General features: G+C 49.1%; 1 protein-coding gene across 2 annotated transcripts; it reads right to left on the reverse strand.

Moving 5' to 3' along the window:
• Positions 1-12,439: 12,439 nt before the first annotated feature.
• On the reverse strand, positions 12,440-99,717 carry LOC140392078 (S-geranylgeranyl-glutathione receptor P2RY8-like). 2 transcript variants are annotated; one of them, XR_011935239.1, is made up of 3 exons: positions 99,203-99,717; positions 42,671-42,752; positions 12,440-12,725 (listed from the first exon to the last, which is right to left on the reverse strand). XR_011935239.1 is itself a non-coding variant. In XM_072477313.1 (3 exons), exon 3 carries the CDS (start codon positions 36,747-36,749, stop codon positions 35,760-35,762), a length of 990 nt encoding a protein of 329 aa, XP_072333414.1. In that variant the 5' UTR covers positions 36,750-36,800; positions 42,671-42,752; positions 99,203-99,717; the 3' UTR covers positions 33,101-35,759. The 2 variants fall into 2 exon arrangements, 1 of the variants encoding a protein (XP_072333414.1); XM_072477313.1 differs by lacking the exon at positions 12,440-12,725 and adding an exon at positions 33,101-36,800.
• Between the last annotated feature and the right edge of the window lie 44,462 nt (positions 99,718-144,179).

Raw genomic sequence — 144,179 nt, forward strand, 5'->3', positions numbered from 1 at the left:
TTGGATTATGTGTCAAATTTTAGGGAACGATTAAATAGAGCAGGTGAATTGGTTAGACAACATTTGAAAGTTGCGCAAAATGAGATGAAACGGTTAGCGGACAAGAAATCCAAAGTTTGTAGTTTTGCCAGTGGGGATAAAGTTTTAGTGTTGTTACCAGTGGTAGGGGAGCCTTTAAAAGCTAGGATTTGTGGACCGTATCAGATTGAAAATAAATTAAGTGAGGTGAATTATGTGGTGAAAACACCAGATAGAAGGAAGACTCACCGAGTGTGTCATGTGAATATGCTTAAAAGGTACTTTGAAAGGGAAGGTGAGAAAAAGGAGGTTTTAATGATTCTAACTCAAAGTGACGAACCAAATCCAGATGACTGTGAATTTGACATACCTCAAATTAAATTGGAAAATGAGGATGTTCTTAAAAATTGGGATGAATTGTTAAGTTACCTTCCAGAGGAAAAACGAACTGACCTGAAAGAGTTATTGATATCACATGGGCAAGTTTGTAGAGATAAATTGGGAAGTAATAAAATGGCTATACATGATGTTGATGTGGGAAATGCTGTTCCTATCAAAGAACATCCATATAGACTTAATCCTTTAAAATTGGCACAGGTTAGCAGAGAGATTGAGAGTATGCTGAAGAATAGCATAATTGAAGTGGGTTGCAGCCAATGGAGCTCACCCATAGTGATGGTACCTGGACCAGACGGTACCCAACGGTTGTGTGTGGACTATAGAAAGGTGAATGCAGTTACAAGAACGGACTCTTATCCTGTCCCACCGTTGAAGGATTGCATTGAGAAAGTGGGACAATCTGCTTTTATTTCCAACTTCCAGACATGGAGAGAACATTTAAAACATCGTATGGAGTTCTTCGATCGACTTCAGGAGGTGGGTTTGGTGATGAACCTCGCCGAAAGTGAATTTGGAGAAGCCCAAATCACTTTCCTTGTGGAGTTTCCGTTATCCTCAAGACGAAGGGAAATAATGCGATCTCCGAGCATGAATGAATTTGATCGAACAGTTGTGCAAAAGTTTTGTGGCGTGATTACTCCACTGATGGACTTGCTAAAGAAACCTAAAAAATGTCAATGGACAGCGAACTTTCAACAGGCATTTGACTGCCTGAAAGCTGAGATTGCCAATGCTCCTTTTTGGAGAATTGCAAGGGACTCTGTGGTCAGATTGAACTAAAGTATCTGATTCTAAAGAGAAATGCCGAGGCGTAGAGGAATGGATGGATCGTGCAAAGACTTTCTTGTTCAAAGAGACTGTCAATCGAGAAGGATTTCAGTTGGAGGAAGAAGAGCAAAGAAAAATGGATTATATTATTATGCCTGTTTGCGGTGTTGTTGTTTATTTGTGAAACGAAAAAGTATTTTTACTGTGTACATTTCTTAGTGGATGGTGCAAAAGTGAAAAATGAAACCGTCTTGAAGTTGATGGTTTATTTATTTTTCTTGGGGGGAGGTGTCATGCAAGAGTGCCTTTAAGAAATGGATGTGTAAGCAATGTACCTTTAAGAAAACAGTGATGTCAGAGAGTTGGTGGAGCTCAGCTCAGTTGAGCCATTTGGGTTTTGTACTTTGAAAAAGTGCCTGGCTGGTTTTGCTGAGAGCAGTTTAAAAGTGCCTGGCTGTTTTGCTGTGAGCTGATTAAAAGTAGAAAGCCAGGCTGAGACAGCAACTTGAGAAGTTCTGTTTTGCTGTGATCTGCTTAGAAGGAAGAAAGCCAGGTTTGGGAAAGCAGCGTGGGTGTGTCTGTGGGTTTCCAGAGAGCTGCATGAAAAAAGCAACGTGCTGGAGCTGAAGTCACCCAAGCTAATATATCTCTGCCATTCTACAGAAATTTTATATATCCTTTAATTTGATGTGATCCTGTGAAAGGTGTTAAGTCTCTTGGAAGTTTGAAGGATCATTTTAAGGAGTTATTTACTGTTGCAATATTTTCTGAGTTATCTTTGAAGAAAGGGGTGTTAAGAGATCAGGGGCGAGATTCTCCGACCCCCTAGCGGGTCGGAGAATGGCCATTGGCCGCTGTGAATCCCGCCCCCGCCGGTTGCCGAAGCCTCCGAAGGGAGAAAAGTCGGCGGGGCGTCAATGGCACCGCAGGCCTCGGAGAATGGCACGGATGGGCGCAAGGCAATCGATTTTGGGCCTGCCGATATTCTCCCGTCCGGATGGGCCGAAGTCCCGTCGACGTGATGACGGGTCACGTCGGCGTAAATCAAACCTCCTTTTAATCGGCGTCAACCTGTGCTCAAGGTTTACGCCGACCAGCGTGGAGGTGGGTGACGGCCTGGGGGGTTGGCCGCTGGACAGGCGATGGCGTGGCTGCAGTCTGAATGTGTGGGGGAGAGGTGTGTCTAGGGTTTTGTGTGTGTGTGTGCGGCGGGGGGGGGGGTTAGACTGGGCTGGGCTCCGGGGGAGTGCCGGGAGGGGGGGTGAGTGCCGGGGATGGGAGGATGAGTGCCCGGGAGGGGGGATGGGGGGGTCCGTGCTGGGGAGGAGGATGGGGGGTTCCGTGCTTGGGAGGAGGATGGGGTCCGTGGCGGGGAGGAGGATGGGGGTGTCCGTGCCGGGGAGGAGGATGGGGGGGTCCGTGCCGGGGGGGGGGCCGTGCCGGGGAGGAGGATGAGGGGGTCCGTGCCGGGGAGGAGGCTGGGGTCCGTGCCGGGGAGGAGGATGGGGGGGTCCGTGCCGGGGAGGAGGGTGGGGGGGTCCGTGCCGGGGAGGGGGGATGGGGGGGCCGTGCTGGGGAGGATGATGAGGTCCGTGCCGGGGTGGAGGATGGGGTCCGTTCCGGGGAGGAGGATGGGGTCCGTGCCGGGGAGGAGGATGGGGGGGTCCGTGCCGGGGAGGAGGATGGGGGGGGGTCCGTGCCGGGGAGGAGGATGGGGGGGGGTCCATGCCGGGGAGGGGGGGTGCGAGGGCAAGTGAGTTGGTCCACATGGCCAGGTGCCAGCCTCCAACAGTTGGACCCATGCGGTCCATGCCACCTGGCTGTGGGGAGGGGGGGGTATGGGCATTGATGACATGTCGTCGTTCCACGCCCCCCCCCCCCCCCAACCAGGCCGTCATGTTTTCCGATCAGCCAGCAATGTTGGCCGCCGTGGCGGCAGCCGCTAATGTCTATGTTGCCCTGGATGAGGAGGAGGAGGAGGAGCATGCCAGAGAGGCGGCGCAGGCTGCCGCAGAGGGGCAGGCGGCAGCTGCCCAGGCTGGAGGGACACCTGACCGACAGGACGAGGAGGGGGAGGAGGACGTCGCGGCCCCACGGCAATGGAGGCACCCAAGGGCGCCCCGTGTGTACCGGCCCCGGCAGTCATACCAGGACCTCACGGACCGGGAATGCTGGAGGAGACTCCGGATGAGGCGGGAAACCGTGGCACACAACTGCCACCTGCTGGCACACATCTGCCACCTGCTGGCACACCTGTCACCGCGTGGCACTGGCGGGGGACACCCTCTCCCCGTGTCCGTCAAGGTTACGGTGGCCCTGAACTTTTATGCAACGGGGTCATTCCAGGCACCGAGTGGGGACCTGTCCGGCATATCGCAGACATCGGTGCACCGGTGCATCCGGGCAGTGACAGATGCCCTATATGCCATGGCGCACCGCTACATCCGCTTCCCTGAGGACCAGGCCAGCCAAGATGCCCGGGCCGTGGGCTTCTCTGCCGTGGCCGGGTTCCCCATGGTCCAGGGCGCGATTGATGGGATGCACGTCGCCGTGTGGCCACCTGCAGATAACAGGGCCATGTTCACCAATAGGAAGGGGTCCTATTCGATGAACCTACAGGTGGTCTGCGACCACCGCATGATGATCCTGCACGTCTGCGCCCGTTACCCGGGCAGTGTACACGACTCATACGTGTTGTCGCGGTCATCCATCACCGGCATGTACGAGGGACGCCATCCCCGGCTGAGGGGCTGGTTGCTGGGCGACAGGGGCTACCCATTGCGATCGTGGCTGATGACGCCTGTACGGAGACCACGCAATGAGGCGGAGAACCGCTACAATGATGCCCATGTAGCGACAAGGGGAGTGATAGAGAGGTGCTTTGGCGTGTTGAAGATGCGTTTCAGGTGCCTGGACCGCTCTGGGGGCGCCCTCCAGTATCGGTCAGATAGGGTCGGCCGCATCATTGTGGTGTGCTGCGTCCTGCACAACATAGCCCAGCAGAGGGGCAATGTGCCGCAGGCAGAGGAGGGCGGAGTGGAGGAGCAGCAGGAAGAAGCACAGTCCTCCCCAGATGAGGGGGATGGGGGCAATGGTCAGGGCAGACGAGCTAGACGTGGGCGGGTGGCTGTCCACCGTTACCGGCTGGCCTAGCGGGCACGGGACAGGCTGATAGACGCCCGCTTCACTGACTAGATGGGCGTGGGAATCGGGTAGTATGGCCACAGACCGCACACCATGGCAACAGCCGACCACCCACACCCCCCACCCATCCACCCACCCAGCACCCTCACACCCCTCCCCAACCCCACCCGCATGCACACCACCCCCCCTTGCCGATCCACCTGCGGCACAACGGCCGGGCTCACACAGTTGCCGGTGGACGCGTGTCTATCGCAAGCCATGGAGGATGATGACAACCCGCCCTGCGATGAGCTCCTGGCTCCATATCGTTGGACTATGTCTAACCCATGGCCACAGTACCATCATCCACCCGGACCATCCCTGCATGCGGCTGTGACACTGCAGCGCACGGTCCCGTCCTCTGCCCGGGGGGATGTTGATGGCAGCCCAGGGGGAAGGGGGCAGACTCACCTGGGGCTGAGATAAGGGGCATCCTGCGGGCGTCGCATGCCGGAAGGTCCGGGTCTTTCCGCCTCCCGTGGCCTCCGAGGGCATCATGCGGGCGTCGCATGCCGGAGGGTCCGGGTCTCTCCGTCTCCCGTGGTCTCCGAGGGGCATCATGCGGGCGGTCTGCATCTGCGCGGATGGGTGCCTCGACGTTTGCTCCTGCGATACACAATGAAGCATGCATGGTTAGACACGCAGGCAGTGATCAGGTGATATGGGGGAGGGGGATATAGGGGAGGGGGGATATGGGGACAGGCTGTCAGTGGCTCACTTGCTAGTACGCCCTCGACCTCTGCATCAGCAACCTCCCGGACCTCAGGCCCAGCAGCCAGTTCCAGGGCCCTTTCCTCGTGTTCGGTCAGTGGCCTCTCATCAGCGGGGCCTCCTCCAGTCCTCATATGCTCCCTGGTGTTGTGTGCGCGTTTCTCCTGTGGGGGGGGGGTGGCAGGGGTAAAAGGCAACAGTGTTAGACAGGTATATGAATGCACGCCATCGGTTGCGCGTGTATTGCAAAGGTTAAGGTTAGGGCTGGATTCACTTGGGGAAATGGGGGATGGCGGATATGGGGGAGGGGGGATATGGGGGATATGGGGGAGGGGGGATATGGGGGGTATGGGGGAGGGGGGATATGGGGGATATGGGGAGGGTGGATATGGGGAGGGGGGATATGGGGGATATGGGGAGGGGGGGATATGGGGGATATGGGGAGGGGGATATGGGGGAGGGGGGATATGGGGGATATGGGGGATATGGGGGAGGGGGATATGGGGGAGGGGGGATATGGGGGATATGGATATCGGGCAGGGGGGACGCTTAACCTGGCTGCTCTGACGAGGTCGTTCACCTTCTTGTGGCACTGGGTGCCTGTCCGTGGTGTCAGGGCCACAGCGGTGACGGCCTCCGTCACCTCCCTCCACAGACGCCGGCTGTGGCGTGGGGCAACTCTGCGGCCGTGTACGGGATACAGGGCCTCCCTCCTCTGCTCCACTGCGTCCAGGAGCGCCTCCACATCCCGTGACTGGAACCTCGGGGCTGATCGCGGGCAGCCATCCGGTCGGGTGTTCCGGTCGGGTGGGGGGGAGCAGCGCGTCCTGATGAGTCATCACGCTGCCATACACACTGCATGGCGTGAAGCACGTGAGCAAGCGCGGATCCCGTCACGTCGCTGCTAGCCCATTCCGGCCCGGAGACTTTGCGACGTTTGGGGCGGCGTGATGAAAGTCGGATTTGCGCGGTTTTTGGCACCCATTGGCGGATTTTGCGCCGATAACGGAGAATTTCGCCCCCAATGTTTATTTAAGATGTTAAGTTGAGTTCATGGAATAAACAGTGTTTTATGTTTAAAAACCCACGTTTCCATAATTGTAATACCACACCTAGGGAAAAAGCCATGTGCTAGGAAAAGCAACAAATACATTAAAGGGAGAGGTTGGTTGAACTCCATGATACATTTTGGGGTTCTGAAAACGCCTCGCCCATAACACCAGCATCAGCATCGCCGCCACCACTACGTCGCTCCCAGCGCCACATCAAGGCCCCGGATCGGTTAAACCTCTAACTGGTCCACTGGACTGCAAAAGACATTTTTTTTCCTCGCTATCAAAAATTGTAAATGTAAATGTAAAAAGAAAACCATTTGTTGTATATAGTTCTCCACCACCCCCGCCGGACTCAATTTTAACATGGGGTGAATGTGGTAAACCACTGTTGCACCACTACTAGGTGGTGTATGGTAGGACCTGTACTACAGGCACGTTGGTAGTCCCTGCCTGCTGGCTCCGCCCAGTAGGCGGAGGATAAACATGTGTTTCCTCCATGTGGCAGCCATTTCGCCAGCTGCTGTGGGAGGCCACACATCTTAGAGCAATAAAGCCTCAGTTGTATCCAACTCTAGTCTTTGTTCAATTGATCGTGCATCATCCCTCTGTGTACCTGAACAGACGCTGGAGTGTGGCGACTGGGGGATTTTCATAGTAACTTCTTTGCAGTGTTAATGTAAGCCTACTTGTGATAATAATAAAGATTCTTATTCTTCGGTGATAGATCACCCAGTTATTAACTATCAGTGTGTCTTCAATTCCTTCATTTGAACTGAATGTGCAACCTCCTCCCTGTAATTTACCCAGTTTACAAATGCATTGTGATGTCTGATTTCACTGTTATATTCATTGTGAGGGTGCGACTTGTGATGTGGTGTGATGGTTTGACCCCTCATTTACAGGGGCTGGCCACACCTTAATGAAAATATGTTTGGTAAACCTTTGGGCTTCAATTATGGGACAATGACTTCCTGCACTAGAATACAATAACAAGTTTCCATGTATTCACATTGCAGGGAATAAGGGCGATGGATCGTGATGGGATTATTTGCCTCCTAATTATTATTTTTTGCTAATTTGTTCATGGGATGTGGGTACCAATGGCAAGGCCAACATTTATTGCCCATTCCTAATTGCCCTTAGGTAAGTGGTGGTGAGCTGCCTTCTTGAATCGCTACAGTCCATGTGGTGTAGGTAGACTCAAGGTGCTATTCCAGGATTTTGACACAGCGACAGTGAAGGAATGGCGATATATTTTCAAGTCAGGATGGTGTGTGGCTTGGAGGGGAACCTGAAGGTGGTGGTCTTCATTTAGATCAAGGCTGGTTTGTACCTCAAATATATTACCCCATCTTTGATCCTTATCCATAGTCAGATTTAGGAACATGGAAAAGGAGCATCCAGCTGCTTGAACCTGTTCCGCTCTCCATTTAGACCATGGGGTGGCACAGTGGTTAGCACTGTTTCCTCACAGCGCCACGGACCCGGATTCAATTCCGGCCTTGGGTGACTGCCTGTGTGGAGTTTGCACGTTCGCTCCATCTCTGCATGGGTTTCCTCCGGGTGCTCCGGTTTCCTCCCACAGTCAAAGATGTGGAGGTTAAATGGGGTTTTGGGGGTAGGGCGGGGGCCTAGGTACGGTGCTCTTTCAGAGGGTCGATGCAGACTCGATGAATCGGATAGCCTTCTTCTCCACTGTAGGATTTCTATGGTTCTATGGCTGACCAGTAAGTTAGCTCAATCTAATCTCCCTTCTTTCATATTCCACAATTAATCTAGCCAACAAAAAGCTATCGCTCCAACTTTGAAAGTTATCAATTGACCAGAATTTGGGGGGAGAGGATTCCCGTTTTCCATCACCCTTTGTCTGATGAAGTGCTTCCTGCATCACATCCAAATTATTTGACTCTAATTTAAGGGCAGCACGGTAGCATTGTGGATAGCACAATTGCTTCACAGCTCCAGGGTCCCAGGTTCGATTCCGGCTTGGGTCACTGTCTGTGCGGAGTCTGCACATCCTCCCCGTGTGTGCGTGGGTTTCCTCCGGGTGCTCTGGTTTCCTCCCACAGTCCAAAGATGTGCGGGTTAGGTGGATTGGCCATGATAAATTGCCCTTAGTGTCCAAAATTGCCCTTAGTGATGGGTGGGGTTACTGGGTTATGGGGATAGGGGGGAGGTGTTCCCCTTGGGTAGGGTGCTCTTTCCAAGAGCCGGTGCAGACTCGATGGGCCGAGTGGCCTCCTTCTGCACTGTCAATTCTATGATAATTTGAAGGATATGCCTATTGTTCTGATTGGATGCGATAATATTTTAGTGTTAAATCAGATACTCGGTGATAGTGGATCAGATCGTATTGTTCTTGTTCAATAACATTTGAATAACACTGAACACCAACATAGATTTTATTTCGCCAATGCAAACACTGACCAATCAGCTTGCATGGAGATATTTTAATGCAATATTGCAGCGGCAAAGTTGAGCATGCAATTGCTGTGTTAACACGCCACACGGTCTTTGGTAGGAAGGAACACAGCAAGATGATTCACGAGGGCCTTCAGAATGGGAAACCTTCACCAGCCTGCGAACAAGGTACAGGGACATGGGAATCACTATTCACACATCAAGGGGGAGGAACGACTGAATAAAATCAACCTGTTCTGGCCAACCTCAGGAAACAGTTTCCCAAATCCTCGGATTAAACAGCTTTTCTTCAAATCTTTTCCTCAAAGTTGCCCCAATTTCTTCCTGCAATGCCAGTCTTTGTTCAGCTGGTGGTGCCATTGCTCACTTTCTATTGGTCAGTTCAGTTGGACAGCAGCGCCATCTTCTGACTGAAACTGGCTTTACATTTTTCTCTCTCACAAGATGTGGGGCGTCCCTAATTGCCCTTGAAAGAATTTAGGAGTGAACCACATTGCTGTGGGCCTGGAATCACTGATGGGCCAGACTGGGTAAGGATGGCAGATTTAGGAGTGAACCACATTGCTGTGGGCCTGGAATCACAGGTGGGCCAGACTGGGTAAGGATGGCAGACATTCTTTCCTAAAGGACATCCGTGAACCAGGTGGGTTTTTACAACATTCGATGGAAGTTTGATGGCGGCCATTGCCAAGATTAGCATTCGATTCTAGATTTATTAATAAATTGAACATTTCTAATTAACTCATTGAATTTAAATTCTATTAGATGCTACAGTAGTAGCAGGATTTGAACCTATCATCTATCATTAGCTTGGGCTTCCATAATTACTAGCTCACCCACTGTCATAAATTCATAGAATTTACAGTTGTTGCCAATTTAATGGAATACTACCCCACCAGCGTCACCAATAATGTTGCTCCTTAGAGTCGCCAATATGATACTGAGGCTCTTTTTATGATATGATGTTATGTTCCAAAAGCGTCGCCAATACTGTGGGTGTTTCTGTTTCTCTGACTGAACCACAAGGCTTTCCCGTATATCGGTCAAATGACCACACAACCAGTTAGTCAGTTCAAGTTCAAAGATGGTTTATTTACACACAAGGGTTACTTCGACATGCAAGCACAATATACTACAAGTTAAACGACACCTATCAAGTACAATAACCTATACTTAACTTAAGGCGACCGGCACTGTGCAAGTGGATAAGGCCTTTATCTTGATCTCTCATGGCTGGTTTGAAGAAGTGGCTCTGCCTCTGCTGGGCTTATCTGTCAGGTAGTGATCGTTGGTCTTGAACTTGGCTGTCTGGTCATTATGCTGTAGTTGGACTGGCACAGGCCGGATTCAAAGGAAGCTCGCACAGGCCGGGTCCAAAAGAGGCAGAACACATCGCTATGTCCCCTTTTATCCCTCTGGGATTTTGTGCTCTTTGGGGCGGTCCTTAATCTTGGACCCAATAATTCGACAGGCTTCAATCACTGCCTTCGATTTTGGCCAATAAAGGGCGGGTGCCTTGGTAGCTGGGCGGGTCCTTAGCGGTCACTGACCTTGGCAATTAGGCTCTCTGAGTAAAGGGTGTGGCGTCGATCAGTCTGTGGCTGTACCGGTTTCTTGATTGGAGTTCTATTGTTCTGGGGAACAGGCCACTAAAATGCAAACGAGCAGGAGTTTCGATCAGGTCTAGCTACCTGCGTTTCAAATACACAGAAGCTCTGTATCTGTCTGAGTCCTGGGTTGGCCATAATTCCCATGGTCCTTTGCAGGTGGCCATCTCAGATGGCTACACAGTGCAGAAGGAGGCCGTTCAGCCCATCAAGTCTGCACTGGCCCTTGGAAGTTCATACCTCCACCCTATTCCCGTAACCCCACATAACCCTTTTGGACACGAAAGGCAATTTATCATGGCCAGTCTATCTAACCTGCACATCTTTGAACCGTGGGAGGAAACCTGAGCACCCGGAGGAAACCCATGCAGACACGGGGAGAAAGTGCAAACTCCACACAGTTGCCCGAGGTCGGAATTGAACCTGGGTCCCTGGAGCTGTGAGACAGCAGTGCTAACCACTGTGCCACCTCACTAGCTAGTTGACAACCTTCAATACAGGAACCAGTCCCTGGACCCATCTGGTTAAGCTGCATTAATGCAGGAACTGGACTGGGTTTATTAACACCCCCCTCTGGAAACTTTAACTGAACTAATTGAATTGATGATGTAACTGCTCAATTTTCAGCTGCATAGTATGACTACAGTTCTGCCCATTATGCTATGAGAATATACACAAGGCACGATACAACTTGGCCACTGTTAAATTTGTCAGCTTGATCGTTGTGGGAAAACAAGGGTTAAGGGAATGAAAGACGGCAATGGCAATAATAATGACCCATTCAGGGGCAGCACGGTGGCGCAGTGGTTAGCACTGCTGCCTCACGGCGCCGAGGTCCCAGGTTCGATCCCTGCTCTGGGTCACTGTCCGTGTGGAGTTTGCACATTCTCCCCGTGTTTGCGTGGGTTTCGCCCCCACAACCCAAAGATGTGCAGGCTAGGTGGATTGGCCACGCTAAATTGCCCCTTAATTGGAAAAAAATAAATTGGGTATTTAAAATGAATTTTAAATAAATAAATAGTGACCCATTCAACCTTGCGAGCAAGCATGAGTGAAGAATGCCCTGTGCCCTGAGCGCATTGCATTCCTAAGACTGGATATTAAAATGACCAAAAGCCAACAATTCTTGTTCCAAATGGTCCAATGGTATAAATACCTGTGATTATCGAAACAGTGGCAGGATAAATCTTATTGAGGGAATCTTGTAATTTCTTCTGGTTTGCGAGGTCCATATCATGGTTGGGGAGTGAGGCACCTTGAAACGGTGAGAAGGATGCACCTGGGTCATGCTTCTTAAACGTGTGGAATGTTGGGCCTCTGCAGTTGTTTCGTTACAGCCAGAAAGGGCATTATGAAACAGGGACTGGATCAGTCCATGAGGGGTGATATTCCCCTTGACCACTCGTAGAGCTGAGCATGCAGGGAGTAACCAATCCACGATCTCCACAGGTTCTGAAAACATGTGCAGAGGAGGGAGAAGAAAGACACCAACTTCCTGTGTTCCTCATTATACAGTCGGATGTTGGCCATCACGACAGAAGTCACATCTTTTCGCCTTTGCGTCGCAACAGCATTCCGGAGACGAGAAGGGACCGGCTAGGCCGGGGACTGTGTGGAAGGTTCAGCTTTGTGGGCATCATGCCAGCTGTGTAAACCTTTGATTTCCTAGTTTAAAGCAAGACAGAGAGTTGGGTGAAAGAGGCCAGTGTCCTGTAGTTTTGGAGGATTCAGATATGGTGGGGAACTTGTTAAATGTTATGGACAGGAGGGGATTAATTTAAACAGCCCTGATTTCTCCTCCCATGCCTTCTGCCTGTCCATGAACAGAAAAGTATTTGTGATTTATTTCTGATTCCCCCCTTTAAAAGTGCTGGTGTACGTTTTTATAGAATCATAGAATTTACTGTCCAGAAAGAATCATAGAATTTACAGTGCAATTCAGCCCATCAAGTCTGCACCGGCTCTTGGAAAGAGCACCCACTTAAGACCACCCTCCACCCCATCCCCATAACCCAGTAACCTCACCTAAACTAAGGGCAATTTAGCATGGCCAATCCACCTAACCTGCACATCTTTGGATTGTGGGAGGAAACCGGAGCACCCGGAGGAAACCCACGGGGAGAACGTGCAGACTCCACCCAGACAGTGATCCAAGCCGGGAATCGAACCTGGGACCCTGGAGCTGTGAAGCAACTGCGCTCACCACTGTGCTACCGTGCAGCCCGTCAGTTTGACATGATCCAATCCTCTGTTAATAATCCCACAGCAAACTCAAGATAAGGTAAAATAAGAGGTTAGTTTATTTTGCACACACCAAACACGGGAAAGATATTTTGCAACGTCCCTTCCCTTTTGCACTCATACAATACATGAGGGATAAGGGGAAGAAAGGGCTTAGGGCAAGATAAATAAGAGTTCTCGTTTTATGTGAGTCTAAAGTCCGAAATCAGAAGTCCAATGGTGTGGTCCTTCAGAGTGTAGCAGGCTTAATGTTTCAGGGTGATCCGCCTTTCCACAAGTGACGAGTTCCATGATTGGAGAAACCGCTTACAGATGAACTAGCCTTGAAGACACAAATACAGAAGTTCAAACATTTCAGTCGTTCACAGCGTAGATAAGGGCCAGACAATTTAAAACCTGGATGTGGGTTCTTTCTACTTTACCCGTGCAATGGTAAGTGGTGGACAGAGACAAACTGCTTGCCGGGTGCCCGTCCTCTTCTGAGGTTAAGCAGTAACTGAGGATATCATTCAAAAGCTGTATAATTAAAGGATTTTGGGTAGCTCAAGTTTCATTCACGTGACAGGGTAGTTTCGGGTTGAGCTATCCTTCTAACTTGAAGCCCATTGTGTTTTGGAGCAGGTAACGGGATGGCCATTCGCACTACGTTGGAGGCTAGAAGTCACAAACAGCTGCTTTTATCCATAGCTGACTGGGGAAAACATCTCATCTGTCAATCCATTGTGTGGTCGGGGCTGTAATATTTATATCTACGATGCAAGGGGTGTTACATTTGAGGGGATGTGAGGTGTTAGCCTTTGTTCTCTTTCTAACTTCTGAGAAACCACCTGAAGCCAGCATGAGGACAGCTGAAGATATTTTATCAGCCCAACAACTGTTCATTTTGAAAACAACAAGAAAATGTGCAAACTTCCCAGTTTGATGAATATACATATAATTATATTTCTTCCTGACTTCTGTCTGGGACGGAGGACACAACAGATTTGCAAGCAATCAGATTGTAAGTTTAGTTTTTCATTGATGGGCCAGCAGTGTGCTATTCATATCCATATCCAAGTTTGCAGATGATACTGAGATTGGTGGAGTTGCAGATAGCGAGGAGGACTTTCAGAGAATACAGCAAAATATAGATAGATTGGAGAGTTGGGCAGAGAAATGGCAGATGAAGTTCAATCCAGGCAAATGCGAGGTGATGCATTTTGGAAGATCTAATTCAAGAGCGGACTATACGGTCAATGGAAGAGTCCTGGGGAAAATTGATGCACAGAGAGATCTGGGAGTTCAGGTCTATTGTACCCTGAAGGTGGCAACGCAGGTCGATAGAGTGGTCAAGAAGGCATACGGCATGCTTGCCTTCATTGGACGGGGTATTGAGTACAAGAGTCGGCAGGTCATGTTACAGTTGTATAGGACTTTGGTTAGGCCACATTTGGAATACTGCGTGCAGTTCTGGTCGCCACATTCCCAGAAGGATGTGGATGCTTTAGAGAGGGTGCAGAGGAGGTTCACCAGGATGTTACTTGGTATGGTTGCTAGCTATGAAGAAAGTCTGAGTAGATTAGGATTGTTTTCGTTGGAAAGATGGAGGTTGAGGGGGGACCTGATTGAGGTCTACAGACTTATGAGAGGTATGGACATAGTGGATAGCAACAAGCTTTTTCCAAAAGTAGGGGTGTCAATTACAAGGGGTCACGATTTCAAGGTGAGAGGGGGAAAGTTTAAGGGAGATGTGCGTGGAAAGTTTTTTACGCAGAGGCTGGTGGGTGCCTGGAACGCTTTGCCAGCGGAGGTGGTAGAGGCGGGCACGATAGCATCATTGAAGATACATCTAGACAGATATATGAACGGGTGGGGAACAGAGGGAAGTAGATCCTTGGAAAATAGAAGACAGGTTTAGATAAAGGATCTGGATCGGTGCAGGTTGGGAGGGCTGAAGGGCCTGTTCCTGTGCTGTAATTTTCTTTGTTCTTTGTGTGTTCTGATTTTGGAGGATCGTTCAATAAAATTAGTTTGAGAATTTAGTAGTCCTATACCTTTGCCAGTGCTAAATTGTTAATTCTATTCAGGTCTGAAGCTTCGTAACAGTTCACATGTTACACCTCACTTTGCTATTTAATTGCCCTGTTCTGTCACCCAGGAGGCAGTGATGGGGAGCTGAGGAGAAATTCTTTATGCTGCAAGATGTTGTGATCTGGAACGTGTTGACTGAAAGGGCAGTAGAAGCAGATTTAGTCGGACCTTTCGAAAAGGGAATTGGATAAGTAGTTGAAGGGGAAATGGTTAGAGTACAATGGGGAAAGAGCAGGGAGGGGAGTGGGATAATTGGATAGCCAGCACAAACAACCAGCAGAGGCCCTATGGGCCAAATGGCCTCTTCCTGTGCTGTATCATTTTACGACTGCAACAGTTCAAGAAGGCAGCTCGCCGCCACCGTCTCAAGCGCAATTAGGGATGGACAGCAAATGCTGGCCTAGCCAGTGAAGCCCATATCCTGTAAAGGTGAATAAAGAAAAAACAAATAATGATAATGTCATGAGAATGTCGCTTTAAGAAACGTTTGGCTGCTCATGTCAGTGAGCAGTGATGTCAGAGTGTGGGTGCAGCTGAGTTCTGGTTCTGCTTTTTAGTTTCACTTTGAGAAAAGCTTGGATGTGTCTGTCTTTTTGGTTTCGTTTTTCAGTGTGTTGCAGCTGAAGTCAGCCAAAGCAGCTGTATTGTTGAGCTCTCTTCCATGAAGGACTATCTCTTAAGCATTTGGTGAATTCAGAATTATAAATGTTTTCAGTATTGAATGTAAACCCTGATGTGCTTCTGTTTAAAGGTTTGTTAAGTCTTCTGGGTGTTAAGAGGACAGCATACAGATTACTTAGTGTTGTATTCTTTGGGTGGTGTATTTGATTTAATGGTTGCTAAGATGTTCACTGTTTGTTTTAGAAAGGTTAACTTGAGTTCATAGAATAAACATTGTTTTGTTTTTTAAAATAATTTTCCATTTTTGCTGTACCACGTCTGTAGAGTGGGCCTTGTGCTCCCCATAAAACAATTTATTAAAAGTTGTGAGGCAGGTGAACGCCATGATACACTTTGGGGTTCTCTAAACCCTGGCCCATAACAATAATCACATCTTAACAGACATGAAGATGGCTAATGGCTAATGTAAGATAAGATGTGTTTTTTAAAATGTATCTTTATCTGAACTAAGGTTTATGGGTCTCACTTGTTTCCAATCACAAGCCACATCAGATTCTAAAGTCTTAACCATATTAACACAGACAGAGAGGAGGTTCTGATTAGTCTGGGAGGCTTTAAAGTAGACAAATCTCCAGGGCCAGAAGAAATGTATCCCAGGCTGCTGAGTGAGGCAAAGGAGGAAATAGCAGGGTACTGGCAATAATTTTCAATTCCTCTCTGGCCACAGGAGAGCTGCTGGAGGATTGGAGGATAGCCAATGCGGTACCAATGTTCAAGAAGGGATAAACCAGGAAGTTACAGGCCAGCCAGTCTAACATCAGTGATGGGAAACTATTGGAGGCAATTCTGACAGACAGAATTAATCTGTATTTGGAGAGGCAGGGATTAATCGAGAACAATCAGCATTGTTTTGTTAAGGGGAGATCATGTCTGACCGACTTGGTTAAATGTTTTGAAGAGGGGACCAGGTGTGTAGATGAGGAAAATGCATTTGATGTGGTCTACTTGGACTTCAGCAAGACTTTTGTTAAGGTCCCACTTGGGAGACTGATAGCGAAGGTAGAAGCTCATGGGATCCAAGGAAATTTGGAAAATTGGATCCAGAATTGGCTGAGTTATCGGAAGCAGAGGGTGATGGTCGAGGGGTGTTTTTCTAGCCTGTGTTCAGCGGGGTCCTGCAGTGTTGGGACCCTTGCTGTTTGTGGTTAATATAAATGATTTAGATATGATTAGAGGAGGGTTGATCAGTAAATTTGCGGATGATACGAAAATTAACGGGGTGATGAACAGTGAGGAGGATAGCCTTAGATTACAGGTGACTGGCTGGTCAGATGGGCTGATCAGTGACAAATGGAATTCAATCTGGATAAGTGTGAGGTTGATGCACTTGGGCAGGGCAAACAAGGCATGTGGAATACATGATGGACGGTAGGACCCTGGAAAACACCAAGGATCAGAGGGCTCCTGGTGTGCATGTACACCGGTCCCTTAAGGTAGCAGAGAAGGTGGATACAGTGGTTAAGAAGGCATATGGTATACTTGGTGGAGGGATCAATGACCAGGGGGCATAGATTTAAGGTAGGGGGCAGGACGTTTAGAGGGGATGTGAGGAAAAACATTTTTACCCAGAGGGTGGTGGGAGTTTGAAACTCGCTGCCTGAAAGGGTGGTGGAGGCAGAGACCCTCATAACATTTATGAAATATTTAGATGTGCACTTGTGATGCCAAGGCATACATGGGAAAATTGGAGTAAAATAGTTAGGTTGTATTTTTTTACTGCCGCAGATGTCATGGGCTGATGGTCCTTTACTGAACTGTAGACCTCTATGACAAGAAAGAACACTTTAAATGATGATATCAGAAAGTTTATTAACCATTAAAAAGGTAACAAGTCAGAAAGATAAAAAGCAAAGTGTCAATTATCAGTAATTAGCAGTAATTAACAGCAGGAGGCGAAAGCTTAACTTTAACAATTCAACAGACTTCTAAGCACCTTTCTCAGACCAGATCGTGAAGTGTTGACTCTGTGGAAACATCGATAGCACCTCTCAGCACCTCTCGTAAACATTCCTCTCTTCACACCTCCCTTCTTCTCTGCCTCTATGTCTCGTAAACATCTCTCTCTCTCTTCCTCTCACTACCCACATCTTTCTCTTGACATCGCTCTGCACATCTCTCTCTGCCTTTCTCTTTCCTTCTCTGCCTGTCCTGACAGAAAATGTCTTCTCGGAAGCCTTCTTTAATACCGTAAAATGTTGAAAGCCCACCTTAGTCAATTGGAAAAATAGCCAATTGGTCTAAAATTTGTCAATAATGAAATAAGAATTAGCCCATTGATTTTTAGATAATTACACAGGTTGCCTCAGTTTTAAGACAATGCTTCTTCTCAAACTATCTGGAGGTAGGCTTGAGTATCGAGCAATATTTGGCTAACATAGCTGTCTGTCATTTGGAGTTGAGGCCCATTAGACAAGGGCCTATTCAGTCCTCGTCAAGGTTAAATTTCATGTTATCTCTTTATCTGTGGCCTGAGCAACTCACATTACTCTTTTCTCTCAAAGCCCTTTAAAAGCTTGTACTAATAATCAAGTGTTAATAATATGCTTATAATAATAATATTAATAATCTTTATTGTCAGAAGTAGGCTTACATTAACACTGCAATGAAGTTACTGTGAAATTCCCAAGTCGCCATATTCCGGCGCCTCTTCAGGTACACAGAGGGAGAATTCAGAATGTCCAATTCACCTAACAAACACATCTTTTGGGACTTGTTACATGAATACATACATGAATAAATACATGAATAGGATGGGAATAGAGGGTAAAGGATCCCGGAAGTGTAGAACATTTTAGTTTAGACGGGCAGCATGGTAGGCGCAGGCTTGGAGGGCCGAAGGGCCTGTTCCTGTGCTGTACTTTTCTTTGTTCTTTGCTCTTGTGGGAGGAAACCGTGGAGCACCCGGAGGAAACCTACACAGACACAGGGAGAACGTGCAGACTCCGCACAGAAAGTGACCCAAGCCGGGAATCGAACCTCGGACTCTGGCGCTGTGAAGAAACAGTGCTACCCATTATGCTACCGTGACAGCCGGCAATTGCAAAAGTCATAAACAGTGGTATTCCAAATTACATTTCCAACCTTCCTAACATATCCATTAAGGAAGGAATTATTCTTTAATTGTCTCACATTTAACTTCATCCACTTAACTAATTTGGCTGGTTTTCAAAAATGCAGGTTTATTTTTTATTAAAATGGCTTCCATCAACTTTAGCAGAAAATGCTTAAGAATCTATTCAAACTCGAAATGATAATCACACTAAAACTAGTGATTTTCAAACTACCAACACTATATGGTTAGACCATGACTTGTCTCAAAAATGTTTTTGGGTTACATAATATGCATCAATTATCAGAGCAACAGACGAGCTTATTGTAGGCACAGAGTGGATGGCCGTTTTGTAGATTGTGCTGACATGACATCGGGAGGGCATAAAGGATTAGACAATCTCTATGAGGACGCGCCCCTCGTCTGCAATGATTAAAAACAAGTAACACAACGGTGTGGTGAGTGCTAAGCAATAATTCGCTCCATGACTCCGGTTTATCAGGTGTGAATGGTTCTAAACCTCAAGAGGTGTTGTCACTTTGCAAGGCTCAATCTACCGTGGGATCTGCATCGTTTCAATGAATGATTTCTGTGGGTTTATTAGGGTGCGTAAATAACTGCATTGTTTTTTCATTGTCCTTGTGCTTTTGGTGAGGCTCTTCATCAAAGAATTTACAGTGCAGAAGGAGGCCATTCGGCCCAGCGAGTCTGCACCGACTCTTGGAAAGAGCACCCAACCCAAGGCCAACACCTCCACCCTATCCCCATAACCCAGTAACCCCACCCAATACTAAGGGCAATTTTGGACACTAAGGGCAATTTATCATGGTCAATCCACCTAACCTGCACATCTTTGGACTGTGGGAGGAAACCGGAGCACCCGGAGGAAACCCACGCACACACGGGGAGGATATGCAGACTCCGCACAGACAGAGACCCAAGCCGGAATCGAACCTGGGACCCTGGAGCTGTGAAGCAATTGTGCTATCCACAATGCTACCGTGCTTCGCCGGACGGTTTGTGCTGCCGTTGGCGTTGCGCGTTCACCTCCGCTTCGGCCGTTCGTCCCGTCTTTCACCCGTATTTTCCTTGCTCTCTGTTACTGCATTTGGCAAGTTTGTTGTCGTTTCCCGTGCCCTCCTTCCGGTTATCATTCCCGTGCCTGCCCCCCCTCTCTGGTTCCCCTCTATTGTCCCCTGTCTCCTCCCTCTTCCCTTTTCTTCCCCTCCTTCTGCCCCCCGCCCGCCCCTCCCCCCTCCCCTTCTCCTGTGGTTCACCTTTCTTTTCTCTTAGGTTTAGCTTCCCCCCCCCACCCTCCATCTCATGCCTTGGCTAATTTCCCCTGATTCTTGGCTACCTGACTATTCTTCTGCTTGTTCGTTGGCCACAAACAGGTCCCGGAACAATTGGGTGAATGGCTCCCACGTTCTGTGGAAGCCGCCGTCTGACCCTCGGATGGCGAATTTGATTTTCTCCATTTGGAGAGATTCCGAGAAGTCGGACAGCCAGTCTGCAGCTTTGGGTGGTGCTGCTGAGCGCCAGCCGAGCAGGATTCTACGGCGGGCGATCAGGGAGGCAAAGGCAAGAGCGTCTGCCATCCTCCCCAGGAATAGATCTGGCTGGTCTGATACCCGAAGACCGTCACTTTCGGGAATAAGAACTAGGAGCAGGAGTAGGCCACCTGGCCCCTCGAGCCTGCTCCACCATTCAATGAGATCATGGCTGGTCTTTTGTGGACTCAGCTCCACTTTCCGGCCCGAACACCAAAACCCTTAATCCCTTTATTCGTCAAAAAACTATCTATCATTATCTTAAAAACATTTAATGAAGGAGCCTCTACTGCTTCACTGGGCAAGGAATTCCATAGATTCACAACCCTTTGGGTGAAGAAGTTCCTCCTAAACTCAGTCCTAAATCTACTTCCCCTTATTTTGAGGCTATGCCCCCTAATTCTGCTTTCACCCGCCAGTGGAAACAACCTGCCCGCATCTATCCTATCTATTCCCTTCATAATTTTATATTTTCTATAAGATCCCCCCTCATCCTTCTAAATTCCAACAAGTACAGTCCCAGTCTACTCAACCTCTCCTCGTAATCCAACCCCTTCAGCTCTCGGATCAACCTAGTGAATCTCCTCTGCACACCCTCCAGCGCCAGTACGTCCTTTCACAAGTAAGGAGACCAAAACTGAACACAATACTCCAGGCGTGGCTTCACTAACACCTCATACAATTGCAGCATAACCTCCCTAGTCTTAAACTCCATCCCTCTAGCAATGAAGGACAAAATTCCATTTGCCTTCTTAATCACCTGTTGCACCTGAAAACCAACTTTTTGCAGCTCATGCACTAGCACACCCAGGTCTCTCTGCACAGCAACATGTTTTAATATTTTATCATTTAAATAATAATCCCTTTTGCTGTTATTCCTACCAAAATGGATAACCTCACATTTGTCAACATTGTATTCCATCTGCCAGACCCTAGCCCATTCACTTAACATATCCAAATCCCTCTGCAGACTTCCAGTATCCTCTGCACTTTTTGCTTTACCACTCATCTTAGTGTCGTCTGCAGACTTGGACACATTGCCCTTGGTCCCCAACACCAAATCATCTAGATTGGTGGAGTTGTGGATAGTGAGGAGGGCTGTTGTCGGCTGCAAAGAGACATAGATAGGATACAGAGCTGGGCTGAGAAGTGGCAGATGGGGTTTAACCCTGAAAAATGTGAGGTTGTCCATTTTGGAAGGACAAATATGAATGCGGAATACAGGGTTAACGGTAGAGTTCTTGGCAATGTGGAGGAGCAGAGAGATCTTGGGGTCTATGTTCATACATCTTTGAAAGGTGCCACTCAAGTGTATAGAGCTGTGAAGAAGGCCTATGGTGTGCTAGCGTTCATTAACAGAGGGATTGAATTTAAGAGCCGTGAGGTGATGATGCAGCTGTACAAAACTTTGGTAAGGCCACATTTGGAGTACTGTGTACAGTTCTGGTCGCCTCAGTTTAGGAAGGATGTGGAAGCTTTGGAAAAGGTGCAAAGGAGATTGACCAGGATGTTGCCTGGATTGGAGAGGTGGTCTTACGAGGAAAGGTTGAGGGTGTTAGGCCTTTTCTCATTAGAATGGAGAAGGATGAGGGGCAACTTGATAAAGGTTTATAAGACGATCAGGGGAATAGATAGAGTAGACAGTAAGAGTCTTTTTCCCCGGGTGAAACAAACCATTACAAGGGGACATAAATTTAAGGTGAATGGTGGAAGATATAGGGGGGATGTCAGAGGTAGGTTCTTTACCCAGAGAGTAGTGGGGGCATGGAATGCACTGCCTGTGGAAGTAGTTGAGTCGGAAACATTAGGGACCTTCAAGCAGCTATTGGATAGGTACATGGATTACGGTAAAATGATCTGGGGCGAGATTATCCGACCCCCCGCCGGGTCGGAGAATTGCCGGGGGCTGGCGTGAATCCCGCCCCCGCCGGTTGCCGAAGTCTCCGGCACCGGAGATTCGGCGGGGGCGGGAATCGCGCCGCGCCGGTTAGCGGGCCCCCTTGCGCGATTCTCCGGCCCGGATGGGCCGAAGTCCCGCCGCTAAAATGCCTGTCCCGCCGGCGTAGATTAAACACCTACCTTACCAGCGGGACAAGTCGGCGCGGGCGGACTCCGGGGTGCTGGGGGGGGGGGGGCGCGGGGCGATCTGGCCCCGGGGGTGCCCCCACGGTGGCCTGGCCCGCGATCGGGGCCCACCGATGTCTTCCTCTCATTTTTTTCTTGCTGTGTCCAGAATGGTGTCGGCCCTTTCTACCAGTCACTCATATATTTCGCTACAGTTCCCTTTATCTAGGATGCTTGTGTCCAGTAACTCTTCCAGTAATGTCTGTCGTGGCGGTTGTGGGTACGTCCTTGTCTCCTTTCGCAGGAAGTTTTTGAGTTGCAGGTACCTTAGTTCGTTCCCCCTGGCTAGCTAGAATTTCTCCGTCAGTTCGTCCAGTGTTGCGATCCTGCCATCCGTATATAGGTCCATAACTGTCAGTGTCCTTTCGTCCTGTCCCCACTTTTTGAAGGTGGCATCAGTCAGCGCTGGTGTGAACCTGTGGTTGTTGCAGATGGGAGCTTTGCCCAACATTTTGGTCAGGCCAAATTGCTGCCGTAGTTGGTTCCAGGACTGGAAGGTGGCTATCACCACCAGGCTGCTGAAGTGTTTTTTGGGTGGGGATGGGAGTGCTGCCGTGGCAAGGGCCCAGAGGGAGGTCCCCTTGCAGGAGGCCTCCTCCGCGCGCACCCACTCGGCTTCTGGCTTCATGATCCATCCCCATATTCGCTCAGCTGTCGCCGCCTAGTGGTAGAATTGGAGGTGTGGGAGGGCTAGGCCTCCCCTGGATTTTGTTTTTTGTTGGACCTTCTTTGGGATCCTAGCATTCTCCCCCCCACCCCCCCCCCCCACCCCAATACGAACGCCATGATTAGTTTGTCTCGTGCTTTGAAAAGGGCCTTGGCGATGTAGATCAGGATAGACCTAAGTAGGGAGAGGTACCTGGGCAGTACGTTCATTTTGATCGTCTGGACTCTCCCTGCGAGGGAGAGTCGGAGTCTGTTCCATCTTTGCAGATGCTTTTTTACTTCCTCTGTCAGACTCTGTCATGGGCTATTTGGATCCCCAGTTGGCGGAATTTGTGTCGGGCTTGTTTTCCGGCAGTCCCATTCGTGCTGCCCCCCCCCTCTTCCCGCCCCCCCCCCCCCCCCCCCCCCCCCCCCCCGCCTTCCCCTCCCGCCACCCCTACTTGTGGGTGTACCGGGAAGATCTCGCTTTTGCTCATGTTGAGTTTGCAGCCCAAGAAGGCGCCAAACTCTTTCAGGAGCGCGATGATTCCGTCCATGCTGCTTTGTGGGTCCGAAATGTAGAGGAGCAGGTCATCTGCATAGAGTGACACTCTGTCACCTCTGCCTCCCCTTCGGATCCCCCTCCAGCTTTTTGCTGCTCTGAGAGCAATTGCTAATGGCTCAATCGCTGGAGCGAACAGCAGTGGGGACAGTGGGCATCCTTGTCTGGTGCCCCTGTGCAGCTGGAAGTATCGGGAGTTGGTGTTGTTGATCCGTACGCTCGCCATGGGAGCGTTGTATAGGAGCTTTACCCAGGAGGTGAATCCTGTTCCAAGCCCGAACCGCTCTAGTACCTCTGTGAGGTATTTCCATTCGACCCTGTCGAAGGCCTTTTCTGAGCCTTCTTCAATGATAAGGGTGCAGCCAGCTGTGTCCCAGCCCGTCCCCTGCTTGTGCCCGAATGGCTGAGTTTGGAGTTTCCTGATGAGGGGTCAGAATCCGAGAGGGAGGCTTTTAAACCCCCAAACCTCAACCTTGATTTGCATAACGCTTGTTTTCTTTCCTACTCCTTTCAACCATTGGAGATTTCTGAGCTAGAGGCAAGTGTACCTAGGTTTCTCAATTAATAAACAGTGATCAAAATACATGTCCTTTGGGACAAAAAGGTTTGATAAATATGGTACAGAGGAGTTGGGCCTATTGCTGGGCCCCTGTTGCCGTGGGAGACGTCACAGTGAAATTAGTAGTGCACTAATACATGTGCAGGTGATCATAGAATAGAATCACTACAGTGCAGAAGGAGGTGTTCGGCCTTTCGAGTGTGCACCGATCCTCTGAAAGAGCAACCTACCTCGGCCCGCTCCCCCGTCTTATCCCTGTAACAGAACCTAACCTTTGGACACAAAGGGGCAACTTAGCATGGCCGATCCACCTAACCCGCACATCTTTGGACTGTGGGAGGGAACGGGAGCACCATGAGAAAATCCACACCGTAACCCAAGGTCGAAACCGAACCGGGTTCCCCGGTGCTGTGAGGCAGGGGGGCTAACCATTCTGCCACTGGGCCACCCCCCCCCTTGGTCTGCGATGGATGATCTTAAAATAAACAAGAGCTCTGTTAAAATATCAGATATGGGAGGGGGTGGGGGGACCACGTGATGCGGGCGTGGGAATAGCAGCCTTTCCGCTGGTTCTGGCGCTACTTGCATCATTTATCCTGATTGCAACACAGATTTGCCTAATCCGTGATCTATCCTTATGTACGGTAGCTGTGCTGCGTTCTAGTCATGCATCATCTTTTCATATTCAGTGTATTAATCCTGGAAGATTCAAGTGGCCCCATTGCTGATGGGTGGGTGGTGGATACAGGTTTTCAGAGGTGGGCTTGAAATGCACAAGGGACATTTGACTCCTTTTGCGTTTGTAGCACAATCAATCACTCATGAGACGAGATGAGAAGGAGTCAAACGATAGCTTTATTACGCAGACTTGTTCCTCAGCAGCACAGTTACAGAATGCGGCTGCTGGGAGAACCCGGGCTCTTATACTCCGCGTTACTGGGTGGAGCCAGTAGGCGGCTGATCCAATCGGGACCCAGCGTCTATCCACCAATAGCCTCTCGGCATCACAGGGTACCGTAATACCCCTAATACATACCAGGGGGTTGGATAGGGTGGACAGTGAGAGCCTTCTCCCGCGGATGGAAATGGCTGGCACGAGGGGACATAACTTTAAACTGAGGGGTAATAGATATAGGACAGAGGTCAGAGGTAGGTTCTTTACGCAAAGAGTAGTGAGGCCGTGGAATGCCCTACCTGCTACAGTAGTGAACTCGCCAACATTGAGGGCATTTAAAAGTTTATTGGATAAACATATGGATGATAATGGCATAGTGTAGGTTAGATGGCTTTTGTTTCGGTGCAACATCGTGGGCCGAAGGGCCTGTACTGCGCTGTATTGTTCTATGTTCTATGTTCTATACCACCACATTCACCCCTTGTTAAGAACCAGGCGGGGGTAGTGGGCTGTATGGTGGTAGGGGTTTACAGAGTCGGTACTTAGGATGCCGCTAACATGGCGGCTATGCTCTGATATCAACTACCAGTACTATTTACAATGCCACTTTTACTGGGCAACTGAATTATTTACAGATGCATTTCTTGCTTTGTTAAACGGATTCGATGAGTCGAATGGGTGCCCTGGTCGTCCTCGCCGATCATCTCAGCCCCGGTCGTGATGCAGGTGCTGGTTCGGGCACCTGCATCACCACCGTCTCTGGGAGCGTAGCGATGCCTCTTCCTGCTTCACTACCCCTAGGCGAGGCCGGGGGAAGGACCGATCCATCTTGGGAAGGGGGCGGCTGTGGGGTGCGCCAGTGGGAGGGAGGGGGTGATTGGTGTTGGGGGTGTGTGTGTAGCTCCGGCGGGTGCCAGGTCCCGCAGGGAGACCGTATCCTGTCGGCCGTCGGGGCATGCCACATAGGCGTATTGCGGGTTCGCGTGGAGGAGATGAACCCTCTCGACCAACGGGTCCGATTTGTGCGTCCGCACATGCTTTAGGAGCAGGATGGGTCCTGGGGATGCCAGCCAGGTCGGAAGTGACATTCCGGAGGAGGACTTCCTAGGGAAACAAGGGGGCGTTCGTGAGGTGTTTGATTCGTTGTTGTACACAGCAGGGACCGGATGGAGTGGAGGGCGTCCGGGAGGACTTCATGCCAGCGGGAAACTGGGAGACTTCTGGACCATAGGGCCAGCAGGACGGTCTTCCAGACCGTTCCGTTCTCCCTCTATAGCTGACCGTTCCCCCGGGGTTTGTAACTGGTCGTCCTGCTCGAGGTAATGCCTTTGCTGAGCAGGAATTGACACAGTTCGTCGCTCATGAAGGAGGACCCCCTATCGCTATGTATGTAGGCGGGGAAACCGAACAGTGTAAAGATGGTGCCGAGGGCTCTAATGACCATGGCCGCGGTCATGTCGGGGCAGGGGATGGCGAAAGGGAACTGGGAGAATTCGTCAATCATGTTCAGGAAGTACGTGTTGCGGTCGGTGGAGGGGAGGGGGCCTTTGAAGTCCAGACTGAGGCGCTCAAAGGGACGGGAAGCCTTTATCAGGTGCGTTTTATCTGGCCTGTAGAAATGCGGCTTACACTCTGCGCAGATTTGGCAGTTCCTGGTGGCTGTCCTGACCTCCTCGATGGAGTAGGGCAGGTTGCGGATCTTTATGAAGTGATAGAACCGAGTGACCCCCTGGTGGCAGAGGTCCTCGTGGAGGGTACAGAGATGGTCCACTTCTGCGTTGGCACATGTGCCGTGGGATAGGGCATCGGAAGGATCGTTCAGCTTTCCGGGACGATACAAGATCTCATAGTTATAGGTGGAGAGTTCGATCCTCCACCGCAAGATCTTGTCGTTCTTGATCTTGCCCCGCTGTGCATTATCGAACATGAAGGCAACCGACCGTTGGTCAGTGAGGAGGGTGAATCTCCTGCTGGCCAGGTAATGCCTCCAATGCCGCACAGCTTCCACTATGGCTTGGGCCTCCTTTTCCACTGAGGAGTGGCGGATTTCTGAAGCGTGGAGGATGTGTGATAAAGAGGCCACAGGTCTGCCCGCTTGGTTGAGGGTGGCCGCCAGAGCTACGTCGGACGCGTCGCTCTCGACTTGGAAGGCAGCGTTTCAGGGCCTTGGAGCAGTGAGGGAGGGGGAACTCCATGAGGGGGCGCATGCGTTCAGAGTCTGGGCCTATAACTCCATTTCGCACTACGTAGCCGAGGATGGCTAGACGGTCGGTGCTAAACACGCATTTCTCCCTGTTGTATGTGAGATTCAGGGTGTTTGCGGTCTGGAGGAATTTTCGGAGGTTGGCGTCGTGGTCCTGCTAGTCGTGGCCGCAGATGGTGACGTTATCGAGGTACAGAAACGTGGCCCGCAAACCATACCGGTCAACCATTCGGTCCATCTCCCGTTGGAAGACCGAGACCCCGTTAGTGACGCCGAATGGAACCCTTAAAAAGTGATAGAGCCGCCCATCTGCTTCAAAAGCAGTGTATTTGTGGTCGCTCGGGCGGATGGGGAGCTGGTGATAGGCGGACTTAAGGTCCACCGTGGAAAAGACCTTGTACTGTGCAATCCGATTGACCATGTCGGATATGCGGGGGAGAGGGAACGCATCCAGCTGCGTGTACCTATTGATGGTTTGACTATTGTCTATGACCATCCTCTGCTTCTCCCCGGTCTTTACTACTACCACCTGAGCTCTCCAGGGACTATTGCTGGCCTGGATTATGCCTTCCCTCAGCAGCCGCTGGACTTCTGACCGGATAAAGGTTCGGTCTTGGGTACTGTACCGTCTGCTCCTAGTGGTGACTGGTTTGCAATCCGGGGTGAGGTTCGCAAACAGCGAAGGCGGGTCGACCTTGAGGGTCGGGAGGCTGCAGATAGTGAGTGGGGGTATAGGGCCGCCGAATTTAAACGTTAAACTCTGGAGGTTGCTCTAAAGATCCAACCCCAGGAGTGTGGCAGCGCAGAGGTGGGGGAGGACGTAAAGCCGGTAGTTCTTGAACTCCCTCCCCTGCACCGTGAGGTTCGCGATGCAGAACTCTTTGATCTCTACAGAATGGGACCCTGCCGGCAGAAACATTTTTTGATTACTCGGGTGGATCGGAAGGGAACAGCGTCTTACCGTATCGGGATGTATAAAACTCTCCGTGCTCCCAGAGTCGATCAGGCTGGGCGTTTCGTACCCGTTTATGAATACCGTCGTTGTTGCCGTTTGGAGCGTTCGGGGCAGCGACTGGTCCAGGGTCACCGAAGCCAGTCGCTGTTGCTGCTTCGGGGCGTTTTCTTCAGGCCCCATGGGGCCGTCCATCCCGGGGTCCTTAGCAGTCAGCCAAGATGGCGGCTTCCACAGGTCGCACACAGTCGGGGGTGGACAAGATGGTGCCGCCCATTGATCACACGTAGCCGGAGGAGCACAAAATGGAGGAGGAGCCCATCCCTCCCACATGGAGTCCGAGACCCAAGATGGCGGCGCCCGATGGCCGCACATGGATCGTTGGGGGGGTTGAGGTTGGGGTCCTGATTCTCCCCCGGAGATTGCGGCGACCGCCCGGGCCTGGCAACCTGCTACAAAGTGCCCCTTTTTGCCGCACCCTTTACAGAAGGCTGAGCGGGCCGGGCAGCACAGTCGGGGTTGTTCCGCTTGCCCACAAAAGTAGCAGCGGGGCCCACCCGGGTGATCTGGCGCTCTGGCAGCACAGACCTGCTGGGGAGCGGGGGGTGCAGGGGGTTCAGTCGCGGCGTGGGTCCACGGTGCCCAAGGGGCTGCTGCGCGGTCGGGGCGTAGGCACGGGCATTCTGCGATGCCACATCGAACGAGGCCGCGAGGGCCCGTGCCTCCTTGAGGCCTAGTGAGTCTCTTTCCAGCAATCGCTGGCGAATTTGGGACGAAAGCCTACCTGCCACGAAAGCATCACGAACCAGTAGCTCCGTGTGTTTGTTAGCCGAAACTGATGGGCAGTTGCAGTTTCTCCCCAGTATTAACAGCGCACTATAGAATTCATCCAGCGATTCCCCGGGGATTTGCCGTCTCGTCGTGAGCTGGTGGCGTGCGTAGACCTGGTTGACGGGCCGAACGTAGATTCCTATCAGCATGGCGAGCGCCGCCTGGAAATCGTCCGCGTCCTCTATGAGAGTGTAGATTTCCGGGCTCACTCTGGAATGCAAGACCTGCATTTTCTGGTCTTCTGTAGGTATGCCGGGGCCGTTCGGAGGTATCCCTGAAAACACGCGAACCAATGTTTAAAAGTGTCCGCTGAGTTTGCCGCATGGGGGCTGATTCGCAGACACTCAGGAATGATTCGGAGCTCCATGTCCTTTAAAGTCTGCGTAATAAATTGTAGCACAATCAATCACTCACGAGGCGAGATGAGAAGGAGTCAAACGATGGCTTTATTACGCAGACTTATTCCCCAGCAACACAGTTACAGAATGCGGCTGCTGGGAGAACCCGGGCTCTTATACTCCGCCTTACTGGCTGGAGCCAGTAGGTAACTGATCTAATCAGGACCCAACGTCTATCCACCAATAGCCTCTCGGCATCACTGGGTACCTTAATACCCCTAACACACCACAGCGTTCCCTTGGCGGCTCCCTTCCTCTCCTCCTCTTTGAGGAGGATGTTTCTGATTGGTAATGGCAGTATGACTGTAGGGTTGGTCCTTTGGTTGAGGAATATCTTTTCAGAGCTCTTGGGGTCGCGATTTCTTTACATTCTTCTTATATTGGGGTTCTGCTTCCTTTTTACTTTTCTTGATTGCGATATTTGTAAAAAAAATTGAAAAATCGAACAAAAATATATATTTTAAAATATATCAGATATGAGCCAGTTAAGTGTTCATACAATAATATTTACTAACGTTAGGTCAATGTGAGTATAAAAACAGGAAACCTTCTGCTCATGATGTTTAATGTGTTGGCCCAAGCCAGGCCCGTTTCTTTTGGAGCTTGAAATGTTCTGGTCCTATGATCACCGACCCCCCCAAAACCCCCCCACTCCTTCACCCCCGATGTCACTTCTCTCCTCTGATTCTGGTCCCGTTATGCTTCACGTTCTTCTTGGATTTATTTGAAATGTTCGCTTTCATGCTTGATCTTTGCCAGCAGAAACTTGACCAGGTTACAGCCCAGGTGGGGCGGGGGGGAGAGAAGTGTGAAACTGTGGTGAAGGCAAAAGTCCCCTCAAACGCAGTGACATTCTGTGTCCTGTCCTGCATCATAAGAGCACCAGTCAAACACACTTCAGCCCACGTTCCATTTTCCAAAACCGCCTGACATTACTCAGCCAGCTTATGGCCTTGCGGCTAAATGGAGCTCTCTGAGCCCTCCGCTGAATTTTTTGAGGGGGCGGTCTTCAATTATGAGTCATTAATTGGCTGGGCATCAACACAGCTGCAGCCTGGGTTCTCTGCAAGGCTCCACTTTTTGCTGATTTGCTGCACAAAGGCCCTGGCCGGAACAGAAATGGTTGAGAAGTTCCCAATGTTGGCGTGGCAGGTTGAAGTTGTGGGATCTGTGATGAGGATGTGTGGTTTTTAGTGGTAGTGTGTTGGCCAGGATTTTCTGGCCTCTCCCGCTGGCAGGGTCTTCCTGTCCCGCTGGAGTCTCTGTCTAAGTGGCTCACTGTATCCGACATCCGACAGGCCTTGCTCCGGCGCGAATTAGTAATGGACTCCACAAACAGATACCAGGCGTGATGGTCATGCTGGGGGGCTCGGAGGCCATTGGAACCCCCAGGCGGTCACGAACAGGGCAGGCAGTGCCAACCTGTCATCTGGGAGGTATCAACATGGCACCTTGGCAGTGCCAACTTGGTACTTTAGGGTTGTCAGGTTGGCACTGTCATGGTACCGGGGCAGTGCCTGGGTGTCAGGTTGGCAGAGCCAAGGGGCGGTGCCATGCCCATGAAGAGGGGTATTAAGGGAGGGGTTATGAAGGATGGAAGTTGAATGGGGTGCCTGAAGGGGGGCTTAAAGGTAGGGGCCCTCTGCAATCTCATAGTGGGGTATGTTCACTTGGGGGGAGGGGGCAATGCCCCAATGCTCAAGGATGGATGGGTGTAGGGCTGGGTCAGCCTCATGTCTGGGTGGTGCGGACTTTTAGTGATGGGAGGGATATTGCCCCTCCAGGGTTGAAGAGTTCAGGTGTTACCCATGACTGTGGGTGCCACGATGTCTGTGGGTGGAGGGTGGGGGGGACTCTCAAGCTTACTTTGAGATATGGGCACCTTTTCACAATGACACCCGGTTCTCTGAGGAGCTGGTCTTGCCGGCGACGTTAGTTTTCCCCTGTAGAAAAAAATTCGAAGTGTGGTATTTTCCAGAGAGAAACTCCCCCAGCTCCAAAGAAATTGGCACGATCTTCGCAAAAGGATACTAAGTCCCCGAACGAGCGCGTTTAGCCACATGTTTCCCGGCACTCGCAGTGCCGAGGAACACAAGCCTATTCAATGTCACTCGTGTTGAATCAGGGGCCTGAGCAGGGAACGCGTGGCTGAGGCCGCACAGAGCCCCGTGGATGACAATGGGGAGCTCCGCTCATCGGAACTCCCGGTTGTAGTGGGAGATGGGGGACCCCATTTAAAAATGGCGTCCCAATCTCCGAGGCCCACAAAAAAAACCTCGACCTTCCTCCCCCCAGCCCGAACACAACACAGGAGGGTCCCCTGTCTCACCCCCCAACACCAGGCAACCCCAACCCAATCGCGCGTATGCAAAAAATGCCAGCTTGGCACCTTGGCAGTGCCAGGGCACCACCCTGCCCAAAAGGCATGCAGCTGGGGTCCTCCCCACGAATGCCTTTCTGTCTGGTACCGTTTGTGGGGACCAGTACAAACGGCGCTCGCCCAAGGTCCCCGAGGGTTCCCAAAGCCTCAGGTACCTTGGTAATCTGCACATTAGAGTAAGGCTTACTGGCCTGCTCCAATATGCAGATTTGCCAAAAGCTGATCCCACTCATTGTGGGCGGGATACGCCTTGCAAAGTATTGCGAGTTTGCGTTGAATCTCGCGAGGCGTTGCGAGCTGGGTAGATCCCGGGGTTCGGATCTCCCAGCTTTCAACGGCTGCTCTCCACCCCAGTGAGCTTCTCTTCCATGGCAGCGTGGCCGGAAGATCACGCCCAATGTCTAGCGTGGGTGAATTCCGGTCTGGATTGCACCTAAATACCTGGCAGGAATCACCCTGCCAAACCCACCCAAAATGACACTGAATCATTTTTGGGGAAAATTGTGCCCTTTATATTGTTAAAGGTAAGATTCCTGATAAGCGGGGTGGAGGTGGGGGGTCTGAAAGGTTATCAGGGGCAGGCAGGAGTGTGTGGTTGAGGTTGCAATCAGATCAGCCATGATCTTACTGAATAGCGGAGCAGGCTCAAGGGGCCGAGTGGCCTACTCCTGCTCTGAATTTGTATGTTGATTAGGACTGGGGATCTCTTTCCCCAGCCCTGCAATAACAGCTCGTGCCAACTTCAGGGCAAGGCTCACGGCTGAACTAATGTGGCACCACCCATGGTGGCCTGAATGCCATGAGGTGTGGTGATTCCACCACTGTTGGGTACAGCCTTGATCAGTTTAATACAGGACTCTTACTGCCAAAAGACAGCAAGAAAATTCCATTAAATCAACATGGATTTCTTTGTTACCTGAGAATACAGTATTGATTCTGGCAAATCCACATCTGGGGCGACATTCTCCGATCCCCCGCCGGGTCGGAGAATCGCCGGCGGCTGGCGTGAATCCCGCCCCCGCCGGTTGCCGAAGTCTCCCGCACCAGAGATTCGGCGGGGGCGGGAATCGGGCCGCGCCGGTTGGCGGGCCCCCCCCCGCTCGATTCTCCGGCCCGGATGGGCTGAAGTCCCGCCGATAAATTGCCTGTCCCGCCGGCGTAAATTAAATCACCTACCTTACCGGCGGGACAAGGTGGCGTGGGCGGGCTCCGGGGTCCTGGGGGGGGCGCGGGGCGATCTGACCCCGGGGGGTGCCCCAACGGTGGCCTGGCCCGCGATCGGGGCCCACCGATCCGCGGGCGGGCCTGTGCCGTGGGGGCACTCTTTCCCTTCCGCCTCCGCCACGGTCTCCACCATGGCGGTGGCAGAAGAGACTCCCTCCACTGCGCATGCGTGGGAAACTGTCAGCGGCCGCTGACGCTCCCGCGCATGCGCCGCCCCGAGATGTCATTTCCGCGCCAGCTGGCGGGGCACCAAAGGCCGTTTCCGCCAGCTGGCGGGGCGGAAATTCCTCCGGCGTCGGCCTAGCCCCTCAATGTTGGGGCTCGGCCCCCAAAGATGCGGAGCATTCCGCACCTTTGGGGCGGCGCGATGCCCGTCTGATTGGCACCGTTTTGGGCGCCAGTCGGCGGACATCGCGCCGTTTCGGGAGAATTTCGCCCCTGATCCCAGTCACTACCACTATTGATGTATTACTAACTGGTAAATTGATTAATATGTCATGTCGTTGTCTCCAGGTGGGCCCAGGCTATGGTTTATGATCATCCATGGTTTCCCATGTAGACTAGGACACAGTGATAGGCTCCAAAGCAGTTTATTCACATAATTTACACACGGACATAATTAGCACATTAGCAGATTATTTATTATTTACATTGCACAATTCAGTGCGTTCCTCTCGAAGTAATTCTTTCATTGACAACATGCTACAAGTAGACAGCTGATTTATCGATAAACAACCTCAAGCCTGAATTTCACCGTCTAACAGATGCAGAGTCCAATCTTCCTCAGGCTCCCTGTTGTTATTGTTTCCTAAATGATTTATTTACAGAGTGATGCACTATCAATTACCACAAAGGCGAGAGTAGTGGAATAATCGAGGCTTTATTGAGCAAAGATGTGGTGCCTCCTGTAGCTGGAACCAGAATGGCTGCAGCACCGGTGAGCACACACATTTATACCCCGCCTACTGGGCGGAGCCAGCAGGCAGGGATTTACCCATGTACCTCTATTATACGTGTCTTACCGTAATACTTATAATACTGCTAGTGGTGACTACGACACAGAGCTACAGCTGCACATTCTCCAGATGTCCGAGAAATCTCCACCATCAATGAATTTCTTCTGAAATGAATCGCTGCCGTTTGGTCGGCATTATATGTACCAATTGTCACACAGCAGGGTCCCACAGGCTGCTTCTAACATCAATGTGCAATTATTCTGTTTTAGTTGCATTGGATGAGAAATAGATTTTGATCAGGAATCCGAAGCAAGTCTCCCATTCTTCCTCGACTACTGCCATGGGATTGTTCATCTGTACCTTAACAATTGGATGTGAAACCTTGTGGAAATGACCGATCCAAGAAAAAAGCACCTCTAACAATGAAGAACTTTCTATGCACCAAAGTCTAGATGACGGAATAAACTTTCCTCCATGATCTCGCCTGTATTTATGACAGACAACAGTGTAAAACAGGGCAAAACTGTGGGACGAGTCCTCATGCAACCTCTTGACTCCCAAGCTCCCCTTTTGATTCCTCACACTTTGACCCAATCTCTCGAATGCAAGAACCCTTCCAGGAACCCAAGGTAAATGGAGCATTAACTACAAAGCGGGAAAATGGGTTGGGATTATTGCAGAGTGGGAAACTTCAAAGAAGGAAATCCTGCTCTTTGTATCAAGGTCTGACTTGGGCACCGAGGAATCATCATCCTCCAACTCAGTGATGTTACCCTGCCTCAAATATCACCAAAAACCGATGATCCGGTTATTTATTTCATGGCAATCTGTGGGATCTTGCTATTAGGAAATTGGTGCTTCCCTATCTTACAGGAGTGGCCACGCTTCAAGAGTGCTTCAGTGGCTGTGAAGCATTTGGGACATCCTGAGGTCATGAAAGTTGCGATATAAATGCAAGCTCTTTTGCTTTGTACTGCATCCTCAGAGCACACAAAATGCTATGTGTGTTGTTGGATAGCAGGCAAGTCCTGTGACCACCATCTCACTGCCCCGCCGAACAGCTCATTGAACAACCCTCGACAGGGAGAAGCTGCACGTCAGGCGATGATTTACACTGCGCTCCACATTAATATGATGCCAATCTTACTTCTCTCTACATCCCTGCTGTTAAATAAATTATACGCTTGCCAATTGAAGTACAGCCCCTCAAATGGGGCAGTACATTTGGTGTGGACGGCAGGTTCCATTCTTTCATTACTTCTTGGGCGATTCCCACTTCTGAATGGTTCTCTGTTGATTGAAGATGCCATCATTACTTGCTGCCACTTTCCGAGGATGGCGTAGGATATCTACCACAGGAAGCAGCCCATTGGCTCTACCAGTGCATGTCAGTGGTTATGTTCTATTCAAGTCTCCTCCCAGCCTGCCTCATCTAAATCTATCAACGTAATCCTCTATCTCCTTCTCCCTTCTCATACGCTGGCTTGTTTTCACCGTGCAAGCAGACTAGCTGGTCCATCAAGAATGTTGGATTTCAAGCCAGTGGTAAATAATTCAACCTTCCAGGAGAAACAATGGACGGGATTTTCCCAATGTCTGCATGTTGGCTTCATCTTTCAATGGAAAGAAAGGCTGTTGCGCGTGAAAACTTTACAAGGGTTGATGGGTTGTCCGGGAAGTTTTGTGATGTTACGTTCGTGTCCCCACCTCTCGACCAGAAGCTCCAGGCTCAAGCCTCGCTTCAGAAGCTGGTGGCCAGTGAAGTCTTTTTCATGACACGGCCAAACAGATTGATTGTCAGACCATAAATCCTTCCAATCTGACTGATTTTAGGTGGTGAGGGCGGGGAGGGTTTCCTGGTCACCTGCACTGCAGAAGGCAGCGGCAAACACTGCAGTACTTTGCCAAGCCCGTGATCATTAACCAATCCATTGGAAGCCCATGGCTGCCAACACCCTCGCAGGGAAGGAGCAGGAACGAGTTGTCACTCTTCAACAGGTCCAGACAGGTAGATGTGCCGGGGCCAAGAGCACAATTCTGGCGTGAAGTCTTGATGGTTTGGTACTGAGGATCAGTCGCCATGTTTTCATATCGTGGAGATGCAGCTTTTTTTGCGGACCATACCAGGTACCCACTCGCTGTCCTTGAGAAAACTGGACTGAGAGTAGCCCCTGGCCACCATCCCCACCCATGGATGGTCGGAGGGACAACAATAAGTTTGATATGAGTGGCGAGTTTCTTTACTGGCTCAATCAGCAGACCTACCCTACACCAACACTACTGACTGCCTTGAGCTGCCAGAGGTACGGCGTTGCTTAAGGTCTTGTCACTCACGTCCACGGGGATGCAAGTGGAAAGTGCCTGGACCTTCCGTCTAAACTCCTTTGAGGCAAAGTAGTACAACAAAGGATCAAAGCAGCCATTTAAGCTGTTCAGAGTCAGCGAGAGCTTATAGAGGATGTAGATTGGCCTCTTCTGTTCTGACAGGACAAAGTGCGCTATCATAACTATCTGAGTGGGGAGGTAGCAGATGGCGAAGGCAAGTAACACAACAAATGTCAAATAAACTATCTGCTTCCTCGACTCTCTCATTTGAATTATCGGGGTCCTAAGCAGAGTCCGGATAATTCTCGAATAGCACAGCACCATGACAATGAAAGGAACAAGGAAAAACAGGATGATCTGTGCCGAGTAGTAGAGGTAGAAATAATACATTTTGGGAAACATATCCTGACGTATAATGTCGAAGCAGGTGGTAATTTTCAGAGCCGGCACTTGATAGGTCAACTCAGTGTACATCAGAGGCAAATGGACGAATAAGACAAAGAACCAGCTGAGAAGGCACAGAATGATGGCGGCATTTACCGTGCGAAGGTGAGAGGTGTGCAACGGGTGCACGATTCCAAGGTAACGCTCAATACTTATCCACATGACCGTCAGGACTGAGCAGTGCGTGTTTCCGTAAAAGAGAACCGTCACCAGTCGGCACAGCGGGTCACCCACCTGCCAGTTATTCCTGTTCCAATGATAGGTTATCTGGAACGGCAGCGCCAAGCTGTACAGGAGATCGGAGATGGCCAGGTTGATGGAAAAGACCATGGTCGGGGTCTTGGGCCACATGCGGCAGCAGAGGAGCCAGAGGGAGATGGCATTGAGAGGAGTGCTGATGATGAAGATGGCCAGATAGATGACAGGCAAGGTGCGATGGAGCATAGTGTTGCTGAGCATCTGGATTGTGGAGTTCTGTATTGGATTTGTGGAGTTCATTGTTCAGCAGGACCTCCGAGAGGTTATTTACACAGATTAAGAGTCAAAATCCTGAGAAAACAAACATTTAAAAAAAAGGTTCAGTTTTCATGTATCATTTACAAAGTAACGAGAGTTATGATACTGGAATGGGGGTCTGTGAGCTCAGTTGACTGGACAGCTGGTTCGTGATGCGGACCGACGGCAACAGCGCGGGTTCAATTCCCGTACCGGCTGAGGTTATCCATGAAGGCCCCGCCCTCTCAACCTTGCCCTTTGCCTGAGGTGTGGTGATCCTCAGGTTAAATCACCATGAGTCAGATCTCTCTCAAAGGGAGGGCAGCCTCTGGTCCTTGGGCACTATGGCGACATGTAATTTCTTTTTACCAGAATGGTACTGGGGACGAGGGATTACAGTTAGAGGTAGACTGGAGAAATTGTTCTCCTTATAGGATCCTGAGGGGATTTGATGGGTTGGATACCAGGAGGCTGTTTCCATTGTGAGAGAGAGCCAGGGGACACAATTTCAGGATAAGTGGTATACCGTTTATGACTGAGATGAGGAGAATTTTGGGGGGTTTAAATTAGTCTGTGAAGTTCTCTGTCCCAGCGAGAAGTGGAGGCTGAGTCATTTTAATCTGAAGAGTATCTTCACACACACTCACTCTTTTGCCCTTCCGCAAATAGTGGAGAAAGCATTCCCGAGCTGATTATCAACCTGTTGATCCGCTTTGTGAACGCTCCTTCCGTGGCTAACTATTGTTGGTGTTGGATTTTAACCCGGAGCTGCATGGACACTATCACTGCATCCTTGGACTTCCTGCGGGTTCATGGAATTTATTTAAGGCAAAGCTGGGCAGATTTTAGGTGGACAGGAGCGTCAGGGGTTATGGGGGGGCATACGGCAAAGTGGAGTTGACACCACAACCAGATCAGCAATGATCTTATTGAATGGCAGAGCTGGTTCGAAGGCCTAAATGGCCGACGTTCCCATGTTCCTTAGGAGGTAACAAGGCGATTTGATAGAGATGTTCAAAACCATGAAAGGGTTTAGGTCGAGTAAATAAAGAGAAGCTGTTTCAAAGACTGAAGGATCGTTAAAAAGAGGGCACAGGTTGAAGGTGGTTGGGAAAGGAATCGTAGGCCACACGAGGAAAAAAACACTTCATGCAACGACTGGTTAGGCCCTGGAATGCTCCGCCTGTGAAAAAATGGACAATTGCGTGAAGGATACGGGTTGTTGATGGCCCACTCAGGTTCCTTGAATATTCAGATATCGGACATATGTTTCAAATGATTTCAGACGCTCATGCGAACACAAATGATGACAAAAATATTCAATTTGGGGGCAGCACGGTGGCACAGTGGTTAGCACCGCTGCCTACGGCTCGGACGACCCGGGTTCAAATCCCGGCCCTGGGTCACTGTCCGTGGGGAGTTTGCACATTCTCCCCGTGTCTGCGTGGGTTTCACCCCCACAACCTAAAGATATGCAGGGTAGGTGAACTGGCCACATTAAATTGCCCCTTAATTGGAAAAATAAATAAATTAAAAAATATATATATTCAATTTGCATTACGATGGGAAAACGTGGGATTAAAGTTCAAAGGCTGGGCTTCGAAAGGGACTGATATTTTCTAGGGCTTTTCTTCTTCTAAATATTTAAGTGGCTTCAGTCATTACATTAACCGTTCCACAGATGAACAACTTATGAGCAAACATCTCTGGGGAAAACGGTTAATTCCAGTACCACACTGCCTACACCTTAGGAGTTCACACTTCCTGAGTATAAACTGATATACGGTGCTCTGTATTTAGAACAGAAGAACTAGAAACAGGAGTAGGCCATCTGGCCCCTCGAGCCTGCTCCACCATTCAATGAGATCATGGCTGATCTTTTGTGGACTCAGCTCCACTTTCCGGCCCGAACACTTAATCCCTTTATTCTTCAAAAAACTATCTATCTTTCTCTTAAAAACATTTAATGAAGGAGCCTCTACTGCTTCACTGGGCAAGGAATTCCATAGATTCACAACCCTTTTGGTGAAGACATTCCTCCTAAACTCAGTCCTAAATCTACTTCCCCTTATTTTGAGGCTATGCCCCCTAGTTCTGCTTTCACCCGCCAGTGGAAACAACCTGCCCGCATCTATCCTATTCCCTTCATAATTTTATATGTTTCTATAAGATCTCCCCTCATCCTTCTAAATTCCAACGAGTACAGTCCCAGTCTACTCAACCTCTCCTCATAATCCAACCCCTTCAGCTCTGGGATTAACCTAGTGAATCTCCTCTGCACACCCTCCAGTGCCAGTACGTCCTTTCTCAAGTAAGGAGACCAAAACTGAACACAATACTCCAGGTGTGGCCTCACTAACACCTTATACAATTGCAGCATAACCTCCCTAGTCTTAAACTCCATCCCTCTAGCAATGAAGGACAACATTCCATTTGCCTTCTTAATCACCTGTTGCACCTGTAAACCAACTTTTTGCTACTCATGCACTAGTACACCCAGGTCTCTCTGCACAGCAGCATGTTTTAATATTTTATCATTTAAATAATAATCCCTTTTGCTGTTATTCCTACCAAAATGGATAACCTCACATTTGTCAACATTGTATTCCATCTGCCAGACCCTAGCCCATTCACTTAGCCTATCCAAATCCCTCTGCAGACTTCCAGTATCCTCTGCACTTTTTGCTTTACCACTCATCTTAGTGTCGTCTGCAAACTTGGACACATTGCCCTTGGTCCCCAACTCCAAATCATCTATGTAAATTGTGAACAGTTGTGGGCCCAACACTGATCCCTGAGGGACACCACTAGCTACTGATTGCCAACCAGAGAAACACCCATTAATCCCCACTCTTTGCTTTCTATTAATTAACCAATTCTCTATCCATGCAGCTACTTTCCCCTTAACGCCATGCATCTTTATCTTATGCAGCAATCTTTTGTGTGGCACCTTGACAAAGGCTTTCTGGAAATCCAGATATACCACATCCATTGGTTCCCTGTTATCTACCGCACTGGTAATGTCCTCAAAAAATTCCACTAAATTAGTTAGGCACGACCTGCCCTTTATGAACCCATGCTGCGTCTGCCCAGTGGGACAATTTCCATCCAGATGCCTCGCTATTTCTCCCTTGATGATAGATTCCAGCATCTGTCTCAATGCCTTTAGAAATAAATAAACAGGTACAAAAAATTGCATTCAGTTAATCGATAATTCTTTATTTGAAACAGTGATTTACTGTGCAGGAGATGGGGTTTGCTAGCAACAACAGAAATCTTTCAATGATGCTATCTCCAATTGCAATACGCAATGAAAACCTGCCCTTAATTATTTCCTGTGAGAACAAAGGTTTGATATCAACAGGTTTTGAAATCGATGTGGAGATGCTGCAAAAATTGAGGGCATGAATTTCTTATAGGTCTCTTGCTCATTGAATACCAACACCTTATTCGATGTGATTACTCTAACCACAATTCTAACACAGGCCCTGCCCTGCGTTTACAGGATTAGCACCTCAGAAGATAGGTTCACTCCTCTGATAAAATAACAACGGAATTGTGTGCAGGTGCCGAGGACACTAATATTTTTGCAGCATGACTTTCAGACCTAGATATTTTCTCTTTTGTTGGTGTAGCTTTAGTAAGTAAGTAAAGTCACCATAGTCCCAGAGGACTGTAGGCTGCTTTCACCCTTTGAGGGGGAGAGCTGACTGGTGGTGATTTAACCTGAGGATCACCACATCTCAGGCGAGGGGCAGAGTTGAGAAGGCGAGGCCTTCATTGAATAACCTCAGCCGGTTCAGGGATTGGACACGCACTGTTGGCCTCGCTCTGCATCACGAACGAGCTGTCCAGCCAACTGAGCTGAACAGGCTTTAGCACAGATGCTTAAAGGTACCCAAATTACCATCACCCGGGATGGCAGAAAGGCCAAAAGATGTTCTGACCAGTTTGGTGGATTGGCAGTCCTGGCACAAGTTCAAATAAATATCTCCAGGGCCATCTGAAGGCAGCACCAGAGGGCTCCCTTTTGATTATCCTACCCAGTGTACTCTGTAAACCATGAAGGCAATACGCGACCTAAACAAGCAAAAAGTAGTGACGCTATGTTAAACCTGTATCAAACCTTGGTTAGATGACACTTTTAGAGTCCTGTGTGCAATTCTGGTCACCATATTCCAATTATGCATGGAGCTACTGAAGAGGGTGCAGATGGTGCAGAGGAGAATTCCAAGGATTATTACCAGAAATATGCGGATACATTGGAAAAGGATTGACAGGCTGGGTCTGTTTTCACTTGAAAAAGGCCAGGGGACGACCTAATAGAGGCCTTTAAAATGACAGAGGGTTTTGGTGGAATGGAGACAGAGAGAATTGTTTCCCCTTGTGGGGAGCAGCATAGCTGGAGGCCAGCAATGTAAGATAATCGTCGAGAAATCCAGCAGGGAATTCGGGAGAAACCTCTTTACACTCAAATAATGGTGCAACGGTGGCGAGCACTACCACAAGAAGCAGTTGGAGCAAACAGCACTTAAAATGATAAACAGGTTTGTGAGGAGGAAGAGAATGGATGGCTCCAATGATTATTTTAGAAAAGATGGAGGAGGGTTGATCGCAGCATAAACATTGGCATGGGCTGGTTCAGCCAATGTTTTTGCGCCGTACATCCCACGTATGTGTGGCAACATGCCTCTATAAGGGGGGGCGATTTCCCAGAGGAACATGTGACCCGATCGGCCAATGGAGCCCGAGCGCGTGAACCCCTGGGAGGGTGTGGTCGGAGTAGGTTCCCAGTTGGTTAGCAGTTTGAAGTCTTGATACATGGCAGCTGTTATCTCACTCGCTGTATGTAGTTTTTTTATTTTAATAAACCATTCATTCGTTTATCTGTCTGGAGGTCGCCCATCTGTCAGGAAATCACAGTATGTAAGCCCACGTAACCAGCATTGTAGAAACAAGTCACTTATCTTGTTGGATTTCGGGGACACTGGCTGCGCTGAGCAACATTTCTAAAGCACTTTCTTCGCTGGAAAGCCACTTGGGATATCCCGAGGGTGTGAAAAATGTTGCATAAATAGCAACATTTCAGTGTCACAGATAGACCTGCATTTATTAGTGATCACTGGTCACGTCAAAGTTCCTTACGGCCAATGAAGGTACTTTAGGAGTGGGGTCATTGCTACATTGTAGAAACAAACAACAATGTGATAACAACTGGTTCATCAGCACGGTAGCATAGTGGGCAGCACGGTAGCATAGTGGTTAGCACAATTGCTTCACAGCTCCAGGGTCCCAGGTTCGATTCCCGGCTTGGGTCAGTGTCTGTGCGGAGTCTGCACGTTCTTTCCGTGTGTGCGTGGGTTTCCTCCGGGTGCTCCAGTTTCCTCCCACAGTCCAAAGATGTGCATGTTAGTTGGATTGGCCGTGATAAATTGCCCTTTGTGTCCAAAATTGCCCTTAGTGTTGGGTGGGGTTACTGGATTAGGGGGATGGGGTGGAGGTGTGGACTTTGGTAGGGTGCTCTTTCCAAGAGCCGGTGCAGACTCGATGGGCCGAATGGCCTCCTTCTACACTGTACATTCTATGATCAGTGACACAGATTGAGGGATAACTATTGGTCAGGCCATCAGGGAGAACACATACCACCCCTTCCAAATAGTGCTATGGGATTCTTTTCATCTGCCCAAGCAGGCAGCTTGGGCCTCGGTTTAATGCCACGCCTGGAAGGCAGCATTTCCGACAGTACAGCACTCCCTCAGCACTGCACCGGAGTGTCAAATTAGATTTGTGTGCTCAAGCCTTGGGGTGGAACTCGAACCCGGACCCTTGGAACTGCGAGTATGTATTACCTACTTAGCCATGGGTGGCAGTCATAGAGCCAAGATAGAAAAGGAAAGGATTAAGTTACATGGATATATTCAAACCTTTCTGGATGTCTCCAAGTGCTTCAGAGTTGGAGAGTGCTCACTCTTGTCACATTCAGCACCTGGGGAACGCCATGCATATCTGTAACAAAATTGATCAGTCACCAAATCAGGAAATCAACAATAAACATTCTTTGTAAGGAGTTAGACATTTAATAGCTAGAGACTCCACCCCATCCCCCTAATTAAACACGTGGCTACAGGAATGGTGCAGGCGGGAGGGATTCAGATTTCTGGATAACTGGGGCTCTTTCTGGGGAAGGTGGGAACTCTACAGACAGGATGGTCTACATCTGAACCTGAGGGGCACAAATATCCTGGGGGGGAGATTTGTTAGTGCTCTTTGGGGGGGTTTAAACTAATGCAGCAGGGGCATGGGAACCTGGATTGTAGTTTTAGGGTAAGGGAGAATGAGAGTATAGAGGTCAGGAGCACAGATTTGTTGTCGCAGGAGGGGGCCAGTGTTCAGGTAGGTGGTTTGAAGTGTGTCTACTTCAATGCCAGGAGTATACAAAATAAGGTAGGGGAACTGGCAGCATGGGTTGGTACCTGGGACTTCGATGTTGTGGCCATTTCGGAGACATGGATAGAGCAGGGACAGGAATGGATGTTGCAGGTTCCGGGGTTTAGGTGTTTTAGTAAGCTCAGAGAAGGAGGCAAAAGAGGGGGAGGTGTGGCGCTGCTAGTCAAGAGCAGTATTACGGTGGCGGAGAGGATGCTAGATGGGGACTCATCTTCCGAGGTAGTATGGGCTGAGGTTAGAAACATGAAAGGAGAGGTCACCCTGTTGGGAGTCTTCTAGAGGCCTCCAAATAGTTCTAGGGATGTAGAGGAAAGGATGGTGAGGATGATCCTGGATAAGAGCGAAAGTAACAGGGTAGTTATTATGGGAGACTTTAACTTTCCAAATATTGACTGGAAAAGATATAGTTCGAGTACATTAGATGGGTCGTTTTTTGTACAGTGTGTGCAGGAGGGTTTCCTGACACAATATGTTGACAGGCCAACAAGAGGCGAGGCCACGTTGGATTTGGTTTTGGGTAATGAACCAGGCCAGGTGTTGGATTTGGAGGTAGGAGAGCACTTTGGGGACAGTGACCACAATTCGGTGACGTTTACGTTAATGATGGAAAGGAGTAAGTATACACCACAGGGCAAGAGTTATAGCTGGGGGAAGGGCAATTATGATGCCATTAGACGTGACTTGGGGGGGGATAAGGTGGAGAAGTAGGCTGCAAGTGTTGGGCACACTGGATAGGTGGAGCTTGTTCAAGGATAAGCTACTGCGTGTTCTTGATAAGTATGTACCGGTCAGGCAGGGAGGAAGGCGTCGAGCGAGGGAACCGTGGTTTACCAAAGAAGTGGAATCTCTTGTTAAGAGGAAGAAGGAGGCCTATGTGAAGATGAGGTGTGAAGTTTCAGTTGGGGCGATGGATAGTCACAAGGTAGCGAGGAAGGATCTAAAGAGAGAGTTAAGACGAGCAAGGAGGGGACATGAGAAGTATTTGGCAGGTAGGATCAAGGAAAACCCAAAAGCTTTCTATAGGTATGTCAGGAATAAGCGAATGACTAGGGAAAGAGTAGGACCAGTCAAGGACAGGGATGGGAAGTTGTGTGTGGAGTCTGAAGAGATAGGCGAGATACTAAATGAATATTTTTCGTCAGCATTCACTCAGGAAAAAGATAATGTTGTGGAGGAGAATGCTGAGACCCAGGCTAATAGAATAGATGGCATTGAGGTACGTAGGGAAGAGGTGTTGGCAATTCTGGACAGGCTGTAAATAGATAAGTCCCCGGGTCCTGATGGGATTTATCCTAGGATTCTCTGGGAGGCCAGGGAAGAGATTGTTGGACCTTTGGCTTTGATTTTTATGTCATCATTGGCTACAGGAATAGTGCCAGAGGACTGGAGGATAGCAAATGTGGTCCCTTTGTTCAAAAAGGGGAGCAGAGACAACCCCGGCAACTATAGACCGGTGAGCCTCACGTCTGTAGTGGGTAAAGTCTTGGAGGGGATTATAAGAGACAAGATTTATAATCATCTAGATAGGAATAATATGATCAGGGATAGTCAGCATGGCTTTGTGAAGGGTAGGTCATGCCTCACAAACCTTATCGAGTTCTTTGAGAAGGTGACTGAACAGGTAGACGAGGGTAGAGCAGTTGATGTGGTGTATATGGATTTCAGCAAAGCGTTTGATAAGGTTCCCCACAGTAGGCTATTGCAGAAAATACGGAGGCTGGGGATTGAGGGTGATTTAGAGATGTGGATCAGAAATTGGCTAGCTGAAAGAAGACAGAGGGTGATGGTTGATGGGAAATGTTCAGAATGGAGTTCAGTTACAAGTGGAGTACCACAAGGATCTGTTCTGGGGCCGTTGCTGTTTGTCATTTTTATCAATGACCTAGAGGAAGGCGCAGAAGGGTGGGTGAGTAAATCTGCAGACGATACTAAAGTCGGTGGTGTTGTCGATAGTGTGGAAGGATGTAGCAGGTTACAGAGGGATATAGATAAGCTGCAGAGCTGGGCTGAGAGGTGGCAAATGGAGTTTAATGTAGAGAAGTGTGAGGTGATTCACTTTGGAAGGAATAACAGGAATGCGGAATATTTGGCTAATGGTAAAGTTCTTGGAAGTGTAGATGAGCAGAGGGATCTAGGTGTCCATGTACATAGATCCCTGAAAGCTGCCACCCAGGTTGATAGGGTTGTGAAGAAGGCCTATGGAGTGTTGGCCTTTATTGGTAGAGGGATTGCGTTCCGGAGTCAGGAGGTCATGTTGCAGCTGTACAGAACTCTGGTACGGCCGCATTTGGAGTATTGCGTACAGTTCTGGTCACCGCATTATAGGAAGGACGTGGAGGCTTTGGAGCGGGTGCAGAGATTTACCAGGATGTTGCCTGGTATGGAGGGAAAACCTTATGAGGAAAGGCTGATGGACTTGAGGTTGTTTTCGTTGGAGAGAAGAAGGTTAAGAGGAGACTTAATAGAGGCATACAAAATGATCAGGGGGTTAGATAGGGTGGACAGTGAGAGCCTTCTCCCGCGGATGGAAATGGCTGGCACGAGGGGACATAGCTTTAAACTGAGGGGTAATAGATATAGGACAGAGGTCAGAGGTAGGTTCTTTACGCAAAGAGTAGTGAGGCCGTGGAATGCCCTACCTGCTACAGTAGTGAACTCGCCAACATTGAGGGCATTTAAAAGTTTATTGGATAAACATATGGATGATAATGGCATAGTGTAGGTTAGATGGCTTTTGTTTCGGTGCAACATCGTGGGCCAAAGGGCCTGTACTGCGCTGTACATAGTTCTATGTTCTATAGATTCAGACTGGGAAATGTAATGGTTACAGCACAGAAGGAGGCCATTCAGCCTCTCGTGTCCATTCTGGCTCTCTGCAAGAGCAATTCACGTAGTGCCAGCCCATTGCCTTCGCCCCCGTCGCCATGAAAATGTTTCCTCTTCAGATAATGATCGAATTCTCACCATTGTTTCTTTTGCAAATCACCTTAAATCAGAATCCTCTGGCTCAGGAACCTGATTGTCTCAGAATAGTCAACTCTTGCTCAGAGGGACATTAAGGAGAAGGCTGCTGAGGGTCAGGAACCCACTGCCTGAAAGGGTGGGGGAGGCAGCAACCCTCATCCCATTAACAAAGTAGTTGGATGTGCACTTAACATACAGGGCTACAGACCAAGAGCTGGAAAGTGGGGGTCAGCCGGATAGCTGTCACAAACATGACATGTTGAATGTATCCCTCTGCTGTAAATTATTTCTAGTTCTCTAATTTCGAAGGGGACAGAATACAAAGTGTTGGTCTCTCATGCCTGTTCTTCAATATGTGATGATTGTCAGAATTTCAGATATTTCAGGATTTCCCATTGTGGGCACCCCTGCGCTGTCACGAAATTCACGGGCGTGAGTGCGTTGCCAGCGACGCAGAGGATCCCGGCGATGGAGAATGCAGCCCATAGTATTCTAGGTATTTGGTGCAGCAAGGGTTAAAAGCCTGGGTTAGTGTGTGTATGACTGCCGCAGTAGTGCTTTTTCAAATCCTCTTTTCACGACTGCTAGGCTTTTTTGGAGCCAGAGGTGCAATTAAAGCATCATAAAAGATGGGCTAATGTACTTGTATTTATATTAAGAGGGTTGCCTTCTTTGTTAATTAGAAACATTGGGTAGGATTTACCGACGAACTCGCTGCGTGCCTTTCAGCGGTGGAAGCGGCCCACCAGCGGAATTTACTGATCCCGCCATTGCCAACGGTATTTCCCGTTGACTGCACCCCTTGTCACCAGGAAACCTGTGCGCCCTCGTGGGACTGGACAAACATGCTGGCGTGAACAGCCGGTAAATCCCGCCCTTTTGTGTTCAGTTTCGTGAGATGGTATAGTTAATGGAAGGAGTCAAGGGTTGAAGCAGTCAGATGTTGAGGTTTACAGGGTTAGTTTCTGGCTGGAAGTGGAGCTGAGAAGGTTCTGGAGAAATACAGCCAGAGATTCTGCATTGTTCTGACAGGGGGTCAGGTCTCTTTCTTTAAAGCAGTCTTTCTCTTTTTTTAAATAAATTTAGGGTACCCAATTCATTTTTTCCAATTAAAGGGCAATTTAGCGTGTCCAATTCACCTACCCTGCACATCTTTGCGTTGTGGAGGCGAAACCCAAGCAAACACGGGGCGAATGTGCAAACTCCACTCGGACAGTGACCCAGAGCCGGGATCGAACCTGGGACCTCGGCGCCGTGAGATTGCAGTGCTAACCACTGAGCCACCGTGCTTCCCCTCTCTTTCTCAAAGTGGAGTATTCATGATATCTCTACACAGAAAGTATTCCAGAGTCTGCTAACTGTATTTAAAAGTGGATTAGGATCTGAGATGGGTTTTTATTGTTTGAGTGGAAGTAAAGGTAGCAGTTAAGAGTTGTTGTGACACCGTATTGATTAGCACTGTTTAAGGGGTAATTGTAAGCTATTTACCTATGTGATGTTTAAGATATTTTAATACTGTGTTCGTATTAAACTTTGTTTTAATATACCATATCCTGATTTCTTCATGAAATCACTCCTGGAGTGAGGTATCGTTTCCTCACAGTCTTACAAAATTAAAATAAGATATTGGAGTTTCTGCCCAGTATCCGAGCCTCTGTTGGGGTCTTGTCTGCGATTGTAATAAATACATTGCGTCACTCTAGCCTAACCAATGACAAAGGTTCCGTAGAAGAGTCACACGGACTCAAAACGTTAACTCTGTTTCTCTCTCCACAGATGCTGAGTTTACCCAGCATTTTCTGTTTTTATTTACTATCGACCACGTAAGCATTTTTCGGCACCATCAAGATTTGAGTTTTGCTTGTACCTCAGAAGATCGCAGCTCTATATCCATAGAAGTACCACAATTAATGAATCGAGTCACAATGAACATTCAAATACTGGGCCACATGCTTCAGGCACGACACCACAATGAGGAACACATGAAGAACTTGCTAGTCGAGATTTTCCGATGTGATGGTTGTTTACACCGAGATTGTCCGAAAGATGTTTTGCACTGACTCATGTAATGTCTGTAGCCAATTTTATGAGTTCAATTCAAGATTGGCTTTGGAGGGTAAAGCCAGGTGCAAACGTGGACATCGCCTCACAGCGCAGACTCATGCTGGGAAGGCACAAGCTATTGCACGCTTCTGGAAACAAACCCAGTCACAACTGCGGCGTGCAAAATGGTGGAACTTACAAATGAAGCACGGCAACATCCAGGAGGTGTTCTTCTCTCAATACTTGAATTTCAGAAGCGAGGCACCTTGCTATTTATTTACAAGATGGCTGTTTAAAACACTTCCATAATCACGAGAAGCAGGCTTAAGATGCCTGAGCAGGAGAGAAACTGTGTTGTGGTTACCTCAAGATGTGGTAAAACCATAAATCCAGAGATTACTATGGGCACTAACGGCAGATCATTGCTTGTTGTCATGATATCCACATTAACATAGCATGGCGCAATCACACACACACACTGATGGACAGGTAGTTGGTCCAACCAACACACACACAACATCACAGCCAATCACCAGTGAGAGCACACACACTATAAAACAGGGAACACCACAGTTCCCGCTCATTCTACCAGGAGCTAGCTCAGAGCACAGAGCTCACAGCATGCCACTCAGACATACACCATGTGCTGAGTGCCTCACTAAGATAGTGCTAGGGCTGGGTCCACAGGTTAGCTGGTGAAGTATGAACCACAGCCGGAAGTTAATAGTTATTATTGTACAGAATAATAAAACAGAGTTGTACCATCTACAACCGTGTTGGTTCGTTTGTGTATCGGAACACCCAACTTGACATGATACCAGGACTGGAAACTCCCCAGCAACTGTGAGACCTACCTGCACCTCTTCAGGAACCCGCCATCCTGCGCCATGGACACCATCAGCCCGCCGCAGCCGCTCCGGATCGCTGGAAAGCTTGGCGTCAACTGGAAGCTGTTTAAACAGCGCTTCCAACTCTTCCTAGAAGCCACAGACAGGGAAAATGCATCGGACACCGGGAAGATCGCCCTCCTCCTCTCCATGGCGGGGCAACACGCCATCCACATCTACAACTCCCTGGCATTCGCGGAAGGTGGGGACAAGACGAAGTACAAGACGGTCCTGCTAAAATTTGAGGAACACTTCAATGTGGAAGGTAATGAGAGCTTCCAGAGGTACCTCTTCCAGCAGAGCCTACAGGGTAAGGATGAGCCTTTTCAATCTTATTTGACACACCTCCGTATCCTCGCACAGTCCTGCGGCTATGAGGCCACCTCCGACTCCATGATTCGGGATCAGATAGTTTTTGGGGCACCTCGGACACCCTACACCAGCAGCTCCTCAAAATAAAGTGCCTCACCCAAGCCACCACCATCGAGACTGCGTCCTCCACGAAAACGCGACCAGCCGGTACTCGCAATTCCAGGCGGCCGAATCACTCTCTGGGTGAAGAAATTTTTCCTCATCTCAGTCCTAAAAGGTTTACCCCTTATCCTCAAACTATGACCCCTAGTTCTGGACTCCCCCACCATCGGGAACAATCTTTCTGAATCTACCCTGTCCAATCCTGTTAATATTTCATAAGTTTCTATGAGATCCCCTCTCGCTCTTCTAAACTCCAATGAATATCATGCTAACCGACTTAGTCTCTCCTCATTTGACAGTCCCTCCGACCCAGGAATCAGCCTGGTAAACCTTCGCTGCACCCTCTCCATAGCAAGTACATCCTTCCTCAGTTAAGAGGGCTGTGGGTTTGAAGTCACAGAGAAGCAGGTTCAAGGGCGGCAGGGCAGCACGGTAGCATTGTGGATAGCACAATTGCTTCACAGCTCCAGGGTCCCAGGTTCGATTCCGGCTTGGGTCACTGTCTGTGCGGAGTCTGCACATCCTCCCCATGTGTGCGTGGGTTTCCTCCAGGTGCTCCGGTTTCCTCCCACAGTCCAAAGATGTGCAGGTTAGGTGGATTGGCCATGATAAATTGCCCTTAGTGTCCAAAATTGCCCTTAGTGTTGGGTGGGGTTACTGAGTTATGGGGATAGGGTGGAGGTGTTGACCTTGGGTAGGGTGCTCTTTCCAAGAGCCGGTGCAGACTCGATGGGCCGAATGGCCTCCTTCTGCCCTGTAAATTCTATGGAACAACAACAGATTGATCTCCTTCCCTGAAGGACACTGTGAACTAGATTTTATTTCGCGAGGTTCTGGCCTGACGGTTAATGCTCACAAGGTCACGAGGAACTGGGGAAGTTGAACACGGTAGGCCCACAAGATCATGTCACACATATCTGTTTCACAGTCTTCTGAGAAATTGGGAGCATAAGAAACATGACCAGGAGCGGTCTTGAAGGCCCCTGGAGCCTGTTTTGCAATTGATAAGATCACAACTTATCCTCAACATCAACACCAACTTATTTGCCCGATTTCCATGTTCCTCCATTTCCTGAGAATTCAAACGTTGATCAATCTCTGTGACTCACCTGATGAAGGAGCGGTGCTTCGAAAGCTAGTGCCTCCAAATAAACCTGTTGGACTTTAACCTGGTGTCGTAAGACTTCTTACTAATAAGATCTGCACACCACCCAACCAAAGGGCCTGGCTTGCTTCCTGGCACAAAGTGTCCAGGTGATTCTTATAACCCCCATTGACGGGCCGGCGTAACGGAGCATCCCGCCGGTGGGGTGAAACTGAAATGTGGCGGGGCGGAGAATCCAACCCGTGGGATTAGAAAGGGCACCTGACTGTCCTGGGCTGGCATGGATAGGATGGGCTGAATGGCTTCTTTCCATGCTGCAACTTTTCTATGAATCTATTCTATGAGACATTTCCCGTACCAGCCTCCCCGAACAGGCGCCGGAATGTGGCGACTAGGGGCTTTTCACAGTAACTTCATTGAAGCCTACTCGTGACAATAAGCGACTTTCATTTTTCATTTTTTCCAGATGCGGTTGTCAGTGATTACAAAGCTCTCCACAAACACCCACACGCTGCAGCTGGGCACACCACCAGCACAAGCTGCCATCCCTTCTTTTGCTTATTTAGTTAGTCAATGCTTTCAACCATCTTAACTTATTGCTTTCGATCAAGTTAACTTGCAGCTTTGGTCTTTGAACGAATTACTTGATTTAATTTCGGCGATGGCGAGATTAAATTAACACAATGTCATTACAAATGTTGGACGAAAAGAGCATCACCTCCTTCAGCCTCTGCAGTGAACTCCCCACCTGCAATAATTCTCAGATTTTGCAGTCTGTTTGCTGACTGAAGCACCAACAGATACTGGGCGGCACGGTAGCACAGTGGTTAGCACTGTTGCTTCACAGCGCCAGTGTCTCAGGTTCGATTCCCGGCTGGGGCACTGTCTGTGCGGAATCTGCACGTTCTCCCCGTGTCTCCGCGGGTTTCCTCCGGGCGCTCCAGTTTCCTCCCACAAGTCCCGAAAGACGTGTCGTTAGGTGAATTGGATATTCTGAATTCTCCCTCTGTGTACCCAAACAGGCGCTGGAGTGTGGCGACTAGGGGATTTTCATAGTAATCTGATTGCCCTGTTCAATGTAAGCCTACTTGTGACAATAATAAAGATTATTTTTTAAAAAATCAAGATTCTTACTGTGTACTTTTACAACAATAATCGCTTATTGTCACAAGTAGGCTTCAATGAAGTTACTGTGAAACGCCCCTTGTCGTCACATTCTGGCGCCTGTTCGGGGAGGCTGGTACGGGAATTGAACCCACGCTGCTGGCATTGTTCTGCACTACAAGCCAGCTGTTTAGCCCACTGTGCTAAACCAGTTTTACTAACCTGGATGTGGTGTCGCTGGCTAGGCCAGATCAGCCATGGTTTTATTCAGTGATGGGAAACCTAGACTCGTGAGTGGGCCGCATGAGTAGGCCCCGTTCATCTCAGTGGGCCCCAAGATTGAAATGAGGCTTGTCACTAACCATGGATAATTTCCATACATTTAATAAACGCCAAAAATGTCACAACGAGTTTCAGTCATTTATATTTTAATAGAACTGTCATCAACTTCACATGGTAAAAACAAAAAGGTTTTGGCTTTGATTAGACGCAGAGGGAGCGCACGGCTCTCACCGATCAATTTGTGGGCAATCAGCACACAGCTCATTTCACGTTCCCTTGCTTTGCATGCGTTTCGCTTTAGTCACGTTCGTCAAAATCTCTGTGGACGGAATCCAGCGGAATTTGGCAGTTCTGTGTGTAGTCAACGGTACAAAATGCCTCGTGGGCCATACTCAGTTCCCTAATGGGCCGCATATGGCCCACGGGCCGGCGGTACCCACCACTGATCTTATTGAATGGCGGTGCAGGCTCGAGGGGGCCAAGTGGCCTACCCCTAATCCATATGCTCGAATGCCCATCCCCAATTGCCTGATAAAGTGGTGGTGAGCTGCCCTCTTCAAGCACTGCAGTCCAAGTGGTGGAAGTACTCCCACAATGCTATTAGGGAGGGGGGTTCCAGGATTTTGACCCAGCCACAGTAAAGGAATGACATTATAGTTGAAGGTCATGATGGTGTGTGGCCTGGAGGGGAAATTTCAGACAATGGTATTCCGATGTAGCCTTGTCTTTCTGGATTGTGGAGCTCACGGGTTCAGAAGGTTCTATCGAAGAAGCTTTGCTGAGTTGATGCAGTACATCCTGTAGATGGCCAGGGGGAGCTAGTGCCGTGGAGGTATTACCACAGGGCTAGTAATCCCGAGGCCTAGGGTAATGCTCTGGGGACCTGGGTTCGAATCCCACCTTGGTAGATGGTGTAATTTCAATTCAATAAAATGCAAGTTGAACAAAATCTGGAATTAAGTGTTATCGATTATCGTAAAAATAATCTGGTAAACTATTGTCCTTGAGGGAAGGAAATCTGCCTTACCTCATCTGGCCTACAGATCTACAGCAATGTGTTTGACTCTTAAATGCCCTCTGAAATCCCCTAGAAAGCCACTAAGTTGCTGGCTCAACCACATCCATGAATGAATATTTAAAAAATCACACAGCATCGGGGGAGTGAATGTTTAAGGTGGTGAATGACGTGTCAATCAAGTAGGCTGCTTTGTCCTGGATAGTGCTGAGCTTCTTGAGTGTCGTTGGAGCTGCATTCATCTGGACAAGAGGAGAGCATTCCATCACACTCGTGACTTGTGTCTTGTCGATGGTGGGCAGACTTTGGGGAGTTAGGAGGTGAGATACTCCAAAGATGTGTAGGTTAGGTGCATTGGCCATGATAAATTGCCCTTAGTGTCCAAAATTGCCCTTAGTGTTGGGTGGGGTTGCTGGGTTCTGGGGATAGGGTGGAGGTGCTGACCTTGGGTAGGGTGCTCTTTCCAAGAGCTGGGGCAGACTCGATGGGCCGAATGGCCTCCTTCTGCACTGTAAATTCTCTGAAAAAAAAATACCTGTCACAGGAATCCTAATCTCAGACCTGTGTGACGAATGTAGGAATTTCAGATGTGTTGTATTCATGGTATTTGGTGCAGTAAGGGTTAAAAGCCTGGGTTAGAGTGTGTTTGACTGCCGCAGTCACGTTTTAAAATAAATTTTACTTTGAAAGGCACGTATATTTGGGGAGCCAGGGATACAATTAAGCATTGTAAAAAGCTTGGGATCATGGAATTTAGTTTTGATTAAGGGGATTCCCTGTGGAGTTAATTGGATTTCAGCTTGGCAAGATGATGTAATTAATGGGTGGAGCTAAGGTATCAGGCATTTTGTAGGAACAACAGGTCAATGCATTTGTGGATGAAGCTGTGACCACAAGTCATGTTTTGCTCTCTGCAGTTCAGTTAAAAAGAGATTACAGCCTTCAAATAAGCGCAGACTTGTCTGAGAACAGGGGGAAGCTAAAACAAGCTGAGAAGTAGTTCTGAAGACATACAGCCAGCGTTTCTGCATGGTTCTGACAGGGGTCAGACCTTTTCTTTAAAGCAGTGTTGAAAGGTCTCTCTTTCTCATAGAACATCTCTGTAAAATAAGTATCCCTCTGTGTCATTGGTATTTAATAGTGGATTGAGAGCTGAGAATATTTTTACTTTATTGTTTAAGTGGGAATAAAGTAGCAATTAAGGATATTGTATTCACTGTATTGAGTATTATTGTTTAAGGGGGAATTGTAAGTTATTTTTGTTAATGATTTTAACACTGTGTTAGTCATAAAGTTTGTTTTAAAATATCATGGGCTGGATTCTCTGTTTTCGGGACGATGTCCCCACACCGTCGTAAAAACTGTGGCCTTTGACGCCAGAAAAACTAGCGTGAAAGGGCCACATAGCAGGAGGCTAGCAGTGATCCGTCTGAAAGCCCGCAGCTTTTGCTGCAGATACGGGCCCCTGCACTTACGGGTCGGAGGCCACTGAGTCCGCAGCCACCACAGGGTTCAGTGCTGGGACCCCAGCTGTTCAATATATACATGAATGATTTGGACGAAGGAACTGCACGCAATATCTCCAAATTAGCGGATGACACTAAGCTGGGTGGCAGTGTGCGCTGTGAGGAGGGTGCAAAGAGGCTGCTGGGTGACTTGGACAGGCTGGCTGAATGGACAAATGCTTGGCAAATGCAATATAATGTGGGAAAATGTGAGGTTTGCACTTTGGTGGCAAAAACAGGAAGGCAGATTATTATCAGAATGGTGGCAATTTAGGAGAGGAGGAAGTGCAACTTGACCTGGGTGACATAGTGGAACAGTCGCTGAAGGTTGGCATGCAGGTACAGCAGGCGGTGAGGAAAGCTAATGGCATTCTGGCCTTGGAGAGGATTTGAGTACAGGAATAGGGATGTCTTGCTGCAGTTATACAGGGCCTTGGTGAGGCCACACCTTGAGTATTGTGTGCAGTTTTGGTCTCCTAGTTTGAGGAAGGACATTCTTGCCATTGAGGGTGTCCAGCGAAGGTTCACCAGACTAATTCCCGGGATGGCAGGACTGACATGTGGAGTAAGACTGAATCGACTGGACTTGTACTCACTGGAGTTTAGAAGAATGAGAGGAGAATCCTGATGGGACGGGACAGGCTAGATGTGGGGAGAATGTTCCCGGTGTTGGGTACATAGAACATAGAACATTACAGCGCAGTACAGGCCCTTCGGCCCTCGATGTTGCGCCGACCTGTGAAACCACTCTAAAGCCCATCTACACTATTCCCTTATTGTCCATATGTCTATACAATGATCATTTGAATGTCCTTAGTGTTGGCGAGTCCACTACTGTTGCAGGCAGGGCATTCCACGCCCTTACTACTCTCTGAGTAAAGAACCTACCTCTGACATCTGTCTTATATCTATCTCCCCTCAATTTAAAGCTATGTCCCCTCGTGCTAGACATCACCATCTGAGGAAAAAGGCTCTCACTGTCCACCCTATCCAATCCTCTGATCATCTTGTATGCCTCAATTAAGTCACCTCTTAACCTTCTTCTCTCTAACAAAAACAACCTCAAGTCCCTCAGCCTTTCCTCATAAGATCTTCCCTCCATACCAGGCAACATTCTGGTAAATCTCCTCTGCACCCTTTCCAATGCTTCCACATCCTTCCTATAATGCGGCAACCAGAATTGCACGCAATACTCCAAATGTGGCCGCACCAGAGTTTTGTACAGCTGCAACATGACCTCATGGCCCCAAAACTCAATCCCTCTACCAATAAAAGCTAGCACACTGTACGCCTTCTTAACAACCCTCTCAACCTGGGTGGCAACTTTGAGGGATCTATGTACATGGACACCGAGATCTCTCTGCTCATCCACACTGCCAAGAATCTTACCATTAGCCCAGTACTCAGTCTTCCTGTTATTCCTTCCAAAATGAATCACCTCACACTTTTCTGCATTAAACTCCATTTGCCACCTCTCAGCCCAGCGCTACGTCCAGAACGAGGGGTCACAGCCGAGGAATAAGGGGTCAGCCATTCAGGACTGAGATGAGGAGGAACTTCTTCTTTCAGAGAGGTGTGAACTTGTAGAATTCTCCATCACAGAAAGCTGTTGAGGTAAGTGCTTGGATATGTTCAAGAGGGAGCTGGACATGGCTCTTGCGGCTAAAGGAGTCAAGAGGTATGGAGAGAAAGGAGAAGTGGGGTACTGAATTTTCATGATCAGCCATGATCATATTGAATGGTGGTGCAGACCTGAAGAGCCGAATGGTCTACTCCAGCACCTATTTTCTATGTTTCTATGAACTTCTGCAGAGATGTCCCGGGACTGAGATGATTGACTTCCAACCACCACAGCCATCTTTCTTTGTGCCAGATATGACTTCAACCAGTGGAGAGTGTTTCCTCCGATCTCCACTGAGTCCAGTTTTACCAGGGCTCGATACCACACTCGGTCAAATTCGGCCTTGGTACCAAGGACAGTCACTCTCACCTCACCTCTTGAGTTCAGCTACATGTTCAGACTAATGCTGCTATGAGGTCAGGGGCTGATTGTTCCTGACAGAACCCAAATTGAGCATCAGCGAGTCGGTTATTGCTGAACAAGTGCCGCTTGAGAGTATGGTCGGCAACACCTTCCACCACTGATGGGGCAGCAATTGGCTGAGTTGGATTTGTCCTGTTCTTTGTGGATGAAGTTTGTGGTGACCCAGCTTCCTGTTCATTGTAATTCACACCTATTCAAGTGTTCATTTTCGGACTGACTGCAATTGGCTGCCAGAGTTATGTGTTGACTAATTTGCAGTTTCTTTGACTTGACAGTTTTTAATGTTCTGGGTTAAATTCAAAATGTTAAACTTAAAACTGAGCTATATTCTAGTTTGATTGGGACTCACGGAGTCCTGGTTGCTGTGGCAACATGCACTTTTACATGCATGTTGCCGTCTGGAGCTATGGATAGGAATGGTAGATGGGCCAACATTCTTTCCATGACATGGCTGACCAGGGACTCTTTCCCGCTCTTTTATCTTGTCATTGGCACATGTTGGAAAGATCCAGATGTTGGTACTCATCTTGTTTGGTCACGTTACGAAAGCACCTTCCTTGGTTGTCAAATCCTCATAGTCATAGAATTTACAGTGCAGAAGGAGGCCATTCAGCCCATCAAGTCTGCACCGACCATTGGAAAGAGCACCCTTCTTAAGCCCCACGCCTCCACCCTATCCCCTTTATCTCCGTAACCCAACCTAACATTTTTGGACACTAAGGGCAATTTAGGACAGCCAATCCACCTAACCTGCACATCTTTGGACTGTGGGAGGAAACCGGAGCACCCGGAGGAAACCCACGCAGACACGGAGAGAACGTGCAGACTCCACACAGACAGTGACCCAAGTCGGGAATCGAACCTGGCACCCTGGAGCTGTGAAGCAACTGTGCTAACCACTATGCTACCGTGCAGCCCATCCTGGGGTGGGACTTGGAATCATAGGAGCAGAAGGAGACCATTCAGCCCAACAAATCTGCACCAACCCTCTGGCCCTCAGCCCTATCCATGTAATCCCATCTAACCTGCACATCTGTGAAAACTTAGCATGGTCAATCCAACTAACCTCCACATCTTTGGACTGTGGGAGGAAACCGGAGCACCCGGAGGAAACCCCAGGCAGACATGGGGAGAACGTACAAACTCCACACTGACAGTTAAGGTGGAATCGAACCCGGGTTCCTGGCACTTTAAGACAGCAGTGCTAATCACTGTGCCACCGTGTCGCCCATTGTACTCGGAGCTTTTGGCTTGGAGGCAGAGAGGCTACCCACTATTCCACAAGACTCCTTTCAGATCGACAATCCTCATCCACTATTTATTGGAATCCCACTTGCAATAAATTCCCACGGTCTGCTCTCTGTTTGCGATGCACACTTGCCTGCAACCACTATGTGCTGACCACTCTAACATACCAGTCACACAAGATCTTCTCCCAGGTATCTGGTCCAGAGTGCCACCAGGAACTGACCAATCTAAACCTGACCTGTACCAATTAAACACAAAACGCTGGGAATTCAGGGCAAATCTTGGGAATTGATGAGAAATGGTGTTATCATAGTTTTTAAAATATTATTTCATAACTCAACTGACTGAAATTTGTGCGCGAGTAAACTGTTTAGAAATGCAAGTTGAAGGTGTGAAACCAGCAAAACAACCTCAGGAGAGTGTGAAGAAAGAGACCGAACCTATAATCGAGATACCCATCGAAACTCAGAGCAGTTTCAAGAAGAGACATTAATGCAAAGTGCTCGACATGAAGCAATGGCTGCCACGGACCAACACACCCAAAACCTCTTGGAAATACACAATGGGTGAAGTATTTCAAGGCAAGGCTGCCATCCACTAGAGCAAGATTTCAAGTGACACAGGTGGTGTCCAAAGAGCCTTCAGCAGAGGAAACAAGCTGACGACTCCTCTCTCTCCCTCCATCTCTTTTGGAATAAACGTGTTACCCAGGTCGAGAAGCCAGTTCTACAAGGAACCGACCGGCAAACCAATATTTTGTAATAATCTTATAGATGGATTTTTAATCAGTAAGGAACTTGAAGGTTATTGGGACAAGATGGGAGAGTGGAGTTGAGGATTAAATCAGATCAGCCATGGTCTCATTGAATGGCGGAGCAGATGCGATGGGCCCAGGGGCCTACTACAACTCCATGTCTTATTGTCAAGAAACCAGCTAACCTAAATTACCTGCAAAGTTTTATATCTATGCCTCAAGGACAATCAAAGGACACTTAACCTAATGACCCTTATTTCTGAAAAGGTATGTTCACATGTGTCTGCATGTGTGTGCATGTGTGAGTATGTGTGTGCATGTGTGAGCATGTGTGTGCATGTGTGTGCATGTGTGAGCATGTGTGTTCATGGTTTTCAGAGGGCCAAATGCTTGATGTGTGTTTTTAGTATTTTTCACTCGGGTTTAGGGATTGACAAATTTGCTCTTTCAAAAAAAGTGGGTTTGATTGTCTCCCCGCTGCTCATAGTTTAATTTGGAAAAGGCACATCCTCATAAAAAATAAACTTAGACCTTTGTTGTGGCTAACAGAGGAGGTTGAATAGGGGGGAGCCAGTTCGCCACTTCTCACCTGGTCATAACGATGGTCTGAAGGGTAAAAATTTGATGAGGAGGTGTGTTGGGGTAAGCACCAAATAAGGTAGCCCAGGCATTGGTGGTGGGTCCTCAACTGTTTCTAATTTCCATCAATGACTTGGGTTGCAGAGGTGTGGAGGGACTGGAGGTTGTAAAGAGGTTCTGAGACATTGGAGGCAATGCTGAGATGTTGAGGCACTGGGGCCAGTGCAGAGGTGTGGAGGGACTGGAGGCAGTGCAGAGGTGTGGAGGGACTGGAGGCAGTGCAGAGGTGTGGAGGCAGTGCAGGGGTGTGGAGGGATGGAGGCAGTGCAGAGGTGTGGAGGGACGGAGGCAGTGCAGAGGTGTGGAGGGACTGGAGGCAGTGCAGAGGTGTGGAGGGACTGGAGGCAGTGCAGAGGTGTGGAGGCAGTGCAGGGGTGTGGAGGGATGGAGGCAGTGCAAAGGTGTGGAGGGACGGAGGCAGTGCAGAGGTGTGGAGGCAGTGCAGGGGTGTGGAGGGATGGAGGCAGTGCAGAGGTGTGGAGGGACTGGAGGCAGTGCAGAGGTGTGGAGGGACTGGAGGCAGTGCAGAGGTGTGGAGGGACGGAGGCAGTGCAGAGGTGTGGAGGGACTGGAGGCAGTGCAGAGGTGTGGAGGGACTGGAGGCAGTGCAGAGGTGTAGAGGCAGTGCAGGGGTGTGGAGGGACGGAGGCAGTGCAGAGGTGTGGAGGGATGGAGGCAGTGCAGAGGTGTGGAGGGACGGAGGCAGTGGAGAGGTGTGGAGGGATGGAGGCAGTGCAGAGGTGTGGAGGGACGGAGGCAGTGGAGAGGTGGTGGAGGGATGGAGGCAGTGCAGAGGTGTGGAAGGACTGGAGGCAGTGCAGAGGGGTGGAGGGACTGGAGGCAGTGCAGAGGTGTGGAGGGATGGAGGCAGTGCAGAGGTGTGGAGGGACAGGAGGCAGTGCAGAGGTGTGGAGGAATGGAGGCAGTGCAGAGGTGTGGAGGGACGTAGGCAGTGCAGAGGTGTGGAGGGACGGAGGCAGTGCAGAGGTGTGGAGGGATGGAGGCAGCGCAGAGGTGTGGAGAGACTGGAGGCAATGCAGAGGTGTGCAGGCACTGGAGGCAGTGCAGAGGTGTGGAGGGATGGAGGCAGTGCAGAGGTGTGGAGGGATGGAGGCAGTGCAGAGGTGTGGAGGGATGGAGGCAGTGCAGAGGTGTGGAGGGACGGAGGCAGTGCAGAGGTGTGGAGGGACGGAGGCAGTGCAGAGGTGTTGAGGTACTGCAGGCTGTGCAGAGGTGTGGAGGGATGGAGACAGTGCAGAGGTGTGGAGGGACGGAGGCAGTGCAGAGGTGTGGAGGGATGGAGGCAGTGGAAAGGTTTGGAGGGACGGAGGCAGTGCAGAGGTGTGGAGGGATGGAGGCAGTGGAAAGGTGTGGAGGGACGGAGGCAGTGCAGAGGTGTGGTACAAGGTAGATGAGCTTGTGGCCCAGATTGTGACTGGCAGGTATGATGTGGTAGGCATCACAGAGGCGTGATTGCAGGGGGTTCAGGACTGGCATTTAAACATCCAGGGATTCACAACCTATCGAAAAGACAGAGAGGTGAGCAGAGGGGGCGGGGTTGCCTTGTTAATTAGGAATGAAATTAAATCAATAGCACTAAACAACATAGGGTCAGATGATGTGGAGTCTGTGTGGGTAGAGTTGAGGAACCACAAAGGCAAAAAAAACATAATGGGAGTTATGTACAGGCCTCCTAACAGTGGTCAGGACCAGGGGCACAAAATGCACCACAAAATAGAAAGTGCATGTCAGAAATGCAAGGTCACAGTGATCATGGGGGACTTCAATATGCAGGTGGACTGGGTAAATAATGCTGCCAGTGGACCCAAGGAAAGGGAATTCATTGAATGTTTACAGGAGGGCTTTTTGGAACAGCTTGTGATGGAGCCCACGAGGGAACAGGCCATTCTGGACTTAGTGTTATGTAATGAGCCAGACTTGATTAAATATCTTGAAGTAAGGGAACACTTAGGAGGCAGTGATCATAATATGGTAGAATTCAATCTCCAATTTGAAAGAAAGAAGGTAGAATCAGATGTAAAGGTGTTACAGTTAAATAAAGGTAACTACAGGGGCATGAGGGAGGAACTGAAGAAAATCGACTGGGAGCAGAGCCTAGTGAGAAAGACAGAAGAACAGCAATGGCAGGAGTTTCTGGAAGTAATTGAGGACCCAGTACAGAGGTTCATCCCAAAGAAAAGAAAGGTTATCAGAGGGGGCATTAGGCAGCCATGGCTGACAAAGGAAGTTAGGGAATGCATCAAAGCAAAAGAGAAAGCTTATAATGTGGCAAAGAGTAGTGGGAAGTCAGAAGATTGGGAAGGCTACAAAAACAAACAGAGGATAACAAAGAGAGAAATAAGGAAAGGGAGGATCAATTATGAAGGTAGGCTAGCCAGTAACATCAGGAATGATAGTAAAAGTTTCTTTAAATACATTAAAAACAAACGGGAGGCAAAAGTAGACATTGGGCCGCTCCAAAATGACGCTGGTAATCTAGCGATGGGAGACAAGGAAATAGCTGAGGAACTAAATAAGTACTTTGCGTCAGTCTTCACAGTAGAAGACATGAGTAATATCCCAACAATTCAGGAGAGTCAGGGGGCAGAGCTGAATATGGTAGCCATCACAAAGGAGAAAGTGCTAGAGAAACTAAGAGGTCTAAAAATTGATAAATCTCTGGGCCCAGATGGGCTACATCCTAGAGTTCTCAAGGAGATAGCTGAAGAAATAGTGGAGGCGTTAGTTATGATCTTTCAAAAGTCACTGGAGTCAGGAAAAGTCCCAGAGGATTGGAAAATCGCTGTTATAACCCCCCTGTTCAAGAAAGGAACAAGGAAAAAGATAGAAAATTATAGGCCAATTAGCCTAACCTCGGTTGTTGGCAAGATTCTAGAATCCATTGTTAAGGATGAGATTTCTAAATTCTTGGAAGTGCAGGGTCGGATTAGGACAAGTCAGCATGGATTTAGTAAGGGGAGGTCGTGCCTGACAAACCTGTTAGAGTTCTTTGAAGAGATAACAAATAGGTTAGACCAAGGAGAGCCAATGGATGTTATCTATCTTGACTTCCAAAAGGCCTTTGATAAGGTGCCTCACGGGAGACTGCTGAGTAAAATAAGGGCCCATGGTATTCGAGGCAAGGTACTAACATTGACGATTGGCTGTCAGGCAGAAGGCAGAGAGTTGGGATAAAAGGTTCTTTTTTGGAATGGCAACCGGTGACGAGTGGTGTCCCGCAGGGTTCAATATTGGGGCCACAACTGTTCTCTTTATATATTAACGATCTAGATGACGGGACTGGGGGAATTCTGGCTAAGTTTGCCGATGATACAAAGATAGGTGGAGGGGCAGGTAGTATGGAGGAGGTGGGGAGGCTGCAGAAAGATATAGACCGTTTAGGAGAGTGATCCAAGAAATGGCTGATGAAATTCAACGTGGGCAAGTGCGAGGTCTTGCACTTTGGAAAAAAGAATAGAGGCATGGACTATTTTCTAAACGGTGACAAAATTCATAATGCTGAAGTGCAAAGGGACTTGGGAGTCCTAGTCCAGGATTCTCTAAAGGTAAATTTGCAGGTTGAGTCCGTAATTAAGAAAGCAAATGCAATGTTGTCATTTATCTCAAGAGGCTTGGAATATAAAAGCAGGGATGTACTTCTGAAGCTTTATAAAGCATTAGTTAGGCCCCATTTAGAATACTGTGAGCAATTTTGGGCCCCACACCTCAGGAAGGACATACTGGCACTGGAGCGGGTCCAGTGGAGATTCACACGGATGATCCCAGGAATGGTAGGCCTAACATACGATGAACGTCTGAGGATCCTGGGATTATATTCATTGGAGTTTAGGAGGTTGAGGGGAGATCTAATAGAAACTTACAAGATAATGAATGGCTTAGATAGGGTGGACATAGGAAAGTTGTTTCCATTAGCAGGGGAGACTAGGACCCGGGGGCACAGCCTTAGAATAAAAGGGAGTCACTTTAGAACAGAGATGAGGAGAAATTTCTTCAGCCAGAGAGTGGTGGGTCTGTGGAATTCATTGCCACAGAGGGCGGTGGAGCCGGGAATTTGAGTGTCTTTAAGACAGAAGTTGATAAATTCTTGATTTCTCAAGGAATTAAGGGCTATGGAGAGAGAGCGGGTAAATGGAGTTGAAATCCGCCATGATTCAATGGTGGAGTGGACTCGATGGGCCGAATGGCCTTACTTTCGCTCCTATGTCTTATGGAATGGAGGCAGTGCAGAGGAGTGGAGGGACGGAGGCAGTGCAGAGGTGTGGAGGGACGGAGGCAGTGCAGAGGTGTGGAGGGACGGAGGCAGTGCAGAGGTGTGGAGGGACGGAGGCAGTGCAGAGGTGTGGAGGGACTGGAGGCAGTGTAGAGGTGTGGAGGGACGGAGGCAGTGCAGAGGTGTGGAGGGATGGAGGCAGTGCAGAGGTGTGGAGGGACGGAGGCAGTGGAGAGGTGTGGAGGGACGGAGGCAGTGGAGAGGTGTGGAGGGACGGAGGCAGTGCAGAGGAGAACCATGAAGTTGATTCCTCAGGTCAAAGGTCTGCAAGAAGAGCAGAAACTGTAGGAAGTCCAGCTTTTTCTATGGGAAGGGAAGCAACTGGATACAGACCAGTTAATGTGGTGGAAAAGATGAATCTGTAATATTAATTTAAATTAAGAGAGCAACACAAATCAATCCAAGTTCAAACTAGTGAAATATGAGTTTAAGACCAGGAGCTCCCTGTTCACAAGACGCGTGACCAATGCCTTGGATGAACCTCCTGAAATAGTAGCTGTCAGCCTTCAGGGAGCCCATGCCCTCATTTCCCTCGATGCCCACCACCTTCCCACCACCCACTCCCTCCCCCGGCAGGTGTGTTTCGTACCGGCTGCCAGTTAATTGGCCTGCCAGCATGAAATGGTGTTTCAGTTGTGATGGCAGGCAGAAGAGCATGTCTCATCCGCTTCCAGGCCCACCAATCGTGTGCAAGCAACGAGCATGAAATTCTGGCCACCGTCTTTGTCTCTTGCTTCTAACCTTGGTCATTTACTGTGTCTGATTAACCTGGGCTTCTTAGTAATCATCTTTCCCACTTTTCAATAGTTTGCAAAGGTAGGGCATATCGCTGTTCATGGTGTTGTGCTCTGTTCTGTAGCTGTTGTAATGATGTACACAAGAATATATAGTTGTTTAACTATAAAGATGATTTCTTAATAAACACATGGAAAAGATAACTAACGAACTATAGGATAGACAATGGCCACTAACTGAATTCAGTGAATTCTCCTGGAACTACTCTAAGTGCGACTATCCCCTTGTACCTCTTACTACCAACTGCCGGATGTGATGAGTCACATGATAGATCTCTATCGCCACCAGCTGGTTGGAAGTCTCATTGCTAACTATATGCAGAACTGTGCACAGGCTTATCACCACACATTTTGTGGTGTGCAAGATGGCTGCCACCTTTCCCACATTACAACTGTGACTACACTTCAAAAGAACAAAGAACAAAGAGAACAAAGAAAAGTACAACACAGGAACAGACCCTTTGGCCCTCCAAGCCCGTGCCGACCATGCTGCCCATCTAAACTAAAAAGTTCTACAATTCCTGGGTCCGTATCCCTCTATTCTCATCCTATTCATGTATTTGTCAAGATGCCCCTTAAATACCACTATCGTCCCTGCTTCCACCACCTTCTCCGGCAGCGAGTGCCAGGCACCCTCTGTGTAAAAAAAACTTGCCTCGTACATCTCCTCTAAACCTTGCCCCTCGCACCTTAAACCTATGCCCCCTAGTAATTGCCCCTCTACCCTGGGGAAAAGCATCTGACTATGCACTCTGTCTATGCCCCTCATAATTTTGTAGATCTCTATCAGGTCGCCCCTCAACCTCCGTCGTTCCAGTGAGAACAAACCGTGTTTATTCAACCGCTCCTCATAGCTAATGCCCTCCATACCAGGCAACATCCTGGTAAATCTCTTCTGCACCCTCTCTAAAGCCTCCACATCCTTCTGGTAGTGTGGCGACCAGAATTGAACACTATACTCCAAGTGTGGCCTAACTAAGTTCTATACAGCTGCAACATGACTTGCCAATTCTTACACTCAATGCCCTGGCCAATGAAGGCAAGCATGCCGTATGCCTTCTTGACTACCTTCTCTACCTGTGTTGCCCCTTTCAGTGACCTGTGGACCTGTACACCTAGATCTCTCTGACTTTCAATACTCTTGAGGGTTCTACCATTCACTGTATAGTCCCTACCTGCATTAGACCTTACAAAATGCATTACCTCACATTTGTCCGGATTAAACTCCATCTGCCATCTCTCCGCCCAAGTCTCCAAACAATCTAAATCCTGCTGTATCCTCAGACAGTCCTCATCGCTATCTGCAATTCCACCAACCTTTGTGTCGTCCGCAAACTTACTAATCAGACCAGTTACATTTTCCTCCAAATCATTTATATATACTACGAACAGCAAAGGTCCCAGCACTGATCCCTGCGGAACACCACTAGTCACAGCCCTCCAATTAGAAAAGCGCCCTTCCATTGCTACTCTCTGCCTTCTATGACCTAGCCAGTTCTGTATCCATCTTGCCAGCTCACCCCTGATCCCGTGTGACTTCACCTTTTGTACCAGTCCGCCATGAGGGACCTTGTCAAAGGCCTTACTGAAGTCCATATAGACAACATCCACTGTCCTACCTGCATCAATCATCTTTGTGACCTCTTTGAAAAACTCTATCAAGTTAGTGAGACACGACCTCCCCTTCACAAAACCATGCTGCCTGTCAGAAGCACTTCATCGGCTGAAAAGCCCTTTTGCACACCCAAAGTCAGCGAAAGATACTTTAGAAGTTCAGGAGCTTCTTATCTCAAATGGATTCACGAGGATTATAAAAATGTTTCTGTTTAATTTTAAATGCCTTCAGATAGATTATCTGTTTGGCATCCTGGTGTTCCAATTGGCGTTACACATCAGACACTTACTCAATAGGGCAGGCTCACCAACGGGAAGCCACTGCCCATGTTGTGTCAAGATAGCAAGTTGAAAGCCGACACCATCCTTTGAAATAAATCCTTCCCTCGTTACATCATTTGCTCCAAGGGTATAGCAGGAACAAGCTGGAGGTAAAGTAGGAATTGGAAACAAAGCAAGGGATGACTCGTGCTTTACCATGACAACGTGGAGCAATGGTTCAACTGAACGACAAGTGGTTTTTCTCGAACTGGTTTAGCGTTGCTGAAAATATAAGCTATTCTTATAATCAATATTTCTGAAGTATTCTGGATCGAAGCACTGCACTGGGCAAACTTCACCTCCACATGTGCAGGGCTCAGCCTAACACAACTAAAAGTGGTGCACAGGGCGCACCTAATGAGAACACAAATGAGCAGGTTTCTTTCCGGAGGTGGCGGGCAAATACTAACAGTGCCAGGGAGGCCCAGCCAACATGTTCTGGGTGTGCCCCTGACTTGTCGGGTACTGGACGTCCTTCTTTGAGGCCATGTCCAGGATTGTGGGAGTGAGGGTGGAGCTGTGCCCACTAGTGGCGGTCTTCGGGGTATTAGGGCAGCCAGGGCTCTTCATGGAGGGGGGGGGTGCTGATGCCTCCCTGATCGCTCACCGGAAAATCCTGCTCGGCTGGCGATCGGCAGCACCACCCAAGGCTGCAGATGGGCTGTCCGACCTGCCGGAATTTCTCAGGCTGGAGAAGATAAGGTTCGCCATAGGACATGGAAGCCACTTACCAATTTGTTTCAAGACCTGTTTGTGGCCAGCAACCAATAAAGCAGGGAGGGGACACAGAGCAAGTCACGGAACAAGGAAGAGAAAGAAAGGGGGAGGAAGGGGATGGGGGTGGGGGGAGGTGATGAATGCACACAAGGGAAACACGGGAGACAGGCAGAAAGGAGGGAAGCTATAAGAGACCGGTTTGCTGTCAAATTAATGCCTGAACCACAATGTACATAAACCATTGTAAATACGTGTTTTTTTTTAAAATTAGAGTGCCCAATTCACTTTTCCAATTAAGGGGCAATTTAGCGTGGCCAATCCACCTACCCTGCTCATCTTTGGTTTGTAGGTGCAAAATCCACGCAAACATGGGGAGAATGTGCAAACTCCACACAGTGACCCAGAGCTGGGATCGAACCTGGGACCTCGGCGCCATGAAGCAGTAGTGCTAACCCACTGCACCACCATGCTGCCCTTTATGTTTTGTAAATGCGTGTTTTGACCAAGTCTAGAAATATAAAGTCTGCAAGAGAAGTATTTTCGTCAAGGGGGCTATTGTTACAGTTGTCGGTGGGAACCTCTTTTGTTGATATAAGTATTGGGCTTGTTTAGCTCTGTGAATTTGTGATTCAAAGTGTTAAAAGCTCAATAAAAACATTTATAAAAAAGATTTCTTTAGTATCGTGGCTTGGGAGGCAAGTGATAAGTGGTGGGGGGGGGGGGGGGGGGGTCGGGGAGCCGGGTGAGGGGGATGGAACGAGGAAGGGGGTGAATTTCACTGCAACATTTATTCACCCCAGACACAATTCCGAAATAAACAATGACTGAAATTCAAGTCAGAATCAGCCAGTCAGACCAATGGATCGAATCTAATTTTGAACGAGAGAGTGATTGAGTGTGGTTCCTGGTAGCGATTGTCTTCCTTGTGGCTGCAATCCACCAGATGTGGGTTATCAAAAATAGAGGATATTCAACAAGGAACGGTGACATGCAAAAAAAAGGCATCAAACGTTTCTGTCCAGCTCCGGGGGATGGGGGGGGGGGAATTGCTTTCACAGAGAGCTGGCACAGAGGTGTTGGGTTGAACGGCCTCCTTCTGGGCTGTAAGCATCAGCTGTACGTCTTCGCTGACGGCCCCATAATGATGTCCTGCTAATCCCCCATTCACCAGCATGTAATAAACTCCCAAAAGATAGAAAAGCCCAGAGCAAGTACGGGGAAAAATACCCTGGTAAATACCTCTGAGCCCTCCAACAAAAAGTCATCTTAGTCATCACTTTGTTTTGCCCATGCAGAATAAATCCAACACCACATTTATAACGTAAAAGAAAACATTTTACCTGTTTATCAATTTCAGATACAAACTTACATCCCAGGGACTCTGCTGCATGGGCGGCCCACACTTTAACTTCAGTACCATTTGACTGTTGAAGTATCTCTATCTCATGAGGCGTGATATCTCCAGCTTTCAGGCTATGAATTAATGGTTCTTCTGAAGAAGTGCAGCCAACAACTCAATACTCGATTACAAGAAAAGCTTGTTACTTTATCAATCAATCATTCTCTCTAATCTAGACGTCCAACTCTTTCTGAAAGCACTTGTGGTTTTCCCTTGATCAATACTATTACTATTTGCATTGCACAGCACATCCACCTTTTGTTCTTCCCGTAGATCCAAAGTTGCTGCTCTAACTCTTTTATCGTTTGTTCCCAGAACATAGGTAACCATTGGCAAGGCTACATTCAGTCCCTAACTGCCCGAAGAGGTGATGCTGGGCTTTCTCCTGGAACTGCTGCCGCCCTTGTCCTAATGGTGTTCGGTTGAGACGCTCTTCAGGGTTTGAGCCAGTGATATGCCTAATTCTGGATGGTATCTGACTTGGAAGGGGGGGGGGGGAGGTGGGGGGAAGGTTTCTGCTCTTGTCCTTCTTGGTGGTAGGGCTTGCAGGTAACCACGGTGAGAAGCTGTTGTGCCTTTGGTTAGGGAGTCTGCGTTTCAACCAGAAAAACAGCAGCACCAGCACAAACGGCCTGTTGTATCCTGCTCAATGCCAAGCTGCTTCTGAGCGATTTTACAACATATCCACGTGAATGGTGAATACGTCATCATGCTCCTGACTTGGCCCTTGTAAAGGTATTTTCAGGGTTCAAAAGAAGACAGCTGTGTCACAGAGAACGCTGCTGAGGTAGCCAGGACGATTTGGCTGGTCCAGTTAGGTTTCTAGTTAATGGTGACTCCACAAGATTTTGACAGAGGTCAGCAGAAAGTGTTGTCTATTTTTTTTTTAATTGGGAGATGGTCAAGGTTTAAGCATTGTGTCGCATTTAGATTTGCTGCCTATAAAGAATCTACTACTTACAAGCATGGATCTGTGCACCTTTAACACCAAATGTTAGTGAGCCCAATTACTTTGTCATTGGAGGGGTTGTGAATGCAGCTGAACAGTGTGGGATTGCAAGTGAACAGGTCCATTCCTAACCTTAAGCCAAGGGGGGTGGGAAATATCACACAGGAATCGGCTGAGGAAGCTTAGTCCTCCGGCCTGTATCTCTGATGCTGAGTACAAGTCTCATTACACCATCTCCTAATCTGACTTTCCCCTGCCTTTCAAAGCAGCAGACCCCTATACCTCCCTCAGTCTAGTCTTCCTTCCACCGTTCAACAACTTTTAAAAATCCGAACTGGGTTTGACCGGGTCACTAAATCTAACTTGGCCTTTTCTGCTGTCCTACTCGTTTTAATTGTGCTGGTGTTGCACAGTGAGCCTGCGGGCTTAATTCGCCTTGACTATTCAATGGAGCAAAATTGAAATAAAATCAGAGACAAATAGCTTATTTAAGAATCAGTGATAGATGTCTCTAGTCTCCTGGCTTGAACTGAGTTACACAATCCAACATGCGAGAAAATTAAATTTCCCTTCCATATTTGGAAAGCACAAACAGATCCTTTTGTTACCACGTCGTGGAGCAGCTCAACCTGGAGAATTGTATTTGATGCCTATTGTCTTGATGGCAAAAGGAAATGAGCAGGATTAATATGGGTGGGATTTTCCGCCCCCAACCCCTCCCCCACGGATCGCCACTGACCGCCGGAGGGATCTTCCTGTCCTGCCGAAGTCAGAGGTCATTTGCCCGACTCGCCGTCAGTGCCATCGGGGAACCTGCCGCGGGGGCGTCACCTTCAACCTGACCGGAAGGTACTGCCAGTAGGAAGGACTGGAAACTCCCGATCACTGAGTTTTTGTAGACTAATAACTTAGTAAAAAGCAGCAATGCAGATTCAGAAGGGAAAGATCACGGCTAGCCCACTTCCTCACCTTCTTTGAGGACGTATCATTCCTTGGGGTGAATTCGGAAAGTCCTAAGTCAGAATGAAACTGGACTTTCCAAGTGTGATGTCATCAGCAAATGGCTGGTAGTTAAACTCTAAGCGGTGGGAAATCAGGACAAACCTTGGGTTGGAAATAGGCTGAAGAGCAGAAACTAGGCAGGGTTTGGCTTATTCACTCAGGCACGGTAGTGTTGTTTGTTCCTGTACGTATTGTGGGTAACTTCCACTCAGAAAGGTGCCTGACCTACCCATCATGCAATAGTGTAATCGAGGGGTTTATTAATAGAATTACATACACCATGGAAACAGGCCATTCAACTTGATCTAACTCATCTCTGCTGGTGTTTATATGCATATAAGCCTTCTCCCACATACCTACTTTGTGTAATCCTATCAGATCTGAAGTGGATATCTCGCATTTGGCCTTACACTCTCTCGAATCTTTGCCTGAGAAAGACTTAGGAACATAGGAGCAGGTGTAGGCCATTCAGCCCATCGAGCCTGCTCCACCATTTAATATGATCATAACTGGGGCTGGCTTTGCACAGGGCTAAAGAGCTGGCTTTTAAAGCAGACCAAGGCAGGCCAGCAGCACGGTTCAATTCCCGTACCAGACTCCCCGAACAGGCGACGGAATGTGGCGACTAGGGGTTTTTCACAGTAACTTCATTTGAAGTCTACTTGTGACAATAAGCGATTTTCATTTCATTTCATTTTACTGATCATCCACTTCAATGCCTGTTTCCCACACAATCCATCCTTTCACATCATTGGGAGTTAGAAATCTGTCAAGTTCTAAATACATTCAATGACTGACCCCCTGGTTAGAGAATTCCAAAGACTCACAATTCTCTGAGTGAAGGAATTTCTCCCTTATTTTGAAATTGTGTTCCCTGGCTCTGGACTCTTGAGGAAACACCTCAAATAAAAGCAAAAGACTGTGGATGCTGAAAATCTGAAATCAAAACAGATAATGCTGGATAAATGCAGCAGGTCTGACATTTGAAGAATTGTGGGAGAAATACGAGCTCTCAAGAAGGAGAGATATATACAGATTATGGGCTTTCCTATGGAAGACCTTCCCTACGTCCCCATTGTTACTCCCTCCATCAACCCTGTGCTTCAATATGGCTGGGAGATTTAATGGAGTTTCTGAGCTTGGGGAAGGTTGAATTTAGTTTCAGAGGGAATGAGGAGAGGTTTCACAAGGGATGGCGACTGTTCATTTCTCATTTTAAGGAATTACCCTCAGTCAGAAGCTAAAAGGAGGGGGCAGTTAGTTGATGAATTGTTTTCGGATTGAGGGGGGGATTGTTAAATGTTAGTTAAATATGTGTAATTAAATTATGTTTAAAAACATTTTGTAAAAGCTAATAAAACTATTTATTTTAAAAAAAGGTCTGGCAGCATATGTGCAGAAAGAAACAAAGTTAACATTTTGAATCTAAATGACCCCTTCTACAATTTTGTTTCTCTCCACAGATGCTGCCAGACCTGCTGAGGTAATCCAGCATTTTCTAATTTTATTTCAGGGGAAGCCCCTGACCTGCATCAACCCTGTCTGTCCCTTGTCGGTTCCAATGAGATCACCTCTCACATTCTTCGAAACTCTGGAGAACTCTGTTTCCTCAATTTTTCTAAATTGGGCAGTCATAGAATCATAGAATTTACAGTGCTGAAGGAGGCCATTCGGCCCATTGGGTCTGCACCGGCCCTTGGAAAGAGCACCCTACCCAAGCCCACACCTCCACCCTGTCCCCACTTAACCTTTTTGGACACGAAGGGCAATTTAGCATGGCCAATCCACCTAATCCGCACATCTTTGGACTGTGGGCGGAAACCGGAGCACCCGGAGGAAACCCACGCAGACACGGGGAGAAAGTTCAGACTCCGCACAGCCAGTGACCCAAGCCGGGAATCGAACCTGGGACCCTGGAGCTGTGAAGCAACTGTGCTAACCACTGTGCTACCATGCTGCCATCCTGGGATCAAATCTGGTGAACCCTGCACTCCCTCCATGGTAATAATACCCTTCAGAGAAAACATACTTGGAGAAAAAAGTATGATTTGTTGAACAATATTATTTCACAGACAAGTAAGTGACCATACAGATTAACAATCAAAGCAATATCCACCCACCTCTCTCCTGCATAAAGGATGATAAACCACGCACCTTTTTCAATTGATGGGCTAACCTGCTCTGGCCATCCCTTCCATCGAAACAACCCCCATCTGCACAAGCTGACCTCAGTCATTGTTACCTTCCAGGCCTCCACACCTAACACAACAGGGTAGGTTTTTAAACTTTCCCGGAAATAACAGTGGTATTGTCAATCCATGATGAAGCCGCAGAGTTTTCATTTTTTGGTTCGTGCCGAGGTCATGCCTCTAACGACGTCCCCGGTGGGGATTCATCAACAAGCTTGTTGACCAGACTGACTGTCTCTTTCGCCAACAGTGTATTCTCAACAAACACCTCACATTGTCCCGACATGAATAGAACTGTCCTTACCACAGAGGGAGACGATAATATATATTGGGTAACTGAGACACACTAATAAATTCCTAATGTCCCCTTAAACTGTAACTTAATTGTCTGGGATGAGACAATTGATGCTTCTTGTACAAGTTTGAAAATTTATGCTGTGGCCCAATCCTGAAACTGGCTCATGTGTCTTTTAAACACATTCTTCCTGTTTACTTGACTGCCTGCTTGATTTTTTTAAAAGCCAATGCAATGGGTGTAGCCCCATAACCTCACCTAACCTGCACATATTTGGACACTAAGGGGAAATTTAGCATGGCCAATCCATCTAACCTACGCATCTTTGGACTGTGGAAACCCACGCAGACCCTCCCTCGAGTATAAAAACTGGCAAGTCATGCTACAGTGGTATAAGACCATAAGACCATAAGACATAGGAGTGGAAGTAAGGCCATTCGGCCCATCGAGTCCACTCCACCATTCAATCATGGCTGATTTCAACTCCATTTACCCGCTCTCTCTATAAGGCCATAGAATATATAATATTATAATATAGAATATTATAATATAGAATAATATAATATAGAATATAGAATCTTGATAAGGCCGCACTTGGAATATTGCGCGAAATTCTGGTCGTCACACTACCAGAATGATGTGGAGGCTTTGGAGAGGGTGCAGAGGAGGTTTACCAGGATGTTGCCTGGTCTGGTAAACCCCTGGAGGGTGTTAGCTATGTGGAGAGGCTGAATGGACTTGATCTGTTTTCATTAGAAAGACGGAGGTTGAGGGGTGACCTGATAGAGGTCTACAAGATTATGAGGGGCATGGATAGAGCGGATGGGCAGGCATTCGTTCCCAAGGTGGAGGGGTCACTCACCAGGGGGCATAGGTTTAAGGTCCGTGGGGCAAAGTTTACAGGAGACGTGCGAGGCAGGTTTTTTACGCAGAGGGTGGTGAGTGCCTGGAACGCGTTGCCAGGGGAGGCTGTGGAAGCAGATACATTAACAGCATTCAAAAGGCATCTTGACAGACACATGGATAGGATGGGTATAGACGGATACGGCACAAGAAAGTGCTGAGGGATTTTGCAAAAGTTGGTATCATGACCGGTACAGTCATGGAGGGCTGAAGGGCCTGTTCCTGTGATGTATTGTTCTTTGTTCTTTGACACGGGGAGAAAGTGCAAACTCCACACAGACAGTCACCCGAGGCACGAATTGAACCCGGGTACGTGGCGCTGTGAAGCAACAGTGCTAACCACCATGCCATCATGATGCCCATATCTAGTGGTGCCCCCAATCCCGGTCATCAATTCACAAGGGAGTCAATGAATGCCGGAGACAGCACAAAGAAGGCTCACTTGGCTCATTCCTTGTGTTAGAGTTTAGTGTAAAGGAAAAGTGTGAAGAGACTTCACATATTCCCTGTGTTAGAGTTTAGTGTAAGGGAATAAGTGTGAAGTTATCGGCCTGACTAGGGGGACACCTCAGATGTGGTTGTGTAGAGATATGGAAGATAATAAATAATCCAGAAAAGAAAAATCCAGTGTTACTTGAAAGCAATTTGCGAGTGTGGGACAATGCAAGAAAACTATAAAATATAAATGGAGTACATGGGCGAGATTCTCCGACCCCCCGCCGGGTCAGCGAATTGCCGGGGGGTGGCGTGAATCCCGCCCCCACCGGTTGCCGAATTCTCCGGCACCGGATATTCGGCAGGGGTGGGAATCGCGCCGTGCCGGTTGGCGGGCCCCCACCGGCGATTCTCCGGCCCGTGATGGGCCGAAGTCCCGCTGCTGGAATGCCTGTCCCACCGGCGAGAATCAAACCACCTCTCTTACCGGCGGGACAAGGCGGCGCGGGCGGGCTCCGGGGTCCTGGGGGGGGTGCGGGGTGATCTGGCCCCGGGGGGTGCCCCCATGGTGGCCTGGCCCGCGATCGGGGCCCACCGATCCGCGGGCGGCCCTGTGCCGTGGGGGCACTCTTTTCCTTCCGCCTTCACCATGGTCTCCACTATTGTGGAGGCGGAAGAGACCCTCTCCACTGCGCATGCGCGGGGATGCCGTGAGCGGCCGCTGACGCTCCCACGCATGCGCCGCACGGCAAAGTAATTTCCGTGCCAGCTGGCGGGGCACCAAAGGCCTTTCCCGCCAGCTGGCGGGGCGGAAATCAGTCCGGCGCGGGCCTAGCCCCTCAAGGTGAGGGCTCGGCCCCTCAAGATGCGGAGAATTCCGCACCTTTGGGGCGACGCGATGCCGGACTGATTCGCGCCGTTTTTGGCGCTGGCCGGCGGACATCGCGCCGATTGCGGAGAATCCCGCCCCTGATGTCAGAAAATGCAACTTCACACAAAGAGGGGGCTGGTTTAGCACAGGGCTAAAGACCTGGCTTTGAAAGCAGACCAAGGCAGGCCAGCAGCACGGTTCAATTCCCGCACCAGCCTCCCCGAACAGGCACCGGAATGTGGTGACTAAGGGCTTTTCACAGTAACTTCATTTGAAGCCTACTTCTGACAATAAGCGATTTTCATTCATTTTCAAGAGGGGTCAGCACATGGGATGGACAGCCAGAACAAGCATCCACCTGGCATCCACTATGTCCTCAGAAAGTAGGTTAAATCCAACTCAGCCAGCCAGCAAAGTGATGGAAGGGGTCATCAACAGTGCTTTCACGCGGCATTTACTCGGCAATAACCTGCTCACATTTCCTCGGTTTGGGTTCCACCTGGGTCACTCAGCTCCTGACCACATGACAGCCTTGGTCCCAACATGGGCAAAGGAGTTGAACTCAAGACGGGATGTGAGAGTGACGGCCCTTGACATCAAGTATGGCAATAAGGAGCCCTAGCAAAACTGAGTCAATGTGAATCGGAGGGATAACTCTCCACTGGTTGGAGTTGTACCTTGCTCAAAGGAAGATGGTTGTGGTTGTTGGAGGTCAATCACCTCAGCCCAGGACATTGCTGGAGGATTTCCTCAGAGTAGTGCCTTGGGCCCAACCATCCGCAGCTGCTTCATCAGTGACCTTCCTTCCATTATAGAGTCAGAAGTGGTGATGTCCACTGATGATTGAACAATGTTCAGAACCATTCCTGACTGTTCAGATACTGAAGCAGTCCATGTCCTTCCGCAGCAAGAACTTGACAACAGGCTTGGGCTAAAAAGGGACAAGTAACATTCGCCCCACACAAATGCTATGTGCATTCAATGGCATTACCATTGCTGAATCTCCACTGTCAACGTCCCGGGGGTTATTATTGACCAGAGGAGGGGGCGTTGTGATATAATGGTATGATTAGATTGCTCAACAGAAAGCTGACATGGACCCCAAGGGCCAAATGGCCTCCTTCTGTGTTTCAATCACTCTACAAGGCCAGGAAGTTCTCCGGAGTGTCCATTCTACTGTGCCAAATTTCTTCCAGGATTGCAAAAATGGGTTAACGTATGGATTTCCATCCAACCTCACTGTTCAATGTCCGCAGACATTTCTGAGCTTCTAGTAAACAGCTGGATCAAATTCACAGCTGTCTCTGGCGCCCTGTTATAAAATGAAATGCACAGGAACAATAAAAATGCTGAAAGTTTCACTACTTCGTTTGAGAAGAACACATTTCTAGCATCCCTTTACATAGTATGAAAGATTCGCATGTTTGAAATGTATTTGATGTTCATCGATTAGCTGGATGACATCATAGGATTACCATCTGTATTCTGTACGAGAAGCAATTAGGTCTATGGGCAAGGTATCATTACAATAGACTATTGACGTCAATCGGCAATTCACTCCACCCTGGGGCAGCCCAGTTTGAGACAGTCAGCTCCTGTTTAGTGAGCCTAAATAGTTGACATTTGTACCATCAGCCCAAGATGCTAAGTACAGGAAGGTGCACCGAAGACTGAAGGTTGCTTTCTTTCGGAGCTGTCAGCACCCTCGGACGTTTGTGGGTTCAATCTCATGAAGCCGGAGCACAGAATCTGCGCTGATGCTGCAAGGCGGTACAGAGGGAGGGTTGCACTTTATCCCTTTCAGAACAGACTTCAATCCAGATTGCCTTTTAAGGGAAACCTGAAAGATGCTCTGGCACTCTTCAAAGATGAGCAGGGAGATTTGGGCTGCCCAATATTTAACCCTCATCTAACATCACTAAATGAAATGAAATGAAAATCGCTTATTGTCACAAGTAGGCTTCAAATGAAGTTACTGTGAAAAGCCCCTAGCCGCCACATTCCGGCGCCTGTTCGGGGAGGCTGGTACGGGAATTGAACCGTGCTGCTGGCCTGCCTGGGTCTGCATTCAAAGCCAGCGATTTAGCCCAGTGTGCTAAACCAGCCCCTAAGACAGATCATCGGGTCACTGTCTCATTGCGAAACGTGGCATCTGTGTCTCCCAAAGTGATGACACTTCAATAACACTTATTTAACTTGTGAAGCAATGAGAGCCATTCTGTTGGGTGTGAGCTCTCCTTTCGTCCTAGTGTTTGCTGCTTAGCTTGGGATTAACCCCTCACTGGCCGGATTCATGGATGATTCACTCATGGATGGGCAATAAGCGGTGGCCTGATGGGCGTTCGTTAGAAACACGATCAAATCATGATGGTTAGCAATTCTTTATCAGCATAAGCAGCAAAAACAGTGGGGGGGGGGGGTCTGAAAGAATGGGGTGTGCAGCCAGGAAGTGAGCATAGGAGCTGAATGGACAATGGTTGTTACTATGCCTTGGTCAGACAGTGATTGCAGACAGACCCCTGTGTGTCGAGCTACTGAGAGAATTACAAAACCTGAGGGAGTCACGACTCTTTGAGCTTTCGTGACTCCAGGACAATGAGTGATTGGTGCTGTCCTGTTAGTACATGACTGGAAGCATAAATAAGATCTGCTTGAAAAGGAGAGACAGAGGGTTCTGAAGTGATAACCTGCAGGAATAACCATCGTAAGAAGCTTTGCCCTGGGTCGGTGACCAGAGAGGACGTCGGGATCCACCAAGAGGGAGTCTGATCACCTCGTCTCTTAATGGGTGGTACTTAGGTCCAAGCCATGAGCTTTGATACCTTTTATAGGGCAGATTTTGATGCTGTGTTAAACAGAGCTTTTGATACCCTTTACAGTGGTGTTTTGGTACTTTTGGGGTAACTTAGTGAGGTACTATAAAGGAGATTCTTGTGCGATAATTTGAGAGTTTTATCCGTAACGCTGGTTGATATAGGTTTGAGGAGTGACAGCAATGCCCATGTCCCATAAACGAATCAAAATAAAACTTAGCAGGCCGGTATTGTAGTGGAAGGCATGAATCAATATCATCACTGACTCTTGCCAACGTATACAGATGCACCATAGAAAGCATCCTATCTGACTGTATCACAGCCTGGTGTGGCAACTGCTCAGCCCAAGACCGCAAGAAACGACAGAGAGTCGTGAACACCGGCCAGTCCAACACACGGACCTACCTCCCATCCATTGACTCTGTCTACACCTCCCGCTGCCTTGGGAAAGCAGGCAGCATAATCAAAGACCCCTCCCACCTGACTTCCTGACCCTTCCAGCTTCTTCCATCGGGTAGGAGATACAAAAGTCTGAGAACACGACAAACAGATTCAAAAACAGCTTACTAGCTGTTACCAGAATCCTAAATGACTCTCTCATGGGCTATTGGAATAATGGACTGATCTGATCGCTTCACACATCTTCTCTACTGGGTAGTACTACATTCCTGTATGCTTCACCCGATGCCTGTGTCTATGTATTTGCATTGTGTATTTATATTTGCCCTATTATGTATTTTCTTTTCACGTCCGGAATGATCTGTCTGAGCTGCACGTAGAACAATACGTTTCACTGTACCTCGGTACAAATGAAAATAAACCAATTCAATGCAATCCAATCTAATCCAACCATCAGGAGAGAGGAGAAGATTGGTGGGGAAGCGAACTACAAATCATAAAATCACAGAATCCATGAATTTACAGTGCAGAAGGAGGCCATTCGGCTCATCGAGCCTATACCGGCCCGTGAAAGAGCACCCTACCTAAGCCTACCCACCTCCCTATCCCCATAACCCAGTAACCCCACCTAACCTTTGGACACTAAGGGGCAATTTAGCATGGCCAACCCACCCGCACATCTTTGGATTGTGGGAGGAAACCGGAGCACCCGGAGGAAACCCACGCAGACACGGGGAGAACGTGCAGACTCCGCACAGACAGTGACCCAAGCCGGGAATCGAACTTGGAACTGGTGCTGTGAAGCAACAATGCTAACCACTGTGCTATGTTTTCTAAATATATATCGGATAACAGAAGATGCAACAGGCCCGACTACATTGGAACTGAACTATAATATTTATCCCTCATTCAGGATTAGATTAATTTATAATGTCAGGTGGAAAAAATGTACAATAAGAATACGCACGAGATCGAAGTATTTTGCAAACGCTCCCGGCTGGTATCTATGTCCCAGGAATGGATGAGTGGTTACATGGGCACTGCTGTGAATGAGCTAAGAGATAAATCACAGGGGTATTCAAAAAAGATTACATTTTTGATCAGCTCTGGTGATACGTTGTATCAAAAATCAGTGGAACTTTCATAACCCTGTCCAACTGGAGTCGCCAACATCAGGTCCCGCCAGAGGATCTGCATGATAAAGATAAGGAAACCGCAACTGTGATCTGAAGCCTATATTGAGTTATCTGCTGCACAATGGGCTCCAGTGCTCTGGATTGCAGTGGGTAGCACTGCTGCCTCACAGCGACAGGGACCCAGGTTTGATTCCGACCTTGGGTGACTGTCTGTGTGGAGATTTCATGTTCTCCCCGTGTCTGCGTGGGTTTCCTTCGGGTGCTCCGGTTTCCTCCCACAGTCCAAAGATGTACAGGTTGGGTGTATAGGCCATGCTAAATTGCCCCTTAGTGCCAAGTATGTGCAGGTTAGGTGAGGTTATGGGGTTACATGGGTAGGGCAGGGAGTGGGCCTAGGTAGGGTGCTCTTTCAGAGGGTCAGTGCAGACCTGGGCTGAATGGCCTCCTTCTGAACTGCAGGGTTTCTATGTTCGGCAAGGAGAAGCCAAAATAGTCTGGGGTCACCTTTCCTGAGGTTGTTCAATGACCGGAGAGTCACGATCTCCTTAGAGATCAATGATGAGATTCAAACTTGCAGTTACTAGCTGAAAAGCTGACATGGCAAGATTTCACATTTTAAAACTTTTATTGTAACAAATGACTAAGAAAACACTACTGACTAAACTCTGGGCGGGATTTTCCATGTGTTTTGCAGCGGCGAAGGTGACCAGCTATTGGCAGGCGGTGGGATCTCCTGGTCCTGCCATAGTAAAGGGAGTTTCTTGTTGAATGCACCCCTCACTGACAGGAAACCACCGGCAGGGGTGCATCGTCGGCAGGACTGGAAGATCCCAACGGTGTGAAAAGCTGGAAAGTTCTGACTGCTAATTTGGTTTTGTGGGCAACTTATGCTGTAAATTACAGAAAGCGAAGGCCCCCTTTCATACTTATCATCGCACTCTCAATGCAATTACAGACATTCTAGCACACAGTGCACAGTTGCTCCCAACAACCAAAAAGGATGTTGTTGTGTTTGGCCTTAATTCCAGGCATTTGCCAAATCTGACAACCTGCATCTTTAGAGATGCTCCCAAGAAAGGATTTAAAAATTCATGAAAGAAAAATCAAGAATTGCTGAGGAAAAAAAACATTGAAATCAGTTTTAGATTTTGGTTTGATAATGCACAAGTGTTATCAGCCATTTCCTCTGGGTATTGGATCTCCTGCACCCTTATCTGTTCCATACACATCTACTCACAGTGTTTATTTATGCGTGATTGGCTGCAAAGTGCTTTGAGATCAAGCAAGGTACTGCAGGCATTACAGAGTAGGGCGAGATCCAGATCGCGATGTCTCGTGAAGCTTTGTAAAATCTCGCGAGGCGTTCCAAGCGTTGCAAATCCCGCAATTAGCCGGCATGGCCCTGCAAATCCTTCCTTTACAAGTAAATTAGTAAATTCCCTTTCGAAAGTTACAATCGAATTTGCTTCCGCTGCCCTTTCAGGCAGTGTCAGAGTGAACTCACTGCACCAAAACATTCTCATCATCTTCCTTCTGGCCCTTTGTTGATGATTTTAGTTCAATGTTGTCTGTTTACTGAAGCTGGCCACACTGTTTCCTTCTCGCCACTCAGTCAAAATTCACCATAGCTTTGAACGACTCCACTAAACCTCCCCCTTCGTTTTTCTCGGCTTCGAGAAGAATAGTCCCAGTTACTCTCTACATAGCTGAAGTCCCTCATTCCCGCGACTACTTTTTCAAAAAGATATACGACTCACTTAAGAGTTTACTAACTTCTTGAAAGCACAAGACGACGGCTCACCACCACCTTCTAAAAATAGTTTGGGATGGGAAATAAAAAGGAAAGTAAAGGTTAATAACAACATGTCAGTAAAATTGTATAATAAGGACTCAAGATGCAGTTGCAAGACCATGTGGGAACCGGGAAGGGTGGGAGGTTTATGACAAACGTACAAGATGTTGCTTTGTCCATTATAATTCAGTGTTGTTGAAGGTCATAGCTATGGGGCGCGATTTAACCGGGAACAAATCTATATCTGGTTTTGGGCGCATTTAGCGGGATGCATCTCCGCCGCTGCGGCACCGAGAAAGACCCAGCTATTCAACGTATCTTTGCTGGGTTTTTTTGGCCTCAGGGAGCTTCTCGTCGCTGAGGCTGCACCTAGACTCAATTCCTGCTGGCGAGCCTTGCGGGAAAGGCTCCTCGCAGATCGGGGAAAACACGGGGAGAATGCGCGAACTCAACACGGGCAGTGACCCAAGGCCGGGATCGAACCCGGGTCCTCAGCGTTGTGAGGCAACAGTGCTAACCACTGCGCCACTATCCCGCGCGTTGACGTGGCATCTTGATACATTACCGCCACTGGGGAAGTTTTCCGGTGGGGGACTGGCATGTGGATTGGATGCCGGCTGGAAGGAAGCGGGCAGTGAACCCACAGCCCCGCCCCACCTACCCCTGATGTGTGAAGAGGCACCAACCTGAATAGAGATGGCCTCCCTGTGGCAGCTTCGTGGCGGAAGGTTCCATCCCCCTACAAATGGAGATCACGGGCAGCAAAGGCCTCATTCGGGGTCCGGGCACTGCCATGGGCAGGGATTCACCGATATTAGAGTAGGCTTCCCTGATTGACCCCAACAATAATGTTATTTATTTTCACCCTTCCAAGAGTGCTTCTGTTCGGAGGTGCCCTCGCATTCCCCTAGCTGCCTCAGTAGTGCCCATCACTCTGACCCTTCCGACAGGGCTGCCAAGTCTTGACATCACAAGCCCTGGTATTGGACCAACAGCGTAGGGAGCCTGCCGACCATCCTTAACTGCATGAAATGCTTGGAGGTTGACAATTAGGTGGCTGCGTTGAGAAATTAGCTTCATCGGTCTGGTTCCCAGCAAGTGCGAACTCAGGCTTCCCATTTGGTCCCAATGTCGGGATTCCCAACTCCAGAGGGAAATCCTATCCATTAATTCAGCATCTCTCTGGGCAGCACGTGGTTAGCATTGCTGCCTCATGGCGTCGAGGTCCCAGGTTCGATCCTGGCTCTGGGTCACTGTCCGTGTGGAGTTTGCACATTCTCCCCGTGTTTGCATGGGTTTCGCCCCCACAACCCAAAAAGATATGCAGGCTCGGTGGATTGGCCACCCGAAATTGCCCCTTAATTGGAAAAAGAAAATGAATTGGGTACTCTAAAATTGGGGAAAAAATGCAGCATCTCTCTGCACAGAGGCTGGCACACCTGCTGAGTATTCCCAGCATTTTCTCTTTTTCTTTCAGATCCCCAGTGTCTGTTGTACTTTGCTGTTTTTGTCTGTTACTAGTGTCACTTCAAAGCAATTTCAAAATACAGCACAGACATCTGTGGTATTTCTAAATACAACTGTGTATCATAGATGGACTCGGGCTGTGAGTTATGTGGGAATAGGTTCTATGCATTGCACTTTCGCGTGATGCACCGGTTTTTAGATTTTCAGAGCCATTTTGTGACTCCAATTTAGCTCCAAGGAAAGGCCTTTGATTGACACATTAAAGAAAAGGATTCAGAATATTTCGACAGCGAGATAGATCACAATTAGGTCCGGTGATGTAAAGCGACAGCGGGTCAGGAGCCCATTTTACCTCAATCAGAATTTTTCTTTCCGATTGACTCTGACAGGAATAGGAGGTTGGAATATGGGCTGCTAACTCACCGCCATCCATCTCACACTATCGCAATAAAGTCAGGATCAACCAACCCCAAGAACCCAATGGGTTTTTCAGGGATTGATTAAAATGAGCGGATTATGTGCAGCTCTGGATAATAACGTGTATTGATTGCAAATAAAACCAGAAGGTAACAAACCGATTGCGGTATTGCTGTTAAAAGTTTGGATTTGGATTTGTTTATCGTCACGTGTACCAAGGTACAGTGAAAAGTATTTTTCTGCGAGCAGCTCAAACAGACCATTTAAAATAAAAGAAAAGAAAAAGAAAATACATAAAAGGGCAACACAAGGCCTACAATGTAAATACATAGACACTAGCATCGGGTGAAGCATATAGAAGTGTAATATTAATCAGGTCAGTCCATAAGTGGGTCGTTTTGGAGTCTGGTAACAGCGGGGGAGAAGCTGTTTTTGAATCTGTTCATGTGGGTTCTCAGGCTATTGTATCTGCTGCCGATGGCAGCTGAGTGGCAACGCGGGCATGCATTATGCCATTAGTAATCCTGTACTGACACAAGAAGAACTATTTTTAAATTTTACCAGAGATTCATGTCGTTAACGTAACATCTACAATATATTAAAGAGCCTATTTTAACTCCCTCCATTTGAAGGAAATCAAGTGACATGGGAGTTAAAATTGAATCATGGTTTCAGACAACTGAAAGGCATGTTAGGCGACCTCAGAGGACGTTTAAGAGTCAACCACAGTGACGGTCGGCTGAAGTCACAGATAGGCCAGACAGCATGTTTCCTTCATTAAAGGGCATTCGCCAACCTGTTGGGTTTTTAAGACAGTCGGCAGCTTCATGGTCACTTATAGCCGATATAAGCTGCTTCGAGCATTAGAATGAGAAACAGAGAAATATAGAAGATAGGAGCAGGAGGAGGCCATTCGGCCCTTTGAGCCTGCTCCGCCATTCGTCACAATCATGGCTTATCATCCAACTCAATAGCCTAATCCTACTTTCTACCCAGTACCTTTGACCCCATTTGCCTCAAGTGCCATACCTAGCTGCCTCTTGAATGTATTCAATGTCTTAACCTCAACTACTTCCTATGGTAATGAATTCCACAGGCTCACCACTCTTTGGGTGAAGAAATGTCTCCTCATCTTTGTCCTAAATGGTCTTCCCCAAATCCTCAGACTGTGACCCCTGGTTCTGGACACACCCACCATCAGGAACACCCTCTCTGCATCCACCCTATCCAGTCCTGTTAGAATTTTATAAGTCTCTATGAGATCCCCCTCATTCGCCTGAACTCCAGCGAAAACAATCCTAACCTAGTCAATCTCATCTCTCCTCATACATGAGTCCCACCATCCCCAGAATCAGTCTGGTAAACCTTCGCTGCACACCAGTGAGAGCAAGAACCACCTTCCTCAGAAAAGGAGATCAAAACTGCACACTATATTCTCCAGAAGACTGGAGGATAGCAAATGTTGTCCCCTTGTTCAAGAAGGGGAGTAGAGACAACCCCAGTAACTATAGACCAGTGAGCCTTACTTCTGTTGTGGGCAAAATCTTGGAAAGGTTTATAAGTGATAGGATGTATAATCATCTGGAAAGGAATAATTTGATTAGAGATAGTCAACACGGTTTTGTGAAGGGTAGGCCGTGCCTCACAAACCTTATTGAGTTCTTTGAGAGGTGTCCAAACAGGTGGATGAGGGTAAAGCAGTTGATGTGGTGTTTATGGATTTTAGTAAAGCGTTTGATAAGGTTCCCCATGGTAGGCTACTGCAGAAAATACGGAGGCATGGGATTCAGGTTGATTTAGCAGTTTGGATCAGAAATTGGCTAGCTGGAAGAAGACAAAGGGTGGTGGTTGATGGGAAATGTTCAGACTGGAGTCCAGTTACTAGTGGTGTACCACAAGGATCTGTTTTGGGGCCACTGCTGTTTGTCATTTTTATAAATAACCTGGAGGAGGGCGTTGAAGGATGGGTGAGTAAATTTGCAGATGACACTAAAGTCGGTGGAGTTGTGGACAGTGCGGAAGGATGTTACAAGTTACAGAGGGACATAGATAAGCTGCAGCGCTGGGCTGAGAGGTGGCAAATGGAGTTTAATGCAGAAAAGTGTGAGGTGATTCATTTTGGAAGGAATAACAGGAAGACTGAGTACTGGGCTAATGGTAAGATTCTTGGCAGTGTGGATGAGCAGAGAGATCTCGGTGTCCATGTACATAGATCCCTCAAAGTTGCCACCCAGGTTGAGAGGGTTGTTAAGAAGGCGTACGGTGTGTTAGTTTTTATTGGTAGAGGGATTGAGTTTTGGAGCCATGAGGTCATGTTGCAGCTATACAACACTCTGGTGCGGCCGGATTTGGAGTATTGCGTGCAATTCTGGTTGCCACATTATAGGAAGGATGTGGAAGCATTGGAAAGGGTGCAGAGGAGATTTACCAGAATGTTGCCTGGTATGGAGGGAAGATCTTATGAGGAAAGGCTGAGGGACTTGAGGCTGTTTTCGTTAGAGAGAAGAAGGTTAAGAGGTGACTTAATTGAGGCATACAAGATGATCAGAGGATTGGATAGGGTGGACAGTGAGAGCCTTTTTCCTCGGATGGTGATGTCTAGCACGAGGGGACATACCTTTAAATTGAGGGGAGATAGATATAAGACAGATATCAGAGGTAGGTTCTTTACTCCGAGAATAGTAAGGGCGTGGAATGCCCTGCCTGCAACAGTAGTGGACTCGCCAACACTAAGGACATTCAAATGGTCATTGGATAGACATATGGACGATAAGGGAATAGTGTAGATGGGCTTTAGAGTGGTTTCACAGGTCGGCGCAACATCGAGGGCCGAAGGGCCTGTACTGCGCTGTAATGTTCTATGTTCTATGTTCTTGGTGTGGCCTCACCAAGGCCCTGTATAATTGCAGCCACACATCCCTGATCCTGTTCTTGAAACCTCTCGCAATGAAAGCCAACATACCATTTTCCTTCTTTACCGCCTGCTGCACCTGCATGCTTACCTTGAGCAACTGGTGCACAAGGACATCCAGGCCCTGCTGCACACTCCCCTCTTCCAATTTACAGCCATTCAGGTAGTAATCTGCCTTCCTGTTCTTGCTCCCAAAGTGAATAATTATCCAAATTATACTGCATCTGCCATTGATTTGCCCACTCACTCAACATGTCCAAATCGTGCTGAAGGATCTCGGCATCCTCGTCACAGTTCACCCTCCCACTGAACTTCGTATCCTCTGCAAATTTTGAGATATTACATTTTGTTGCCTCATCCAAATCATAAATATATATTGTGAATAGCTGGGGTCCTAACACCGATCCCTGTGGCACCCCACTAGTTACTGCCTGCCAATTTGAAAAGGACCCGTTAATTCCTACTCTTTGTTTCCCTTCTGCCAACCAGTTTTCCATCCATCTCAATGCACTTCCCCCAACCCCATGATAATCTTGCATGATAATCTCTTATGCGGGACTTTGTCAAGCGCTTTCCAAATATATCACATCGACTGACTCCCCCTTGTTAACTCTACTCGTTACATCTTCAAAGAATTCCAATACATTTGTCAAGCATGATTTCCACTTCATAAATCCATGCTGACTCTGTCTGATTATGCCACTGTTTTCTAAATTCTCCGCTATAAAGTCCTTGATAATGGATTCAAGAATTTTCCCCACTACCGATGTTAGGCTTACTGATCTATGATTCCCTGTTTTCTCTCTACCTCTCTTTTTGAACATTGGAGTGACATTAGCCACCCTCCAATCTGCAGGGTCTATGCTCCAGAGTCCATAGAATCCTGTAAGATGACCATCCACTATTTCTAGAGCCACTTCGTTAAGTACTCTGGGATGTAGATTATCAGGCAATGGGGATTTATCGGTCTTCAATCCCATCAATTGCCCCAACACCATTTCTTTACCAATATTGAGATGGCTGTTTGGTCCCTCAAGCCTGGTCCACCGTGAGAGCAGCTGGTTAGTCAATTTCAGCGGGAGCATTGCGGAAGGAGGTTGCTGGGAGGTAAGTCAACCTTTAAAAGCACTTCTCTTTGCAGGGGCAGGCCAGTCGATTTCGGCGGCGTGAGAGCAGCTGGTGAGTCAGTTTCAGCGGGAGCATTGCGGAAGGAGGTTGCTGGGAGGTAAGTCAACCTTTAAAAGCACTTCTCTTTGCAGGGGCAGGCCAGTCGATTTCGGCGGGAGTGGAGCTGGCTGGTTAGTCAATTTCAGCAGGAGCTGAGAATTTTTCTTTTTTTTTTTAAATTAGTTTTTTAGGCGGGATCAGGAAGTCGACCCGCGGACGTCTGGGAAGACCCTCACCAATAAATTCTGGTGGAGAGGAAACCCGAGACACTACACGTGTAGTGTCTCCCACCCACCCTCCTCCTCTAACCTAATAATAAAACCCATTGGTCTGAGGTAAGTACCATATTTTTATTATATTATTATTATTTTTTATAAAAATTTAATTTAGTTGTTAGCCAGATCTTGGTAGAAAGTTAGAGGAATGGCAGGGAAGGGAGTGCAATGTTCCTCCTGCAGGATGTTTGAGGTGAGGGATGCAGTTAGTGTCCCTGCTGATTTTACCTGCAGGAAGTGCTACCATCTCCAGCTCCTCCAAGACCGAGTTAGGGAACTGGAGCTGGAGTTGGAAGAACTTCGGATCATTCGGGAGGCAGAAGGGGTCATAGATAGCAGCTTCAGGGAATTAGTTACACTAAAGATTGGAGATAGGTGGGTAACTGTAAGAGGGACTGGGAAAAAACAGTCAGTGCAGGGATCCCCTGCGGTCGTTCCCCTGAGAAACAAGTATACCGCTTTGGATACTTGTGGGGGGGACGACTTACCAGGGGTAAGCCATGGGGTACGGGCCTCTGGCACGGAGTCTGTCCCTGTTGCTCAGAAGGGAAGGGGGGAGAGGAGCAGAGCATTAGTAATTGGGGACTCTATAGTCAGGGGCACAGATAGGAGATTTTGTGGGAGCGTGAGAGACTCACGTTTGGTATGTTGCCTCCCAGGTGCAAGGGTACGTGATGTCTCGGATCGTGTTTTCCGGGTCCTTAGGGGGGAGGGGGAGCAGCCCCAAGTCGTGGTCCACATTGGCACTAACGACATAGGTAGGAAAGGGGACAAGGATGTCAGGCAGGCTTTCAGGGAGCTAGGATGGAAGCTCAGAACTAGAACAAACAGAGTTGTTATCTCTGGGTTGTTGCCCGTGCCACGTGATAGTGAGATGAGGAATAGGGAGAGAGAGCATTTAAACATGTGGCTACAGGGATGGTGCAGGCGGGAGGGTTTCAGATTTTTGGATAACTGGGGCTCTTTCTGGGGAAGGTGGGACCTCTACAGACAGGATGGTCTACATCTGAACCTGAGGGGCACAAATATCCTGGGGGGGAGATTTGTTAGTGCTCTTTGGGGGGGTTTAAACTAATGCAGCAGGGGCATGGGAACCTGGATTGTAGTTTTAGGGTAAGGGAGAATGAGAGTATAGAGGTCAGGAGCACAGATTTGACGTCGCAGGAGGGGGCCAGCGTTCAGGTAGGTGGTTTGAAGTGTGTCTACTTCAATGCCAGGAGTATACGAAACAAGGTAGGGGAACTGGCAGCGTGGGTTGGTACCTGGGACTTCGATGTTGTGGCCATTTCGGAGACATGGATAGAGCAGGGACAGGAATGGATGTTGCAGGTTCCGGGGTTTAGGTGTTTTAGTAAGCTCAGAGAAGGAGGCAAAAGAGGGGGAGGTGTGGCGCTGCTAGTCAAGAGCAGTATTACGGTGGCGGAGAGGATGCTAGATGGGGACTCTTCTTCCGAGGTGGTATTGCTGAAGTTAGAAACAGGAAAGGAGAGGTCACCCTGCTGGGAGTTTTTTATAGGCCTCCTAATAGTTCTAGGGATGTAGAGGAAAGGATGGCGAAGATGATTCTGGATATGAGCGAAAGTAACAGGGTAGTTATTATGGGAGACTTTAACTTTCCAAATATTGACTGGAAAATATATAGTTCGAGTACAATAGATGGGTCGTTTTTTGTACAGTGTGTGCAGGAGGGTTTCCTGAAACAATATGTTGACAGGCCAACAAGAGGCGAGGCCACGTTGGATTTGGTTTTGGGTAATGAACCAGGCCAGGTGTTGGATTTGGAGGTAGGAGAGCACTTTGGGGACAGTGACCACAATTCGGTGACGTTTACGTTAATGATGGAAAGGGATAAGTATACACCGCAGGGCAAGAGTTATAGCTGGGGGAAGGGCAATTATGATGCCATTAGACGTGACTTGGGGGGGATAAGGTGGAGAAGTAGGCTGCAAGTGTTGGACACACTGGATAAGTGGGGCTTGTTCAAGGATCAGCTACTGCGTGTTCTTGATAAGTATGTACCGGTCAGACAGGGAGGAAGGCGTCGAGCGAGGGAACCGTGGTTTACCAAGGAAGTGGAATCTCTTGTTAAGAGGAAGAAGAAGGCCTATGTGAAGATGAAGTGTGAAGTTTCGGTTGGGGCGATGGATAGTTACAAGGTAGCGAGGAAGGATCTAAAGAGAGAGCTAAGACGAGCAAGGAGGGGACATGAGAAGTATTTGGCAGGAAGGATCAAGGAAAACCCAAAAGCTTTCTATAGGTATGTCAGGAATAAGCGAATGACTAGGGAAAGAGTAGGACCAGTCAAGGACAGGGATGGGAAATTGTGTGTGGAGTCTGAAGAGATAGGCGAGATACTAAATGAATATTTTTCGTCAGTATTCACTCAGGAAAAAGATAATGTTGTGGAGGAGAATGCTGAGACCCAGGCTAATAGAATAGATGGCATTGAGGTACGTAGGGAAGAGGTGTTGGCAATTCTGGACAGGCTGAAAATAGATAAGTCCCCGGGACCTGATGGGATTTATCCTAGGATTCTATGGGAGGCCAGGGAAGAGATTGCTGGACCTTTGGCTTTGATTTTTATGTCATCATTGGCTACAGGAATAGTGCCAGAGGACTGGAGGACAGCAAATGTGGTCCCTTTGTTCAAAAAGGGGAGCAGAGACAACCCCGGCAACTATAGACCGGTGAGCCTCACGTCTGTAGTGGGTAAAGTCTTGGAGGGGATTATAAGGGACAAGATTTATAATCATCTAGATAGGAATAATATGATCAGGGATAGTCAGCATGGCTTTGTGAAGGGTAGGTCATGCCTCACAAACCTTATTGAGTTCTTTGAGAAGGTGACTGAACAGGTAGACGAGGGTAGAGCAGTTGATGTGGTGTATATGGATTTCAGCAAAGCGTTTGATAAGGTTCCCCACGGTAGGCTATTGCAAAAAATACGGAGGCTGGGGATTGAGGGTGATTTAGAGATGTGGATCAGAAATTGGCTAGCTGAAAGAAGACAGAGGGTGGTGGTTGATGGGAAATGTTCAGAATGGAGTACAGTCACAAGTGGAGTACCACAAGGATCTGTTCTGGGGCCGTTGCTGTTTGTCATTTTTATCAATGACCTAGAGGAAGGCGCAGAAGGGTGGGTGAGTAAATTTGCAGACGATACTAAAGTCGGTGGTGTTGTCGATAGTGTGGAAGGATGTAGCAGGTTACAGAGGGATATAGATAAGCTGCAGAGCTGGGCTGAGAGGTGGCAAATGGAGTTTAATGTAGAGAAGTGTGAGGTGATTCACTTTGGAAGGAATAACAGGAATGCGGAATATTTGGCTAATGGTAAAGTTCTTGAAAGTGTGGATGAGCAGAGGGATCTAGGTGTCCATGTACATAGATCCCTGAAAGTTGCCACCCAGGTTGATAGGGTTGTGAAGAAGGCCTATGGAGTGTTGGCCTTTATTGGTAGAGGGATTGAGTTCCGGAGTCGGGAGGTCATGTTGCAGCTGTACAGAACTCTGGTCCGGCCACATTTGGAGTATTGCGTACAGTTCTGGTCACCGCATTATAGGAAGGACGTGGAGGCTTTGGAGCGGGTGCAGAGGAGATTTACCAGGATGTTGCCTGGTATGGAGGGAAAATCTTATGAGGAAAGGCTGACGGACTTGAGGTTGTTTTCGTTGGAGAGAAGAAGGTTAAGAGGAGACTTAATAGAGGCATACAAAATGATCAGGGGGTTGGATAGGGTGGACAGTGAGAGCCTTCTCCCGCGGATGGATATGGCTGGCACGAGGGGACATAACTTTAAACTGAGGGGTAATAGATATAGGACAGAGGTCAGAGGTAGGTTCTTTACGCAAAGAGTAGTGAGGCCGTGGAATGCCCTACCTGCTACAGTAGTGAACTCGCCAACATTGAGGGCATTTAAAAGTTTATTGGATAAACATATGGATGATAATGGCATAGTGTAGGTTAGATGGCTTTTGTTTCGGTGCAACATCGTGGGCCGAAGGGCCTGTACTGCGCTGTATTGTTCTATGTTCTATGTTCTATGTTCTATGTAGCAAGATCGTAACTGACCATTTACTACAACTTCAGGTCCCACACTATCTCCTTTACAAAAATCAATCAATCCCCGTCTTGAATTTATTCAACAATTGCACATCCACAGCCCTCTGAGGTACAGAATTGCAAAGATCCGCAAACCTCTGAGTGAAGAAGTTTCTCTTCATCGCAATGCTAAATCGCAAACCCCTTATTCTGAGATGTATTCTGCTTTTTATTTCTGATTTTACTTTAAACCTAACTCAAATGTTAGGATTTGAGCTCCAGCCTTATTGTGCAGTGCAGAAACTTGGGCAGCATCAAGGAGAGAGGAACAGTGGCTCGATACCAATGAGATGCGGATGCTGAGATGGATGTGCGGAGTGATGAGAAAGGCCAACATCAGGAACCGGCACATCAGGTGGGCGGTGAAAATTGTGGGATTGTCACAGAAAGTATCAGGAAAGAAATTTTAATGATCTGGTCATCTATTACGGAGAGAAACGGGAAACGCGGTGAGATGAGTATCGGAGATGGGATGACCTGAAGATGGAGAAGAGGAAGGCCTAAGGCGGTGGTAAGGGATTTAAACACAGTGGGATTAACTGAGGGAATGAAGCAGAAAGTGCTTGAAAACTGCAGCATCGGCGCAAAGAGAAACAGAGTTAATGTTTCAAGTTTTTATGACTCTTCTGCAGTTCTAGATTGTGTGCGGAAAGTGAGACTGACAGGAAGAGAAGCAGAGGGTAATCAATCTAGCATTGTGTCGATCCCAAGTGAAATGGGAGAAGCCCGAAGAATAAGAAAAGTCTCTCGGGCTTATCCAGGTATCTAAATTACTATTCCATGAACATAACTGCTAGGCTACCATGCCCCATTGCAAGAAGTAGAGCATGGACGCCATGGCCCCTTCATTACAAGCCTTATTACAAGAACACCTTTGGTCCGATATCGCATTGCAGACCAATGACTAAGGTCAGAGCATATGGGGTTAGGGGCCGGCAAACAGAATGGATACAAGCTGACTACGCACAGAAAACAGAGAGTAGGGTAGCGACTCACACTGGCAAACAGCAATGCAGGGGCAGTGTTTCAAAACCAGCAATATCGGGACCGAGGCAGTGCAGGATTTCGGAACCCAACAGATTTCAGGTTGGGTTGTGCGGGACAAGTCAGGTGGGGTCAAGAATGAACCGGCGTGAAAGCGACAAAATGGATAACTAGTCAGGCACCACGCCGTGCCGACGCAGCCCCAAACCACATTGCCCTCCTGGGTTAGATTTTTTTATGTTTTATTCATTTAAAATTTATGCACGGCAATTCTAAAAACCCAGAGTTTTCAGACAACTCTGCTCTTTTGACAGCTATATTTGAGAGCCCACGCTTATAGTTGGTGTTCCACAGGAAGATTTGCTGGGAATACTGTTGTTCATAGTTTCCACTGCAATCCGAACTTGGGAATCTGAGGCGCCATTTCTAAATTTGTAGAACCGCACCAAATCGGAGGGCAGAGTTGATACAAAGGTAGAATGCGACACAGTATAAGCTATTCACAAACTTGCAGAATTCATATTTAATTTGCAAATGAATTTCGATATTGATAAGTGGAGGAATAAGGGGCGTCATTCTCCGACCCCCCGCCGGGTCGGAGAATGGCCGTTGGCCGCCGTGAATCCCGCCCCCGCCGACGTCTCCGGTACCGGAGATTGGGCGGGGGCGGGAATCGGACCGCGCCGGTTGGCGGAACCCCCGCTCAATTCTCCGGCCCGGATGGGCCGAAGTCCCGCCCAGAAATTGCCTGTCCCGCCGGCGTAAATCAAACCTGGTATTTACCGGCGGGACCAGGCGGCGTGGGCGGGCTCCGGGGTCCTGGGGGGGGGCGCAGGGCGATCTGACCCCGGGGGGTGCCCCCACGGTGGCCTGGCCCGCGATCGGGGCCCACCGATCCGTGGGCGGGCCTGTGCCGTGGGGCCACTCTTTCCCTTCCGCCTCCGCCACAGTCTCCACCATGGCGGAGGAGGAAGTGACTCTCCCCACTGCGCATGCGCGGGAAACTGTCGGCGGCCGCTCACGCTCCCGCGCATGCATCGCATTTCCGCGCCAGCTGGCGGGGCAACAAACGCCATTTCCGCCAGCTGGCGGGGCGGAAATCCCTCCGGCGCCGGCCTAGCCCCTCAATGTTTGGGCTCGGCCCCCAAAGATGTGGAGCATTCCGCACCTTTGGGCCGGCGCGATGCCCGTCTGATTGGCGCCGTTTCTGGCGCCAATTGGCGGACATCGCGCCGTTGGGGGAGAATTTCGCCCAAGGTGACCACATATTGTTTGAATAGTAAGAATCTAAATGGGAACAAGGAGAAGTGAGAACGAGAGACACCAACACACAAATCACTAAAAGTAGTTCCACCGGCTAATAAGGCCATAAAAAAGCAGACTAGGTGTGAGAGTTCATTTTGGGAGGGATGGGAGGGCGGGAATTGAAAAGCAGGGAAGCCATGTTGAACTTGTAAGGCAACTTCGTTGGAACACAATTGGAGAACTGAACACCATTCTGGTCTCCATATTTTAGGAAGGATAAAGATGAATTGGAGAAGATTCAAAAGATATCCTTAAGGATTGAGAGATTATAATTATTAGGAAAAAAAACATGCTGGTGCTCTTTTCTCAAGGAATCTGGGGCTTTGGAGGGTCACTTGATAGATGTCTTTGAAAAAGTATTAACAGAGTTTCAGCTGTGAAGAGAGGCTGGTGAGGCTGGGGTTGATTCCTTTGAGCAGAGAAGGCTGATGGCAGACCTGATTGAAATGTACAAAATTATGACGGAAATGGATGAAAGTCACCACAGTTACTGAGGACCGTAGGCTACTCTTCCATTTTGAGAGAATTGACTGTTGGTAATTTAACCTGAGGGGTCACTATAACTCAGGCGAGGAGCAGGGTTGAGAAGGCGGGGCCTTTATGGATAACCTTCGCCGGTACAGGAATTGAATCCAGACTGTTGGCGCCGCTCGGCATTACAAACCAGCCCCCTTTCATGCTTTGTCCTTCGGAAGTGCACCTTAGCACCCTGGCAGTGCCAACTTGGCACCATGGTAGTGCCAACCTGACACACTGGCAGTGCCAACTTGGCACCATGGTAGTGCCAACCTGGCACACTGGCGGTGCCAACCTGGCCCTGTCAGGGTTCCAGGGCAATTCTGGGGCACTTCCTTGCCATGTCTCTAACCACCCAAGGGCATCGATGTCCTGCGGGACCCCGGCGTTGTTATCACGTTTGGCCTCCAACGATGGAAGCTAGTAGCGAATGCTGCCGGCCTCAGCTATGCCGGCGGGAGTGGGGGAGGAGGGAGAATCCCTGGAGCCAGGAGACTCTGGCTTCAATAATAATAATAATAATTGCTTATTGTCACAAGTAGGGTTCAATGAAGTGACTGTGAAAAGCCCCTAGTCGCCACATTCCGGTGCCTGTTCGGGGAGGCCGGGGCGGGAACGGTCTGCGCGCATTTATATACTAATTTACATATGTTAATCTGGGGGCAGAACGTTGCGCAGTGCTTAGCACTGCTGCCTCATGACGTTGAGGTCCCAGGTTCGATCGCAGCCAGGGAGACTGTCCGTGTGGAGTTTGCATATTCTCCCCCGTCTGTGTGGGTCTCAGCCCCACAACCCAAAGATGTGCAGGGTAGGTGGATTGGCCACATTCAATTGCCCCTTATTAAAAAAAATATATGTTAATCTGGTTAACGCCCAGTGAGGGCATGAACCGGATAGCTGCTGGTCTGAAGCATCACCTTCCGTTCAGCGCCCGCTTGAAACCCATTTATGGAATTGTGGGATGTACGCTGGGAGCGACGCGGGCGGAGAATCTCCCCCTACAACTCTACGATAAGGAGGAAATATTTCCATACTTGGGGGGAACAAAAATTAGCGGCTTAAATATAAAACGGTCACCAATAAATGCAATAGGAACTTTTTTTAAAATTTGGTCATGGGATGTGGGCCAGCATTTAGTGCCCATCCCTAACTGCCCTTGAGGAGGTGGTGCTGAGCAGTCTTCTTGAACCGTTGCAGTCCATGTGCTGCAGGTACACCTACAGTGCAGTTAGGGAGGTTTGGAAGGTGCTGCCAAAGGAGCCTTGGTGAGTTGCTGCTGTGCATGTTGCAGATGGATACACATGGCTGCCAACATGCACCGTTGTTGGAGGGACTGGATATTTAAGGGTGGTGGTGAGTTTGCCAATCAAGCTGTTTTGTCCTGGATGGTGTCAAATATCCAGGCAATTGGAGAGTATTCCATCTGTACTATAGCATAGTTACAGCACAGGGGGCCATTCAGCACATTGTGTCTGTGCTGACCCTCTGAAGGAGGAATTCACCTCGTGCCATTCTTCTACCTCCTCCCCATTGCCCTGCACATTCTTTCCTTTCAGGTGATATTCCAATTTCCTCGTGAGCGCGTCAACTGAAACTGCATCCACCACACTCTCGGTCAGCACATTTATCGCTGTGTGATACAGCCTTTCCTTGTGTCACCATTGTTTACTTTGCCAATTGCCTGAACTCTGCCATCTGCTTCTTGATCGATCCTTCCACCGCTGGTGACAGTTTCTCTCTTTCTGCTCTCTCCAGACCCATTCATGATATTGAATAACTTTATCAAATCTCTTCTCAATATTCTCTTCTCCAAGACGAACAGTCTCAACTTCACCAATCTTTCAACACAGCTCAAGTTTCCCTCTCAGGAATCATTCCCATAGATCTTTTCTGTATAATCTCTAAAGCCTTCACATTTTTCTGAAAGTATGATGCCCAGAATTGCAATACTCCAGCTAATAATAATAATGTTTATTGTGACAAGTAGGCTTACATTAACACTGCAATAAAGTTACAGTGAAAAGCCCCTAGTCGCCACATTCCAGCGCCTGTTTGGGTACACAGAGGGAGAATTCAGAACGTCCAAATTACCTAACAAAATTGTTTATACACGTTTAAGCTAAACTCTTTGCTTTCATTCCCTTCTTCCGTGTTGACAAAGCCCATACAAACAAGAAGCAGGGGCTGGACATTCAGCCCCTGAATCTTCTGTGTCACTTAGTAAGATCATGGCTCATCTGGTTCCAAATGCTTGTCCTGCCACCTTTGGTGATTGATGCACACATACACCCAGTACATTTGACTTATGACTTGCAGATAGCGGACAGACGTTTGGGGAGTCAGGGTGTGAGTTACTCGCTTCAGAGTTCCCAGCCTCTGATCTGCTCTTGTAGCCACAGTGTTTGAATGGCTGGGTCCAGGCCCAAGGAGCTGCTCCCTCTCTCCACTCTCCAGAAAGGCTGTGAGTTGATGTATCCCTGAACTGACCAAGACCTGAATTAATCTACCGTGAAACCATTACAGGCTGCAAACAGAGACCTGGGTCTGAAAGCTTACTTGAAATGAAAAAATGAAAATGAAATGAAAATCGCTTATTGTCACAAGTAGGCTTCAAATGAAGTTACTGTGAAAAGCCCCTAGTCACCACATTCCGGCACCTGTTCGGGGAGGCTGGTACAGGAATTGAACCGTGCTGCTGGCTTGCCTTGGTCTGCTTTCAAAGCCAGCTCTTTAGCCCTGTGCTAAACAGCCCCTATTATCTAATTCTTTGAAAGAAGGTCTGCTTAAAGTCAACCATGTGAAATAAAGACTTTATTTATTTTTTCGAATGATTTTCACCCATCTCCTCCCCTCTGTGTTTGTCTGTCTTAAGTGCGTGTGTCAAGTTAAAGTGGGGGATTAGGAATTAGATAATAGTTGGCCAGTTGTATTTGCTGCAGAGTTCAGTCTAGTTTTTGTTATAAATAAAAAGTAATTCTGTTTAATTTTACAAACCTGGTGATTGTAATTATTGGGCAGCAAAGGGCCAAATACTCGGGGTGTTTTTCTAAGAATCATAGAATCATAGAATTTATAGTGCAGAGGGAGGCCATTCGGCCCATCGGGTCTGCACCGGCTCTTTGAAAGAGCATCCTACCCAAGCCCACACCTCCACCCTATCCCCATAACCCGACCCAACACTAAGGGCAATTTTAGACACAAAGGGCAATTTATCATGGCCAATCCACCTAACTTGCACATCTTTGGACTGTGGGAGGAAACCGGAGCACCCGGAGGAAACCCACGCATACACGGGGAGAACGTGCAGACTCCGCACAGACAGCGACCCAAGCCGGAATCGAACCTGGGACCCTGGAGCTGTGAAGCAATTGTGCTATCCACAATGCTACCGTGCTGCCCAGAACTATTGGTTAAATCAATTATGTTGCGACTCCGGGTTAAGAGGGGCTGGAATTGACCGCACACTAACCCAGGGTGTCAAAACACTACTATCCCCAAAGCAGGTTGGTGTAAGCAGCCGAGACAAACCGAGGAGAAGCTATCTAGCACTAATCGTCCTGGGCGTCACTCTAGGTCAGAATACTGAAAACAGGAACTGAAAGTAAGAACTGATGTAAATACAACGTTAAGGTTCTCACCGTGGACTACACCTCTAACAAAACCTCAAACCATTCCTTTCTCTCTTATCTGCTTTTTCCAGTACTCTTTATTATTTTAGTTTTGCTTTGGATTTTTTCGACTTCCCATTCATTAGAATCAACCTAATAAAATGCCTCTGGGGCTTAAGAGCAAAGCGGGCACAAATTCAAATTGATGAACCGATTCTTGCCATAATAATCCGTTGCTAATAACCTCACAGCCCTATTAAGTTAGCAGCCCCCGCAAAAAAGATTCACAAAGATGAATCACAAGGATTCCCTGCAGAAAACGTTCCTTTGCATAAACATTAAAGCAGTTAGTCAGACAAAAAGGGGTGAGGTAGAATATGGGGTCTGCGGTTAAGTATCAGTTTCAGGGTGGCACGGTGACCAAGTGGTTAGCACTGCTGCCTCATGGCGCCGAGGGCCCGGGTTCGAATCCTGGCCCCGGGTCACTGTCCATGTGGGGTTTGCATATTCTCCGTGGGTCTCACCCCCACAACCCAAAGATGTAGGTGGATTGGCCACACTAAATTGCCCCTTAATTAAAAAAAAGAATTGAATGCTCTAAATTCATTTTTTAAATGTATCAGTTTCAATTACTCCTGATTTTAATAAGCTCCTGTAAATTTGCACACAGTCGCACAATATACACACACGTACACACAACACACAACACACACATATACACATTTACACTCACATGCTACACATAACATTCAGACACACACATCTACACACATGCAGACATATATACACTTATACTCATATACTACACACGCATATGCACACCCACTTACACAGTAATATACACAACACACACCACACACACGTATACACAGACATACACACAAACATATACACACACCACACATAGATATACACATGCACACATATATACATACAAAGAGTGCATATACACATGTATACACAGATATTTACACACAGACACACATATATACATACACAGGGACAAAATTCACACATATTTACACACTGACAGAAAGATATACACAGACACAACACACACGTACATACACACACAAACATACTCGCAAGTATACATACACATAGTTGACAACACAATGGTCAGATCACACTAACTTCATTGCAGTGTTAAGGTAAGGCTACTTGTGACAATTAAGATTATTCTTATAAGTGAGTTCTCACAATCAGCGCACAAGAATGAGGGACTGAAAGAATTTTTCAGGGCAGGGATTATCCTGTGATCAGATAAAATGACTTACCGCTTGTGATTTTCAAATCCACTCCTCCTCAGGTTCCTGTGACGTTTTTTTCCAGCCTGCTTACGGTGAACGGACGGAGGAAGGGGAGCTCAGTGTGAGCCAGAGGTGAACTGTGAAGCTCCCACCTGGAGCCTCAGACACATCTGTCTGCCTGGTCTGACTGGACGCTTGTCTTCACAGCTACGTGGCACTGATGTTGCGTTCCGCGGGTTTAGCGGAGCAGTGTAGGAGAAGCCAGGGGCAGCAGCCAGAACCCTGGAGAGGGGCTGTGTCCTGTCAATGTGAACGGAGCGCAGGCTGAATGTGGCGAGGAGCGCAATACAGGAATGAGGGTGATGGCTATTGATGGGGCGATGCGGAGAACATCCTGTGTGCAGGACATGATGTGTCCTGCAGCGGTCTACATGCACATCATTGGACACGTCAACACTAATTAATAACAAACAACATTAAAAAAAACACCCCGGTTTTTATCCACTCTTGAAGCGAGATTGCAGGGAGAAGTTCAGGATGTGTTGGTGTTCCACCCTCCTCACTGTGAGACCCGCCCTCTCCACGCCCTTACCCAGCTCAGCCTTGCAACACTTCAGGGACATTTTGCGTCACTGCCTAGTGTTCAGGATTGAACTTGGTGAAGCGGTGAGTAACTGGGCTTGGATCCTCTTTCTGTGTGTTAGTAACTCCCCCCCCCCCCCCCACCCCCTGCTCTCCTCGGCAGATCTTTCAACTGCTGGGCTTGGCTGCCAACGGCCTAGAGATACAGATTCCTCTACCCCTCCCTCAGTGCCAATCCACACACAACCCCAAAGACTGCATCTCTGGCAGTGCCCCGCTCCCTGGGCACCGGGTTGCCAACTTTCCAGCAATCCGCAACACTCTCGTGTGAGCAGCTATGGCAGAGCCTACGGTCAGATAACAGTGCCCTAAAATAAAGTTCTTTCAACACGTCTGCTTATTAGTCATGGCAAATTGGATGTGGAGAAAAGGGCAGTTTGCCAGCCCAGGGTCAATGGGGAAGATTTTCTCCACAGGTGTCAGGAGTCCGATCTCAGATTCAAATAGACCTCAGGGTTTGGCATTGACCTGGCAATGGTCATTGGGTTGTGATTTTCTACAAATTTGCCCATTACTGGCTCGAGCTGGGCTCGAGCACCCCCTCGAGCACACCCGCAACACCAGGCTGATGCGTCAATTAAATGAGAGAAATCCTGGGCTGGACTCTCTGATTTGGAGACTATGTCCCCATGCCGGTGTGGGAATGGTTAGCCAGGAAAACGGGCACAAAATGGCCACCGATTCCCTGTTTTGCTGGGGACTAGCAGGGAGGCAGCGCAGAGCGTCCGATTCTAGCTGCCGATACGCCCTGGAGAGTTGCCGGATCCGTGGTGCGCATGCGCACGGCGCCGACCTGCAGCGGCCGCACCGTGCTTCATGGCGGATGCCGCTCGCGGACCCGGCCCGCGAAATAGTCCCCCCCCCCCCTTTCGGGTGCCTCGCGCGCCCCGGACCGCCCCACCACAGTGCCCCCAGCCCCGAATATGTCCACCCCTGCCCGCGGATCGGCCCTCCCCTGACTGTGGCGGGCGCTGGACTGAGTCCGCAGCCGCCAAGCTGAGTTCTCGCAGGGTGAGACCATACGTGTCCCACTCTGTCGGGAACTCGGCCGGGCAGGGGCGGAGCCTCGTGGGGCGGGCCTCAGCCAACGTACGGAGGCCGTGGATACGGCGTGTGCCGTACTCTGCGTGTACGCCGCTTTTCAGGGGGCAGAGCATCGCAAAAGCCCCGTCGCCCCCGATTTTGCCGTCATAGGGGATTCTCCACCATGTTGCTGAACGCGATTTCGCCATCGGGGATCGGAGAATCCAACCTCTGATCGCCCCAATTTTTCAACTGAAGGAAAAAGTTGGATTAGGAGCCTGCCAGCACTGTGGGCGGGAAGCCCCTCTGACAGGGGGATGTGGCAGCAGCTGAGGCCAGGCAGCTGCGCAAGTTCACTGCGTCCACCTTGGGCTACCACTGCGTCCACCTGGTGCCTTGGGCTACCACCAGGAGATGACCTCCAAGGGTTGTTCCAGTCACCCTCTGACAATAGGCCGTCTTCTTTGGCGATCACTCGCTAACGAGTATGATTGTCCACCTAAGCAACTCCATGTTACTGGTCATGTGTTCTGTGGGTTCTCGTGTTGCTGATGACGCTGATCCTAGAGCCACGTATTTGGCCACATACTTGGCAGGTGTTTCCGGGAGGTGGGATCGGACCTTGGACACTAGAGGCAGGATTCTCCAATAATGAGGCTATGTCCCCACACCAGCTTCAAACACGAGCGTTTCACTCTGAACTTTCCTTAAGAAAGTCCAGAGTGATTCTCCAATTTGCAGAGCGCTAGCAGGGCCCCGGTGTGCTTCTCCCAGCTCTGGCTGTGGATATGGGGCCCTGCACTTCCGGTCGTGAGTCCGCGCATGCGCACAGCGGCAGCTGCCCCGTGCAATATGGCGGACTCAGTCCACGGAGCGGCATCATGAATGTAGTTTCCCCCCTAAATCACGCGTGCCCACGGATCGTGGCATCCTGATCGTCCCCCCGGCCGTCTGTAAGCCCCCCCCCCCCTCCGGTGAAGGATCCCATCACCCCCCACCAGGGCGGCCGCGGACTGAGTCCGCAGCCGCAGCCAACCATTCCCGACAGGCAAAACGTGGTTAGAACAACGCCGTCGGGAACTTGGCCAGTTGACCTTGCTGAATCTCCGCGAGGACCTCTGTCAATGGCCCCCTACCCGTGCCGCGTAGACCGCGGTCCCCAGAGAAACACGGGAGTGGGGTCATGCCATTTCGGCATCAATACCCATTCTTCGCCCCGCGCCGATCGTGATTTCCCGCCCATGATCGCTGGTATCCATTTCTCAAGCTCCTTTTCCAAGCCTCCTCTTGCTGTTGAGTGTTCTCGAAGAATTGTGATCCTTCAATCAGGAGCTTCCTCCAAGTATTTGCCTTCTGAGCAAATGTCTCCCAGGCATTGACGTCCATGTTACATTTCTTGAATATGATGTCCAGGGTGTCTTTAAATCGCTCCCTTTGTCCTCCTCTTGTTTGGAAGACTTCCTTGAGCTGGGCAAAGAAGATTTGCTTTGGCAGTCAGGACTCTGACATCGTAAGCACATGGCCTGCCCAGTGGAATTTGTTTCGGATGATCACGGCTTCAATGCTGATGCTCTTGGTTCCTTCAAGGACACCGATGTTAGTATGCCTGTCCCCCCAGCTGATGCGGAGAATCGATCTCAGACAGCGTTGATAGGACCTCTCCAGGGCCTTGAGGTGGCGTTTGTACGTAGTCAAAGTTTGTGAGTGGTATAGAAGAGTTGGGAGGGTGACTGCCTTGTGCATTAGGATTTTGGTGTCAGCATGAAAACCTTCCCCATCCCAACACCAGGAAACTAGCCTGCCTGACTGCATGCTCGCTTCCAATTGAGCTCCAGGTAATAATGATCCTATTTGCTTTCTGATTGGTGTAGGATAGCGTGTGGAAGTGTGTTTTACTTTTACTCCTGAAAGGGTCTGTATCAAAATTTTTGACTATGTCCTGCTGGACTTAATTTTTAAAAAAATAATCTTTATTGTCACAAGTAGGCTTATATTAACACTGCAATGAAGTTACTGTGAAAACCTTCTTCCTAACCAGCAGGAAATATTTTCTTCCAAATTGAGCCATTCGTTGCCCCTGATATTTTGACAACTTTGATCAAATTCCCCTTTAAACTTCTAAATTTCAGGGAGGAGAACAATAGTTTATGGAAGCTCTCCTTGTAGTTCCACCGCCTGTTCAGGTTAATTATTGCCGATTCTATGCTTTCCTCACTCTGAGGCCATCAGATATATGGGGAAATCTGAGGATGTGAAATATACAAGTTCTGTCTTCAGAGAGGTAATCTAACCTGCTGTTCAAACTGAAAAATGATTCAACAGCATTGATACAGACTCATTCATTCCTTTGCGGGGAGGGGGAGTCCTGTTTAAGGAGACATAGAACTAAAATTAGCGCTAACCCGGATCAGGGATAAAGTCAGGCGGAATGTTTCAGTTGAAATCTGGATTACATTTCCACAAACGTCTTTAGATTGGGGAGGGACGTCAATTGAAATATTCAGGTCCGCGAATGGCCTTTTTGCTGAGGTGAAGATATCAAGCAATAAGGGACAGTTAGCAGAATCTATGTGCAGATCCAGGCCATGGTACAACTGAATGGCAGGATAGGCTTGATGAGCTGAATCACCGACTTGTGCTCCTGTCTTCTGCAGAAGGCTTGTTTAGCACTGGGCTAAATCGCTGGCTTTGAAAGCAGACCAAGGCAGGCCAGCAGCATGGTTCAATTCCCGTACCAGCCTCCCCGAACAGGCGCAGGAATGTGGCGGCTAGGGGCGTTTCACAGTAACTTCATTTGAAGCCTACTTGTGACAATAAGCAATTTTCATTTCATGTTGGGATTTGACTGGAATGATGGTGTTCCTTTCACCAAGAGCAGGTCTGGGCACCAGCCGGGTTTTCCCATTCACGATAACTCTCCAGACTTTGGAAGTACCCCAGGTCTGAACATGCGATGAGGTCAGAATTGGTTACATTGTTCATTTTTGAAAAGTCTGTGACACTCATCTCTTCGACTAAGGAGTGGGGAATGGTCACCTGAGCGAGGATGGGGGTGGGTGGGGGGTTCACTGAAGCGCCACAGCATTAATTCAACGTGCACATAAGTGGTAAAGAAGGGAAGAAATGGGAAAGAGTCAAGAAGTAAAATGTATAACCCGCAGCAGAAATAGCTTCTTAAAACCTTCTGGCCTGTGGCGGGATTGATAACCATGTGGAATATGCAATGCTTATTGAGGTGGTGCAAGCAGATTCAAGAGTAACGTTCTCAAAATAAAGCGTAAAACTTGCAGGGCTTATGGGGAAAGAGCAGGACCAATCAGTAGCCCTTTCAGTAAAAATATACTTCTCTGTATTCATTCATGGGATGTGGGCTCCGCTGGATAGGCCAGCATTTATTGCTCATCCCTAATTTCCTGTGAGAAGGTGGTGGTCATGGTAAGCTGCATCTTTGAACCGCTGCAGTCGATGTGGTATAGGTACACTCACAGTGCTGTTAGGGAAGGAGTGCCAGAATTTTGATCCAGCGACAGTGAAAGAATGGCGATTACATTTCCAAGTCAGGATGGTGAGTGGTTTAGAGGGGAACGTTCAGGCAGTGCTGTTCCCAAGTGCATACTGCCTTTATACTTCTAGATGGTAGTGGTCAAAGGTTTGAAAGGTAGCGTCTAAGGAGCTTTGATGAGTTCCTGCTGTGCATCGGTGGTAGAGGGAGTGAATGTTTGTGGATGATTTCGGCGTGAGAACAGCTGGTGAGTCAGTTTCAGCGGGAGCATTGCGGAAGGAGGTTGCTGGGAGGTAAGTCAACCTTTAAAAGCACTTGTCTTTGCAGGGGCAGGCCAGTCGATTTCGGCGGGAGAACAGCTGGTGAGTGGTGAGTCAGTTTCAGCGGGAGCATTGCGGAAGGAGGTTGCTGGGAGGTAAGTCAACCTTTAAAAGCACTTGTCTTTGCAGGGGCAGGCCAGTCGATTTCGGCGGGAGAACAGCTGGTGAGTCAGTTTCAGCGGGAGCATTGCGGAAGGAGGTTGCTGGGAGGTAAGTCAACCTTTAAAAGCACTTGTCTTTGCAGGGGCAGGCCAGTCGATTTCGGCGGCGTGAGAACAGCTGCTGAGTGGTGAGTCAGTTTCAGCGGGAGCATTGCGGAAGGAGGTTGCTGGGAGGTAAGTCAACCTTTAAAAGCACTTGTCTTTGCAGGGGCAGGCCAGTCGATTTCGGCGGGAGTGGAGCTGGCTGGTTAGTCAATTTCAGCAGGAGCTGAGAATTTTTCTTTTTTTTTAAATTATTTTTTTAGGCAGGAACAGGAAGTCGACCCGCGGACGTCTGGGAAGACCCTCACCAATAAATTCTGGTGGAGAGGAAACCCGAGACACTACACGTGTAGTGTCTCCCACCCACCCTCCTCCTCTAACCTAATAATAAAACCCATTGGTCTGAGGTAAGTACCATATTTTATTATATTATTATTATTTTTTATAAAAATTTAAGTTAGTTGTTAGCCAGATCTTGGTAGAAGGTTAGAGGAATGGCAGGGAAGGGAGTGCAATGTTCCTCCTGCAGGATGTTTGAGGTGAGGGATGCAGTTAGTGTCCCTGCTGATTTTACCTGCAGGAAGTGCTGCCATCTCCAGCTCCTCCAAGACCGAGTTAGGGAACTGGAGCTGGAGTTGGAAGAACTTCGGATCATTCGGGAGGCAGAAGGGGTCATAGATAGCAGCTTCAGGGAATTAGTTACACCAAAGATTGGAGATAGATGGGTAACTGTAAGAGGGACTGGGAAAAAACAGTCAGTGCAGGGATCCCCTGCGGTCGTTCCCCTGAGAAACAAGTATACCGCTTTGGATACTTGTGGGGGGGGGGACTTACCAGGGGTAAGCCATGGGGTACGGGCCTCTGGCACGGAGTATGTCCCTGTTGCTCAGAAGGGAAGGGGGGAGAGGAGCAGAGCATTAGTAATTGGGGACTCTATAGTCAGGGGCACAGATAGGAGATTTTGTGGGAGCGTGAGAGACTCGCGTTTGGTATGTTGCCTCCCAGGTGCAAGGGTACGTGATGTCTCGGATCGTGTTTTCCGGGTCCTTAGGGGGGAGGGGGAGCAGCCCCAAGTCGTGGTCCACATTGGCACTAACGACATAGGTAGGAAAGGGGACAAGGATGTCAGGCAGGCTTTCAGGGAGCTAGGATGGAAGCTCAGAATTAGAACAAACAGAGTTGTTATCTCTGGGTTGTTGCCCGTGCCACGTGATAGTGAGATGAGGAATAGGGAGAGAGAGCATTTAAACACGTGGCTACAGGGATGGTGCAGGCGGGAGGGATTCAGATTTTTGGATGACTGGGGCTCTTTCTGGGGAAGGTGGGACCTCTACAGACAGGATGGTCTACATCTGAACCTGAGGGGCACAAATATCCTGAGGGGGAGATTTGTTAGTGCTCTTTGGGGGGGTTTAAACTAATGCAGCAGGGGCATGGGAACCTGGATTGTAGTTTTAGGGTAAGGGAGACACGGGGAGGACGTGCAGACTCCGCACAGACAGTGACCCAGTGGGGAATCGAACCTGGGACCCTCGCCCTGTGAAGCCACAGTGCTGTCCTCTGTGCTACCATGCCACGCTGTGTTGTTGGAGCAGTACTCATCCACGCAAGTGGAGAGTATTCCATCACACTCCTGACCTGTAGATGGTGAACAGGCTTTGGAGAGTCAGGAGATGAGTTACTTTCCACAGGAGTCCTAGCCTCTGACCTGCTCTTGTAGCCATGGTATTTATACGGCTAGTCCAGCTCAGTTTCTGGTCAATGACAACCCCCAGGATGCTGATAGTGGGGGATCCAGTGATGAATGCAATCTGTGTTGTATGAATCTAATGAGCAAAGTGGTGTAATTCTAGCCCAGACCTGCCAGATACTTATTTGAATATAATGATGACAGGTAATATTACGCCCACGTCTTTCCAATATCTGGCCTGACTTATGTTCTGAGAACAGATGGCATTGTGCCAACATTGGTGCTTAACCTACATAGTGGCGCCAAACACCACAGCGTACTACTTTCCGAAAAAAAAGGAACTCGGATACAGCCGTTGGGCATTTCTCCGTTTGTAGACATGATGCACTATCTTGCACATTCACCCACGACAGCTTCCCCTTAAGAACCGTTGAGCTGACACCAACCACAATAACAATTAAATCAGGAGTCAGTGACACCAGTGAAGGGGAAATGAGAATTAATCATGTTCTGCTTGAAGGCGGTTTAAAATAATTAACCAGTAATAATGTCACTGCATAAACAAAGCTATGGTGGAGAAAGGAAAAACAGGTGCTGTCACCCCCTTCCTAATTAGTTTATTAAAAAAAAAACTTGGTTTACTTTAAAAGAGAATAAAGCGTTTCATCACGATGAAACAGAAGTTGATGAAGGTAGATTGCTAAGATTAAATCCTGCTAAAGTAAAATTTTCCCATCTTTAATCGCACCTGGGGGATTTCACATTATATATTGCAAATAGAACATTGAACATACAGTGCAGAAGGAGGCCATTTGGCCCATCGAGTCTGCACTGACCTACTTAAGCCCTTACTTCCACCCTATCCCCGTAACCCAATAACCCGTCCTAACCTTTTTGGTCACTCAGGGCAATTTAGCACGGCCAATCCACCTAACTTGCACGATTTTGGACTGCGGGAGGAAACCGGAGCGCCCGGAGGAAACCCATGCAGACACGGGGCGAACATGCAGACTACGCACAGACAGTGACCCAAGCTGGGAATCGAACCTGGGACCTGGCGCTGTGAAGCCACAGTGCGATCCACTTGTGCTACTGTGCTGCCCCGGCTCTGCTTAATTGTGGGTTCAAATTCCGCTATTCTTAAAGGGACTCGATCACAAGTGAAATTACAAGACTGTTGCCCCATGTCTATGAAATAAGAATGAACTAATTTGCATTCATATAGCACCTTTCTTGAACTCAGGATATCCCAAGGCCAATGCAATACTTGGTAACATTCAGTCACTTGTTGTAATGTTTGAACAGAGACACGGGGCAATTGGACCATTCAAGACTAAAATTGATAAATTTTTATTGAAGAAGTGGAGTTAAAGTGGGTAAATGAAGCTGACTTATGAATTAACTCTGACCTAACAAGGCAGGCTTGAAGAGTTGAACAATCTCCTCCTTTTCCTCATGTTGCCATGAATTCAGGGTCTAAGCCTCGCATAGATACATTAATTGCCTCAGTTTTCACCCTTTCTGTGTCCCGCCTACCCCAAGAATATAATAATAATAATAATTATAAAACAGACCGATAAAGAAATGCAGGAATGGATGAAACAAAGCATGTTGGTTTAGCACAGTGGGCTAAACAGCTGGCTTGTAATGCAGAACAAGGCCAGCAACGCGGGTTCAATTCCCGTACCGGCCTCCCCGAACAGGCGCCGGAATGTGGCGACTAGGGGCTTTTCACAGTAACTTCATTGAAGCCTACTTGTGACAATAAGCGATTATTATTATGTTGGCACAATATTCTTCCAGCTGAAGAAATTGAGTTCCAATGGACTGCAGAATGAATAGATGAAAACTATCCTTTGCTGAGAGTAGATATTCCTTGTGAAAAATTAAGTATGAACCCTTTCAACCCCGTTCACAATAGCTATGGCGTTAAGTTGGTCACCAGCTTGCACTAACTTGGCATTCTTGGCCATGAACGATGGTGGGTGTGGGTAACGGAAATGCAGTACTCGTACAATTGGGCAGTTTCTATCTGAGCATGTGGTTAAAACTTTGTGTTGGTGGAGGAAGCTTCACTTCATAGCTGGCTATGCTGCACCTAGTCTGGATGCTGGTACTGTCCAGAGCATTTGCAATAATAAAACTGTCCTAAAACCCATCACCAACTAGATATTTTATTCAGAACATTTGTAAAAGTACATTAAAGAAACATGTCGATTTGAAAATTACAAAATTCAACTTGTCCCCATTCAGTGTGTCCCACTTTAGGTGCCTCCATACAATTGTGATTCTCTTGATATTATACCCTCCATGTCAGGCATGCAGCCTGGGGTTGAAGCATTTCAAATTGAAACATTACAGAAAACGAAACAGAATTCAGTTTCCCTTTGTACAGTATGTTCCTCTCTGAAGTGCCTGAACACACATAAATACCCTTTTATTTGCAAAGTGCATTCAATATCAGGCATACAGCCCGAGGGATTCGACAACATGTCCAGCAACTGGGTGTACTATGATTGAGAGGCTTTGCGCAGCGCCCTTTCCCCATTACGGCCAGCCCTGTGGCGGCTGGGCCAAGCTTTCAGTGTGACCCTCAGCACAAAGTCCTGGACCTTGGAATGTGCCGGTCTGCAACACTTGGGCGGGCACATTCCTTTGCACTGGAAGACCAGCATCCCCAACTGGACGGACATAGAAAAATCAATCTCATGCGACAGGATGCTGAAGCAGCTTGCTGCAGTACTGAGAATTAAACAGCTACAAAGTTACACTATTCAATACCAGCATCCAAAACACTTTGATCTGAAAGCGCCCAAAATTCTAATTGAGCGATTGCCACCTATTTAAAATAAATGCTGTTCAAATAGCAGGAAACCATGTTGATCGATTCTATGCCAATATCACAAACACTTCCAGACTGCAGGCCTTATGACCTCCTTGGAGCATAGGAACAGCATTAGACCATTCAATTCAAAGACCAAAGTGTTGGGTGGAGGTGTTGAGTTTGGGTAGGGTGCTCTTTCCAAGAGCCGGTGCAGACTCAAAGGGCCGAATGGCCTCCTTCTGCACTGTAAATTCAATGATAATCTATGATTAATCTAGGACAAAGGTTCGGGACAACATCGTGGGCCGAAGGGCCTGTTCTGTGCTGTATTTTCTATGTTCTATGTAATACAGCACAGGAACAGGCCCTTCGGCCCTCCAAGCCCGTACTGGTCATGATACCACCCTTGGCCAAAACCCTAAAGAACAAAGAACAATACTAAAGAACAAAGAACAATACGTCTTTGAATTTGTTGCACCATTTAATGAGATAATGGTTCATTCTACATCTGAACTCCATCTGTATGGCTGAAAATCATGGAAAATTGAAGCAATGAGGAAATATTGAGTAGGATGAGGTTGGTTGTTCCCTTTGGAATAGAGATGGCTGAGGAGCAGTTTGATTGAGATGCACTGCCAGACTAGCACCCGAGCAGTGCCCCCGACAACCTTGCAGTGCCAACTGGGTAGCCGACCACCAGGGGTCTCTAATGACCACTGAGTCCCCTGGAGTGGCCATCATGCCTTGTGGAGATCAGTATTAATCGGCGTCCTGGTGAGGCCTCGCCGGTTTGGCCGGTGACTCCCGGGCGCCAGGAGAATGCAGCCACAACTAGGCTGCGCATATCTAAATTAATCTAATGGCTTATTTAAATATGATTTATCTGGGTCATGCCCAGTGAGGGTGTGATCCAGATCGCGCTGGACCCCGCGGGTCAGGTGACCCACCAGAGGCTTGGCACCCAAAGCGAAGCCCAATTTGGGTGTCTCCTGCGATGCTCCTGGCACGCCTGGATCGGTGCCAGGCACAATGCGGGGGAAATGCACGCCCATGAGACCCTTGGCATTGATCTAGCAGTCTCATTTTTTGAAATTTCCAATTGATCCTCAGCCTCAATACATTTATTGTTGTCGTGGGTGCAGGGTACACTGGAGGTGAGTGGGTGTTGGGGAGATGGGGGGGCGGGGGGCAGTAGAGTTTAGATCTCCAACTTTGTGCGCAAAAGCATTTCCTAATACCAACTCTGAATTGTCGTGCTCTAATGGTAATGTTATGACCGTTTGGTTTTAGTTTCCCAACAGATGAAAGAGTCTCTCTTTCTCCAGCTACCCGATCAAATTCTTTCATCATCTTAGCAATGATTGTCTATGTTCAGGGGAATATAAACTTAACCAACGCAACTTCCCATAATTTAACCTTGTGCCAAGGAAGGGGTGATATGAACCATCCTCCTGAATAAACAGGCATTAAAAGCGTCTTTCCAGGGTCACGTGATGACATATTAAAATTAGATCAAATTCATTCTGCTACCTAATTTTGTTTTCAATGGTGGTTTTGTTACTAGTGGCTCATAGGTCACATCTTTTGAAATTTTATTCACCTTCTTAAAAATAAGAACCAACTTGTTGTGCCTGCACTCCAGCCGCAGCCTGCTAACTAAGTGCTTCCTGTAACAGTGTATATGACAGGCGAAGCTGCAGACTAGTATTGTAAGCTTAGCTGGTGGAAACGGCCCACATAATGTATTGATAAAGATGAGTACCAGGTCCCTCACAAGCAGTGGGAAATGTTTTAATCAAACGAATCAGAGACTGACGTTTATATCTTATTCTTAAAGCCTGCACCATCTGCACCATGTGAGTAATGCATTTTGTTAGGTCTAACATGGAGGGGAAACATACAGTAAATGGCAAAACTCTTAGGAATATAGAAAGTCAGAGAGATCTGGGCGCACAGGTCCACAGATCTTTGAAGGTGGCAACACAAGTGGACAAGGTAGTCGAGAAAGCATACGGAATGCTTGCCTTCATTGGACGGGGCATCGAGTATGAAAACGGGCAAGTCATGCTACAGTTGCATAGAACCTTGGTAAGGCCGCACTTGGAATATTGCGCACTATTCTGGTCGTCACACTACCAGAAGTATGTGGAGGCTTTGGAGAGGGTGCAGAGGAGGTTTACCAGGATGTTGTCTGGTCTGGAGGGTGTTAGCTGTGCGCAGCGGCTGAATAGACTCGGACTGTTTTCATTAGAACGACGGAAGTTGAGGGGCGACCTGATAAAGGTCTACAAGATTATGAGGGGCATGGATAGAGTGGATGGACAGGCACTCTTTCCCAGGGTGGGGGGGGTCAGTCACAGGGGCTATAGGTTTAAGGTCCGTGGGGCAAAGTTTAGAGGAGATGTGCGAGGCAGGTTTTTTACACAGAGGGTGGTGAGTGCCTGGAATGCGTTGCCAGGGGAGGCTGTGGAAGTAGATACATTAACGCCGTTCAAAAGGCATCTCGACAAACACATGGATAGGATGGGTATAGAGGGATAGGGCACAAGGAAGTGCCGAGGGTTTTGGCCAAGGTTGGTAGCATAACCGGTACAGACTTGGAGGGCCGAAGGGCCTGTTCCTCTGCTGTATTGTTCTTTGTTCTTTGTTCATCTTACACATTGTAGCCGCATTTGCACAAATGGTTTATCGCCTTTGTGGGTGCCATAGCGTGACTGGTTTATCACAGGCAGCCGCTGTGCTCAATCTAAAACACAGGCTGTGATAAACTGGAAGGGATGTCACACTTTATACCACATTCAACTCCTTAGCAATGCTTTTGATCTTTACTTTGGCGCAATATCGGGGCTCCAAAGATCAGGGGTGGGATTCTGCAACCCCCCGCCGGGTCGGAGAATCGCCAGGGGGCGACGTGAATCCCGCCCCGCCGCTCCGATGCCGGCCACCGAATTCTCCGGTGCCGGTTTTCGGGCAGGGGCGGGTATCACGCCGCGCCGGTCGGGGGCCGTTGGCAGCGGCCCCCCCACCGGCAATTTTCCAGACCCCGATCGGCCGCCCGTTTTCGGCCAGTCTCGCTTGCGTGAAATGGGCATGGTCCATCCCGGCGGGACCTAGCTTCGAAGGCGTTAACGGGGTCCTCGGGGGGTCGCGGGGGAATCCGTCCCCAGGTGGGGGGGCCCCATGGTGGCCTGGCCCGCGATCGGGGACCACCGAGCTGCAGGCGGGCCTGTGCAGTGGAGCACTCTTTCCCTCCGCGCCGGCCTCTGGAAGGCTCCGTCATGGCCGGCGCGGAGAAGAAACCCCCTGCGTATGCGCAGGAAACACGCCGGCTGTTCTGCGCATGCGTCAGAACACATTGGCACTCCTGCGCATGTGGCAACCCGCGGCGGCCGGCGGTGGCCCTTCGACGCCGGTTGGCGCAGTGCCAACCCCTCCAGCCCCGGCCTAGCCCCCGGAAATGCGGAGGTTTCCGCAACATCCGGGCAGCCTGAGTGGTTTGGGCCACTCATGGCGTCGGTACAGGCCGCCCCGCCGACTGCGGGAGAATCCCGCCCCGGGTGCACGATCTACCAGCCAGGCGAGAGAACAAACGGGCCAGTCAGATATGGGGAGAGGCCGAAATCGAGAAACATGCTGGCCGCAGTTCGGTTTCTGATCTAACCGGCCCTCTCCCGTTGGTGAGATCAAGAATCTGCCGTGGCGTGGTGAGAAACCAATAATCACCAATTAAGACAATCTTCATTCCATCAACAGGAAGGACCCCCGATCGAATGACATCCCATGATATAACTGTCTCCCCAGTAAGCGGTCAAGTGGGCGTCGTTTAGTACACCTATTTAAAAACATGAAACTGGTGGAGTAGCTGCTGTGGGGAGTGGAGGAAATGAACAGCCATCTTGGAAATCGGTCAGTCAGCCCGGGGACACTGGGACCGCTGCCTAACGACTGCTTCAGCTCCGGGATAGCCTGGTCCAGAGGCTCAGCATCTGACTGGGACCCAGCTGGGTCCTGGGATCCAGCAGCCCTCCGACTGCTGTCTCGCCTGGGGGTTCCTGCCTCCACCTGATGTGCATCTGCAAGTGTGTGGTGCTCACCAGAATGTGCCCCAAGAAGCCTGACCACTAACATCACCCACCGAGGTGTGTGTCTCTGCTCTAGTGGATGGTGGGGACGACATCCGTGATGCGATGATGGTGGCATCCTCAGAGCACTCCTCCGAGGTTTTCTCTTGGGAAGGGGTGAAGAGGGGAGAGGGGGGAATGGGTGGGCACGCACCGCTGGATTGCGATCCTGCAGGAGAATGGACATGTTGTCAGTGGGTGGGAAAGATCATCTGGCATAAACAATTCACGGGACAGCCGATGGATCCTCACATCTGTGGCACAGGCCAATCTCGATGTCGGTGACCGATCTGTCCAAGGCCACCCCCGTGACCTCTGAGGCTTGTTCCTTTTGGGGGGTGGGGGGGGTAGGCATTCCTCGTAGAGGGTAAGGACCTGAGTTCCGGCACCCCACCGCCCTTCTGGGCCCTCCGTTATGGGCCAACTTCTCCTGCAGGGAAACATGGGGGACATTGTGAGCTGCATTGTTTCATGCATGGCGGGGGATAGGCATGGGCATGGTTGCTGGCAAGCTAATAGAATGTTATTGTTTATTGTGAGGGGAATTGAATGTCAAAGTAGGGAGGTTATGCTTCTGTTATACAGGGCATTACTATGTATAATATTGGTCTCTTTATTTTGGGAAGGATGTAAATGCATTTGAAGCAGTTCAGAGAAGGTTTGCCAGACTAATACCTGGAGTGGGTGGATTGTCTTCTGAGGAAAGGTTGGATAGGCCGGGCTTGTATCCACTGGAGTTTAGAAGAGTTATATGTGACTTGATTGAAACATCGGACATCGGATCTTGAGGAGTCCTGACAAGGTGGAGACGGAGAGGATGTTACTTATTGCCGGAGAATCTAGAACCAGGGGTCATTTTTTAAAAATAAAGCGTCACTCATTTAAGACAGAGATGAGGAGAATTTGTTTTTTCCCTGAGTGATTTGGGTCTTTGGAACTCACCTCCTCAAAAGATAGCGGAAGCAGAATCTTTGAATATTTTTGAGGCAGAGTTGGATAGATTCTTGATAAGCAAGGGGTGGAAGGTGATCGGGGGCAGTCAGGAATGTGGGTTGGAATTCCTTATCCCTTTCCTTGGGACACAATTTCAGAATCTGCTGAATAAGCAGCACAGCAACAGCCTTGGAGACCAAACAGCCTTAAGACTCGTTCAAGGCAAATCTGGAAGACGTTGGGTGCGATTCTCCTGGCCCCGCGCCGGGCCGGAGAATCACCGCAACCGCGCCATGACGCCCCGACGCCGGCGCGCGATTCTCCAAGATGCGGAGAATCGGCGCCATTTGCGCCGGCACGTTTGACGCGGCGACAGCCATGGGCCGCTGGAACCGGCAGGGCCGCCGATTCTCCGGCCCGGATGGGCTGAGCGGCCGCGCGGATACGGCCGAGTCCCGCCGGCGCCGTTCACCCCTGGTCGCTGCCGGCGGGAACTCTGCGCGAAGGGTCGGGGGGGGGGGCGGCCTGTGGGGCGGGGAAAAGCGATCCTTCGCCGGGTTGTGGGGGGGGGGTCTCTGATGGGGTCTGGCCCGCGATCGGGGCCCACCAATCGGCGGGGTGGCCTCTCCCCCCCCCCCCCCCGGGCCTACTTTGTTGCGTGGCCGGCCCCTGAGCCCCGACGCCATGTTGAGTCGGGGCCAGCGCGCTGAAGAAGTCCCCTGCGCATGCGCAGGATGGCGTGGCCCAACTGTGCATGCGCGGGTTGGCGCAGCGCGCATTTGGCACCGGGAAAGGAGGCTGGAGTGGCATGAACCGCTCCAGCGCTGTGCTGGCCCCCTGTGAGGGCCAGAATCGGTCGTCCCCGTGCCCGTTTCGACCGTCGGGAAATTTGACGGCGTTCACGACGGCGCGAACACTTGGTCGCCATTTTGGAGAATTGCCCCCGATGTCTGTTTGGTACAAAATATGAGTTGAGTTTTATGTGGTGCTTCTTTTCTCAATCAACATTTATATTCCAAAGGACAGCTGGAAAAATCAATTGACCCAGCATTGTAGGCCAGCACAATGGAGTCAATTATTTAAAGCCTAATTGCAATCATCCAGCATGAATCAATTTTGTGGAGAATAATAAATTAATATGTAACTGAAATCGCAAAAGACTTCCATTAACATGACTCCTTTAATGACCTCAAAGGGTGTCTCAAAGCGCATTGCAGCCAATGAAGTACTTTAGGAATATAAATCATAGAATGACTCAGCTCAGAAGGAAGCCAATTTTTCCATTTGTGTCTGCAATGGTCACTGTAGTAATGTAGTAAAGTGGCAACCAATGTGTGCACAGCAAGCTGCCACCAACAGCACTTCGGTACATGATCAGCTTGCCAGTTTTAGATGTTGGCTGAGGGATGAATGTTGGCCAGGACACTTGGTGAAATCCAATGCCCTTCTTTGAAAAGTACAGCCCCCATCCTTTACAACCAACTGAGGCAGGAAACGTGACCGTGGTTTAAGTTGGGACTACCTTTGAGTAACAACCTTTATTTGGGGTTGGAGCTGTTGAGGAGTCAGGCAATCCCTTCAAGGAATCTTCCAGGACATCTGATGACAGAAAGGACATTGCAGGGAAACATAGACAGAAAACGTGTTGCATTTTCCCAAGAAAGGGAGTGAGAGGAGTCATAATGGGCGGATTGTCCTCTCCGTGCACAGAATGCTGGTTGTGACGGGAGAACCAGCGTGTAGCTCTCCAGCTGCACAACCGTTTTTTCTCTCCAGATTTTAATGCACTCTGTGCAAAAGAAATCGCGCCGTGGTTTTCGCCATCTGGCGGGACGGGGCCTGATGAAGCTAGCATGCTCGGCTCCACAGAGATCGGGGTGCCATCCTTAAAGGGTGTTCCAATCTGCATTTTAAAAAATACTCCCCCCCCCCCCCCCACAACCCCAATGAACAAAGAGGATCAATCCACAAGCATCGGGGGGGGGGGGGATCCCCCATTGGGGTAAACCCCCCGCCCCCATTACACGTCATCATGGCCCACCCTTCCACCAGCATCAGGGCGCCCCACATACACACACACACACACAAGGGGAAACTCCACAATGGTGTTCCACAGAGCCCCTTGGCACTACTAGGTGGGAATGCCAGGGGACACAGCCAGGACCATTCCTGGGCATGTCCCTCTCTCACTGGGGGCTATACTTACCTTTGTGCCCCGACAGGTTCCCCTTGACTGATTCAAGTTTTTAAAAACCTATTGTGAGCCTCACAGATGTGACCCATGAATACACAATGAGGGGGGAACATATTACTGGCAAGTCCAACATGACATTTAAATTCATTGAAATCAGATTCCCGCCCTTTCTGGAGACGAACCTCGTTACGTTGCGGGTGTAAGGCGTGGAAAATCGGGAAACGAGATCTCGCCGGCGAGAATCTCATTACTCGCGTGAGATTTTGGTCCCGTGTCGCCATTTACGCCAACGGCCAACACAGGCTGAATATCGTCTCCATTATGTTTGAGAGTGGACAGTCAAATGCAACAGAATGGGAAACAAAAAGCTATGTGTCAATGGGTATTTAAAAAGCAAATAGTTAAATTGTGCAGGAAAGACTTGCATTATTCTGTACCTTTTAAAAGTAGCATGAGAACTTTGTAGCCAGCTACTTGGAAATGGAGTGACATAAGGGGTAAATATCCTACTTGATCCTGTTTTAAAGTATAGTTCAGTAGGTCTCACGAAGAGGTTGAGTCTTGTATAGTTGAACAGTAAGTGTTTATCAACTTTTAGTAACTATGTATATATAGCCAGCTGTCTCCATGCAGTACGTGTACACTACTGTGTTGTCAGTAGCAGTATTCTCACAGTCAATGTCTCTGGTTGTCCTTTTTAACCATTTCTATGCCAGACCCGTACGATGCAGATCCCACTGTTAGAATTGGACTTTTCCATCCCTCTGAGTGCATGTAAGGAGGCAGGAAGCTGGCAAAAGAGCAAAAGAGGACAGGGGTAGTGTGCCCAGCTCTTTCTGCTGCCAGTCCAATTTAACAGCCACAAGTGACATGGAGGTTGTCCTCCCGCTGAGAGGTTACCTGGGCCACTTAAATGACCAGTTTAAGCGCCTCTTCAAACCACTTAATCAGCAGCCTCCATGCTGCCCTGTCGCGCTGGGATTTAAACCCCTGCTCCCAGAGTATTAGTGTGGGCCTCCAGATTACCAGTCCAGTGACACCTCCATGATGCCACCATCCCCGAGCAGTCTTTGTCCAGTCCTCTCCAGCTCTTAGCTAGCAGGGAGGTGGGGTTTGAACCTGAGAGAGATGGAAATAGGGCACATGGAACTGGGGACTCTGCTCATGGTGTAGCCACTCCCCCTCCCTTGTCTCACCCCCACCCCAGCCAGAGCCACAGATGCTACCTCCCATTCCTTTGGCCCAATCTGTCTCTCCATAGGTACAGGTGGGGAGGTTTTGCCAGGGTCCTCAAATGTGCCAAAACCCAGCCATGATCCACAAGGCAAATCAGTTTGGGGGGGGTCTAAAAGTCCCTAATGTGTCAATTTTACTGTAAATGTTAACTGACCATAAACCTTATTTCAAATCTCCATTTTCCAATTGTCTCTTTTATTACCTCTTGCCTGACCAATGGTCATCAACCTTAAAGAAAATGATTTGAGCAAAGAGCTAAAAACTATAAAGTAGTAAAATGAAAGGATTATTGACTGTGGGGATGCTTTGTGATGTTGGTTGGGGTGGTCTTGTGGGTAGGAAGGAGCCTGATGAGATTTGAATTGTCGTGCTGGCTGTGTGCCTTCAGCGTAGCTGGACGGTACCCATTTGTGTGTCGTAGATATCTCTGGCAGCTCTGGTGCACAGGTGCCGGGACCCTTGTTACCTCAAATGCCTCCTCCTCCTGTCGCTCCTCCTCTTTCTCCTTCTCCGAAAATGCAAAGTGACCATCAGCCTGTTCTTCCTGCAGCTCCAGTCCTCTCTGCAGCATTATGTTGTGCAGGGTGCTGCTGGTTTATACTGAAGGGCACCTGAATCACATCCTCAGCAACCCAATGGCATCCTCAGTAAGCACTCACCTGGCTTCTGTTTTGCCTTTCCTGTGCATCAATTGGAGGGGTCTTCACAGGTGTCAGCAGCTACATCCTTCGAGGGTCTCCAAGGAGCTACCTGCTGACTGTATTCATATCTGTGGGAGACTTGACTGGTGCAGAACGAAAGCGTTGTGGACCCTTTGCACAAACATGAATGATGATCTTTCGGTGGTCACACACCAGCTGAACTTTGCTGGGGTGGGATTCCTCTCCATTGACAAGAACGCCTGGTTGATCTGAGGGAAACCTTAATGCCACGTGGATGTAATCTAGGATTCCTTGCATGTGTTGGTTCCAGCCCTGTCTTTCTATCCGTCCTCATGGAAAGCAAAACAGATGCATACAGCTGCCCTGGCAAGTATGCCATCCATCACCTGGGAGATATACTGGTCCGTTGTAGCATGTGAGGATTTTGAGGTCTTGCATCCCTTTAAAAGGGAGACAATTTGGGCAGAAAAGCTTTGCTTTGAATCAAGCAGCCAACCTTCCACAAACATTCAAAGCTTCCACCATCGATGCACAGTGGCAGCCGTGTATGCCATCTACGAGAGGCACTGCGGGAACCCACCAAGGTTCACCAAGCTGTTCACACTGTTTTCCCCCACAGTTGCTGCCTGACCTGATGAATATTTCCAACATTTTCTTCCTTTATTTCAGATTTCTTCACTTTTATTGATCCGAATCATTTCAAAGACAAGTAAGGAAGTACAGGATCTTCCTGCTGAATTGAAGCAAGGAAGTGGTGCAAAGGTTGGTGATGAAACCTGCGGGTGGCTCAGCTAACTTAAACACATCAGAGAGTGACTATGATGAAATAGGCACCATAATTAAAATACGATTGTGTTCGTTTGGAAAAGAGAAACTGCCTTGTTGACCTCGTGGTCAAGTACACCACAAACCGGCGGACGGCGCTGGTCAGATCAAGAAGCCTGCAGGTTCCACTACCATAATGTGACACCTAAACTAATGATCTCCTTGAAGTCGGCCCTGGTCCAAACACACACACACACAAAATTAGGTGAAAGGTTTATATTTATTCTGCACTTTTCGCAGCCTCAGGACATTCCAAAGAGCTTCACAACCACGGAAGCACTGTTGAAGCATAATGTAGGAAATGCAACAGCCAATTTATACACCATAAGACATAAGAACGAGGAACAGGAGTAGGCCATCTGGCCCCTCGAGCCCGCTCCGCCATTTAATGAGAACATGGCTGATCTTTGTGGACTCAGCTCCACTCTCCGGCCCGTACACCATATCCCCGAATCCCTTTATTCTTTAGAAAGGCATCTATCTTTTTCTTAAAAACGTTTAAAGAAGGAGCCTCAACTGCTTCACTGGGCAAGGAATTCCAGAGATTCACAACCCTTTGGGTGAAGAAGTTCCTCCTACACTCCGTCCTAAATCTACCTCCCCTTATTTTGAGGCTATGCCCCCTAGTTCTGCTTTCCCCGACCGCACTGGTGGGAGGGAGGGTGGGACTGGTGGTTGGGTTGTGTGTGGGGCTCCGGCGGGCACCAGGTCTCGTAGGGAGACCATATCTTGTCGGCAGTCGGGGTACGCCACGTAGGCGTACTGGGGGTTAGCGTGGAGAAGGTGGACCCTCTCGACCAACGGGTCCGAGTTGTGCGCCCGCATGTGTTTTCGGAACAGGATGGGTCCGGGTGCTGCCAGCCAGGTCAGGAGCGAGGTCCCAGAGGAGGACTTCCTGTGGAAGACAAGGAGACGTTCGTGAAGTGTCTAGTTGGTGGTGGTACACAGCAGTGACCAGATGGAGTGGAGGGCATCCAGGAGGACTTCCTGCCAGCGGGAGACTGGGAGGTTCCTGGACCGTAGGGCCAGTAGGACGGTCTTCCAGACCGTTCCGTTCTCCCTCTCTACCTGTCCGTTACCCCGGGGGTTGTAACTGGTCATCCTGCTCTAGGCGATGCCCTTGCTGAGCAGGAATTGACGCAGTTGTCGCTCATAAAGGATGACCCCCTATCACTATGTATGTAAGGGGGGAACCCGATCAATGCAAAGATGCTATGGAGGGCCTTGATGACGGTGGTTGCGGTCATGTCGGGGCAGGGGATGGCGAATGGGAATCGGGAGTACTCATCAATCACGTTCAGGAAGTACGTGTTGCAGTCGGTGGAGGGGAGGGGGCCTTTGAAGTCCATGCTGAGGCGTTCAAAGGGACGGGAAGCCTTTATCAGATGCGCTTTCTCTGGTCTGTAGAAGTGCGGTTTGCACTCCGCGCAGATTTGGCAATTCCTGGTGGCTGTCCTGACCTCCTCGATGGAGTAGGGCAGGTTGCGGGTCTTGACAAAATGGAAAAAGCAAGTGACCCCCGGGTGGCAGAGGTCCTCGTGGAGGGCTCGGAGGCGGTCCACTTGTGCGTTGGCACATGTGCTGCGGGATAGGGCATCAGGAGGCTCGTTTAGCTTCCTGGGACGATACAAGATCTCATAGTTGTAGGTGGAGAGTTCGATCCTCCACCGCAAGATCTTGTCGTTTTTCATCTTGCCCCGCTACGCATTATCAAACATGAAAGCAACCGACCGTTGGTCAGTGAGGAGAGTGAACCTCCTGCCGGCCAGGTAATGCCTCCAACGTCGCACAGCTTCTACTATGGCCTGGGCCTCCTTTTCGACTGAGGAGTGGTGGATTTCGGAAGCATGGAGGGTACGTGAGAGGAAGGCCACGGGTTTGCCCGCTTTATGAGTGTGGCCGCCAGAGCTACGTCGGACGCATCGCTCTCAACCTGGCAGGGGAGGGACTCGTCGATGGCGCGCATCGTGGCCTTTGCAATGTCTGCTTTGATGCGGCTGAAGGCTTGGCGGGCCTCTATCGACAGGGGAAAAGCTGCAGATTGGATCAGGGGATGTGCCTTGTCCGCTTAGTTGGGGACCCACTGGGCGTAGTAACTGAAAAACCCGAGGCAGCGCTTCAGGGCCTTGGAGCAGTGAGGGAGGGGGAACTCCATAAGGGGGCGCATGCGTTCAGGGTAGGGGCCTATAACTCCGTTTCACACTATGTAGCCGAGGATGGCTAGGCGGTCGGTGCTAAACATGCATTTATCCTTCTTGTATGTAAGGTTAAGGATCTTTGCGGTCTGGAGGAATTTTCGGAGATTGGCGTCGTGGTCCTGCTGGTCGTGGCCGCAGATGGTGACATTATCGAGATACGGGAATGTTGCCCATAAACCGTACCGGTCAACCATTCGGTCCATCTCGCGCTGGAAGACTGACACCGAAGGGAACCCTAAAGAAGTGATAGAGCTGCCCATCTGCCTCGAAGGCAGTGTATTTGCGGTCACTAATGCGGATGGGGAGCTGGTGGTAGGCGGACTTGAGATCCACCGTGGAGAAGACCTTGTAATGCGTGATCCTGTTTACCAGGTCGGATATGCGGGGGAGAGGGTACGCGTCCAGCTGCGTGAACCTGTTGATGTTCTGGTTGTAGTCGATGACCATCCTATGCTTCTCCCCGGTCTTTACCACCATTACTTGAGCTCTCCAGGGGCTGTTACTGGTTTCAATGACCCCTTCCCTCAGCAGCCTTTGGACCTCTTGACTTAATGAAGATCTGGTCCTGGGCACTGTACCGTCTGATCCTGGTGGCGACGGGTTTACAATCCGGGGTGAGGTTCGCAAACAGGGAAGGTGGGTCGACCTTCAGGGTCGCGAGGCCGCAGACAGTCGGGGGGGGGGCATAGGGTCGCCGAATTTGAAGGTTAGACTTTGGAGGTTACACTGGAAGTATAAACCCAGGAGTGTAGCTGCACAGAGGTGGGGAAGGACGTAGAGCCGGTAATTTTTAAAATCCCTTCCCTGGACTGTGAGGTTTGCTACACAAAACCCCTTTATCTCTACTGAGTGTGAACCGGAGGCCAGGGAGATTTTCTGGTTAACGGGGTGGATGAGGAGAGAACAGCGCCTTACCGTGTCGGGGTGTATGAAGCTCTCCGTGCTCCCAGAGTCGATTAGGCAGGAAGTCTCTGCCCGTTGATGAATACGGTCGTTGTAGCAGTTGAGAGTGTTCGAGGCCGGGACTGATCCAGAGTCACCGAGGCTAATCGCAGCAGTTGAGAGTTCTCTTCGGGCAGTGCGTCGTCAGCCGAGCTGGGGTCCTGGGGGGTCATCCAAGATGGCGGCTGCCATTGGTCGCGCATGGCTGGGGGTGCACACAATGGCGGTGCCCATCCCTCCACGGAACAAGATGGCGGCGCACGGGGTCCGCAGGTGGCCCTGGAATAGGAAGATGGCGGCGACTGCTGGCTACACGGGACCGTGGAGAAGTTTGTGGTGGCGGGCCGCATTCGCCGCCGGAGACTGCAGCAACCGCACGGGCCTGACATACCCCCACAAAATGGCCCTTTTTGCCGCATCCCTTGCAGGTGGATGCGTGGGCCGGACAGTGCTGCCGGGGGTGCTTGGCCTGCCCGCAAAAGTAGCAGCGAGGCCCCCCCGGGGTTGCCAGGTCGCCTTGCAGCGCAGGCTTGAGGGGGATGGGGGAAGTCTTGGGGTCGGCCGCGGAGGGGTCACACGCTGCCCAGGGAGCTGCCGCGCGGTCGGGAACGTAAGCACAGGTGTTCCTGGGCCACGTCCAGGGAGCCTGCAAGGGCCCGTGCCTCCTTGAGGCCCAGAGTGTCTTTTTCTAACAGTCGCTGGCGGATTTGTGAGGATAGCATACCTGCCATGAAAGCGTCCCTGCCTAAGAGTTCAGTGTGTTCGCTCGCCGAAACTTGCGGGCAGCTGCAGTTTCTCCCCAACTCCAGGAGTGCACGGTAGAATTCTTCCAGCGATTCCCCAGGGGTTTGTCACCTTGTTGTACGCAGGTGCCGGGCGTAGACTTGGTTTACTGGGCGAATATAATGTCCTTTTAGCAGCTCTATTGCTGCATCGAAGTCACCAACTTCCTCGATGAGGGTGTAAATTTCCAGGCTCACCCTTGAGTGCAGGACTTGCAGTTTCTGCTCTCCCGTGGGTGTGTTTTCGGCCATCCCGAGATACCCTTTAAAGCACGCCAGCCAGTGCTTGAAGATTGCAGCTGAGTTCGCCGCGTGGGGGCCGAGTTGCAGACACACCGGCTTGATTCGGAGCTCCATTCTTTATTCTTAAAAAACTAGCTTATTAAATTGATGCACCATCAATGACCACTAAAGCGAGGTTGTAGTCCAACTGAAGGCTTTAATAAGCTAGATGCTTCCCCCAGCAGCTCAGGTACAGAATGAAGGCTGCTGGGGTGGCGCGTGCTCTTATACCCCACCTAGCAGGGCGGAGCTACCATACATCCTAACCAATAGAAAGCATACAGTTTCCACCAATGGTGCTCCAGCCTATCAGCTACCGTAATATCTCTAACACCACATACTGAATCTGTTTCTATCACCCTTTCAGGCACTGCACTCTGTAATTAGATCAATTCACTGCATTAAAAACATTCTACTCACCTTCATCAGGTTTCTTTATCATACCTCTTTGCCCTCTGATTACTAACCATTTTGAAAATGAAAACAGTTCCTCCCTATCAACACCAGATGAATACCCTTCATGATTTTGAACACCTCTATTAAACATCCTCTTCTTAACCTATCCTTTTATTCTTTCATGGGATGTGAGCGTTACCTTTATTTGTTGCCAATCTCTAAGTAATTTAGAGAACAGTACGAAGTCTTACAACACCAGGTTAAAGTCCAACAGGTTTGTTTCGATGTCACTAGCTTTCGGAGCACTGCTCCTTCCTCAGGTGAATGAAGAGGTCTGTTCCAGAAACACATATATAGACAAATTCAAAGATGCCAAACAATGCTAGAAATGCGAGCATTAGCAGGTGATTAAATCTTTACAGATCCAGAGATGGGGTAACCCCAGGTTAAAGAGGTGTGAATTGTCTCAAGCCAGGACAGTTGGTAGGATTTTGCAGGCCAGATGGTGGGGGATGAATGTAATGTGACATGAATCCCAGGTCCCGGTTGAGGCCGCACTCATGTGTGCGGAACTTGGCTATAAGTTTCTGCTCGGCGATTCTGCGTTGTCGCGGGTCCTGAAGGCCGCCTTGGAGAACGCTTACCTGGAGATCAGAGGCTGAATGCCCTTGACTGCTGAAGTGTTCCCCGACTAGAAGGGAACATTCCTGCCTGGTGATTGTTGCGCGATGTCCGTTCATTCGTTGTCGCAGCGTCTGCATGGTCTCGCCAATGTACCACGCTTCGGGACATCCTTTCCTGCAGCGTATGAGGTAGACAACGTTGGCCGAGCCGCACGAGTATGTACCGCGTACCTGGTGGGTGGTGTTCTCACGTGTAATGGTGGTATCCATGTCGATGATCTGGCACGTCTTGCAGAGATTACCATGACAGAGTTGTGTGGTGTCGTGGTCACTGTTCTGAAGACTGGGTAGTTTGCTGCAAACAATGGTTCGTTTGAGGTTGCGCGGTTGTTTGAAGCCAAGTAGTGGGGGTGTAACCAAGAACACTACAGACAGTTACCCGCAGATCCGACCAAGGAACACATCCGCCAACTTAACAGACGGATCAAGACCTTGGATCCAGATCTTCAGAGCACCCTACGTGCTCTCATCCCACGTACTCCCCGCATTGGAGATCTCTACTGCCTCCCAAAAATACATAAGACCAACACACCAGGCCGCCCTATCGTTTCAGGCAATGGGACCCTGTGTGAGAACCACTCTGGCTACATCGAGGGCATCTTGAAACCCATCGTACAAGGTACACCCAGCTTCTGTCGCGACACGACGGACTTCCTACAGAAACTCAGCACCCATGGACCAGTTGAACCAGGAACATTCCTCGTCACAATGGACGTCTCGGCACTCTACACCAGCATCCCCCATGACGACGGCATTGCTGCAACAGCCTCAGTACTCAACACCGACAACTGCCAATCTCCAGACGCAATTCTGCAACTCATCCGCTTCATTCTGGATCACAACGTCTTCACCTTCGACAACAAGTTCTTCATTCAGACACACGGAACAGCCATGGGGACCAAATTCGCACCCCAATACGCCAATATCTTCATGCACAAGTTTGAACAGGACCTACTCACCGCACAGGACCTTCAACCGATGTTATACACCAGATACATCGATTACATTTTTTTCCTTTGGACCCACGGCGAAGAATCACTGAAACGACTACACAATGACATTAATAAGTTCCATCCAACCATCAGACTCACCATGGACTACTCTCCAAAATCAGTTGCATTCTTGGACACACTCGTTTCCATCAAGGACGGTCACCTCAGCACTTCGCTTTACCGCAAACCCACGGATAACCTCATGATGCTCCACTTCTCCAGCTTCCACCCTAAACACATTAAAGAAGCCATCCCCTATGGACAAGCGCTCCGTATACACAGGATCTGCTCAGACGAGGAGGAGCGTAACAGACATCTACAGACGTTGAAAGATGCCCTCGTACGAACAGGATATGGCACACGACTCATCGATCGACAGTTCCAACGCGCCACAGCGAAAAACCGGACCGATCTCCTCAGAAGACAAACATGGGACACAACCGACAGAATACCCTTCGTCGTCCAGTACTTCCCCGGAGCGGAGAAACTACGTCATCTTCTTCACAGCCTTCAACACGTCATTGATGATGATGAACATCTTGCCAAGGTCATCCCCACACCCCCACTACTTGCCTTCAAACAACCGCGCAACCTCAAACGAACCATTGTTTGCAGCAAACTACCCAGTCTTCAGAACAGTGACCACGACACCACACAACCCTGTCATGGTAATCTCTGCAAGACATGCCAGATCATCGACATGGATACCACTATTACACGTGAGAACACCACCCACCAGGCACGCGGTACATTCTCGTGCGACTCGGCCAACGTTGTCTACCTCATACGCTGCAGGAAAGGATGTCCCGAAGCGTGGTACATTGGCGAGACCATGCAGACGCTGCGACAACGAATGAACGGACATCGCGCAACAATCACCAGGCAGGAATGTTCCCTTCCAGTCAGGGAACACTTCAGCAGTCAAGGGCATTCAGCCTCTGATCTCCGGGTAAGCGTTCTCCAAGGCGGCCTTCAGGACCCGCGACAACGCAGAATCGCCGAGCAGAAACTTATAGCCAAGTTCCGCACACATGAGTGCGGCCTCAACCGGGACCTGGGATTCATGTCACATTACATTCATCCCCCACCATCTGGCCTGCAAAATCCTACCAACTGTCCTGGCTTGAGACAATTCACACCTCTTTAACCTGGGGTTACCCCATCTCTGGATCTGTAAAGATTTAATCACCTGCTAATGCTCGCATTCCGAGCATTGTTTGGCATCTTTGAATTTGTCTATATATGTGTTTCTGGAACAGACCTCTTCATTCACCTGAGGAAGGAGCAGCGCTCCGAAAGCTAGTGACATCGAAACAAACCTGTTGGACTTTAACCTGGTGTTGTAAGACTTCGTACTGTGCTCACCCCAGTCCAACGCCGGCATCTCCACATCATAATTTAGAGAAGGCAGTGGTGAGCTGACTTCAATGTGAGCGGCTTGCGTGGCCATTTTAGAGAGGATAAGACCATAAGACATAGGAGTAGAAGTAATCCATTCGGCCCATCGAGTCTACTCAGCTACTCAATGGGATCATGACTGGTCTGATGTGATAATCCTCAACTCCACTTTCCTTCCTTATCCCGTAATCCTTGATTCCCTTACAGATTAAGCTTTGAACATACTTAACGACCCAGCTTCTACGGCTCTCAGCGGTAAAGAATTCCACCGATTCACTACTCTCTGGGAGAAGAAATTGCTCCTCATCTCTGTCTCAAATGGGCGACCCTTTACGCTGAGATTATGCCCTCTGGTCCTAGCCTCTCCCACAAGAGGAAACAACCTCTCAGCATCTACACTGTCAAACCACTGAGAATCCGATATGTATCAATAAGACCGGCTCTCATTCTTCCTAACTGCAGTGAGTACAGGCCCAACCTACTCAAACTCCCCTCGTAAGAAGATTCCTCTATACCCGGGATCAAGGGGAAGTAGTAGCATAGTGGTATTGTTGCTGGACTAGCAATCTAGAGACCAGCTGGGGACCCCGTGTAAATCCCACTACGGCAGATGGTGGAATTTAAACTCAGTAAAACATCTGGAATTAAAAATCGACATGAGATTCCAGACCCACAAAAATGTCTGCATGTCTGTGATTCTTAAGCACCATCTGAAATGAGCCAGCAAGCCACTCAATTGTATTCAACCGCTGTAAAGGAAACAAAAAAGGAATGAAACCGGATGGATTACCCGGCATGACTTGAGGGATCAGAAATGACAGCGTCCAATCCTGTCCACCCTGCAAAGACCTCCTTACTAACATCTGGGGGCCTGTACCAAATTGGGAGAGCTGTCTCACAGACCAGTTAAGCAACAGCCTGATGCAGTTATACTCATGGAATCATACCTTACAGATAATGTCCCTGACACCACCAACACCATTCCTGGGTATTCCAGACCCAGCAGAGGCTAGATCACAGAATTTACAGTGCAGAAGGAGGCCATTCGGCCCATCGAGTCTGCACTGGCTCGTGGAAAGAGCACCCTACCCAAGGTCAACAATTCCGCCCTATCCCCATAACCCAGTAATCCCACTAAGGGCAATTCTGGACACTAAAGGCAATTTATCATGGCCAATCCACCTAACCCACACATCTTTGGACTGTGGGAGGAAACCGGAGCACCCGGAGGAAACCCACGTACACACGGGGAGGATGTGCAGACTCCGCACAGACAGTGATTCAAGCCGGGAATCGAACCTGGGACCCTGGAGCTGTGAAGCAATTGTGCTATCCACAATGCTACCGTGCTGCCCTTACCCAGAGGTGGCGGCACAGTGGTATAGAGTTGGGAGGGAGTTGCCTTGGGAGTCCTCACCATCGACCCTGGACCCCATGAAGTCTCATGGCTTCAGATTAAGCATGGGCAAGGAAACCTCCTTCTGATTATCGCTTGACGTCCCCCCTCAGCTAATAAATCGGAACTCCTCTATGTTGAACACTACTTGGAGGAAGCACGAAGGGTGGCAAGGGCACAGAATGTACCGGGTGGGGGACTTCAATGTACATCACTAAGAGTGGCTTGGTAGGACCACCACAAACTGAGCTGGCCGAGTCTTAAAGGAAATACCTGCTAGACTGGGACTGCAACAGGTGGTGAGGGAACCAACAAGAGGGGAAAACATGTTTGACCTCAACCTCACCAACCTGCCTGCTGCAATTCATCTCTCCCTGACAATGAGGTGTCAACCTGGTGAAGCTACAACACAGGACTACTTGTGTGCCAAACAGCATAAGCAGCAAGTCATACACAGAGCTAAGCAATTCCACAACCAACGGATCAGATCAGAAGCTGGATTTGCTGCCTCGCGACACCGGAATCATGAATGACGATCGGGCGGAGAATCGGGTGTCCGGCAAATATCGAGGTTCACGGCCGGTGCCGATTTGGGCACCTTGCTCCAGTCCCTTCGCAGCAATCAAAACGAGGTTTGCACCCCACACCGACGGGGACATACAAAACCGGCAATTACATGCACTTAATGTGATTAGTGGTTTGGATGCTTCATGCTCCGCCTTTCCGTGCTGATCCCCTCACAAGGGGAGGTCTCGTGGGTGGGAGTTACTACAAGTATTTAGGAATGGGGTCTGGGCGCCATGGCTCCAGAGGGGGAGCGGGATGCAAAAGAAACACTGGAAAACCATTGAAGGCTGTCGGGCTTGCTGGAGATGGCTGCCCGGGCTGGGGCAATAGCGTTGAGCAACTCATGGCGATGTCCATGGACTCGGGGTCCCCCCCTCCGATCGGGGTGGCCTGGCTCAGACCGCCATTGCTGCAGTCTGTCTTTTAAATGCACCCCTTTGGTCCTGCTTACAGTCTCCTGGTTACTCACACTACTGAGTGCTGCCTGTGTGCTTTGAATGTTCAGAAGGCCTCTGGTCATCTGGGAGCTCACCCAGGCCGCTGTGGTAAACCACTGTTACACCTATATTAGGTGATGTAAGGTAGGACCTGTACTACATGTTCACCGGTAGTCGCTGCCTGCTGGCTCCACCCAGTAGGCGGAGTATAAATATGCGTGTCCTCCTTTCAGCAGCCATTTCGCCAGCTGCTGTGGGAGGCCACACATCTTAGAGCAATAAAGCCTCAGTTGTATGCAACTCTAGTCTTTGTTGAATTGATCGTGCCTCAATTTATTACTCTACGTTTTTCTAAAAGATGGACTTCCGAATCAAACCAAATCACCTGCAGCTGGATCCGCAATCAAGCAACGCCAAAAAGGACTTTAATCACTGGCTAGCTTGCTTCAACTCAGTGACCACCCCTGTTCCAGAGGCTCAGAAGATACAGATCCTGTACTCAAGGTTTCCGCTGATCCAGGACGCCCCGAACTACGCCGACGCCATGGCGCTTCTCAAAGAAAACTACATACAGAAAACGAACACGCTCTTCGTCAGGCACGTACTCGCCACACGCTCTCAACTCCCTGGTAAGTCCATAGAAGACTTCTGGCGGGCCCTAATCCCACTTGTCCGGGACTGTGACTGTCAGGCCATTACGGCCACCGAACATTCCAACCTCCTTATGCGGGAAACGTTCGTTACGGGGATTGGGTCGGACCTCGTACGCCAAAGACTGTTAGAAGGGGCCACGCTCGACCGAGCTGAAACAAAGAAGCTAGCGCTCTCCATGACGGTTGCCTCACGTAACATTCAGGCCTACCCCACCAGCCGCGCGGCCCACCCCTCCTACCCCTCGTGGACCCCACAGCGGGGGCCTTACCCAGACAGTACGCCTGCGCCACACGCCAGCCCGCGCACCCCAGGGGTCCCCGATGTTACTTCTGCGGCCAGCAGAAGCACCCTCGCCAACGCTGCCCGGCCCATGCTGTACTTTGCAAGGCTTGCGGCAAAAAGGCCCGCGCAGTCGCCGCTATCACCCCCACCCCCCTAGCCTACACACAATCTCCCTGGACCACGCGCAGCCAGTGGGCGCTGCGATCTTCACCTCCCGGTGCCACATGCGGCCAGTGGGCGCTGCGATCTTCACCTCCCGGTGCCACATGCGGCCAGTGGGCGCCGCCATCTTCACCTCCCGGTGCCACATGCGGCCAGTGGGCGCCGCCATCTTCACCTCCCAGTGCCACATGCGGCCAGTGGGCGCCGCTATCTTCACCTCCCAGGGCCACACGCGGTCAGTGGGCACCGCCATCTTCTCCCCCTCAGTCTACGTGCGGCCCATGGGCGCCGCCATCTTGACCAACCCCCGCAGGATCTTCAGGCGCCGCCATCTTGTCTCCCCCACGGGACATGGACACCGACAGCATTCCAGGACCTGGGCACTCCAGGCTCCCCATCATCCAACGTCAGCGACGACCGACAACGGCGCGCCTCAGTGACGATCGACCAGTTTCGTCCGCACAACTTGGCCATCGCATCGACCAGCATGAAAATCAACGGCCACGTGACCTCTTGCCTGTTGGACTTCGGGAGCACCGAAAGCTTCATACACCCGGATACGATAAGGCGCTGCTCCCTCGCGGTACACCACGCCAACCAGAGAATTTCCCTGGCCTCCGGATCCCATTCTGTCGTGATCCGGGGGTTCTGCATCGTCACACTCAGGGTCCAGGGCGTAGAATTCAGCGGCTTCCGCCTCTACGTTATCCCTAACCTCTGCGCTGCCCTACTACTCGGCCTGGACTTCCAGTGTAACCTCCAGAGCCTAACCCTCAAATTCGGCAGACCACTACGACCCCTCACTGTGTGCGGTCTCGCGACCCTAAAGGTCGATCCGCCTTCCCTCTTCGCCAATCTAACCCCGGATTGCAAACCCATCGCCACCAGGAGCAGACGGTACAGCACCCAGGAGAGGACCTTCATCAGGTCCGAGGTCCAGCGGCTGATGCGGGAAGGCATTATCGAGGCCAGCAACATCCCCTGGAGAGCCCATGTGGTAGTCATTAAAACTGGGGAGAAACACAGAATGGTCGTGGACTACAGCCAGACCATCAATCAGTACACACAGCTCGACGCGTACCCCCTCCCACACATATCTGATATGGTTAATCAGATTGCTCAGTACCAGGTCTTCTCAACGGTAGACCTCAAATCCGCCTACCACCAGCTCCCCATTCGTAAATCAGACCGTCCATACATCGCTTTCGAGGCGGACGGTCGTCTCTATCACTTCCTCAGGGTTCCCTTCGGCGTCACTAACGGGGTCTTGGTCTTCCAAAGGGAGATGGACCGAATGGTCGACCGGTACGGTTTGTGGGCCACCTTCCCTTACCTAGACAACGTCACCATCTGCGGCCATGACCAGCAGGACCACGATGCCAACCATGCCAAATTCCTCCACACCGCCACTCTCCTCAACCTCACCTACAACAAGGAGAAGTGCGTGTTTAGCACGACCCGCTTAGCCATCCTCGACTATGTGGTCCAGAACTGAGTTCTGGGGCCCGATCCCGACCGCATGCGCCCCCTCATGGAGCTTTCCCTCCCCCACTGCCCCAAGGCCCTCAAACGCTGCCTGGGGTTTTTCTCGTACTACGCCCAGTGGGTCCCAAACTGCGGACAAGGCCCGCCCACTCATTCAGTCCACCCATTTTCCCATAACGGCCGAGGCACAGCAGGCCTTCGCCCGTATCAGAGCCGATATCGCCAAGGCAGGGGTGCAGGCAGTAGACGAGACACTGCCCTTTCAAATAGAGAGCCACGCATCGAACATCGCCCTTGCCGCAACCCTCAACCAGGCAGGCAGGCCCGTAGCATTCTTTTCCCGCACCCTTCATGCCTCAGAAATCCGGCACTCGTCCGTCAAAAAAGAGGCCCAAGCTATTGTTGAAGCTGTGCGGCATTGGAGGCATTACCTGGCCGGCAGGAGATTCACTCTCTTCACTGACCAACGGTCGGTAGCCTTCATGTTGGGAAGGCTACAAAAACAAACAGAGGGTAACAAAGAGAGAAATGAGGAAAGAGAGGATCAAATATGAAGGTAGGCTCGCCAGTAACATTAGGAATGATAGTAAAAGTTTCTTTAAATACATTAAAAACAAACGGGAGGCAAAAGTAGACATTGGGCCGCTCCAAAATGACACTGGTAATCTAGTGATGGGAGACAAGGAAATAGCTGAGGAACTAAATAAGTACTTTGCGTCAGCCTTCACAGTAGAAGACATGAGTAATATCCCAACAATTCAGGAGAGTCAGGGGGCAGAGTTGAATATGGTAGCCATCACAAAGGAGAAAGTGCTAGAGAAACTAAGAGGTCTAAAAATTGATAAATCTCCAGCCCAGATGGGCTACATCCTAGAGTTCTAAAGGAGATAGCTGAAGAAATAGTGGAGGCGTTAGTTATGATCTTTCAAAAGTCACTGGAGTCAGGGAAAGTCCCAGAGGATTGGAAAATCGCAGTTGTAACCCCCTGTTCAAGAAGGGAACAAGGAAAAAGATGGAAAATTATAGGCCAATTAGCCTAACCTCGGTTGTTGGCAAGATTCTAGAATCCATTGTTAAGGATGAGATTTCTAAATTCTTGGAAGTGCAGGGTCGGATTAGGACAAGTCACCATGGATTTAGTAAGGGGAGGTCATGCCTGACAAACCTGTTAGAGTTCTTTGAAGAGATAACAAATAGGTTAGACCAAGGAGAGCCAATGGATGTTGTCTATCTTGACTTCCAAAAGGCCTTTGATAAGGCGCCTCACGGGAGACTGCTGAGTAAAATAAGGGCCCATGGTATTCGAGGCAAGGTACTAACATGGATTGACAATTGGCTGTTAGGCAGAAGGCAGAGAGTTGGGATAAAAGGTTCTTTTTCGGAATGGCAACCGGTGACGAATGGTGTCCCGCAGGGTTCAGTGTTGGGGCCACAGCTGTTCTCTTTATATATTAACGATCTAGATGATGGGACTGGGGGCATTCTGGCTAAGTTTGCCGATGATACAAAGATAGGTGGAGGGGCAGGTAGTATGGAGGAGGTGGGGAGGCTGCAGAAAGATTTAGACAGTTTAGGAGAGTGATCCAAGAAATGGCTGATGAAATTCAACGTGGGCAAGTGCGAGGTCTTGCACTTTGGAAAAAAGAATAGAGGCATGGACTATTTTCTAAACGGTGACAAAATTCATAATGCTGAAGTGCAAAGGGACTTGGGAGTCCTAGTCCAGGATTCTCTAAAGGTAAACTTGCAGGTTGAGTCCGTAATTAAGAAAGCAAATGCAATGTTGTCATTTATCTCAAGAGGCTTGGAATATAAAAGCAGGGATGTACTTCTGAAGCTTTATAAAGCATTAGTTAGGCCCCACTTCGAATACTGTGAGCAATTTTGGGCCCCACACCTCAGGAAGGACATACTAGCACTGGAGCGGGTCCAGCGGAGATTCACACAGATGATCCCAGGAATGGTAGGCCTAACATACGATGAAGGTCTGAGGATCCTGGGATTATATTCATTGGAGTTTAGGAGGTTGAGGGGAGATCTAATAGAAACTTACAAGATAATGAATGGCTTAGATAGGGTGGACGTAGGGAAGTTGTTTCCATTAGCAGGGGAGACTCGGACCCTTGGGTCTGTGGAATTCATTGCCACAGAGGGCGGTGGAGGTCGGGACGTTGAGTGTCTTTAAGACAGAAGTTGATAAATTCTTGATTTCTCAAGGAATTAAGGGCTGTGGAGAGAGAGCGGGTAAATGGATTGAATGGTGGAGTGGACTCGATGGGCCGAATGGCCTTACTTCCGCTCCTATGTCTTATGGTCTTATGTTCAATAACACACAGCGGGACAAGATCAAAAACGATAAAATCTTGTGGCGGAGGATCGAGCTCTCCACCTATAATTACGAGATTTTGTATCGCCCCGGCAAACTCAACGAGCCCCCAGACGCCCTATCCCGAGGTACATGTGCCAGCGCACAAGGAGACCGACTCCGGACCCTGTACGACAGCCTTTGTCACCCGGGAGTCACACGGTTGTACCATTTCAAAAAGGCCCGCAACCTGCCCTACTCCGTCGAGGAAGTACGGACAATCACCAGGGACTACCAGGTCTGTGCGGAGTGCCAGCCGCACGTCTGCCGGCCGGACCGTGCGTGCCTGGTGAAGGCCTCCCGCCCCTTTGAACGCCTCAGCATGGATTTCAAAGGGCCCCTCCCCTCCTCCGACCAAAACACGTATATTCTCAGTGTGGTCGATTTGTACTCCAGGTTCCCCTTCGCCATCCCATGCCCCGATATGACGTCTGCCACCGTCATCAAAGTCCTAAACACTATCTTCGCTCTGTTTGGTTTCCCCACCTATATGCACAGTGACAGGGATCCTCATTCATGAGCGATGAGCTGCGTCAGTTCCTGCTCAGCAGGGGTATCGCCTCCAGCAGAACGACAAGCTATAACCCCCGGGGAAACGGGCAGGTAGAGAGGGAGAACGGGACGGTATGGAGGGCTGTCTAACTGGCCCTACGGTCCAGGAGCTTCCCAGCCTCTCGCTGGCAGGAGGTCCTCCTTGATGCACTCCACTCCATTCGGTCACTACTGTGAACCGCTACTAACAACACACACCATGAACGTCTCTTTGCCTTCCCCAGGAAGTCCACTTCCGGGGTGTCGCTCCCAACTTGGCTCGCAGCTCCAGGACCAGTCCTGCTCCGTAGGCACGTCCACCTCCACAAGGCGGACCCATTGGTGGAAAGGGTGCAATTGCTCCATGCGAACCCCAATATGCCTACATGGCGCACCCCGACGGCCGCCAAGATACTGTCTCCCTCAGGGACCTGGCATCAGCAGGTTCCACACACACACACCTCTCCGGCCCGGCGCCACCCTCCCCTCCCCTGGCGCTCCCAGCATTAACCCCACCAGGACCATCCGTCCTTCCCCTGCCCACACCCGAGGATGAAGAGGATTTTGGCACGCTCCCGGAGTCACCGAACATCAGGCCAGCATCAACATCGCTGCCACCGGTACGTCACTCCCAGCGGAACATCAAGGCACCAGACCGGTTAAATCTCTGTCACCGGACTTCAAAAGACATTTTTTTTTTCTGCTCAAATACTGTAAATATAAATTCATTGGTGTATATAGTTCTCCACCACCCCCGTCGGACTCAATTTTAACAGGGGGTGAATGTGGTAAACCACTGTTGCACCTGTATTAGGTGATGTAAGGTAGGACCTGTACTACAGGTTCGCCGGTAGTCCCTGACTGCTGGCTCCGCCCAGTAGGCGGAGTATAAATATGCGTGTCCCCCATTCAGCAGCCATTTCGCCAGCTGCTGTGGGAGGCCACACATCTTAGAGCAATAAAGACTCAGTTGTATCCAACTCTAGTCTTTGTTGAATTGATCGTGCCTCAGCCACTCCTCTGGATACCCTCATGCCCCAGCTGTTTTATCAAGGCGATGGGCGGTGCCAAGCTCAATAACGGCACTCATCAGAAGCACTATCCCACCGCAGAAGAAGCAGGGAATCAGAAGAACCCACCCCAACCTGCACCAGGCCTTTGGAGCCCTTCCTGGGTCTGTGCCACTCTCAGGGCATTGGCCTCACTGGTCACATCCCTCCCTCCGGATCATTAGCTGTCTCCTCCTGGTGAGGCTGGCAGCGCTGACTGCCTTGGCCACCACATCCCAGGTGCTGAACAGGAGGGCAGGCTTGAGACTGCAACCCATCCTAGGGAAGAGGGTGTCCCTTCGCCCCTCACTGGCATGGAGCTGTGGGTCCACCTCGGACTCCTTACCTCAAGGGGCACATCTTGGTGGCTGCAGTGAGTGTGTGTTAAGTAGAGCACTTATAAAGAGCTCCAACTGCCAGGCTCTTTAGCGTTAACTCTGGCATCCAGCTGTGAACCATGGTGGACAATTAAACAACTCACTAGAGTACGAGGCTCCATAGACCCATCCTTAATGATGGGGGAGCCCAGCACATCTGTGCAAAAGACAAGGTTAAACTATTCGCAAAAATCCTCAGAAATAAGTGTCGAGTGGATGACCCATCCCGATCTCGTCCGGAGGTCCCCGGCAATACAGGTGTCAATCTTCAGCCAATTAGATTCACTCCACATGATATCAAGAAACAGCTGAAGACACTGGAAATTGTGAAGGCTATGGACCCTGACAATATTCCAGCAATAGCACAGAAGACCTGTGCTCCAGAGGCCACACCCCTAACCAAGCTGTTCCAGTGCAGCTACAACACTGGCATCTACCTGACAATGTGGAAAATTGCTCAGGTATGCCCTGTACACAAGAAATAGGACCAATACAACCCGGCCAATTACTACCCCGTCTGTTAAGTGATGGAAGGGGTCATAAGAAGGTCTATCAAGCTGTACTTACTCAGCAACAAACTGCTCACGGCCGCTCAGTTTGGGGTTCTGCCAGGGTCACTCAGATCCTGACCTCATTACAGACTTGGGTTAAACATGGACAAAAGAGCTGAATTCCAGAGGTGAGTTGAGAGTGACCACTCTTGATGTCAAGGCAGCATTTGACTGAGGACGGCATCAAGGAGCCTGAGCAAAACTGGTGTCAATGGGAATCGGGTAAATCCCTCCACTAGTTGAAGTCATTCCTGGTACAAACAAAGATAGTTGCGGGGATTGGAGATCAATCAGCTGATGAGTACATAATGTTCAGTACCATTCGCAACCCCTCAGATACTGAAGCAGTCCATGCCCAAATAATATCCAGGCTTGGGCTAACAAGTGGCAAGTAACATTTGTGCCACACAAGTGCCAGGTAATGACTATCGCCAACAAGAGGTCATCTAACCATTGCCCCTTGACAGTCAATGGTATTACTATTGCTAAAACTCCTACTGTGAACATCCTGGGGGTCAGCATTGATCAGAAACTGAACTGGACCAGCTATATAAATACTGTGACTACCAAAGCAGGTCAAAAAGCAAGGAATCCTGAAGCGAGTAAGGCACCTCCTGATTTCCCAATGCCTATCAACCATCTACAAAGCACAAGTGAGGAGAGCAATGATATACTTCCACTTGCCACACAGCTCCAACGACACTCGAGAAACTCAACACCATCCAGGACAAAGCAACCTGTTTGATTGCTGTTCCTTCCACAAACACTCCCCCAACCACCAATGCACAATGGCAGCTATTTATAAGATCCAGTGCAGGAACTCACCAAGATTCCTTGAATAACGACTTCCAAACCCACAACCACTAACATCTAGAAGGACAAGAGCAGCAGATACCTGGGAACACCACCACCTACAGGTTCCACTCCAAGTAACTCACCATCCTGGCTTGGAGATGTATCGGCATTCCTTCACTGGTGCTGGGTCGAAAACATTGAGGGCTATTCAGACTTTAGAAAGGACAGACAGAAAGGATAAGGTGGTAGAGTAGCATTGTTGATCAAATAAGTTTTTGATTCAAGATTGAGGAAAGATATTAGCACAGATGATGTGGAATCTGTCTGGGTCAAGTTAAGAAACATCAAGGGGCAAAACACGTTCGTAGGGGTGGTACACAGACCACCAGACTCGCAGTTATAATGTTGGGAATAGCATTAGACAGGAAATCAGAGATGTATGTGTTAAAGGAATATCTGTGATTATGGGTGACTTTAATCTGCATGTAGATTGGGTGACTCAAATTATTCACAGTACAATAGAGGAGAATTTCTGGAGTGTATGCGGGGTGGTTATCTGGACCAGTATGTTGAGGAACCAACAAGAGAACAGACCATCTTGGACTGGGTGTCGTGCAATGAGAAAGGATTAGTTGACAATCTAGTTGTGAAAGAACCCTTGGGAATGGGTGACCATAAGAACATAAGAACTAGGAGCAGGAGTAGGCCATCTGGCCCCTCGAGCCTGCTCCTCCATTCAATGAGATCATGGCTGATCTTTTGTGGACTCAGCTCCACTTTCCAGCCCGAACACCATAACCCTTAATCCCTTTATTCTTCAAAAAACTATCTATCTTTATCTTAAAAACATTTAATGAAGGAGCCTCTACTGCTTCACTGGGCAAGGAATTCCATAAATTCACAACACTTTGGGTGAAGAAGTTCCTCCTTAACTCAGTCCGAAATCTACTTCCCCTTATTTTGAGGCTATGCCCCCTAGTTCTGCTTTCACCCGCCAGTGGAAACAACCTGTCCGCATCTATCCTATCTATTCCCTTCATAATTTTATATGTTTCTATAGGATCCCCCCTCATCCTTCTAAATTCCAATGAGTACAGTCCCAGTCTACTCAACCTCTCCTCATAATCCAACCCCTTCAGCTCTGGGATTAACCTAGTGAATCTCCTCTGCACACCCTCGTGCCAGTACATCCTTTCTCAAGTAAGGAGACCAAAATGAACACAATACACCAGGTGTGGCCTCACAAACACATTATACAATTGCAGCATAACCTCCCTAGTCTTAAACTCCATCCCTCTAGCAATGAAGGACAAAATTCCATTTGCCTTCTTAATCACCTGTTGCACCTGTAAACCAACTTTTTGCGACTGATGCACTAGCACACCCAGGTCTCTCTGCACAGCAGCATGTTTTAATATTTTATCATTTAATAATAATCCCTTTTGCTGTTATTCCTACCAAAATGGATAACCTCACATTTGTCAACATTGTATTCCATCTGCCAGACCCTAGCCCATTCACTTAGTCTATCCAAATCCCTCTGCAGACTTCCAGTATCCTCTGCACTTTTTGCTTTACCACATATCTTAGTGTCGTCTGCAAACTTGGACACATTGCCCTTGGTCCCCAACTCCAAATCATCTATGTAAATTGTGAACAATTGCGGGCCCAATACTGATCCCTGAGGGACACCACTAGCTACTGATTGCCAACCAGAGAAACACCCATTAATCCCCACTCTTTGCTTTCTATTAATTAACCAATCCTCTATCCATGCTACTACTTTCCCCTTAATGCCATGCATCTTTATCTTATGCAGCAACCTTTTGTGTGGCACCTTGTCAAAGGCTTTCTGGAAATCCAGATATATACACATCCATTGGCTCCCCATTATCTACCACACTGGTAATATTCTCAAAAAATTCCACTAAATTAGTTATGCACGACCTGCCCTTTATGAACCCATGCTGCGTCTGCCCAATGGGACAATTTCCATCCAGGTGCCTCGCAATTTCTTCCTTGATGATAGACTCCAGCATCTTCCCTACTACCAAAGTTAGGCTCATAATGTGGAAGGATTCTTTATCAAGCTGAATAGTGAGGTAGTTGATTCTGAGACCAGGGTCCTGAACCTCAATAAAGGTAACTATGATGGTATGAGGCATGAGCTGGCTATGACGGACTGGGAAACATTACTGAAAAGAAGGACAGTGGACAGGCAATAGACAGGCAATGGCAGGCATTCAAGGAATGAATAGGTGAACTCCAAAGGTTGTTTATTCCTATTTGGCGCAAGAGTAGAACAAAGAACAAAGAACAAAGAAAAGTACAGCGCAGGAACAGGCCCTTCGGCCCTCCAAGCCCGTGCCGACCATGCTGCCCGACTAAACTACAATCTTCTACATTTCCTGGGTCCGTATCCCTCTATTCCCATCCTATTCATGTATTTGTCAAGGTGCCCCTTAAATGTCACTACCGTCCCTGCTTCCACCACCTCCTCCAGCAGCGAGTTCCAGGCACCCACTACCCTCTGTGTTAAAAACTTGCCTCGTACATCTACTCTAAACCTTGCCCCTCGCACCTTAAAACTATGCCCCCTAATAATTGACCCCTCTACCCTGGGGAAAAGCCGCTGACGATCCACTCTGTCTATGCCCCTCATAATTTTGTAGACCTCTATCAGGTCGCCCCTCAAGCTCCGTTGTTCCAGTGAGAATAAACGAGTTTATTCAACCGCTCCTCATAGCTAATGCCCTCTATACCAGGCAACATTCTGGTAAATCTCTTTTGCACCCTCTCTAAAGCCTCCACATCCTTCTGGTAGTGTGGCGACCAGAATTGAACACTATACTCCAAGTGTGGCCTAACTAAGGTTCTAAACAGCTGCAACATGACTTGCCAATTCTTATACTCAATGCCCCGGCCAATGAAGGCAAGCATGCCGTATGCCTTCTTGACTACCTTCTCCACCTGTGTTGCCCCTTTCAGTGACCTGTGGACCTGTACACCTAGATCTCTCTGACTTTCAATACTCTTGAGGGTTCTACCATTCACTGTATATTCCCTACCTGCATTAGACCGTCCAAAATGCATTACCCCACATTTGTCCGGATTAAACTCCACCTGCCATCTCTCCGCCCAAGTCTCCAAACAATCTAAATCCTGCTGTATCCTCTGACAGTCCTCATCGCTGTCCGCAATTCCACAAACCTTTGTGTCGTCTGCAAACTTACTAATCAGACCAGTTACATTTTCCTCCAAATCATTTATATATACTATGAACTGCAAAGGTCCCAGCACTGATCCCTGTGGAACACCACTAGTTACAGCCCTCCAATTAGAAAAGCATCCTTCCATTGCTACTCTCTGCCTTCTATGACCTAGCCAGTTCTGTATCCACCTTGCCAGCTCACCCCTGATCCCATGTGACTTCACCTTTTGTACTTGTCTACCATGAGGGACCTTGTCAAAGGCCTTACTGAAGTCCATATAGACAACATCCACTGCCCTACCTGCATCAATCATCTTTGTGACCTCTTCGAAAAACTCTATCAAGTTAGTGAGACACAAACTCCCCTTCACAAAACCATGCTGCCTCTAACTAATACATCCATTTGCTTCCAAATGGGAGTAGATCCTGTCTCGAAGAATTCTCTCCAGTAATTTCCCTACCACTGACATAAGGCTCACCGGCCTGTAGTTCCCTGGATTATCCTTGCTACCCTCCTTAAACAAAGGAACAATATTGGCTATTCTCCAGTCCTCCGGGACATCACCTGAAGACAGTGAGGATCCAAAGATTTCTGTCAAGGCCTCAGCAATTTCCTCTCCAGCCTCCTTCAGTATTCTGGGGTAGATCTCATCAGGCCCTGGGGACTTATCTACCTTAATATTTTTCAAGACGCCCAACGCCTCGTCCTTTTGGATCTCAATGTGACCCAGGCTATCTACTCACTCTTCTCCAGACTCAACATCCACCAATTCCTTCTCTTTGGTGAATACTTATGCAAAATATTCATTTGGTACCTCACCCATTTCCTCTGGCTCCACACATAGATTCCCTTGCCTATCCTTCAGTGGGCCAACCCTTTCCCTGGCTACCCTCTTGCTTTTTATGTACGTGTAAAAAGCCTTGGGATTTTCCTTAACCCTATTTGCCAATGACTTTTCGTGACCTCTTCTAGCCCTCCTGACTCCTTGCTTAAGTTCCTTCCTACTTTCCTTATATTCCACACAGGCTTCGTCTGTTCCCAGCCTTTTAGCCCCGACAAATGCCTCCTTTTTCTTTTTGACAAGGCCTACAATATCTCTCGTTATCCAAGATTCCCGAAAATTGCTGTATTTATCCTTCTTCCTCACAGGAACATGCCGGTCCTGAATTCCTTTCAACTGACACTTGAAAGCCTCCCACATGTCAGCTGTTGATTTACCCTCAAACATCCGCCCCCAATCTAGGTTCTTCAGTTCCCGCCTAATAATGTTATAATTAGCCTTCCCCCAATTTAGCACATTCACCCTAGGACCACTCTTATCCTTGTCCACCAGCACTTTAAAAATTACTGAATTGTGGTCACTGTTCCCGAAATGCTCCCCTACTGAAACTTCTACCACCTGGCCAGGCTCATTCCCCAATACCAGATCCAGTACAGCCCCTTCCCTCGTCAGACTGTCTACATATTGTTTAAAGAAGCCCTCCTGGATGCTCCTTACAAACTCTGCCCCGTCTAAGCCCCTGGCACGAAGTGAGTCCCAGTCAATATTGGGGAAGTTTAAGTCTCCCATCACAACAACCCTGTTGTTTTTACTCTTTTCCAAAATCTGTCTACCTATCTGCTCCTCTATCTCCCGTTGGCTGTTGGGAGGCCTGTAGTAAACACCCAACATTGTGACTGCACCCTTCTTTTTCCTGATCTCTACCCAGATAGCCTCACTGCTCTCTGAGGTGTCCTCCCGTAGTACAGCTGTGATATTCTCCCTAACCAGTAGCGCAACTCCGCCACCCCTTTTACATCCACCTCTATCCCGCCTGAAACATCTAAATCCTGGAACATTTAGCTGCCAATCCTGCCCTTCCCTCAACCAGGTCTCTGTAATGGCAACAACATCATAGTTCCAAGTATTAATCCAAGCTCTAAGTTCATCTGCCTTACCCGTAATACTTCTTGCATTAAAACATATGCACTTCAGGCCACCAGACCTGGTGTGTTCAGCAACTTCTCCCTGTCTGCTCTGCCTCTGAGCCATACTGGCCCTATTCCCTAGTTCTCCCTCAATGCTCTCACCTTCTGACCTATTGCTCCCGTGCCCACCCCCCTGCCATACTAGTTTAAACCCTCCCGTGTGACACTAGCAAACCTCGCGGCCAGGATATTTATGCCTCTCCCGTTTAGATGTAACCCGTCCTTCTTATATAGGTAACACCTGCCCCGGAAGAGCTCCCAGTGGTCCAGATAACGGAAACCCTCCCTCCTACACCAGCTGTTTAGCCACGTGCTTAGCTGCTCTATCTTCCTATTTCTATCCTCACTGGCACGTGGCACAGGGAGTAATCCCGAGATTACAACCCTAGAGGTCCTGTCTTTTAACTTCCTGCCTAGCTCCCTGAACACCTGCTGCAGGACCTCATGCCCCTTCCTGCCTATGTCGTTAGTACCAATATGTACAATGACCTTTGCCTGTTTGCCCTCCCCCTTCAGGATGCCCGCTACTCTTTCGGAGACATCCTGGACCCTGGCACCAGGGAGGCAACATACCATCCTGGAGTCTCTTTCACGTCCACAGAAGCGCCTATCTGTGCCCCTGACTATAGAGTCCCCTATGACTATTGCTCTTCTGCACTTTGACCCTCCCTTCTGAACATCAGAGCCAGCCGTGGTGCCACTGCTCTGGCTGCTGCTGCTTTCCCCTGATAGGCTATCCCCCCTGACAGTATCCAAAGGGGTATACCTGTTCGAGAGGGGGACAACCACAGGGGATTCCTGCACTGACTGCCTGCCCTTTCTGGAGGTCACCCATTTCACTGCCTGCACTTTGGGTGTGACCACATTTATATAACTGCTATCTATGACGCTTTCCGCCACCTGCATGCTCCTACGTGCAGCCAATTGCTGCTCCAACTGAACCATGTGGTCTGTGAGGAGCTCCAGTTGGGTGTACTTTCTGCAGTCCAGCCTCCCGGACCTGCCACATCTCACAGTCAGAGCACTGCACCGCTCTAAGTAGAAAGGAAACTGTGGCCAAACCATGGTTTACAAGGGAAATTTGAGATAGTATTAAATTCAATGAAGAGGCATACAAATGAGCATGAAAAAGCAATAGACTTGAGGATTGGGAACAGTTTAAAATTCAGCAAAGGGATTGATTAAGAAGGGAAAAATACAACTTTTTTTCAAATTTAGAGTACCCAATTATTTTTTTCCAATTAAGGAGCAATTTAGTGTGGCCAATCCACCTAACCTGCACATCTTTGGGTTGTGGGGGTAAAACCCACGCAGAGACGGAGAGA

Source organism: Scyliorhinus torazame, chromosome 15 (assembly GCF_047496885.1).
Source record: "Scyliorhinus torazame isolate Kashiwa2021f chromosome 15, sScyTor2.1, whole genome shotgun sequence".
Taxonomy (NCBI): Eukaryota; Metazoa; Chordata; class Chondrichthyes; order Carcharhiniformes; family Scyliorhinidae; genus Scyliorhinus; species Scyliorhinus torazame.

Bases quoted from the DNA above. Each gene is read 5' to 3' on its own strand.
- LOC140392078 (XM_072477313.1), bottom strand. From the start codon at position 36,749: ATGAACTCCACAAATCCAATACAGAACTCCACAATCCAGATGCTCAGC.